Below are 144,179 nucleotides of genomic sequence, written 5' to 3'. Positions count from 1 at the left end.
CCAAAAGATCAATAAAACAAAGAGCTGGTTTCATCCAACCCCATCCAAAAATGGGGCAATGAAATGAACAGAAACTTTCTCAAAGAAGAAATACGAATGGCAAAAAAGCACATGAGAAAATGCTCTACATCATTAATCATCAGGGAGATGCAGATCAAAACCACAATGAGATACCATCTCACACCTCAGAGACTGGCCCACATTCAAAAGAGCAAAAGCAACCGATGCTGGCGTGGATGTGGCGAGAAAGGGACACTCCTTCACTGTTGGTGGGAATGTCGACTGGTTCAGCCCTTCTGGAAAACAGTATGGACGATTCTCAAAAAATTAGAAATTGAGCTCCCATTTGACCCAGCAATATCACTCCTGGGAATATATCCCAGAGAGGCAAAAATGTATAGTCGAAGTGACATCTGCACTTGTTTGTTCATTGCAGCACTCTTTACAATAGCCAGAAACTGGAAGAAACCTGAATGCCCACGAACACATGACTGGTTAAAGAAACTTTGGTACATCTACACAATGGAGTACTATGTAGCTGTTAGAAAAGATGAAGTCATGAAATTTACATACAAGTGGTACAATATGGAAAGTATCATGCTAAGCGAAATGAGTCAGAAAGAGAGGGATAGACATAGAAATATTGCATTCATCTGGGGGATATAAAGTAACAAAGTATGAGATTAATACCCAAGAATAGCTGAGATCAGCACCAGGAGGATTACTCCATAACTTAGAGGCCAGCCGGGTATCCTAGAGGAAAGGGCAGTTCAGATAGAGAAGGGAGCACCAAATAAAGGATGTTTGGAGGATCCTCCCAGGAGGGGAGATGCATGTCGAAAGTAGACTATGGACTGAACATGTTTGCCACTCAATGCCTCTTTTGCAGACCACAACACCCAAACGGAGAGAGAGAACACAGGGGATTGTCCTGCCACAGAGGCAGGGGGGAATGGGGGGATGGGGGTGGGAGGGATATTATCCATGGTGGTGAAAAACGGGCACTGGTGGAGGGATGGGTATCTGATCATTGTATAATTGAAACCCAAGCACAAAAAAAATTGTAAATCTACAACTGTAAAAAAATAAATAAATAAAAAAAAACAGAAAAAAAAAAGAGCTGGTTTCTTTTAGAAAATAATCAAGATGGATCAACCACTAGCAAGACTCACAAGGAAACAGAGAAAGAGAACCCTAACAAACTGAATCAGAAATGAAAAAAGGGACATCATAACAGAAATTACAGAAATTCATAGAATCATCAGAGATTACTTTGAGAATCATTAAACCAAGAAAACCTTGAAGAAACGGATAAATTCCTGGATTTCTATAACCTCCCAAGGCTGAACCAAGATTTGGAATACCTTTACAGACCTATCACCATCAAGGAAATTGAAGTGATAATAAAAAATCTTCCCCCAAAGAAAAGCCCTAGCCCGGAATTCACTAGTGAATTCTTTCAAATCTTTAAAGAGGCCCTACTCCCAATTCTTTTCAAGTTTTTCTTGGAAACTGAAGAAACAGGAAACACTCCCAAACAATTTCTATGAGGCAAATATAACCCTGACACCCAAAGCAGACAAAGACAGCACAATAAAGTGGAAATTATAGGCTGATATTCCTGATGAATACAGATGCAAAGTTCCTCAACAAAATAGTAGCAAATAAAATCCAATGACTCAACAAAAAGATCATACATCATGACCAAGTAGAATTCATCCTGGGGAATACAAGGATGTTTTAACATTTAACCATATCTATAAAAAAGAAAAGATTAAAAAAACATATGATCTTATCAATAAATGCAGAGAAAGCATTTGACAAGATTCAGCATCCATTCATGATAAGAAAAAAAACTATCAACAAAATGGGTAAAGAAACTTTCATTAATTTAATTAAAGCCATCTACAACAAACCCAGAGCAAACATTATTCTTAGTGAGTAATAACTAAAGGTTCCCCCCCTAAGATCAGGCACAAGATAAGGTTGCCCACTGTCACTACTCCTATACAATATAGTATTCAATATAGTACTGTAAGTTCTTGCCATAGCAGCTAGGCAAGAAAAAGATAACAAGCGCATTCAGACAGGAAAGAAAGAAGTCTGGCTTTCACTATTTGCAGGTGACATGATATTATACTTAGAAAATCCCAAAGAATTTACCAAAAGCTCCTAGAAATAAGAGGTGTATAGTAAAATGGCATGTCACAAAATCAATACTCCAAAGTCCACGGCTTTCCTATATACAAGTAATGAAAGGGAAGAAAGGGATATTAGAAAAACAATTTTGTTCACAAGCATGTCTCAGAAAATCAAGTGCCTTGGAATCAACTTAACTAAGGAGGTGAAGGACCTATACAAAGAAAACTACAAACCTTAATTCAAGAAATAAAAAGAGGACATGAGCAAATGGAAACTTATGCCTGTTCGTGGGGGGATTAAGATTGTCAAAATGACCAAACTTTCCAAAGCATTATACAGATTCAGTGCAGTTCCTATAACGATACCTATGACATTTTTCAAAGAAATAGATTAAACATTCCTGAAATTCGCATGGAACAACAAATACCCACAAATGGCTAAAGCTATCATTGGGAGCAAAGGAGATGCGAGGCATCACCTTCCCCAACTTCAAACTCTACTGCAAAGTGCAATTGAATATCCTGACATCATCCTTCAAATATATAACCATCTAATCTTTGATAAAGGAGAAAGAAATATAAGGTCAAGCAAGAAAAGCCTCTTCAACAAGTGATGCTGGGAAAACTGGACAACTGCATGCAAACAAATGAACTCAGACTCTGTCCTGGCATTAGAGAGACCCGCAGACTCTCTCTAATGCCAGGCACAAAAGTTATATCAAAATGAATTAAACACCTGATTATGAGACCTGATCCATAATGTACATGGAAGAAAATGTAGGCCAAACCCTCCATGACATTAGCTAAAGGCATCTTCAAGAATGAAATGGCATCTTCAAGAATGAAATACCACTGACAAAGCAAGTGAAAACAAAGATAATCAAATGGGACTACATTAAACTAAGAAGCTTCTGCACATCAAAAAAAATATATACAAATAAAAAAAAATCAAGTAACCAAGAGACAAAGACTGTCCACAGAGTGGAAAAAATTATTTACTCCATATTCATCTGATAAGGGCTAATATCAAAGATATATAATGCACTGGTAGAACTTTACAATAAAAAATATCCAACTCCATCAAAAATGGGGGAGAGAAATGAACAGAAACTTCTGCAAATAAGAAATACAAATTGTCAAAAAGCAAATGATAAAATACTGTACATCACTAATCATTGGGGAGATGCAAATCAAAATAACAATGAGATATCATCTCATACCATAGAAACTGGCACACATCTGAAAAAAAAGAGCAAGAGAAACCAGTGCTGGCATGGATATGGGATGAAAGGGACTCTCCTTCATTGTTTGTGGGAATATCAAGTGGTCCAGCCTTTTTGGAAAACAATATGGGCATTTCTCAAAAAGCTAGAAATTGAATTTACATATGACCTCACAATACAATTTCAAGGAATACACCTGGGGTCCCAAAAACACATAGCAGAAGTGCCATCTGCACTTTTATGTTCATTACAGCATTATTCACAATAGCCAGAATCTGGAAATAACCCATGTGCCTGAGAACTGACGACTATTTAAAGAAATACACGATGGCATGTTAAGTTGCTGTTAGGAAAAGTGAAGTTACAGAATTTGCTTAAAATGGATGGACATAGAGAGTTTCGTGCTGAGTGAAATGAATTAGAGGGAGAGGGACAGACAGAGAATGATTGCTGTCATTTGTAGGATATTAAAAAAAAACATAATATGAGACACGTACCCAAGGACAGTAGAGACAAGAACCAGGAGGACTGGTCCATCCTGAAAGCCTGCCTTAGGTGCTGGAGAAGAAGACAACTGTTGGGACAGAGAAGGGAACACTATAACAAAGATAGTCGGAAATGATCACTGGATAAGAACGAATGTTGAAAGTAGGTAAAGGAACAAAGATGACAACCTATCAGTATCTGGATTCCAAACCATAAAGCCCAAAAGAACAGAGACAGAGACAGAGTCAGAGAGAAGGAAGTGCCTGCCATAGAGACAGGTTGGTTGGAGGTGGGGAAGTGGCGGGTGAAAACTGGGGTCATTGGTGGTGGAAAATGTACACTCGTGAAGGGATGAGTGTTGGAACACTGTATGGCTGAAACCAGATTATAAACAGCTTTGTAACTGTGTATCTCACAATGATTCAATTTAAAAAATAAAAGACCAAGGAGAAGAAGCAAGAACTAGAAAGACTGAGCAGATAAAAAAGGGAAACAAAAAATATGCTCTCTATTTTTTCTAGGAAAGTGATTATTTTAGTTTAAAAACATTTAAAAAGCTTTCGAAAGTTATTAGTTTATTTTTTTATCCTCCCTTTCTCTTAGCTGTTTTTGCTGTTGTGATGATTGATGGTTGCACACATTCTCAGTGGAGATGCTACCTGTTTGTGAAATTCACTAGGGATCAAATATCTGGTTGAAGCGCTCACACATTTGTCCACACTGCTTTCTAGGAGTTGTACACTATGTGTACGCTATTAATTGTGGTGCTTGCACTTTAGTTGCTTTCAGTTGCATGCTCTTATTTCTGAAGCTTTCACAGTCTGGTTAGAGTACTTGCTGAGGTTGCTGTACCTCTCACAAATGTTCCCTCCTATGACAGTTGCTCACATTTCTTTTGGACGTGTAGCTCACTGGGAGAAACACATATTTTCACTTGCATGCTTACACACACCTGACAGGTGCACTAGAGATCAGTCACGAGGACCACATTTAGTGTATGTGGATCACGCCAGAGAATGAACTTAAATCCTCTTGCTTGCAAGGCAGGATGTTTCTTCTGAATAAAATATTTAATTTTAAAACTTATTTTGTTTATTTACTTTAGGGTTTGGGCTGGAGTGATAGCACAGAGAGTAGGGCATTTGCCTTGCATGCGGCCAACATGGCCGACCCGAGTTCGATTCTTCCATCCCTCTCAGAGAGTCCGGCAAGCTACCTAGAGTATCTTGCCTGCACAGCAAAGCCTGGCAAGCTTCCCATGACGTATTCAATATGCCAAACACAGTAACAATTCTCACAATGTTACTGGGCCCGCTCGAGCAAATTGATGAACAACGGGAGGACAGTGACAGTGACAGTGACAGGGTTTTCTCCAATCTTGGTGGGGATCAAATTCCCTTCAGGAAGTTTTACCCACTAGATTGGAGTTTCAGTGACTGGAGCTGAGGTTGTGGTGCTGTTTGGGCCATTGTGGTGCCAATGGTTATCTGTCAGTGGGTGGTCAGATTCTATGCCTGCTGATGGTCAGCAGACCATGTGCTGCCAGGGATTAAACCAGGACAGGCCCATGGAAGTATGCACTTAACCTTTATGTTCTCTCTCTTTAGTACCCTTGTATCACTTGTATGACTTGTCATTCTGTTGAACTTCAATTTGCTTGAGTGGGCACCAGTAATGTCTCCATTTGTCCCTGTAGTGTGCTAGTGTAGCCCAGTGGCATCTGCTTGCTCCAGGAACACGAAGAGCCTCAAACCATTTGCTCAGGGTTTTGACAAAGAAGTCTGACCATATCGGAGGTGGGCGGCCACACATCCTTTTGATGTCCCGTGGAATCCAGTTGGTAGCAGCTCTAGTCCAGCAGTCGTCTCCAAATGACATTACGTGTCCAGCCCATCTGATTTTTGACGCCTTAGCAAACAAGACAGCGTCCCTGATTCTTGATCATCAACGGAGGTCGGAATTTCGGATTCTTTCTCTCACTTGAGAGAAATGTGATATTCCAAGTGTGGCTCTTTCGATTCCTCTTTGAGATACCTGAATAGCATTCCCATCCTGTTTTCATAGGGCCCAAGTCTCTGAGGCGTATGTTAGTGCAGGAAGAACGGTAGAGTCAAAAAGATGTGCCTAGAGCTGGAGGTTCTTCATCCTCTTAACAACTTCTTCCACTCTCTTGAAGGCGTTCCATGCCATTCTCTTCCTCCTGCAGTTCTGGCACCAAGTCATTCCTCATGTTGAGTTCTCTAGCCACAATGTTACTGGGCCCGCTCGAGCATAGCTGCTGCATTCCTAGATGTTCGGTCCATTGAGAGCAAATGGAACGTCAGGGATTAGTTTGTTTTTCATGAATATTGTCTTGGTGAGATTCAGCTGCAGTCAGACCTTTCTACATTCACAGTTGAAGTTGGCCAGCATTTGTGCTGCTTGGCTAATGTTTGGTGTTATTAGAACGATGTCATTAGCAAAGTGGAGGTGCTGTAGTACCTTACCCCACTAAAATTTTTCTTAAAATATTCCACAAGTACCAAGAGGTTTACTCCATGGCTTGGAGGCCATCCACACACGCTAGGGGGGAAAGGCAGCTCAGATAGAGAAGGGAGCACCAAGTAAAGGGTGTTAGAAGGATCCTCCCAGGATGGGAGATGTGTGCTGAGAATAGACTTTAGACCAAACATAATTGCCACTCGATGCCTCTTTTGCAAACCACAGCACCCAAAAGGAGAGAGAGAACAAAGTGGAATGCCCTGCCACAGAGGCAGGGTGGGATGAGGGGTACAGGGGGAGGGAGGGATACTGGGACCCGTGATGGTGGAAAATGGGCATTGGTGGAGGGATGGGTATAGCACAGCGGGTAGGGCGTTCGCCTTACAAGCGGCCAACATGGCCGACCCGAGTTCGATTCCTCCGTCCCTCTCGGAGAGCCCGGCAAGCTACCGAGAGTATTGGATATGCCAGACACAGTAACAACAAAGTCTCCAAAGGAGACGTTACTGGACCCGCTCGAGCAAATCGATGATCAACGGGAGGGCCTTTACCTTTATAACTGAAACCCAAGCACAAAAATTTGTAAATCTACAACTGTACCTCATGGTGTTTCACTAATAAAAATCTAAAAAAAAAAAGTTAAAACTTTTTTTAGAGTAATTGGATAGAATGTTCATCCAAAATAACTGGTCATCATAACCAATAAGTATATGTTGAAGATCAACTTCCTACAGAAATTTTATTACAAGTTTTGGGAATCAAAACAAAAAGCAATATACTTGTACAAAGAAAATCTCAGCTTTGGAATAAGAAATGAAAACTGTACATTTATTATAGAATACTGAAGAATAGGCATGAGAGATTGTATACTCCATTAAAACGTCTTTACCTCATCACCAGTGAGGACATGCTGGTTCCATGAATGTCTACGTAAAAGGTTTCACTGTTTCAGTATTTCCTACACTAAGAATACTTCTTCTTATAAATATCAGCCTAGTTCTATTAAGAACTTAGTTCTATTCTTAGAACTAAGAGAGAGAGAAAAGAAAAGTGCCTGCTGTAGAAGCAGGCTTGGGTCTGGGGGGGGGGGAACTGGAGACATTTGTGGTGGGAAATCAACACTGGTGAAGGGATGGGTGTTGGAACACTGTATGACTGGAACCCCCAAAATATCAACTTATTGAATCAATTAATAAAATTAAGAGAAGTCTCCCTAGTCATACTAAAATTTACCTTTCTCCTACTTTCAATACTTTTAAATTTTCTTCATATTCTGTTTCTGAAAGGACATTTATTGAGTAATTGACGTCAGCATTTCTATTATTTATCTTATGAAACATAGTTCTCTGTAACTTCTACTCTACATATGAAAATTCTGAGACTCAACAAAGTAACTTAACTGTGCTAACTTACCCATAACAAATGTTAATTATTTGTTATCAAAACAAGATGGAAGTAGTTGAAGAGGAAACAAGCGTACATTTCCAGGTTGAACAAAGATGTTGAGGAGAATTGTCTTTAATGATGCCACTTACCTCCTCTTAGTATTGATAAATATCCACTATTATCTTATGACAGACTTGGTGGAAAACTTTTAGTTTTGTGCTTTGTCTAAAAATGTGATGAACTATGTAGTGCAATGTTAGTAAAGTAAAGTAAAGGCCCTCCCGTTGATCGTCGATTTGCTCGAGCGGGCCCAGTAACGTCTCCATTGGAGACTTTGTTGTTACTGTGTCTGGCATATCGAATACTCTCGGTAGCTTGCCGGGCTCTCCGAGAGGGGCGGAGGAATCGAACTCGGGTCGGCCATGTTGGCCGCTTGTAAGGCAGTGCAATGTTACTGAATGCAAATGTTACAATAAACACAGTATAATTTTATGTGGAGTGTAATAGTGAAGCATATTATTATGGCCTTTCCTAGACTAGGTATTTGATAAGATAGTCACTCTATGAGCAAGTATATCAAAGAAGTATTGATTTCACTTGGTTAAATAATGACGTTTGGATTTTTAAAAAGCTTTCAAATTCAGACATTCTGAAATTTGTTCATTGGTCTAATTATACGACACCACACTCACCTTCCTTGTATTCCTTTTTATTTCCCAGCTTCTTTGTATTAAATTTGATTAAAATGCCTACCATGACTTCCCACCCCGCTGAGACCACAAGTTGCCCCCCATGGGTGGCTCTTTGGCACGGCCATGGCCCCAGAGGCACACAGACCTAATTCAGAACCCAGCAGCTTTTGGCAGAAATGTGAATGGACTATGGATTAAGCTATAGCACTGTACCCGCCCCCTCCCAGGGAGGAAAATGGTGTCTGTCTCTTCCCCAAGCGGCACAGTGGCCGCCACCTCAGAGCTTATTGGACAGCCAAGTATGAGCCGGCAGTGATGAAGCAACTGCGGCCCCATGGGATGGGGGTGGAAACGGCACATCCTTCCCGCCCCGCCGAGACCACAAGTTGCCCCCAATGAGCAGCTCTTTGGCACTGCCGCGGACCCATAGGCACACAAACCAATCTTGGAACTATGCAGCTTTTGGAATAAATACCTCCAGATTTAATTAGTAAAATATCAGAAATCCAAAATCACACCGCCGCTATAGCGGCCGGCCACGTGACATCACCTGGTCTTCATAACTAGCAATAGAAAACAAATTATTTCACGATGCCTTTTCAGCAGGTCTGATTGTTGGGAGAAAATTCCAAAAATAATGGTGCATCTTTTGTCGAAATAATGAATGTAATCAAACTAGAGAGAGAGTTAAGTGGAAATCATCTGTCTCACAGGCATCAGGAGGGGTAGGATGGGGGTATATTGGGGTTCTTGGTGGAAGAAAATATGCACTGGTGAAGGGATGGGTGTTTGATTATTGTATTACTGAGACTTAAATTTTCACTCAAACTCGAAGGAATGGTACACTATTTTGTGAATAAACAACAGCTCAGGAACCTCATAGACTCAAAACCAAACCTAAATGAAGTGCTAAAGGGGCTACTGTAAGACAAGAAAAACCCCTCCAAGCACATAAAACCCTTACAGAAAGATGACACAAAACCCCATGACAATAATCTCTCTCAAAGTCAATGATATAAATTCACCAATTAAGGGACACAGAGTGGCAAAATGGATTCAGAAACAGAACCAAACATTCTGCTGCCTACAAGAAACATATCTGAACAATCAGAACAAACACAGACTCAAAGTCAAAGGATGGAAAACAATCCTGCGAGCAAACAATACCCTCAAAAGAGCTGGGCTGGCCTTACTAGTATTGGACAACATAGAGTTCGGGTTGAAAAAGATTAGAAGGGACAGCTAAGGCCATTTTTTATTAATCAAAGGATATGTACAACAGGAAGAAATCACACTCCTACGTATACGCACCCAATGAGGGACCAGCCAAATATCTACAGCAACTGCTAACAGACCTCAAGGACACTGCGAGCAACACAATAGTACTTAGAGATTTCAACACTGTCTTATCATCTCTGGATAGATCAAGAAGATTAAAACCCAGCAAGGAAATAATGCCTCTGAAGGAAGAAATAGAAGAGAAAGGGCTAATAGATCTATACAGGACATTATATAACCTCCCAAAAAGAATACACATTCTTTTCCAGTGCACATGGAACATTTTTTAGAATAGACCATGTGCTGGGCAACAAAGCATACCTCAACAGAATCAGGAAGATGGACATTGTATCAACTATCTTTTCAGACTACTATGTACTGAAGACAGAAGTTAATCATGTACAGATGCAGAAAACCAAATCAAACACCTGGAAATTAAGCAACTCAATGTTGAACAATAAGTGGGTCAGAATACAAATCCAGGAAGAAAACAAAAAGATACCTGGAAACAATTTTGAATGAAGACAACAGCTTCCAGAACCTGTGAGACGCAGCTAAAGCCATGTTAAGGGGAAAATTTATAGCACTGCAACCATTTCTCAGGAAGAAAGAAAGGGCCCACATAAACAACTTGTTTTCACAGCTAAAGATCTTAGAAAAGGACTAACAAAAGAAGCCCAAACCATGCAGAAGGAAAGAGATCATAAAACTTAGAGCAGACTGAACATGGTGGCCACTCAGTACCTCTATTGCAAACCACAACACCCTAAAGGAAAGAGAGAGCAAAAAGGAATGCCACAAAATCGTGACGGGGTGGGGGGATGGGGTTGGGGGTTGGGAGGACTACTGGGATCATTGGTGGTGGAGAATGGGCACTGGTGAATAGGGTACTCAATCACTGTATAACTGAAACCCAAGCACGTTAGTTTATAAGCGTACAACTGTACCTCATGGTGTTTCACTAACAACAACAAAAAAATACCTAGCATGCCTTATGTGCTTTCTGTCATTTCATTTGGCACTTCTGAAGAAAATTTTAGTTAATGTTGGTAAAAGTGCTCTGTAAATTACAAAATACTATATTGGGGAAATATTCTAGCATTTTTAGGAATATCAGAAACAAAGTGAAACAAAAAGAAACACCATGATCCATGGTCATTGAGTATTTAACAAAAGAAAGGGAGAGTATTCTAGAATTTACCGACAAAAAAAGAAATCCTGCTATATTATTCTTAATATAATTGAGTCCTACATTACATTCCACAAATTCTAAAAAAAATTAGATCTCTCCCCATATTGAAGTAGAATAATAGATAATGAAACTACTGCTTTAATATTTAATTGCAATAAGTAGTCTCATCACACATATATTTATATATATTTATATAATATTATATAGCATAATGCTGCAGCATGGTTATTTGTGATTGATTTATTGCTTTGCTGTGAAAACTTGTTTTTCATTGATTTTTTTACCTCAGTGCTCTTCCACATTAATTGATTGATTTGATTGTTAGAGCTTTGACTCCATCTCTAAAGATGAATTGGCGTAATTATTGTAGCCTGCTGTTTAATCATTCTGCCACACAATTTCTGCTGCTATTCTTCTCTGCACCAGCACTTAATTTGCTATAGTAATTGTAGTCTAGCTTAATAATTTAATAATATAGCTGGAGATGATAACTTGGTCATTACTCGGTGACATTTTTGTGGCTCTTGCAGGCAAGTTCAAAGCTCAGTGTGACCATTTTCTCTGTGTGACAATAGTTTAAAAATTATTTGACCATAAGTGTTCAACCTGGAGAGGTGGCTTAGGCATTTCAGAGTGCAGGGATACCACTTATTTTAGAGCCTAAACTGGCAAATCGTAACGCTGCTTCTACTGCTGCTATCTCCAAGCTTTGGGTTAGTATGTGGGTATGTTCTAAAGGAAGGGCATAAAGCAGTTCTTTTCTAATTGTATTTTTTTTTTCATTTTGGGTCACACCTGGCGATGCACAGGGGTTACTCCTGGCTTTGCACTAAGGAATTACTCCTGGTTGTGCTCAGGGGACCATATGGGATGCGGGTTGACTGGGTGCAGGGCAAACACCCTACCCTCTGTACTATTGTTCTAGCCCCTCAAATTGTACTTTATTATTTTTTTCTGATATGCCTGTAAATAAAGCTCTTTCCCCAAGTTTTTCTTTTCCCAAATTCAGGAGCAGAATGAGTTACTCTTCAGATCTAAAGTGTAACCGTTTTACAGTGTGAGGTGAAACATCTTTTCTGTCCCCCTACTTGCACCATGATACCTGAGTTGAATGAATTACCCCTACCACTCTTGGAACCCTGGTTTGCCCTGCCCCTCTTCCTGGGAAGAAAGAGAAAGAATGAGGGCCAAATATTACTCTGAATTGATCTCACTATTTCAAAATTCCTAAGACCCCGTCCTAATTCAACTGCACATAAAATGCAAACTAAATTATTCACTCAGCATTTTGCTTCCCATGTAATGAAGACAGCTCCACTTGTTTGCACAGATATTTGAGATTCTCATAAAAGACCATTGTTTTAGTGTTAAGTTGAATTAATAGTCTGCTACATCAATGTTGCCCAGATTGGAAGCAAAACACTCTAGAAGATAATTCTAATTTCCTCCTTTGTTTTCTACTTTAATCACAATTACAGTATTCACTAAATCAGTTGGAAAGAAAACAGTTTTTAAGAAGCATTCACTATTTAATAACACATAATTCTTTATTCTCTATTTTCTTTTTCTTCCACTCTGTTCAACTCTATTTTACACATGTATAACTCTACTTTACACACATACACACAACGCAGTTCACTTCATGAATTATTTTTAATATCTTCTCTGTCAATATACCTGATATTGGAACTTATAATTTAGACAAAGGTAAAGGTAAAGGCCCTCCCGTTGATCATCGATTTGCTCGAGCGGGCCCAGTAACGTCTCCATTGGAGACTTTGTTGTTACTGTGTCTGGCATATCGAATACTCTCGGTAGCTTGCCGGGCTCTCTGAGAGGGGCGGAGGAATCGAACTCGGGTCGGCCATGTTGGCTGCATGCAAAGCAAACGCCCTACCACTGTGCTATAGTTTATATGCCATGTGAATATAAAGTTCCACAGACTTGCTTTGATATTCAGAATTGTATATTTTCCCCTCTGGCATTGTTATCATTTGTTTTTGTTTACATTGAAGTATAAGGAAATACTGGAAAGCAAATACTTTTCTTTAAAATCATGGGGCCAGTCGAAGATGCCTCCAGACCCCATGCCAGGTTGTCTCATATGGGGCAACCCCGAGGTGGGTGGATGAGTTCCCTCGTTTACCCCAAAAAGCCCTGGAAGCCGAAAATCTCCAGGACTCAATTACTGCCATGCTCACGGCTGACATCCACAGGCTTGGACAAGTCTCATCCATGAGTGAATCTGCTGAAAAATCCAGGTATGCACGACTTATGACCAAAATCTTCAGTCTTACATGAAGTCAGGAATGGGCGACTTCCCACCATGTCCCTGTGCAGGTGGCAGCCTGGCAGACACACCCACCAACTGCCTCTGGTGCCATACAAGCTCATTAATGGACATGATCCAGAGATTCAGAAATAAACCTCTTAGAAGAAAGCAACACGAGCAACACGCCTCAGAAATGCCTCCAGACCCCAATGTCACATCCAGTTAAAAAAAAAAATTAACCACAACTGTGTCACCATATCTAAAATTTTAGAATTCCTGGACACCTCATACTCTGCACCTATGTACCAACACAAGGATTTAATGGCTCCAGCATGAAATACAACAATCATCAGATACTTTCCTCTACAAAAAAATTTTGAGGCATTTTAGCAGATTATTCATAACAAGCAATGCAAAATAAACATATTTAGATCCTGCGTTGGGACTAGGATCTGGGAGTTAGGGTGGAAACATTCAAAATAAGGTGCTGAGAAGGTATAATGGTGGTGAATTGGTGTTGGAATATTAAATGTAATAAATTATTATAAACAACTTTGTAAATATAAAATTAAACTTAAAAAAATTATGGAGCCAGAGCAATAGAAAGGTGGGTAGGGCGTTTGCCTTGCATGTGGCCAACCTGGGTTTGATCCCTGGCATTCATATAGTTCCATGAGCCCCACCAGGAGTAATTTCTGAGTTAGATCCAGAAATAACCCTTGAGCACACAATAATCATGTCTGACCAAAAATGCCCAAAATAAATAAAATCATATTAGCTAGTTATGCTTTGAAAAATTATTTTTCAGAAATTTTATTATATTTCTTTTACTGATTTTTGTCATGCTTATACTGAACAATTAGTATAGGTGTTAAGGCATTTAATCTTGAATATGGCTGACTCTACCTTAATTCCTGGCACTACCTGGAAACCCCCACCCCCTGCCCACCACCACCACACACACATTCAGAACCACCAGTATGCTCCCTTTCCTAAAAGAAAAAAATTCTTTTTCAACCAATTTCACTTCTTTCAGTGAAGGTATACTCAATAGAGAACAAGTTGTTAAATTTGGCTAATAACTCTAACACCTGTAGATCTTAACACAGCCAAACCCTCATACAAAAATAAAAATTAACATGCGATAAAAGAGGTGTCAGAGGCGTCGGTGTCCTTGTCAACACAAACTTGGCCAAGAGCATTGATTCATTCGAATGCCTAACAACCCGAATCGGACGTTTACATTTGAATAGATGTGGCTCACTGCCTGCAGTTTCTATCTTCGTTGTCTACGCACCAACATCTCATTATGATGAAAGAGAAATCGAGAAGTTCTACATGGAGCTAGAGAAGTTCTATAAAGAAGACCACACCTTCTACAAGATCATTGTGGGTGATTTTAATGCCAAGATAGGACCGAGAAGATCAGCTGAAGAACTTCACATCGGGACCCATGGCCTAGAATGGAACGAACAGGGTGAGAGACTGTCTGAGTTCATCATGTCGACCAAGACCATTCATGGTAACTCACAGTTCCAGAAGGCAAAATCTAAACGATGGACATGGGAGTCTCCCGGTGGACGATTCCACAACGAAATAGACCACATCATATTCAATCGACGGTTTTGCCTGACTGATGTCGCTGTTGTCCCAAAATTTCGAACGGGATCGGACCACCGTCTCCTTCGTGCAAAATTCTACTTCACAGAGCGGGGAGAAAGGGCTGCAAAGTTCAAAAAGAGAACTCCCAGAATGACCACCAACTGGGAACCCTTTGGTACTATTGCGGCAACATGGGAAGATGCCATTGTTGACAACATTGACGAGGAATACGATCGACTGGTTCAGCACCTCCATGAATGTGCGAGGAACGCCAAGAGAGAGATAGCCACAAAAAATGCCTGTCTTCGAAAACTCTTGAGCTAATTCGCCAGCGTGGTTTGGCGCATGCCTCAGGCAACCGCAAGCTAACGTTCAAGCTTGCAAAGCAGTGCAGAGATGCGATCAAGGAAGACCTCAAAGAGAGAAGAGCAGAAGTACTGGTAGATGCGGCAGAAGCCGGGAAAAGTCTTTGTAACGCCTGCCTGTCCTTCGCCAACTATAAGACCAAGATGACTGCCCTCCAACGTCCTGATGGATCCATCACATCCTCCAGAACGGCAATGGAGAAGATTATCCATGACTTCTACTCAAATCTCTTCGATAGCCATGTCCACTTGCCGACATACCAAATTCCACAGGATGGGTATGTCGTTCCCAACGTTCTCCCTTCCGAAATCCGACACGCCATTTCATTGGTAAAGAAGCAAACAGCACCCGGCCCAGACAAGGTCAGACCTGAACACCTGAAGAACCTGCCGTCAGTACTCATCAATACACTGGCTCGGCTCTTCACTCGCTACCTGTCTGAATGCAAGGTTCCGTCCCAATGGAAAACCAGCAGGACCGTCCTACTGTTCAAGAAGAGAGACATCCATGACATTGGCAACTATTGCCCGATCTGCCTATTGTCTGTCATCTACAAGTTGTTCACTCGAGTCATCCTGAATAGGATTGGCAGAACACTAGATGAAGGACAACCATGCGAGCAAGCAGGGTTCTGCAAAGGATTCAGCACCATCGACCATATCCACACGATAACCAAGCTCATTGAGGTTTCTCGGGAGTTCAAGATGCCGCTCTGCTTAACGTTCATTGATTTAAAGAAGGCCTTTGATTCTGTTGAGACGGAAGCGGTCATTGAAGCCCTAGCCAATCAGGGCATTCAAGCCCAATACATCAGGATCCTCCGTGAGCTCTATTGTGGATTCACTACCAGGATCTCACCATTCTACAAAGAAGTGATCGTTGATGTCAAGAGAGGGGTGCAGCAGGGTGATACCATTTCACCGAAACTCTTCAGTGCCACCCTCGAGAACATCATGCGACGACTGGAATGGGAAGGAATGGGAGAGAAGATAGATGGTCGGCAACTATACCACCTCCGCTTTGCTGATGACATTGTTTTAATAACACCAAACATCAGCCAAGCAGCACAAATGCTGGCCGACTTTGACCATGAGTGTGGAAAGGTAGGACTACAGCTGAATCTTACGAAGACAATGTTTATGAGAAACAGCCTCGTTCCTGACGCCCCATTCGCTCTCAATGGAATGACCATCTCCGAGTGCAACAGCTATGTGTACCTAGGTCGAGAGGTCAACATGACAAATGACCTGGCACCCGAGCTGCGCAGGAGGAAGAGAGCGCCTTGGAACGCCTTCAAGAACGTCGAAGAAATAGCTAAGAGGACGAAGAACCTCCGGCTCCGGGCACATCTCTTTGATTCCACTGTTCTTCCTGCATTAACATATGCCTCAGAGACCTGGGCCCTACGCAAACAAGATGAGAACACCATTCAGGTCTCCCAAAGAAGAATAGAAAGAGCTATGCTTGGAATATCACGTTTCACTCAAATGAGAGAACGAATCCAGAGTTCTGACATCCGTCGACGATCAAGGATCAGGGACGCTGTCTCATTTGCCAAGGTGTCGAAAATCAGATGGGCTGGCTACGTAATGAGATTTAAAGACGACCGTTGGACTAGAGCTGTTACTGATTGGATTCCACGGGATGTCAAGAGACCGCGTGGCCGCCCACCTACCAGATGGTCAGACTTCTTTGTCAAGATCATGAACGATCGGTTTGAGGCCCTTTATGTTCCCGGAGCGAACAGATGCCATTGGGCTACACTAGCACACGACAGGGACAAATGGAGACGTTACTGGCGCCCGCTCGAGCAAATCGACGACTAACGGGAAGTTAAGTGAAGTGATTAACATATACTTTTCTATTTTGTTCAATAGAGGACACTGACCAGTATAGAGAGTCATGGGGTTCTAAGTGAAACCTAAAATTTACCATTCTTCTTTCAGGTACGATTCAAGCACAGATCTTTCTGTGATTTTTAAATACGTAGAAAGAGGAAACACCCGTATCTGACCAGATAAAGAATCAATGATAACATTTAGGGTCTGTAAGATGAACTACCACAGCCTGACTTTTGTGAACATCAGAATTCTGCTGATTTTCAGAAAATATATCTGAATCAACTTGTTTCAAGAATAGCCTAGCATTCTCTCTCTCCCTTTTTCAAGATGAGTAGAAGAAATGTCCTCTTATTAATAACTCAAGGCATATAAATTTACTGAGCTTAAAAAGGATATCTTCAACTGTACGTAGATTTTAATTACTATGTATTTTGCTGAGATGGCAATGTTTTGATTGAATATTTATTTTGGTTAGTTTCTATAATTTGGTATAATAATGATAGTATTGTGATAGATTGAATAATGACCCCCCTAAATTATCCCAGTCCTAATCCCTAGAACCATGAATGCTACACCATGTGTCAAAATTGGTTTAGTGTATGTAATTAACTTAGCACTGTCCTCTCATTTTTCATCCATTTGTTCGAGCGGGCACCAGTAATGTCTCCATTGTGAGACTTGTTGTACTGTTTTTGGCATATTGAATATGTCACAAGGAGCTTGCCAGGCTTTGCCATGCAGGCAGAATACTCTCGGTAGCTTGCTGGGCTCTCTGAGAAGGACAGAGAAATCGAACCAGCATCAGCCACATGCAAGGCAAACACCCTACCTGCTGTGCTATTGCTCCAGCCCAGAATACTGTAAAATAGAGTAAAAATTTATTCAACATTCACAACAACCTGAAATAATCCAGGCAGTATACTTAGTGAAGTAAATCAGACATAGAAAATAAACATGGTTTCGTGACAGTTATATGGGGTATATAAGCCAAAAAATGAAGTAAATGGAAGATAAACTTTTGACTATATGACCAAACCAATGGTTACAAGCAGAAAAAGAGAAAAGAGGGTTGAAATATTGTGTTTAAAGAATCCATTGTATGGTGAGGGATGTGATTAGATGCTTAGTGTCAAATTTAATGTACCATTTATGCAGACATTGATTTACAATCATGCACATCTAAAACATATAATGCAATAATGCAACATTACTTCAACAAAAACTTTAAAATAAAATTAAAATCCAATGCCAGAAAGAGAAATTTTGAGGAAGCCATTGTGGACAGAGAGAAAGAAGACATGTTTGGGAAATATTTATATGGTAGTATTCATAAAACGTAATGAACAACTGTAGTTGATGATCAAGAGAAAAAGAGAAGGCAAAAACAATATCTAGTATATATACCAGGAGATCAGCTACATGATTATATAATTAAGTGTGATGGACACTGTATAGGAAAATAGCTTATTGAACTTATATTTAGGCATATAATTGTTGAATGCTTGCAGGTTTTATTTGAGAGGTAGAGATTACAGGCCATGGTGCTCAGAGCATACTTCAGCTATGTGCACGAGATCACTAGGTGGTTATACTAGGTTTCAAACCAGGTTTGGATATGTGAAGGTTAGAAACCTAACCACTGTACTCTGGCTCTGCTCTGAATGCTTATGGGCTTTTAGTATATGTCTTGCATCTGAAGAATACATTTAATTTGTTATCACTTAATCACTTAATCCCCATGATTCATCGATTTACTCGAGCGGGTGCCAGTAACATCTCCATTCATCCCGGTTGCGTGCTAGCGTAGCCCAATGGTATCTGTTTGTTCTAGGAACATGCAGAGCCTCAAACCGATCATTCAGGGTCTTGACGAAGAAGTCTGACCATCTTGTAGGTGGGCGTCTACGTGATCTTTTGATGTCCCGTGGAATCCAATCAGTAATGTCTCTAGTCCAGCGGTTGTCTGTAAACCTCATTACGTGTCCAGCCCATCTGATTTTTGATGTCTTGGCAAATGAGACAGTGTCCCTGATTCTTGAGCGTTGACGAAGATCAGAACTCCGGATTCTATCTCTCATTTGAGTGAATCGTGATATTCCAAGCATAGCTCTTTCGATTCCTCTTTGAGAGACCCTAATAGCGTTCTCATCCTGTTTTCGAAGGGTCCAGGTCTCTGAGGCATATGTTAATGCAGGAAGAACAGTGGAATCAAAGAGATGTGCTCGTAGCTGGAGGTTCTTTGTCCTTTTAGTTATTTCTTCAATGCTCTTGAAGGCATTCCAAGCCGCTCTCTTCCTCCTGCGCAACTCAGGTGCCAGGTCATTCATCATGTTGATTTCTCAACCTAGGTATATATAACTGTTGCATTCGGAGATGGTGGTTCTGTTGAGAGCGAATGGAGCGTCAGGAACAAGGCTGTTTCTCATAAACATTGTCTTCGTAAGATTCAGCTGTAGTCCCATCTTTCCACATTCATGGTCAAAGTCGTTCAGCATTTGTGCTGCTTGGCTGATGTTTGGTGTTATTAGAATGATGTCATCAGCAAAGCGGAGGTGGTGTAGTTGCCGACCATCTATCTTCACTCCCATGCTTTCCCATTCCAGTCGTCGCATGATGTTCTCGAGGGTAGCACTGAAGAGTTTTGGTGAAATGGTATCACCCTGCCGAACCCCTCTCTTGATATGGATGATTACTTCTTTGTAGAATGGTGAGATCCTGGTAGTGAATCCGCAATAGAGCTCACGAAGGATCCTGATGTATTGAGTTTGTACGCCCTGATTGGCTAGGCTTCCATGACTACTTCCGTCTCAACAGAATCAAAGGCCTTCTTTAAATCAATGAACATTAGACAGAGCCGCATCTTGAACTCCCGAGAAACCTCAATGAGCTTAGTAATCATGTGGATATGGTCGATGGTACTGAATCCTTTTCAGAATCCGGCTTGTTCACATGGTTGTCCTTCATCTAGTGTTCTGCTAATCCTATTCAGGATGACTCGATTGAACAGTTTGTAGATGACAGACAATAGGCAGATTGGGCGATAGTTGCCAATGTCGTGGATGTCTCCCTTCTTGTATAGTAGTACAGTCCTTCTGGTTTTCCACTGGGATGGAACCTTGCATTCAGACAGGTAGCGTGTGAAGAGCCGAGTCAGTGTATTGATGAGTACTGATGGTAAGTTCTTCAGGTGTTCAGGTCTGATCTTGTCTGGGCCAGGTGCTCTTTGTTTCTTTACCGACGGGATGGCATGTTGGATTTCGGAAGGGAGAACATTGGGAACAATATATCCATCATGTGGAATGTGGTATGTGGGCAAGTGGACGTGGCTATTAAAGAGATCTGAGTAGAAGTCATGAATAATCTTCTCCATTGCCCTTCTGGAAGATGTGATAGATCCATCATGATGTTGGAGGGCAGTCATCTTGGTCTTGTAGTTGGTAAAGGACAGGCGGGCATTACGAATGCTTTTCCCAGCTTCTGCCGCATCTACCAGCACTGCTGCTCTCCTGTTTCTGAGGTCATCCTTGATGGCTTCTCTGCATTGTTTTGCCAGCGCGGATGTTCACTTGTGGTTGCCTGAGGCATGTGCCAAGACATGTTGACAAATAAGTTCAAGAGTGTTCGAAGAAAGGCGGTTTTTTGTGGTTATCTCTCTCTTGGCATTCCTCGCAAAATCATGGAGGTGCTGAATCATTCGATAGTATTCCTCATCAATGTTGTCAATGACGGCATCTTCCCATGTTGCCTCAACAGAGCCTAAGAGCTCCCAGTTGGTGGTCGTTCTGGGAGTCCTCTTCTTAAACCTTGCATTCTTTTCTCCTCATTCTGTGAGTTAGAATTTTGCACGAAGGAGACGGTGGTCTGATCCCGTTTGGAATTTGGGGACAACAGCAACATCGGTTAGGCAAAACCACCGATTGAATATGATGTGGTCTATTTCATTGTGGAACCATCCATCGGGAGACTCCCATGTCCAACGTTTAGATTTAGCGTTTTGGAACTGTGAGTTACCATGGAAGGTCTTGGTTGACATGATGAACTCAGACAGTCTGTCATTCTGTTCATTCCATTCTAGGCCATGGGTCCCGATGTGGAGTTCATTGCCTGATCTTCTTGGTCCTATCTTGGCATTAAAATCACCGACAATGATCTTGTAGAAGGTGTGATCTTCTTTATAGAACTTCTCTAGCTCCATGTAGAACTTCTCAGTTTCTCTTTCACCATAACTGGATGTTGGTGCATAGACAACAAAGATAGAAACTGCCAGCAGTGAGCCACATCTATTCAAGTGTAATCGTCCGATTCAGGTTGTTAGGCATTCGAATGAATCAATGCTCATGGCTAAGTTTGTGTTGACAAGGATACCGACACCACCAACCCCTCTTTTTTCACATGTTCCAAGGAACAGTTCTTCTCCAGTGTCGAAAACGACGTGATGTGATTGATGTCTTCTCGTTTCGGTCATACCAATGATGTCGTACTTGATCTTTCACCCTTGTACCATGAGGTCCTCAATGGATTCATCAGATGCGAGCGTACGAGCATTAAAAGTACAGACAATCATTTTTGTCTTTCTTCGTCTTGGCAGCCTATTTCTGCCTTGGGATTTTATCATTCTCTCCTTCCACATCCTTCTCTACTCTGCCATACTCAGGGTCAGGGGAATGACATCCATTTATTACTGGATTTGGCATATCAATTTGGTCTATTTGGCATAGACCACGGATAGCTTGCCAGGCTCTGCCGTGCGGATGGTATATTTAAAGGTACCCTGAAAACTTAGAGAAAAGTAAATAAATAGTCGCGCGGCCGCGAATGTGGCCGTGTGCTCCCGGGAGCTTGTTGTGATAATCTCTGGATCCTGGCCATTGTTGGGGTTACACGGCAGTTGGTGGGTGTAACTGTCTAGCTACTGACAGGTCCAGTCCCAAACCGTGCAGGCTTGGAGATCTCAGCCCCGGATCCCACACACCTGGGTTCCTCTGCCAGTTCTTTTATGCGTGAGGCTCATCCAAGTGTGTGGAGAGTGGTCCCAGTATTTGTATTTGTTATACATAAATTAAAAATGAAAAGTGCAGATTTATATTAACTTTTTCTTTCTGTTTATTTCTTCTTTTCTTGTTCCAAAGCAAGTATTGGATGATAGAAATGGAATGAATGGTTGAAGGCAATAATACATAGTTAGTTAAATGTCCTCTGCTCAAAATGAATTTATTATACTTATTGTTAGGAAAAAATCTGCAGATCCATGGGGTCTCTTGAATGAAGTATATACTACTTTAAAAAGCTTAGTCCTGAGGATATTTGTTTAAAACTGAGTAAAAAATATTTATTTATGAATCAGATCTGTTTTCAAGTATGATATTAAAAATCTATCATTTATTAGGGCTTTGTGATTTTTTTGTTTTGCTATTGTGAAGCACCATATGATCTGATCTTGGCTAGAAGAAGAAGTAACACTGAAGCACTGTCCTCCCGTTGTTCATTGATTTGCTCCAGTGGGCATCAGTAATGTCTCCATTGTGAGACTTGTTGTTACTGTTTCTGGCATATCATATACGTCATGGATAGCTTGCCAGGCTTTGCTGTGGGGGCGAAATACTCTCAGTAGCTTGCCAGGCTCTCCAAGAGGAGCAGAGGAATCGAACCCAGGTCAGCCACGTGCAAGAAAAATTGCCCTACCCGCTATGCTATTGTTCAGGTCCAGAAGAAGTAAGCTAAGAAAATAAAAGTAGCAAGTTCAGATTCTGTTACTCAACTCTCCACATTCTGTTCTGAATCACAAACGAAACTCTGTTTTTGAACAGAGTGGCTTAAGAACATTTGTGAGATACTGCTGTTGCTATACACTCTTAAAAGATATCATTGGAATATTGAATGCCTGTAATAAATCATCATGAACAACCTTTAAACCTTAAACCAGTGTTCTTATAGTCTAAGGGGGAAATTCACATATGTAGACCTTATCTATCCCATATAAACTCCAAAATATATTAACATAGAATTGCTTTAAGAGTTTTATTTATGATAGGTAAGACATAATTATTACAATATAAAGATCCAAATATAAAATAAAATTTGATATAATATACTTTAGATTCCAGAGTTGAAACCATATATATGTAAATGAGAATAGGCATTTTATTACAGTGTATTAAATAGTTTTGATTTCCCTATTTACATAGATCAAATTAAATAATAACCACTAATTGGCTCTTACTGATGTATTTTATGATCATCCTATTTGTCAGTTCTTAACATTTTGTTGGAATAAGCAATATAAAGTAAATTTGTTATGTGCCTAAGGGAACAGATTAGGATCAGGAGAAAAACTGGGAATATTGGTGGAGAGAAGGTCACACTGGTGGTGTTGGAAAATAAATGCTTGAAACAACTGTATAATGAGCAACTTTGTAAGTCACACTATTTTTAATAAAAATATATAGAATCGGAAGTGAGATTAAACAATAAACTTTAGATTTACTAATTCAGAAATTTCTATATGAACTAAGGTTAGTGATTTGTAAATGATTATATGCATAGGTATATATAAATGTACATGTATATACATATGTATATAATGTATCGCTGGAGCGACAGTGCAGCGGTAGGGCATTTGTCTTGTGTGCAGCCAGCCCGGCTGAGCAGGGTTCGATTATTCCGCCCCTGTCAGAGAGCCCGGCAAGCTACCGAGAGTGTCTCGCCCGTACGGCAAAGTCTGACAAGCTACCCGTGACGTATTCAATATGCCAAACACAGTAACAACAAGTCTCAAAATGGAGACGTTACTGGGCCCACTCGAGCAAATTGATGAACAACGGGAGGACAGTGTTTACAGTGTGTTTACATGTATATAACATTTGGGGGGGGGTACTCATCTTCGACTGGTAGAGCTTTACCAATGTGATTAGAGCCATTTAAATTCAAATTGTGGTCTCCCTCTCTCTCTATTTCTTTTTAAATTTTTATTAGTGAAACACCATGAGGTATAGTTGCAGACTTACAAATTTTTGCGCTTGGGTTTCAGAGAAATATGGAACGCTTCACGAATTTGTGTGTCATTCTTGTGCAGGGGCCATGCTAATCTTCTCTGTATTGTTCCGATTTTAGTATATGTGCTGCTTAAGCGAGCACTCTTTCTCTCTTTTTATTATCTCTCTCCATTTCTAAGTCTCTCACTTACATGCCTGGATGTACACAAGGCTTACTCCTGGCGTTTGTGAATTACTTCTGGTAGTTTCAGGAGACCATGTATGTACCAGACTCTGAACTCTGGTTGGTTGGGTACAAGGTAAGCACTTTACTAGATTCAAATTTTCTCTGGGCACTGTGGTATCTTTTCAAGTCCCTGTGAATAATTGCCAATGTAAAGTTGCCTTTTTCTACCTACCCCATAAAATGTAGTGACATAGGATGCTAAGAACTCTAATTATATAATAGATAAATATTAGAGGAATAATAAGATTTACCAGAATGAAGTGAGAAGTTGAAAATTATTTTTTGTTAGATTATCTCTACCTCTCAGCATATTAGCATTGGGATTGGGGTAATTACAGAAATTAATTGGACAATGAGATATAATTTCTAAGAGAGAACTTAAAAAGTTATTGTAATTTTTACAGATTATTAAATTTTCTTCAAACTCCTCTCTCACAGTTGTACTTAAATTAGATCTTTATATTTTAATTTACTCTCTCAGCATGAAAGATATCATGTTACCATTATAATCCTAATATAGTCTGCCTAGTAGTCTTTCTTTTAATGTAGACTATTCAAGGATTCTCAGAATCATAAAAACAGGAAGATCATACATTCTTCTATGTAAAACATTCTTTGAAAGTTTCAATGAATTTTGAAGCTTAAATATTTATGTATAAATATCCTTCCCAATGACAGCATCTTATAATTATATACTTGGAAACTTAAGTATAGAAACAAGTAAAATTAAATAGGAAATTGATATCATAATAAATAAATTTATATTTAAGTCCTTTATAATTTGGACAGAAATACTGTAAAGAGTTCATTGACTTTTTCTGATATCTTTTTGTGGCAGTTTGTAGCAATTGTTTTGTGACAGTTGTTTATTTCTTATTGTCATATTCATTCACCCTATTCACTCAAAATTATCAGCAGTTTTGGAAGCATTACATTTGGCTAATTTTCTAGAATTGTACTTTGCAAAAGCTTAAGAAATATTTTTCTTGGTGCTGGAGCAATAACACAGCAGGTAGGGCATTTGCCTTGCACACGGCTGACCAAGGTTCGATTCCCAGCATCCCATATGGTCCCCTGAGCACCGCCAGGAGTGATTCTTGAGTGTATGAACCAGGAGTAACTCCTGTGCATTGCTGGTGTGACCCAAAAATGCAAAAAAACAAAAAAAAGAAAGAAATATTTTTCTTTAGCTTTCCTTTATAGACCCTAAACTGTAATCAGAAAGAAAGACTTAGCAATCTACTAAAGATGTTTTCTTACATAGCATATTGTCTGCCTTTCTAGATATTTCAAGGAAAATTCTGGCTAAGAATTTAAAGTAATAAAACAGGACTTTATTTAAAGTAATAAAATTGGGGATATGGTGTTGCCAGCAGGTCAACTGTACCTGTGAGGCGAGTGCATCAGTAGCCTGATGGCGCCTTCAGACTTCCAGATACCCCAAAATTGCTGTTGTGCCTTTGGCCAGACCCCAAAAACTTGGGGCAAAGTTTACCGAGAAAGTAAATGGTCAAAAGTTAGGTATGTGGGAAACACACCCACAAACCACCTCCGGCTCAGCTATATAATTGGAGGCAAGGCCTCTCTGGTTCCTGATTGAACTGCTTAATGGCCATGACCCCAGAGACTCAGAAACAAATCTCGAAACCCAGCGGCTTTTGGCAGAAATGCATTCGGTCCCTGCAGTAGGTTACCCGTGCTGGGCCAACCCAGGTGGGAATAGGTTTCGTGCCTTGGCCTGTTCCCCCCTGGCGGCCCAGTGGCTGCCATCCTTCAGAGGCCACTGGACAGTCAAGTTTGGGCCCCCATTGACGAGATACATGGGGCCTCACGGGATGGGGGTGGAGCTGGTCCTGTTCTCCCCAACAGTCTCCCAACCAGACCCCAAGTCATCGTCCACGAAAGGCCTCTCTGGTCAATCAAGCTGCTTAATGGCCATGATCCCAGAGACTCAGGAGCAAATCTCAAAACCCATTGTCTTTTGGCAGATATGTACAGTACGTTACTGTCACAGGGCCACCCCAGAGGGGAAAGGGTGTTGTCACTCTGCCTGCTCCCCCTTGGCGGCTCAGTGGCCGTGATCCTCCAGAGGCCATTGGACAGTCAGGCTTGGGCCCGCAGTGACGAAACTTGTTGGGCCTCACAGGATAGGGGTGGAGCCGGGCCTGTCCTCCCCATCCCAACAAGACCCCAAGTCATCGCCCACGAACGGCCTCTCTGGCTCCTGATCAAGCTGCTCAACGGCCATGATCCCAGAGACTCAGGAGCAAATCTTGAAATGCAGTGGCTTTTGGCAGAAATCCTTCCAGATTTAAGTGTTAAAATTTCAGAATTTCAAAATCACATGGCCCTACTGCAACCATGTGACATCATATGTTGTTCATGGCCAGCAATGGAACACAAATTGTCTACTGTTGCCTTTTCAGCAGATCTGAGTTTTGAGGTAAAATCTCAAATAATAATGGTGGGTCTGGTGTTGAAATATTGAATGTGATCAAAGAAGAGAGAGAGTAAATGTGGAAATCATCTGCCCCACAGGTAGGGGGAGTGTGTGGGATGGGAGTATACTGGGGTTTTTGGTGGTGGAGAATGGGCACTGGTGAAGGTAACGGTTTTTCATTGTATGGCCGAGACTTAGACCTGAAAGCTTTGTAACTGCTCTCACGGTGATTCAATAAATAAAATTATAAAAAATGAAAAAAAAAAGTAAGGTGGAGTTCATGCCCAATTCAATCAGCTAATCAGTGGCTGAATAAATAGCAGTAGTCCTACATAAAAAATAAAGTAATAAAATAATAAATCAATACAATAGTTAATAAATATAAAGAAGTGAGAGGAGTCAGATATGGGTGAGTGAAGTGTTGGAATCCCCAGAGTCACTTGATAGGAAGTATTTAATAAACTTTAATTTCTACACAAGAGATAATTTTATAAAAATATTAGGCACTGTTCATCTAAGTTTTTAAGCCTGAAATGTTTAGGGGTTTGTTCAGCAATGTTCACAGTGAACATGGTATTTTATTTCCTCTTTTAAAAAAATTATTTCTATGATCTAAAAAGTTGGAATTTACCTGCAAGCATAAGATCCTGGATTATCGATTTTCCCTTTTTTAACCTTATATATTAAAATGACTGACAGCGAAAATGTTACATTGCAACCTTTTCTTTCTCACTTAGGGCCATACCAAAAGAGAGGTATGTTTCCTCTTTTCTTTACAGAAATATAACAAAGAAATAATCATGTAAAACTTATCATACAAAATAAAAATTTCCCAACATTTTACTTTTATCCTCTAATTACTCTGAGAATAAAATAGTCCAAGTCCTCTTAATTGATTTATTTCTGAGGTTTTATTGATTAAATTAGACCCCCACTCCTGCAAAAATATAAACTTTTCTAATCCTGGCTACTTTTTCATGTTGTCGTGCGTTTGCCTTACAAGCGGCCAACATGGCCAACCCGAGTTCGATTCCTCCATCCCTCTCGGATAGCCCAGCAAACTACCGAGAGTATCTCGCCTGCATGGCAGAGCCTGGCAAGCTACCCATGACGTATTCAATATACCAAACACAGAAACAACAAGTCTCACGAGGGAGACATTACTGGGTCCGCTCAAGCAAATCGATGAATAACAGGAGGACCCTGACCGTGATGGTGACCAATGCTTTTAAGATAAGATAATAAGTGAATCCTAATACAATATGTCTCATGTCTTTTAAGACACTGAGAACATGCATAAAGAGAATTTTGAGAGGGACAGGGATTGTAGTTTCCGAAAGATAGTTGGGCAATTGTTAGCCAAGGAACATCAGTTATTCATGGCAATCACTAGAAGCACAGATGAAAAGAGAAGAATCTCTAAGGCTCATGGTCTGCTTGATATTGTGGGAATTAGTCCCCCTAAAAACTACATCCCAGGATGTGATATAGGTATTTGAATACAAAAAGTTTGACAAACTGCACCCACAAAAGAATAATTTAGCAAGAAAGAATAGACTAGATAACAAATATCTGCTTAATGTAAAAATGCTCTAGGCAAGTATAGAATCATTTCAGGGTCGTTTAGATGTAGGGACTACGTAGTCACAACTTAGAATAGAGAGTTATGCAACTTCATATACTAAGGCTGCATTCTGAGAGCAATATAAAATCTCCTTGTCTCTAATTAAACCTACTGAATGTTTATGTGCTTACTAACTGTCCTTAACATCTCTGTCAAAGGTGGCTCCCCTGTTGAAAGTCTAGTAGGGGTGTGATTGAGTAAATAATCTGCCTGTAGGAATACTGTTGGCTATCCCAGGTAACCTAAAACTTGGAATGTCCATGTGCGTTTTTGTGTCTTCTTATATGTTTATGTTTCAATTTTTGTAACTGACCCTTGATGAATGGAGGTTGAAGGTGCCAATCCAATTGGCTTTAGATTTTGATATCTTAATTTTAAACTTCTGGCTTACAGGTTGAGAAAAATAAGCTTTATTTTTAAAAGGTGCTCAATTTGTGGTGTTTTGCTATGGTACCTGTAGAAAACTAATACACTATGAAGCATAATGTGTCACGTGACAAATAGTTAAGAAGTGAAGGTATTTGAGGGATATTAAAATTTTTCATCCTACAAAACATCTTAGTTAGTAGGGAATAACACATGCAAGGCCCCATCAGCCATGATAAAATCTTGTATTAGAGAATTATCAAAATCAGCAAGACAAAAGTACATTAACATTTATCTTAACAAGAACGCCTGTGATCAACAAAAAAACTAACTATGCTTAATGTAACCGACAAGTAGTCATAGTTTCTGGGCAAGGATACTTTTGCTCTTAAGTGTTTGGAACCTACCAATGAAATGATTAATGCATTGGTTTCCAACTATATGTTGTTTTTAATATCTAAAAATTACTCTAGCAAATCTTTGAGCAATGGGATGACAAATATTACAAATGAAGTAACAATATCTAGAGAGAACTTTTCATTATCTTGTTTTAATTTTTTATGTAATGTATAAGATTGCTACTTTTCAGTGTGATGCTTATCAAAGCTAACTAATTCCAATACATCTCAACTCATTGAATAAGGATTACTATATTGGCCTTAATATGTTTTGATTCTTCAGTCTTCGCATGAGTACTAAATATAAACATCTACATCTCAGATTCTTTGCTTGCTCATTCAACCTTCCAGGTCCACAGCCACACCCTGAATCTATAACCGTACTTGTAGTTGCTTTTACCCTGAATTATGTGGCAATGACAGCTCTACTTATCTCACCTCAAGCAGTGCACATTTATACATCCTATCACTAAGTGAAGACAAGTAGGGAAGGAAAAGTGTAACACTTAGCCTAATTCTTCATAGACGTACCACAGGGCCATTCTACAGGGTCTCTCTCTCTTTCTTTCTATCTATCTCTCTGTCTGAGCACAATAAAAATACTTTGAATGCCCTATAGAAACCCCCAAACCCAGTGAGGCTAATAGTATGCAAGGTTCTACCAATACCGACCAACTGTATAATCTCTCAGAGAATTAGAAAGACACCATCATGATGTTTAACGAGCTCAAAGAAACAATGATACGGGTAGCCAAAAAAGCCAAAAGAAGCAATAAGAGCAGAAATCAGAAACTTACATTTAAAAATAACAGAACTGGGAGGGCAGTTTAATAGTAGAGTGGATAGGATGTTTGCCTTGCACGTGGCCGACCCAAATTTGATCCCTGGCATCCCGTATGTCCCCCTGAATGTCACTAGGAGTAATCTTGAGTACAGAGGCAGGAATAACCCCAAACATTGCCAGAAGTGTCCCCCCAATAAAACAAAATAAAAGAAATAACAGAACTGAAGAGCACGGTAATGAAATAAACAGCCGAAGGCCTCAGCGAAAGAGTGTAGCTGAGAGTAAAACTGGTAGGCTCCATGATGACATGTAGGAAACCTCTAAAAAAATAACAGCAGATGTGAAAAAAAGTCTTAAAAGAAATAGACAGCACACCAGAGAACTTTGGGATGAGTTCAAGAGGAACAAGAATCATGAGTTTCTGAGGAACAGGAAGGCAAATTTGATAATGATCTGATAAGTCAAAGGAATCACAGATGATAATTTCCCAGAGTTGAATGCTGGATCTGGATCCAAGGGGCCAAGGGGTTCCAGTGAAGATAGACATATATATTTTTTTAAAAATTCCAAGATACATTTTAGTCAGAAAGACAAAAGCCAAAGCCAGAGACCAAAAAAAAAAATTGCAAGCTACAAGATCAAAGAAGGAACTTGCAAATCCCATAAGATACACAGCAAATATATCAAATGAGACTCTACAGGTGATAAGAGAATGATGGGGTATAGTAGGGGAAAAAATCAATGAAATAAACATTATCCAGTTAGATTATCATTTATATTTAAAGGAATTGTGAGAAACTTCCTGAACAATCAAAAGCTTAGACATCTCCTAGTCTTGAAACAGTTTTGCAAGAAACATTAGTTTCTTTTAACAGACTAGACAACATGGCTTTATATGGCTCTAACATATTGTATTTGTTCATGACTCATATGATTTCTCTCTACTAGACTAATAAGGTTTATTTATTTATAGATTTTGAAGGATTTTATATTCTTTAAGTAAGAAGTCAATATTTCATTTATTTTGAATGTTCTTTCTATGTCTCTTTGGGTAATTTTTTGACACATATAGAGATTTTTTTTTAAATCATGGCACCAGATGCACAAAAACCAAGATTTATCTGCATCATTGATGCAGATACTTAAGCATTATTCGTTAGAATATTTTCTAAATAAAGCCAACATTATCTTGTTAAAATAAAACACTTTACTCTTTTATGGGCTTATGCAGATTTTTCTTTAAACTTTGAAAATTCTCCCCTTCTCACTCTTCCTAAACACATATTTGTAGAATTTATCTATTTCATGTAAATTTTAAAATGTGTAACCATAGCTTCATGCCCAACTGAGGCCTTGAGTTGCCCCCCACTCCCCATGAGCAGCTCTCTGGAACGGCCATGGCACCAGAGCCCAGCTTGAGGCAGAAATGTGAATGGACTATGCGTTAAACTCTGGTGCCATACCCCGCCCAGGAGGGAAAGGGTGTCTGTCTCTTCCACCTTGCCCCCCACCCCTGGCAGCATGGTGGCCGCTGCCTCAGAGCTTATTGGAAAGCCAGGTATGAGCCGGCAGTGATGGGGCAACTGCAGCCACATGAGAAGAGAGGCAGAACCGGCTCATCCTTCATGCCCAACCGAGGCCATGAGTTGCCCCCTGCAAGCGGTTCTCCGGCATGGTCATGGCACCAGATGCACAAAAACCAAACTTGTAATTATCCGGCTCTTGGCAGAAATCCCTCCGGACTTAATTAATAAAGTATCAGAAATCCAAAATTGAGCAGACGCTATTGCGGCCGCATGACAAAATAGGGTTTTCATAACCAGAAATAGAATAAAATTATTTCACATTGCCTTTTCAGCAGTTCTGATTGTTGGGGGTAAATTTCAAACAATAATGGTGCATCTGTTGTTGAAATAATGAATGTATTCAAAGTAGAGAGTTAAATAGAAATTATCTGCCTCTCAGGCATTGGGAGGGTTGGGAGGGGGATATATTTGGGTTCTTGGTGGTGAAAAATAACTTCTAGTGATATGGGGTTATATGGGTGCTTGGGGTGCTGTGGGGTCCTGACCTGCAGGACTCCACCTATGAGGGATATGCTGGGTGAGGGCACTCCTGAATGTGAGTAATGGACGCACGTCTTGGATGGAAAGTATGCGACGAGCTTTATTGTCTGTAAGGCACTTATATATCTTAAGGTGGCGCGTGCGCGAAACAGAATGGGCTGACCTCTGTCAGAGCTAATGCTCAGTGGACAGTGGACGGACAGTCAGGACAGACAGTCAAGATAGCCATATAAGGTGTGGAGAGTTACAGAGGTGGCTAGCCAGATTACATCGTCCAAGGGTCGCATGGTGGGATGCCATGTGCTTGTGAGGAATGCACAGGCCCACAAAGCCAAGATGGAGACCTCTGGCTCCCCATATGGTGAGGGAAGTGGTGTTTGATCATTGTATGACCGAGACTTTAACCTGAAAGCTTTGTAACTTTTCTCACGGTGATTCAATAAATAAATTTTTAAAAATAAATAAATAAAAATTTTTAAAAAGTGTCAGCATAGAATATTCATACTATTTTTAACTCTGTATATAAGATACAATGTTTGAAATTTAGCAACTTACCATTGAATTACAATTTTGTGTCTCAAGAATTTAGCTTTATTTATCTATATGTGTGCAGATGCCACCACCTCCACATTAAAAAAAAAGATATATCTCATATGTGGGGTATAAACATAGTAAAGAAACAACAGGTAGCCAAAGGCATCAGAAATTCAGAGTCTGTCTACGGAATATAAATTTCAGTTGTGGGAGGGTGACTGAAAATAGGTTGAGGGAAGCTGGCACTGTGATGATACATGGATATTAGATTAGAACAATGTGCATATAAAACTATCATTAACATTTTTTTAAATGGGTGAAAATAGATTAAAAGAAGGCATTGATTTAAAGAAGGCCTTTGATTCTGTTGAGACGGAAGTGGTCATTGAAGCCCTAGCAAATCAGGGCATTCAAATTCAATACATCAGGATCCTCCGTGAGCTGTATTACAGATTCACTACCAGAATCTCACCATTCTACAAAGAATTGATCATCAATGTCAAGAGAGGGGTTCGGCAGGGTGATACCATTTCACCGAAACTCTTCAGTGCCACCCTCGAGAATGTCATGCAACGATTGAAATGGGAAGAAATGGGAGTGAAGATAGATGGTCGGCAACTATACCACCTCCACTTCGCTGATGACATCATTCTAATAGCACCAAACATTAGCCAAGTGGCACAAATGCTGGCTGACTCCGACCATGAGTGTGGAAAGGTCGAACCCCAGCTGAATCTCATGAAGACAATGTTTATGAGAAACACTCTCATTCTTGACATTTCATTCTCTCTCAACAGAACGGCCATCTCTGAATGCAACAGTTATGTGTACCTAGGTCAAAAAGTCAACATGACGAATGACCTGGCACCTAAGTTGCATAGGAGGAAGAGAGCAGCTTGTAACGCCTTCAAGAGCGTTGGAGAAATAGCTAAGAGGATGAAGAACCTCTGGATCCAGGCACATCTCTTCAATTCCACTGTTCTTCCTGCATTAACATATGCCTCAGAGACCTGGGTCCTATGAAAACAGGACGAGAACGCTATTTGGGCCTCCCAAAGAGGAATGAAAAGAGCTATGCTTGGAGTATCAAGTTTCACTCAAATGGGAGAAAGAATCCAGAGTTCCGACCTCCCTCAACGGTCAAGAATCAGGGACTCTGTCTCCTTTGCCAAGGCGTCAAAAATCAGATGGGCTGGACACGTAATGAGATTTGGAGACAACTGCTGGACTAGAGCCATTACCTACTGGATTTCACGGGACATCGAAAGACCGTGTGGCCGCCCACCTACAAGATGCTCAGACTTCTTTGTCAAGACCCTGAACGATCAGCTTGAGGCTCTTTGTGTTCCTAGAATGAACAGACACCATTGGGCTACACTAGCACGTGACACGGACAAATGGAGACATTACTGGCGCCCACTCGAGCAAATCGATGATTAATGGGAAGTCAAGTGATCAAGAGATCAAGGGTGAAAACAGAGTGATTTTATTGTTTATTGCAATCAATATTGGAACTCTCTGAGACCTTGGACTCCAGGCTCGGCGGACCCAGGGACAGAGCTTCTCTGCTTGCTCCCACCACCACAGGTGACAAAGGGATTCTAATCAGGAGCCCCACCCTACCCTGCCCTATCTGCTTCCATCAACCACCCAGGGATCGAATTGCGCACAGGAGACCCACCCTACCCAGATAAATACCCCACTGGCAGACTTCCACTATCGACACTACTTCCACTACTCAGCCGTCGCCACACACTCTAGGATGCTTTCTGGACCCATGCGGCCGCAAAGCGGCCGTGCGACACATCATAAGACACTAAATACCCATCTTCCAGAATTGTCGTACCGTATTTGATAGGGTTCAAATATGGTAACACCTACAAGGGTGATTAGAGGTCGCCCCAAAAGCCTCTATCCCTCTTGGAAAGACTGGCAAGCTACCGAGAGTATTCCACCTGCACGGAAGAGCCTGGCAAGTTATTTGTTGTGTATTCGATATGCCAAAACCAGTAACTACAACTGGTCTCATTCACCTGACCCTGACGGCTTCACCGATATGGCAGCACTGAGAAGGATGAGAAAGGAGAGGCCGACAAAATCTCAAGGCCGACCTAGGCTGCCACAACGAAGGAAGACAAAAATGATCGTCTGTACTTTCAATGCACGTACGCTAGCATCAGATGCATCCATCGAGGACCTGATCGTGAATGATCAAGTTTATTGCAATACATGTGACTATATGGGCATCATCACCACTGCACTGTAGCACTGTCCTCCTATTGTTCATCCATTTGCTCAAGTGGGCACCAGTAACATCTCCATTGTGAGACTTGTTGTTACTGTTTTTATCATATCAAATACACCACAAGGAGCTTGCCAGGCTCTGCTGTGGGGCGAGATACTCTCGGTAGCTTGCCAGGCTCTCTGAAAGGGACTGAGGAATCGAACCCGGGTGGGCTTGGTACAAGGCAAATGCCTTACCTGTTGTGCTATCCCTCCAGCCCATCATCACCACTGAGACATATAAGTTTCCTCCTATCTCTTAGTTAAATTTTGGCTGATAGCATAGGACATAATATCTTGCTAGATTCAGAGAATTGTAACTATATAAAACTGTTGTTATAGATATTATGTTGCATACCAGACTTTCATAGTGCATTTATCTTGCACAAATTAAGGCTCTAATTGTTTGTCCTCTCCTCTTACTCGTTGGCACTCTGTGACTTTAATTATATTAAGTACTATATACAGCACTGTAGCACTGTCCTCCCGTTGTTCATCGATTTGCTGGAGCGGGCCCAGTAACATTGTGAGACTTGTTACTGTGTTTGGCATATCAAATACATCATGGGTAGATTGCCAGGCTTTCCCGTGCGGGCAAGATACTCTCGGTAGTTTGCCGGGCTCTCCGAGAGGGGCAGGAGTACTATATATAAGCAAGATTAATATACAGTCTTCTCTTGTCTCACTTATTTTACATAGCATGATTCTTCCATGTTGCAAATAGCAGTGTGCAAATGAATAATATTCCATTGCATGTAGATAACACATTTTTCATTATCGCTTATCTGTAGATTGACAATTTGATTATGTATCTATCATTGCTATTGTGAGTAAGACTGCAATGAAAAATGAAAATGTAGATATCTCTTTAAGGTTATGATTTCAATTCTTTTGGATGAATACTAAGAAGTTTGATTTCTGAATTACATGCCAATTATGTCTTTAAGTTTTTGAGGAAACTTCATACTGTTTTTCATAATGGCTGCATCAATTTTCATTCCCACCTATAGTGTACTAGCATTCTCTTATTCTTTGCATTCTTTCCAAATAATTTATATCCTTTATTTTTTTATAATAGTCATTCTGAGAGGTGTAAGGTGAGATCTCAATGTGGTTTTCATTTGCATTTCCTTTGTGATTGGTGATATGAAACACATTTTCATATAAATAATGACCCTTTATATGGATTCTTTGCAAAAGTATCTATTTAGGTCATTTGCCTACTTTTTTATGTTTTGTAATGCATCCCCTTGCAATGCGGTTACAAACTTACAAACTTTCCTGGTTACATTTCACTCATACAATGCTCGAATACTCATGCCTCCACCAGCGCCCGTTCTCCATCACCAATGATCCCAGTGTGCCTCCCCCTCCCCCTACCTCAACCCCCCACCTCTCCCCACTTCTGTGGCAGGATATACCCTTTTACTCTTTCTCTCATTTTGGATGTTGTGGTTTGCAATAGAGGTATTGAGTGGCCATCGTGTTTGGTTTGTAGTCTATTTTCAGAACGCATCTCCCATCCCAACAAGATGAGAACACTATTCAGGTCTCCCAAAGAAGAATAGAAAGAGCTATGCTTGGAATATCGCGTTTCACTCAAATGAGAGAAAGAATCCGGAGTTCTGACATCCGTTGACGATCAAGAATCAGGGACGCTGTCTCATTTGCCAAGGTGTCAAAAATCAGATGGGCTGGTCACGTAATGAGATTTAAAGACGACCGCTGGACTAGAGCTGTTACTGACTGGATTCCACGGGATGTCAAAAGACCGCATGGCCGCCCACCTACCAGATGGTCAGATTTCTTCGTCAAGATCATGAACGATCGGTTTGAGGCCCTTCATGTTCCTAGAGCGAACAGATGCCATTGGGCTACACTAGCACGCGACAAGGACAAATGGAGACGTTACTGGCACCCGCTCGAGCAAATCGACAACTAATGGGAAGTTAAGTGATTAAGTGATAAGTGATCTCCCATCCCGAGTGGGACTTCCTAGCACACTTTACTTGGTGGTCCCTTATCTATCTGAACTGCCTTTTCCCCCAGCATGTGAGGCCGGCTTCCAAGCAGTGAAGCAATCCTCCTGGTACTTATCTCTACTATTCTTGGGTGTTAGTCTCCTATCCTGTTACTTTATATTAAGCAGAACAGTGCAATCTTCCTATGTCTGTCCCTAGCTTTCTGACTCATTTCACTTAACATGATATTTTCCATATTGATCCACTTATATGCAAATCTCATGACTTCATCTTTCCTAACAGCTGCATGGTATTTCATCGTGTAGATGTACCAAAGTTTCTTTAATCTGTTTTTGGGCACTCAGGTTTTTTCCAGATTCTGGCTACTGTAAACAATGCAACAATGAACATACAAGTGTAGATGTCATTTTGACTATACTTTTTTTTGCCTCTCTGGGATACATTCCCAGGAGGTAATGGGTCAAATGGGAGCTCAATTTCTAATTTTTTGAGAAGCATCCATACTGTTTTCCAAAAGGGCTGAACCAGTGGACATTCCCACCAGCAGTAAAGGAGACTCCCTTTCTCACCACATCCACGCCAACACCAGTTGCTTTTGTTCTTTTGTATGTGTGCCACTTTCTATGGTGTGAGGTGATATCTCGTTGATCTGAATCTCCCTAATGATTAGTGATGAAGAGCATTTTTTCATGTGCCTTTTGGCCATTCGGATTTCTTCTTTGAGAAAATTTCTGTTCATTTCATCACCCCATTTTCTGATGGGGTTGTTTTCTTCTTGTAGAGCTCAACCAGTGCCTTGTATATCCTTGATATCAACGCTTTATCAGCTGGGTATTGGCATTTGCCTACTTTTTAATCATGTAAATTTTCTTTTTACTATTTAAATTTCATAAATTTGCCAGATATTTTAAATGCCAACCTTTTACCAATGCATTTTTTGGCAAATGTTTTCTCTCATTCTATATTGTGTTCTGAATTTTCTTGATTTTTTTTTACATTGCTGAGCAGAAGATTTTTTGGTTAATCTGATCCCATATTTTTATTTATACATTTTTTCTTTGTTGATTGTATAAGAAATATTGACAAAGTCAGTGAGTGACATAAAGCTTTTCTTTAAGTTTTATTCTTTTTTAATATGTCTTGAAAAAAATTTTTTTTTTGCTGTTTAGGTCACATTTGGCAATGCACAGGGGGTACTCCTGGCTCTGTACTCAGGAATTATCCCTGGCAGTGCTCAGGGGACCATATGGTATGCTGGGAATCGAACCCACGTTGGTTGCGTGCAAGGCAAATGTCCTACCCGCTGTGACATTGCTCCAGCCCTTAAAATTTTCTTTCATGACTTCATTTTCTTATGTTTACTTCTCTAGTTTACTTTTAGCCTATGTTTTGAATGATGTGAATCCAATTCCATTACTTTGGTTGATCTTCAGTTGTCATAACTCTAAAAGGTAAAGGTAAAGGCCCTCCCGTTGATTGTCGATTTGCTTGAGCGGGCCCAGTAACGTCTCCATCAGAGACTTTGTTGTTACTGTGTCTGGCATATCGAATACGTCACGGGGAGCTTGCCAGGCTCTGCTGTGCGGGCGAGATACTCTCGGTAGCTTGCCGGGCTCTCCGAGAGGGGCGGAGGAATCGAACTCGGGTTGTCCACGTTGGCTGCGTGCAAACGCCCTACCTGTGCTATCCCACCCTGAACGCGCCAGATCTCGTCTGATGTCGTAAGCTAAGCAGGGTCGGGCCTGGTTAGTATTTGGATGGGAGACCGCCTGGGAATACCGAGTGCTGTCAGCAGTAGGGCGTTTGCCTTGCACGCAGGCAACATGGCTGACCCGAGTTCAATTCCTCTGCCCCTCTCAGAGAGCCCGGCAAGCTACCGAGAGTATCTCGCCCACACGGTAGAGCCTGGCAAGCTCCCCGTGAGGTATTCGATATGCCAAACACAGTAAGAACAAAGTCTCCAATGGAGACGTTACTGGTCCCGCTCAAGCAAATCGACGAACAACGGGAGGGCCTTTACCTTTTAGTCATAACTCTATTGAAGAAATTATATATTGCTCATTTTGTATTATTCTGTGCTTTTCAAAGTTCAAATCAACTGTCACTGTCCTCCCATTGTTCATCAATTTGCTGGAGCGGGCTCAGTAACATTGTGAGACTTGTTTTTACTGTGTTTGGCACATCGAATACGTCATGGGTACTTTGCCAGGCTTTGCCATGTGGGCGCGATACTCTCAGTAGCTTGCCAGGCTCTCTGAGAGGGGCAGAGGAATTGAACTCGGGTCAACCAGGTCGGCCGCATGCAAGGCAAACACCCTATCTGCTGTGCTATCGCTCTAGCCCTTCAAGTCAACTATATTAAAATTTTTTTAATTGAAAAACATTTACATACACAGTTACAAGATTGTTCATGATTGGGTTTCAGTCATGTAATGCTCCAACACCCATCCTTTGTCAATGAACATTTGCTGCTGCTTCCTCCTCCTCCTCCTCCTCCTCCTCCTCCTCCTCCTCCTCCTCTTCCTCCTCCTCCTCCTCCTCCTCTTCTTCTTCTTCTTCTTCTTCTTCTTCTTCTTCTTCTTCTTCTTCTTCTTCTTCTTCTTCTTCTTCTTCTTCTTCTTCTTCTTCTTCTCCTTCTCCTTCTCTTCCCCTCTCCTCCCCACATTCCTCCCCTTCCTCTCCTCTCCCTCTCCTTCACCTTCTTCTCTTTCCCATCTCCTTTTTTCTTCTTCTCCTTTCTTCTTTCTTCTCCTTCTCCTCCTTCACCCCCTCCTCCTCCTTCTCCTCCTTCTCTCTCTATCTCTCTCTCCCTCCCCCTCTTTCTCTCTCCATTATGGCATTGTAGTTTGCAACACAGATACTGAAAGGTTATCACGTATATCTCTTTTCCTACTTTCAACACTCAGTTCTTGTCCAGAGAGATAATATATAACTATTATTATTCATATCAATTCCTTCTTTACCCTAACTACCCTTTTCCCTCCCCATATTTGTGGCAAGCATCAAACCATTAATTTTGTACTCCTGGCCCCTGTCTTTCTGGCCTTGAATATTAGGAATATTAGTCTCATACTATTTTATTTTTATATCCCACAAATGAGTTGCAGTCAGTCTGTATCTGTCCCTCACCTTGTGACTCATTTCACTCAGCATAATAGTCTACATGTCCACTCATTTATAAGAAAATTTCATGACTTCATTTTTCCTAACAGCTGCATAATATTCCATTGTGTAGATGTATGTGAATGTATTTCTGGACTCTAGTCTGCTCCATTATTATGTGCATCTCTGTCTAAGATAGTACTATACTGCTTTGATTTGATGGATTTGCTCGAGTAAAGTAAAGGCCCTCCCGTTGATCATCGATTTGCTCGAGCGGGCCCAGTAACGTCTCCATTGGAGATTTTGTTGTTACTGTGTCTGGCATATCGAATACTCTCGGTAGCTTGCCGGGCTCTCCGAGAGGGGCGGAGGAATCGAACTTGGGTCGGCCATGTTGGCTGCGTGCAAGGCAAACGCCCTACCGCTGTGCTATCGCTCCCGAAAGCAAATCGATTTGATAGAATTACATTGCAATTGGAAATCAGGAAATGTGATGCCTCCAGCTTTGCCTTTTGTTGTTAGTAAATATATTTTGACTATTTGGTGTTCTTTTGTCGTTTTGTCTTATGTGTGAATTTTATAATTATTTTAAAAAATATTTGGCATTTTGACTGCATCTTTCTATCAGTTTTTCTAGGAAAGAATTTTTTGCAACACGAATTCTTCTAACTCAGGGCACAAATTACACTTCACTTTGTGTTTGTAATTACCTTTTCATTTTATGTCTCAATGTTTTTCGTCAGTGTTTTCACACTATATAGACTTTCATCTCCTTGGTAAAATTTACTTCTAAATATTTTACTCTTCTTGATGTGATAGTAAATGAGATTGCTCTCACAATTCCTCTTTCTAGTAATTTGTTGTAAGTAGTATCACACTGAGTTTTGCATTTTGATTTCATATTCATAAACTTCCAACTTTTAAAAGAATTATTCTAACACACTAGGTTATTTTTAATAGACCATGCCATCTGTCAATAGAAAAGAATTTATTGCATCCTTTTCTGTTTGAATTTAATTTTTATCTTTTCTAATTGTTCTGACTAGACTTATAGTACTATGTTGAATGTATTTGCTAATAATAGTAACAAAATGATTTTGTGGATCTTAAACGAAAAACTTCCAGCTCTTTACCAGTGTAATGCTAGGTGTGGGATGCTGATAAATAATTTCTGTTGTGTTGAGGTATATTCACTTTCTTTCATTTCTTTTTTCTTTTTTTCCCTTTTTTGGGTCACATCCAGCAATGCTCAGACGTTACTCTTAGCTCTGTACTCAAGAGTTACTTCTGACAGTGCTCAGAGGACCATATGGGATGCTGGGGATTGAACCCAGGTCAGCTGTGTGCAAGGTAAATGCCCTTTACTATTACTCCATCCATGGTATATTCTTTCTATGCCCAATTTATTCACATTTTTATTATGATCAGATACTAATTTTTCTCTTATCTATTAAAATAAATTCATAAGTTTTCCTCCATTTTGTCAATATGGTATTTCACATTGTTGATTTACATATGTTGTAGTAGTCCTGAATCCCAGAAATGAATGCAGTTATCCATCATATGTATGATTCATTAATTTTTAAATAGTTATGTTTATTAAAAAACTGTGATGTATAAGAGTTATTTCAGGAATACAATGTTCCAACACCAATCCCAATTGACAATGTGACCTGTGCCCTTAGCTGGTACATTTAGCTTGCTCTAAGAAAATTTAGAAGTTTTAAGATTATCACAAAATAAGTCAGTTAAAAGTCTTTTTGTGATGTGTGATTCTTACAAATTTAACATATGTAAATAAAATGTTAAAGTCATTTAATGCAACACAATATAATGCCTATTCTCTTTATATAAATAAGCTTTGAACTCTGGTATCTAAGATATATTGCATTAACTTCTAGTTCGTATTTGGGTCTCATTTTGGTGATAGTTGTGTCTTCTCTGTAGTTAATAAAACTAATATTTTATAAATCTTGAAATAGATCAACTAGGCACAAACATTTCTCAGACATTCATTCCAGCTGAGATGTTCAAGGTGATCTGGGGGAGGGCAGGTGTGGGGGCAGGTCAGATGGAACCCAAAGTCCCACAGGCGATTCCACGTGCCAAAACCACCACCATGCCTCTAGCTGGACTGCCTGGTTAAATATTCTGGATTCTCTAAAGAACATCTCCAAACTCTGCAGTGCTTACATCCCATAGTAGCACACCAGATTGAATGGGAATGTAACACTCAAGGCAATCAATCTTGTGAAGGGAAACATTTAACACGGAAGGCTTAACTTGCAAGAACAGTTTTAGTAATCTCTCAGACAAGGGCTTAATGTCCCCTTCGTGAGATATAACAATTTTCACAATTTTTCTTCTATGGAAATGGTTTTTGATAATTTCCTTAGCCATTTAATGGTAACAGGCATTAGGAAATAAATTACTGTAGGCTGCTGTGGGGAAAGACTTGAAGGGTGTTGGAAAAATAGAGACAAAGGTGACAGTGGTGAAGAGATGGGTGTTGGAATACTAAATGCCTATAACAAATTATTTTCAATAACTTTGTAAAGCATGTTGTTTAAAATAAATTGGAAAGAAAAAAGTTATTATTTAAAATTCTTTGCTATTATATATTTTGGAATTTACATGAAATAGGTGAAGCTTACAACTGTAAAAATCAGCAAGAGTAAAGAGAACGAAGAAAATTTAAAGGGAATACCTGAATATGCCTAGAAAAGTACAAAAGTTGTTTTTCAAAGAAAGAATAGCAATTTCATATTAAAATATTATGTAATAGCTACTGCTTAAATATTAGTTAATGTAGGTAAGAAATTGCAATAAAAACTATGAATGAAAAAATACTGATAAGACATAGAACAATCAATATAATTGAGACACTGATTCATTATTGAAATTGTATAAAGTCCATTAGCAAGCTAGGATTAAATATACCTTCTTTAGTCTAGAAGGGGGCAACCATAAGTACCATGAGTGGGTACCATACTCACATGTTGGAAGATTTATTTGATCCTTTAAAGTAGCTCCTTTAACACTTGTAAATCTGGTTTCAAGGCTATAAATTCCGTAAGTTGTCCCTGAAGCTTTGTGTTGTTCTTTCAGATCTGAATGATAATCTAGCTGAGTAAACATTCATGGCGGGATGTTCATTTTGTTGTTTTTGCACTATATCTCCCTGTTCTCTTCTGGCTTATAGAGTCTTATTTGAAAGATATGCTATGAATCTTACGGGATCTACTTTGTATATAATTTGTTTTAGCTCTTGCTGCTTTCAATATTCTGTCTTTATCTTTGAAATTTGTCATTTTTAGTATAAAGTGTCTTGGAATTTTCCTAATTGGATCCCAGTGAAAACAGACCTAAGTAGGAAAATTCCAAGACACATTTCATATAAAATTACAAATCTGTGTTTCATTTTCTAATTTTTCTAATTCATATAATTTAGTTGATTATTTGAGGTCCTATTAAATTAGGCATTGTTCCTATTAACATAATTCTTAGTGTTGCATTTACCTTAGTATGTTTTCATTTTAATTTCTTTTTGACACATTTGTGTAGGAGTGTGTTACTTTATACACATTAAAATTTTTCTGTTTATTATTTCTAGTTAATGACGTAGTGATAAGAAAAGCTACATGATAACTTTAATTTTTTAAAATTTTTATTAGTGAAACACCATGAGGTACAGTTGTAGACTTAACAAATTTTTGATCTTGGGTTTCAATTATACAATGATCGAGTACCCATCCCTCCACCAGTGCCCATTTTCCACCACCACTGATCCCAGTATCCCTTCCACCCCCCATCACTCCCCAGCCCACCCTGCCTCTGTGGCAGGACATTCCCTTTTGTTCTTTCTCTCCTTTGGGGGCTGTGGTTTGCAAAAAAGGCATGAGTGGCAATCATGTTTGGTCTATAGACTATTTTCAGCATGCATCTCCCATACTGGGAGGATCCTCCCTACACCCTTTATTTGGTGCTCCCTTCTCCATCTGAGCTGCCTATTAGCTGCTGGTCTCCAAGCCATGGAGTGAACATCCTGGTACTTATCTCGGCTATTCTTGGGTGTTAGTCTCTTATTTTGTTACTTTATATTCCCCAGATGAATGCAATCTTTCTATGTCTGTCCCTCTCTTTCTGACTCATTTCACTTAGCATGATACATTCCCTTAGTACCACTTGTATGTAAATTTCATGACTTCATCTTTTCTAACAGCTACATAGTACTCCATTGTGTAGATGTACCAAAATTTCTTTAACGAGTCATCTGTTCTCGGGCATTCATGTTTTTTCCAGATTCTGGCTATTGTAAAGAGTGCTGCAATGAACAAACAAGTGCAGATGTCACTTCAACTATACTTTTTTGCTTCTCCAAGATATATTTCCAGGAGTGGTATTGCTGGGTCAAATAGGAGCTCAATTTCTAATTTTTTGTGAATCATCCATACTGTTTTCCAAAAGGGCTGAACCGGTCAGCATTCCCACCAGCAGTGAAGGAGAGTCCTTTCTCGCCACGTCCGTGCCAACACCAGTTGCTTTGTTCTTTTGGATATGGGAAAGTCTATGTGGTGTGAGATGATATCTCATTGTTGTCTTGATCTGCATACACCTGATGATTAATGATGTAGAGCATTTTCTCATGTGCCTTTTGGCCATTCGGATTTCTTCTTTGAGAAACTTCTGTTCATCACTCCATTATTTTGATGAGGTTGGATGTTTTTCTCTTGTGGAGTTCAACCAGTAATTTGTATATCCTTGATATCAACCCCTTTTCGGATATATATTGGGTGAATATCCTTTCCCATTCTGTAGACTGTCTTTGAAATTTTACTGTTTCTTTTGAGGTGCAGAAACTTCTTAGTTTAAGATAGTCCCACTTGTCTACCTCTGTTTTCACTTGCTTGGCCAGTGGCGTGACATCTTTGAAGATGTCATTAGCTTCAATGTCATGGAGGCTTTTGCCAACTTTGTCTTCAATGTACCTTATGGATTCTAGTCTGATGTTGAGGTCTTTAATCCATTTTGATATTACTTTTTTACGTGGTGTTAGGCAGAGATTCGAGCCCAATTTTTTGCATGTAGCCGTCCAGTTTTGCCAGCACAATTTGTTAAAGAGGCTTTCCTTGTTCCACTTCACATTTCTTGCTCCCTTGTCAAAGATTATATGATCATATGTTTGGGGGGAAATATAACTATATTCAACCCTGGTCTGCAGCTCTTCCTTTCTTTCAGTATCATGCTGTTTTAATTATTACTGTTTTGTAGTAGAGTTTGAAGTTAGGGAGGTTTTTCCCAAGAATTGCTTTAGCTGTTGATGGGGGCTTATTGTTCCATATGAATTTCAGGAATGTTTGATCCATTTCTTTGAAGAACGTCATGGGTATCATTATTGGATCACATTGAATTTGTACAATGCTTTGGGAAGTATTGCCATTTTGACAATGCTAATTCTCCCAATCCATGATCAGGGGATATCTTTCCATTTTCTAGTGTCCTCTTTTATTTCCTGAAGTAGCATTTTGTAGTTTTCTTTGTACAGGTCCTTTACTTCCTTTATTAAGCTGATTCCTAGGTACTTGGTTTTCTGGGGCACAATTGTGAATGGGATTGTTTTCTTCATGTCACTTTCTTTTCTCTCACTATTTGCATATAGGAAAGCCATGGACTTTGGGGTATTGATTTTATAGCCTACAACTTTACTATACAAGTCTATTGTTTCTAGGACTTTCTTGGTAGAGGTTTTAGGGTTCTCTAAGTATAGTATCATATCATCTGCAAATAGTGAGAGCTTGATTTCTTTCTTTCCTACCTGGATGCCTTTAATATCTTTTTCTTGCCTAACTGCTATTGCAGGTACTTCCAGTACTATATCGAACAGCAGTGGAGAGAATGGGCATCCTCTTTTCATCCCTGATCTTAGATGGAAGGCTCTCAGTTTTTCCCCATTGAAGATGATGCTTGCTGTAGGCTTGTGGTAGATGGCTTTAACTATATTGAGGAAAGTCCCCTCTATACCCACTTTGGCAAGAGTTTCCATCATAAACAGGTGCTGGAACTTGTTAAATGCTTTCTCTTCATCGATTGATATGATCATATGGTTTTTATCTTTTCTTTTTTTGATATGATGGATTCTGTTGATTGATTTCTGAATGTTAAATCATCCTTGCATTCCTGGGATGAATTCCACTTGGTCATGGTGTATGATTTTTTGATGAGTTGTTGGATTCTATTTGCTAATAGTTTTTTGAGGATCTTTGTGTCTGTTTTCATCAGGGATATTGGCCTGTAGTTCTCTTTCTTTGCAGTATCTCTGTCTCCTTTTGGTATCAGGGTGATATTTGCTTCATAGAAACTGTTTGGAAGTGTTTTTGATACTTCAATTTCATAGAAAACCTTAAAGAGGATTGGGAATAAGTCCTCTTTAAAGATTTGTAAGAATTCACTAGTGAATCCATCAGGGCCAGGACCTTTGCGTTTGGGGAGACTTTTTATTACCGTTTCAATTTCCTTGATGATGATAGGTCTGTTCAGGTATTCCAGGTCTTCTTGGTTCAGCCTTGGGAAGCTATAGGAATCTAGAAATTTATCCATTTCTTCGAGGTTTTTGTGTTCCGTGGCATAAAGCTTCTCAAAATACTCCCTGAGTATCCTTTGAATTTCTGTAGTTTCTGTTGTAATGACCCCCTTTTCATTTCTGATTCGATTCATTAGGGTTTTCTCTCTCCCTTTCTTTGTGAGTTTTGCTAGATGCTTATCAATCTTGTTTATTTTCTCGAAGAACCAGCTCTTGGTTTCATTGATATTTCAGATTGTTTTTAGGGCTTCCATCTTGTTAATCTCTGCTCTGAGTTTTATTATTTCCTTCATCCTGTTCGGATTGGGCTCCTTTATTTTGGTCATTCTCCCAGCTCTTAAGCTGTGAAGTTAGGTTACTTATGTGGACTTGCTCCTCCTGATAACTTAAATTTTTAAAAATCTGTCCAAACTTTGGAAAGTCTAATGATCTATTTTGTGAGCGTTCTGTATGGACTTAAATAGAATGTTTATTTTGCTCTTGTTGAATTGAACATTTTGTACTTTTTTATTAGTTATACGGCCTAAAGTGTTGTTTAATTCTTGTTTCTGTATTGATTTTTGAATGATCTAAGTATTGCGATAATGTAGAATTGAAATTCCCTATTGTGGAACTGATTTGTAATACTTCTTTCTGTTAGTAATTATTTTTATATTCAGCTTCTTCAGTGATGGATGCATAATTATGGTTCCTGCTTGGAACCAAAGATTACTGAGACAGGCCTGGACCTATGTTTACAAAGGCAGGCCTAATCAAGATCAGGTCCAGGTGGCCAGGTCTGTGGCTGAGCTCCAAGGCACCTAGAGTTCAGTCAGTGAGGACAAGTTTCATGCAGCAGCCTACTTGGTACCTATGTCTGAGAGGTCTGATTGCAGGCATTTATTGTAGGTTTGCAATGGTGGAAGTGACAGTGTGATAGATGTGGAATCTTGAGCCAGAGATTATAACCTGGCATCAGGAATTACTGGAAAGTTCCTATAGCCTGGCTTCCAAAGTGTTCAATTTTTCATTGGATTCTATTTCTCTACCTTGCTGAAATGAATCATAAATATTATCTATCTTTAGTGCTCTTTAAATTTTTTCCATATAATCTTGAAAATCATACTTTGTTTCTCATTGATATGCATTATACTTTGAAAAGAAAAATTTTCAATTTAAGAGATGATTTTTACTCGTCTCAATGTCATATTTTTTAAGTGCAGCTTAAAATAAGAAAGTGCAGTGGGGACCTGATTCCTGTTATGACTCATCCTTGTGGTCCTTGTGCCTGCTTCAGAAAAAAAGAGTTAGAACGTCTGAAAGTACTTTGGTCTCATAATCCTAAAAACCATTTACATTCAACAAGAAAAGAATTATCCGTACACCTTATATTATTTTACAGTCATTTTGCTAAAAAGATTCAAGGATATCATGATGAGTGAAATGAATCAGAAGGAGAGGGACAAAAATAGAATGATTGAATTCATTTGTGGGATATAAAAAAAACCTAGTATGAGACTAATATCCAAGGACAGTAGAAACAAAAGCCAGGAGTATTGGTTCATATTTGGAATCCTGTTTCAAGGACGGGGGGAGAGGGCAGCTGGGGAAGGGACCACTTTAATAATGATAGATGGAAATGATCACTCTGAATAAGAACTGTGTGCTGAAAGTAGGTAGGAACAAACCTAATAAACTCTCAGTTCCTGTATTGTAAACCATTATGCCCAAAAAAGATAAAGAGGGAGAGAGAGAGAGACAAACAGAGACAGAGACAGAGAGAGAGACAGAGAGAGACAAAGAGAGAGAAAAAAATGGGTCTTGGAACATTGTGTGTCTGAAATTTAACCATGAACAGCTTTGAACTTTGTAACTGTGTATCTCATGGTGATTCAATTTTTAAAAATTAAGTAAAGAAATAAAATATTCAGGCAGCTATATTTTAACAATAGAGTTCGCTAATTTTGTAGATTTATTGTTTTAGATTTAAAGTTTGAAAAGGAATTTCTCTGAGACCACTGAGGTAGCAGTGAAATTAATAGACTACCTGAATAATCTATATGATATATTATATAGGTGTTATATATTTATAATACATATTCTATTTTGATGGAAATACTCCAGCATTTATTTTTAATACTATATCTCTCTGTTCTCGTCTGGCTTATAGAGTCTCATTTGATAGATATGCTGTTAGTCTTATGGGATCTCCTTAGTATGTAAGTTTGTAAGCTCTTGCTGCTTTCAATATGTATGTATTTTTAAATTTTTTAATTCAAAGCTTAATAGACAGGCATCATACACAGTGTGTTGCAGCCCGGAAGATTAGTATTTATCTGAAAAGACTTTTGTCAAATTCAACTTTTTGTTTGTTTGGTCACACCTGAGCATGCTCATGGCTTACTCCTGGGTCTATACTCAGGGATCATTTCTAGAGGTTCTCAGAGGCCCATATGTGGTGCCAGGGATAGAACCCAAAATGGCTGCATGCAAAGTGTGTTTCCTTGACTTCAACTTTATAGGGTATACATACCATCTAAAAATAAATTTAATTATTTTGCCAAATTTAGGTGGAGTTGAATAACAAATTGTGACCTTAGAGAGACCAACCAAAAAATCTATGCAGACACAAAAGAATCTTGGAACCGAGCAGCTCACTGCAGAGATTTCTTCAGACCCTTATTATCTAAAATTTTAGAATTATAGAAGTGCATGGCCACTCTTGCAGCCACATTACATCCTGTGCTATTCATAGTGGTCAATACAAATAGGTTATCTAGCATCTGCTGTTCGGCAGGTTTGAGTGTTGGTGGGAAAATTCAAAATAATGATAATGGGAAGATGTAATGGTGGTAGGACTGGTGTTGAAATACTGAATGCAATCCATTATTGTGAATAAATTTATGAAAATAAAAAAAGAGTATCTCTGCACCTTTACTAGATATATACATTCCATAGCACTGTAATGATTATAGCATGTAGTATTTAAGTTTTCTATGGTAATTATCAAAAAATTAAAAACTTGTGATTTTGTATTGTGTTGCATGGCACAGAAAAAGCAACTATTCTTCCTATCTAAAATGGTAATTGTTTTCATGTGAATATCATCATTGTAAATTATACCTATATTCAGATAAGTTATGACAAGAGTGTTAATATACTTCCTCCCTTTGAAACACATTTCTGGTTTTAAGAAAAAACCTGGAACTACTCGTAAACTTTAGAGTTCCATATTTGCTTTAGAATATGAAAGAAGAAAACATGTATTGAGTAGAAGAGTGGGACCAAAACAATAATATTTGAATGTAAGAAATAATTGTTTGAAATCAAGACTAAAAAAGAAATAGAATAAAATAAAAGTTGGACTAGTGTGCATAGGTAAAAAAAAAATTAAATAAATTTAAAACAACAAAACAACAACAAAAGGATATTGCTAATTCTAAAATCCCTTAGGATTAATGAAATAGCAAATAGGAAGAAAATTTTATTGTTGCAAATAATTTATTAATACTTCCATACACTTTTAAATTATAAACTTTATTTTATAACTGAAAAAATGTTCGACTAGTTTTTCTTTCTTTTTTTTTGAACCATACCTGGTGATACTCAGAGCTTATTCTTGACTCTGCACTAAAGAGTCACTCCTGGCAGTGTTGGGGTGAAGGGTGGGGTGTAATATGGGGTGCTGAGGATTGAACCTGGGTATGCCACGTGCAAGGGAAGTACTTGAACCTCTGTACTATCTATCCAGTTCAAGACTAGTTTCCAATGATCTTGGTAATCTAAAATTTCTTTCTCATAGTTTATCTAAAGCAATACAAATCAAAAATTAAGTTTACATCAGAGAAGAAAACCATCCCTAAATTTGGCCAGTAGTGACACATGTAACACACTAATATTTCTCCTGGTATTTCTATCTTCTTATAGATGATGTCCACATGGAATTCATTCAAGACACCTTACAATGAAACATTTTTCATTGTGAAGATGTTTTAATACCAGAGATCTTATTGTGCCCTATGTACATCCTTCTAATTACCTTGACTACATTTTTTTCTTGTATTCTTGTACCTAACACGTGGCTTGAGTATTGAGAGGTAAATGAATGAGTTGACCACATCAAGCACTCCGGAAATCATGCAATTAACAAGGAGTATGGCAAGCACCTAACTTTAGAATCTCAGAAATCAAAGGAACAACTCCTAAAAAATAAATCACTCAATGGATCAAAGTCTAGACTATTTTAGTGGTTAATATTTAAACAGATGCTATTACTATCAGCAATGGTAGGAATTAATATGACTGAATGTACTACAGGCATTGTCAGAGCAAAATAGGAAATAAGCTCTTCCTCCACTAGCATGAAAAATACTTTTATGTTACGACTATGATTATTTTTTCCATTCATTTACATAATATGAGTCTTAGCTGCATGCTTTCCAATGGGCCTTGACACTGGTTTATCTGTGTCTCCTCTGTAATGTGGCTTCCCCTCAGGGCAATTTGTCTGTTGTAGGGAGACTCATGCTCTTTATGGTAGCATTTGCATATTTTTTCATTTCCCTAGAAACATCTCCTCTGACTCAAAACTGCCTCTGTCCTCTTAAGATGGAAATATTTATCTTTCAAACAGTGGAATATGCACGGCGTAAGACAGAAGGGAATGCCATTCCTGCAGGACTTACCTTATAAGACTCCACTGAGATGAAATTTATGATGGTCTGTCTTTAGGTTATTTATTTATATTTTGTTCTATGAGCACTTTTCCAGTAATGAGTTTAAATATAAGCAAAATAAACCCATCTGGAAATTAAAATATGTACTAGTTTCATGACAAAAGATAATTACATTATAATCAAGCTGTCATATTTGGAGATAGTAGGAGATGAAGTATGCCATAAACTGACATGAGAAGTGTATAAGATTGTTCTTTTAAATATCTTCTACGATGGCTGTGTGTACAAAGACTTCCAGTGCTAAATTCCTGTAGCTGGAAATTTTCTGTGAGTGACCAAAATATCTAGTTTCTGAATTCTAAATTCAGAATTTAAAAAAGAAAATCAGGATTTCTATGCTTTAACTTAGTTCTCAGCTTGGGTACACTTAAGCCAATTGGTTTGAGCCAGTTTCAAAGCAAGTTTTCATTTTATCATTAATTTGTAAGATTTATCTTAGTTGACTGTTTTACTTAGAGTACCAGGAACTTAATGTCTTGGGAGAGAATGTGGAAAGCTGACTGACCTGGCAGAAGCTTATTTTTAGGAATAAAGAAGACTATCGTTGAAGTTTTTTTTTTTTTTCAGCACTCTGCGCTTAGTCTTCTTTTACAGCAATGATATGGATCACTGAATCGTATAGCTGGAAGAACTTTTCCTCTTCCTTGAGCTCAAGATAGCTGCTATCACAAAAATACAAGATCTCTTCTAAACTGCAATTAGCAACAGCATCAGGACAAAGAAAATGGCGTAAGTAAAACCAGAGCAGGACAGTTGCCGGAAATGCAGTGATAATACTTGTCCTCTGTCACTGATTCCAACACGATAGAGAAACTAGCATGTCAGAGCAAATATGTTGCCCAAGGAGTTTTAAGACAATAGCTTTCTGTTCCCCTTTTCCTTGGTATCAGCATTGAAGCCAGGGAATTCCTGCTTGAGAACATCATGACCTCAGAGACCCCTAGAAAAATCTGTAGGTCCTAGGATGTCACCAAGAGTCACTGATTATAAGTCATTTTTCTACATTCTGCAACTCTTCTAAATTTTTGTATTTTTCTCTAACTAGAATTCAGCTCCCTTTCCCCTAACCCTTGTCCCATTTTTTTCTTAGTGAATTGTGTGTTTTTTATTTTTAAATGTGATTAGCAAGTGATGTATACAGACACTAAAATTTGAGATGCAGTGTAATTAGATTCAACTGCCAACTGGTTTGTTTGGCTTTTTTGTGCTCTGTCCCTATAAGCTGAAAATCAAGAACTTGTGTGATACACCTCAATATGCTGGGTTATTGTCAGGACTCAAATTTTCTATTAGACTCAAAGCTCTTTAAAGAAGTTTGGGTTCTACAGTAAGAAAATATGATACTTATTTGTGTATTTCCTACAAACCTCTCTGGTAATAGGTTTAGCAGTAAAAGGATGGATTCCATTTCCAATCTTTGACTATAATTCTTTTAGTAATTCAGTGACCAAAAACTGTGAAGTCCACTCATCTGATTTCCTATGTCCTCTGTCATCTCTCCTATTTCTTAACCTTCTATATAATTACTGCCATGTCTAAAAACTTTAAGACTAAATCCTTCATATTTTTAGGAGGAAAAATGAGTTCTAAGAAAGCTACAACTTCTGATCACCATATTATAATGACTATTGATTTTTTTACTCACACAGAAGAAACAGAAAAAAATACAGTGTATAGTATAGAAGTAAAATTCTTAATCACAATCACAATCACAATCACAAATCATCCTGTTATTCGTCGATTGCCTCGAGCAGGCCCCAGAAACGTCTCTTTCATCCTAGCCCTGAGATTATATTCACGGCTCTTTAGGAGAATGAGACCCATCATTGTTACTGGTATTTGGCATATTTGGTATGCCACGGGGAGTTTGCCAGACTCTGCCCTGTGGGCAGGCTACATTCGATAGCCTGCAAGTTTGTCCAAAGTAGTAATGAGATAATAAGATGTCATAATAAGATGTCACACAGCCCCAAATGCGGCCGCGCGGTTCCGGGAGCTGGTTTTTATAGTCTCTGAGTCTTGGCCGTTGATGGGATTACATGGCGCCAGGGGACCAGTTGGTGGGTGTGACCCCCTGCCTACTGGAATTTGGAGGATCTGAGTGGAGGATGCTCGGCCCCAATCCGAGTAGGCTTGGAGATCTCGGCCCCGGAACCCGCATGGATTTGTCCCTCTGCCAGTACCTTCAGGTGTGCGGAGAGTGGTCTCAGCATGGTGGTGGCCGGTCCTGGAGGTCTTCGGCTGCCGGAGCCCTGGTCGGGGCGGGGAGGAAAGCTCAACCCGCTCCCCTCCAAGGGGCCCCGGCGAGGAACAGCCAGGCGTGGGGGCAGGAGACTGCACTGTTCTCTTCCGGGAGCTGGTTTTTATAGTCTCTGAGTCTTGGCCGTTGATGGTTACACGGTAATCCCATCAAAATTCTTAATAGTGTCTAATTTACTCACCAAGTTATGTAATGCCAAAGTCAAATAAAAGGTGAAAAACTTTTCAAATTTTTGGTTCCTATTCTAGTTGATATATCTTTATATGACATTACATAATGTTATTGATAGTTTCATACTTACATAATTTCACACCAGCCTACCATCACAGAGCCTGATTTCCTCCACCAGTGATAGGAGAAACTTTCCCATCCCTACCTTCTCCTCCCAACCCCCAGGTAAGTTAAGTTCTATAGACCAACATTTCAGTTCTGCTGCATTTGGCCATTTGTTGCTTTCTTACTATGTTTATTAGCTTTCTTACTATGTTTATTAGCCACATTTGAGACAGCTCATTCTATGTCTGTCCTTCTCCTTCCAGCTCACTTTACCTGTCTTAAACTCTCTAATTTATCCATGAATGAATGATTGACAAATTGACAAATGACAAATTGAATGATTTCATATTTTCTTATAATTTAGTAGTATTTTATTGTATTGTATTGTATTGTATTTATAAAATAAAATTTATTTTATTGAAATTATATATACCACAATTTCTTTGTCTAATTATTTACTATTGAGTACTTGAGTTGTTTTCAGATCTTGGCTATCATAAATTGTGGTGCAATAAAAAAAGGACACAAACAGATTTTAAAAAGTAGCATTTTGAGCCGTTGGTATAGATGCCAAGAGGTGGAATTGCTGATCTTATGTCAATGTCCTCCCGTTGTTCATCGATTTACTAGAGTTGGCCCAGTAACATCTCCATTGTGACAATTGTTACTGTAGTGTCCATATTGTTTTCCAAAGAAGTTGAATCAGTTGACATTCTCATCAACAGGAGATGAGAATGTTTTTTTTCTCTTACATCAACACCAACACTGATTGTTTTTTTTTTTTGATGTGTGCCAATCAGACTGGTGTTACATGCTTATATTACTGATTTTTTAATTTGCAATAATGATACATGATGGAAAATTTTTTCATATACATATTGATCATCTGTATGTCATTAAAAGAACTGTTTTATTTCTCTGTTTTTTATTAAGTTGTTTTTGCTGTTGTTGTATGTTTTACAAGTGCTTTATATATCTTGGCTAGTAACCCTTTTTTAAATAAGTGGTGGGAAAATATTTTATCCAAGTCTGTGGGGTGTCTTTTTTTCCAGACAGTTTCTTTTGCAGTCCAGACCTTTCAGATTTTAATCGACCTTGTGAAAGTTTTGAGAACGATGTTGAGCTCATTCCTTTCACATGTGGCTGAAAAGTTTTCCGAGCACCATTTGTTGAAGAGAATTTATTTGTTCCACATCACACTTTTAGGTCGTTGGTAAAAATGTAGCTGAATTTGTACACAAGGCTTTGCCTTTGAGCACTCGACTCTATTTTATTGATTTCAAAACGACAGGAATTAGGGGAAGACAGCTCTGTCTGATTTTGAAATTATTGCTTTCTCCCTTCTTTCACACACACACTCTCTCTCTCTCAGACACACACACACAGACACTCAAGAATATAGATCTATTCTTTATGTTCACCTATTCTCTTCCAGTGAGCATACATGAAAAAGTATCAACAAAATATTAGCAAACCAAATCAAACAAAACATGCAAAAGATCATTAAGCATGGACAAGTAGGATTCATCTCAGAGATTCAAGGATGGTTTAATATGTGCAAGTCAATCAATGTAATATCGCATCAATAAAAGAAAAATTAAAATTATGTGATCATATTGATAGACACAGGGAAACCATTTGACAAACTCAAACACTCATTCATTTTATATATGTGCATATATATAAACCTCTCAATAAAATAAGGGTTGAAGGAAATTTCCTCAACATAGTTAAAATTATTTAACACAAGCCTACAGTGAACATCATAGTCAATGGTGAAAATTTAAAGCCTTCCTCTAAGATTAGACTCATGACAAGTTTTCCCAGTCTCACCAGCTCTATTCACTATAGTATTGCCATGGCAGTTACACTGAAAACTTAGTTATTAAACTCTCACTATTTGTAGATATTATAATGATAAGCCTATAGAACCCTAAAGACTTGACAAAAATATTCCTAGAACCAATAATTTTTTTTCAGTTAAGTATGAGGCTACAAAACCAATGCAAATAACTCAATGGCTTTTCTATATGCAAATAGTAAAGTATAAAGGTAAAGGCCCTCCAATTGATCATCAATTTTCTCGAGCGGGCCCAGTAACGTCTCCATTGGAGACTTTGTTGTTACTGTGTCTGGCATATCGAATACTCTCAGTAGCTTGCCGGGCTCTCCGAGAGGGGCGGAGGAATCGAACTCGGGTCGGCCATGTTGGCCGCTTGTAAGGCGAACACCCTACCCGCTGTGCTATCGCTCCAGAAGAGAATTTTTTAAATCCTATTAATAACTATTAATAATAATATTAATCCGGGCTGAGCATCCTCCACCCAGATCCTCCAAATTCCAGTAGGTAGAGGTCACACCCACCAACTGGACCCTGGTGCTGTGTAATCCTATCAATGGCCAATACCCAGAGACTATAAAACCCAGCTCCCAGAAGCACACGGCTGCATTCGCAGCCACGCGACACCTTATTATCTCATTCTTACTTTGGACAAAATGGCAGGCTACCAAATGTAACCTGCCACACGGCAGAGTCTGGCAAACTCCCCGTGGTGTACCCAATATGCCAAATACCAGTAACAATGATGGGTCTCATTCTCCTAACCCTGAAAGAGCCTTTAATATGGCACTTTTTAAAAAAATCTCAGGGCTAGGATGAAGGAGACGTTACTGGGGCCTGCTCGAGGCAATCAACGAACAACAGGATGGTCGTGATCGTGATCGTGATTAATAACTATGCTTTTGACAATAAAATACCTAAGAATCAGCTCAACAGAATAGGTGAAAGACTTAAACAAAGAAAACTATAAATCACTACAAAAAGAAATGTAAAGAGGACACAGGGAGATGCAAACACATCATTTTTCACAAATGGAATTGTGAAAATAAAGATGCAAACACATCATTTTTCACAAATGGAATTGTGAAAATAACAATTATGTCCAAAGCATTTCACAAATTCAATTAAGTCCCTATAAAAATACCCTTGAAATTTTGTGAGGACATATTTCAAATGATGCTGAAATTTATAGAAAGTAATTAATTCCGCAAGGATAGATAAAGCAATCCTAAGGGGCAAAAAGAAGAAGGGAGGCTTTTCTTTCCCCAACTTCAAACTATACTAGAAAGCTATGGTAATCAAAGCAGTGTGGCACTGGAATAACAGACTCTCAGATCAATCGAACAGAACTGAGTTCAGAGGCAGATTTTTAGGTATATGGATAGTAAGTAAATCTTTGAGAAAAAAAAGCAGTAAATATAAAGTGGAGCAAGGAAAACTTCTTAAGCAAATGTTTTGAAAACTGTGTTTTGAAAACTGGTTGGTTATGTGCAAAAAATAAACTCAGAGCCCTTTCTAACATCATGCACAAAAGTCAAATCAAAATGTTTAAAAGTCCTCAATATCAGACCTGAATCTATAAATTACATTGAGGAAAATATAAAGTAAAATATAAAGTAAATATAAAGTGAATATAAAGTAAATATAAAGTAAATATAAAAGATATATTAAAAAATAAAAAATATAAAGTGAAATATAAAGTATATATAAAGTGGAGCAAGGAAAGCTTCTTAAGCAAATGTTTTGAAAACTGTGTTTTGAAAACTGGTTGTGTTTTGAAAGTGTTCTGAAAACTGGTTGGTTATGTGCAAAAAATAAACTCAGAGCCCTTTCTAACATCATGCACAAAAGTCAAATCAAAATGTTTAAAAGTCCTCAATATCAGACCTGAATCTATAAATTACATTGAGGAAAATATAGGTGGAATGCTTCATGATATTAAATCTCGAGTATCTTAAGTTACGCAGTAACACTGACCAAGCAAATCGAAACAAAGATAAATAAATGGGAAAACATTAGTCTATGAAGCTTCTGTGCCTCCAAATAGATGAATAGAATAGAAGAAACCTCACAGATTGGGAGAAAATATTTACCCACAAAAGGATTAACATCTTAAAAATATAAAGCACTAGTAGAATTTAAAAAGGTAAAAACAGCAGACCCATCAAGAAAATGAGAGAAGAGATGAACAGAAGCATCCTCATTGAAGACATGAAGATGGTCAAATGGTATATGAAAAAAATTTTGCATCAAACATAACACCCATAAGGAGAGAGCAAAAGGGAATGCCCTGCCACAGAGGTGGGGGTGGGGTGGGGGGGATGGAGTGGGGGTGGGGGAGGGATACTGGGATCATTGGTGGTGGAGGAATGGGCACTGGTGGAGGGATGGGTACTCGATCATTGTAAGACTGAAACGTAAGGAGAAAGCTTGTAAATCTGTAACTACCTCATGGTGATTCATTTAAAAAAATTTAAAAAAAGAAAAAGGAAAAGAACTTCTCTGTATCGCTTATCAGGAAAATGCAAATAAAAACAATAAAGAAATACCACCTAAAAATAAAACCAACCACTGTTGGAATAAATATGGAGGCCAGGGACTCTTCATTCACTGCTGGTGGGAATGTTGACTGGTAAATATTGACTGGTAAAACCTTTCGGGAAAACATATGGACACTTTTCCAAAAAAAAAAAAAAACCCTAGGAATTAAGCTCCCCATAAGACTTAACATTTCCACTATTTGGCAGCTATTCTAATGGCCCCCAAGCACTATTCAAAAAGACATTTGCACTCCTATGTTTATTGTAGCAGTATTTATAATTGCCCAAATTTGGAAACAACCCAAGTGTTCAAGAACAGATGACTGGATAAATAAATCATGTTACATATACGCAATGACTACAAGATTAATCCATGCAATTTTATGCAACATGGATGGATCTGGAGAGAATCATGCTAAATAAATTCAGTCAGAATGAAAAAGACTGATATAGAATGGCCTCCTTCATATATGAGATACAAGGAATGAAGAAACAAATGCTTCATTTGAAGGTGGTAGAAGGTAGAAACTGAAGTTTTCATCTTCATTAGGAAGGAAGCTTACCGCATCAAGAGGAATGGGAGGAAATAGGATGGGGGTGCAGGACAATGGTAGAAGAAAGTAGACACTGGTGGAGTCTGTGGTGCTGGATTCTTTTAGCACACAATTTACCTACCATTATCAGTATTCTAAATCACAGTGATTAAAATGAAATTAATATAAAAATTGAGCAGAATTTAATCTATGCCTATAGAGAATGCTTTGATTATTTGGTGAGGTTGAAAGGACAGGCACTAACTGTGCTCAGGGCTTACTCCTACTTCTGCACTCAGGAGATACTCCTGGTAGTACTAGGGTAGCCATATAGGATGCTGGGAATTGAACAAGAGTCAGACAAACAGCTGACTGTGTAAGGCAAACATCTGACTCACTGTCGTATCTCTCTAGCCCGGTCATGGTGATTTTTACAGGTACTGGTTGGTTGCAATATGTGTTGTGCTTTGGTTAGGATAGTCATTTTGACAATACTAACCTTCCTAATCCATCAACAGGGGGATGTATTTCCATGAATTTCTTTTAGTTCAGACATAGTTTTCTTTGTTTAAGTTTTCCATGTCTTTTGTTAAACTGATTCTCATGTAATTCCATATAGCTGGCATCCATTTGATCACGAGCATCATACATGGTCCTCATGTATGATGAGGTCACTTCATAGGAAGTGACCCCTGAGCACAGAGTCAGAAGTAAGCCATGATCATTCCCAGATGTGGTCCAAAAACTCAGAAAATAACATAAATAAAATATCTCCATATATGGCTAATCTGGAGCTGGAGCAATAGCACAGCAGGTAGGGCATTTGTCTTTCATGCGGCTGACCCGGGCAACCCGGGTTCGATTCCTCCGCCCCTCTCAGAGAGCCTGGCAGGCTACTGAGAGTATCTTGCCTGCACAGCAAATCCTGGCAAGCTACCCGTGATGTATTCCATATGCCAAACACAGTAACAACAAGTCTCACAATGGAGATGTTACTGGGCCTGCTCGAGCAAATCGATGAACAATGAGAGGAGAGTGAGACAGTGCGACAGTGCGATCTGGCTAGTCTAACTAAGGCCTAGTGCCTACTTACGGGAATCCTCTGCCTCAGTTGTACCCCTTTGTCAAATGCAACATGCATGTCATGAAATTCTCACAAATATTGTATCCTCCAAATTCCAGTAAGCGGGGGTCACACCCACCACCTGGACCCCTGGCGCCGTGTAATCCCATCAATGGCCAAGACTCAGAGACTATAAAATCCAGTTCCCGGACGAGAACAGTGCAGTCTTCTGCCCCCGCGCCTGGCTGTTCCTCGCCTGGGCCCCTTGGAGGGGAGCGGGTTGAGCTTTCCTCCCCGCCCCGACCAGGGCTCCGGCAGCCGAAGACCTCCAGGACCAGCCACCCCCATGCGGAGACCACTCTCCGCACACATGAAGGTACTGGCAGAGGGACAAATCCACGCAGGTTCCGGGGCCGAGACCTCCAAGCCTACTCGGATCGGAGTCGAGCATCCTCCACCCAGATCATCCAAATTCCAGTAGGCGGGGGTCACACCCACCACCTGGCCCCCTGGTGCCATGTAATCCCATCAACGGCCAAGACTCAGAGACTATAAAATCCAGTTCCCGGAACCGCGTGGCCACATTCGCGGCCGCGCAACATCATATCAGGACATCTTTTTATGACATCTTATTATCTCATTCCTACTTTGGGCTGGAGCGATAGCATAGCGGGTAGGGCGTTTGCCTTACAAGCGGCCAACATGGCCGACCCGAGTTCGATTCTTCTGCCCCTCTCGGAGAGCCCGGCAAGCTACCGAGAGTATTCGATATGCCAGACACAGTAACAACAAAGTCTCCAATGGAGACGTTACTGGGCCCGCTCGAGCAAATCGACGATCAACGGGAGGGCCTTTACCTTTACCTTTACCTACTTTGGACAAACTTGCAGGCTATCGAATGTAGCCTGCCCACAGGGCAGTCTGGCAAACTCCCCGTGGCCTACCAAATATGCCAAATACCAGTAACAATGATGGGTCTCATTCTCCTAAAGATCCTTGAATATAATCTCAGGGCTAGGATGAAAGAGACGTTACTGGGGCCTGCTCAAGGCAATCAACGAATAACAGGATGATGAAATGAAATTGTATTAGTTTACATTTATGTCTTTAAGAAATATGCAATAAACACATTACCTTTATTTTATTGAATATTCCTATTAAAGAAAGAAAAGAAAAAATGTGTCAAATATGATTGAATTTGAATTTTGGATGCATTGAGTTGCAGATTTAAAGATCTTTCCTTATTAATATTGTGAATGTCACTTAGTCTCCTATACTTCAGTTTCTTCACTTTCACTGATGATATTCTTATTCCATAGTGGAGAATAAAATGAACTAACATATATAAAGTACCTGACATATAAGTGAACACTGACATGAAAAAAATCAAGGCATAATAACAATAGCTAATATTCTTTATGTGTCAGTTCTAGATACCCAGTTAATTAGATAAGTCACTTATCAGGATAATTGAATAACTTTTATTTTTGGACCTCATTAAACTAAAATTTCCTTCTATCTTAAAAATTGAACTTTTAGAAGATGATCCATTTGAATCACAATTAAATATCAGTCACCTAAATAATTAAACAATAGGGTATCTATGTATAGTAACTATTAGACAATCTTTCTCTATTTAAAAGACTTGTGGGTGCATGCTATGCAAATGGATTTTCAGGGATTTAATTAGCATAAATAGACTGTGAAATTTAAGTAACTTAGGCAGCACAGACAATGTGAGTCATAGTATTTTCATTTTTTTCTCAAATATCTTGAGTTTTATGACAGCCAAGCTTCAGTAACAATGGAGCCTTGTAAGGAGTAAAAAGATCTGAAAATATGTATTTCACAGAGCTTATGTTGTTACCTCAGATACTCAGATGAGTTCTGAGATATGCTCTTTCCACCCACAGAGTTTAATAGAGATGAAGACATCTCTCCTTGGCTTGCACAATACCCAGAACAGCAGGTTTGTCTGATAGTTGGTAACTGTTCTTTCCTTGATACCAAGAAGAAGTAGCTCAGCTTAGCTTATTATTCTCATTGTATTCCTCATTAAACTGTGGATTTGAAATTTATAACTATGTAAGGAATAAGTGTAAGTATTAAAAGGCAAAACCATAATAAAGATAACAAATTATAAATATACCTTGTGTACTCTATTCAAAATATAACTTCTTCCCAAAAACTTCAGTGAAAATTTCACTTAGGTATTATGAATATATCTACTTAAAAAAAAATTGTTCTTTTTTTTTTTAGTTTACACCTAACAATACTCAGGGATTACTCCTGTCTCCTCACTCAATGATTCATACCTGGCAGGGCTCAGGGGACATATGGGATGCCAAGGATCAAACCCAGGTAGACCAGGTGTGCAAAGCAAGTGCCTTACCCACTGACCATACTATCTCTCTGTCTCTAGGTAAGAAACTTAAAAAAATATTTTTTGTTTGCTTTGTTTTGTTTTGTTTGGGGGCCACACTCAATAGTTCTCAGGGCTTATTCCTGGCTCTGTGGTCAGGGATCTTTCCTGATGGACTTGGGGGACCATATGAGATGCCGGGAATAGAACCTGGGTTGGTTATGTACAAATGCTCTATTAGCTGTAACATCACTCCAGTCCCCAACTTCTAAAAAAATCTTATGTTATACCCTACAGCGGGTAGGGCGTTTGCCTTGCACGCGACCAACCTGGCCCACACAGGTCAATTCCTCCATCCCTCTCTGAGAGCCCGGCAAGCTACCGAGAGTATCTCACCCGCACAGCAAAGCCTGGCAAGCTACCCCTGACGTATTCAATATGCCAAACACAGTAACAATAAGTCTCACGATGGAGATGTTACTGGGCCCTCTTGAGCAAATCGATGAACAACGGGAGAACAGTGCTACAATGCTCCACTCTTAAAGCTTATTTGTGTCTTCCTAAAATGAGATAGGTAGAAAGAAAATAAAATTTTGGTATGGATTACTTTGGTTTGAAGCAGCAGCTATGAGGAATATATCTTTCTCAAATTCTCCTCTTCTCCTTTTCTGACTCTTTCTCATTGTTTCTCTCCCTCTTTCCCTTCCCCCCAACTGAAAAACTGCACGTGGATGGCTTCTGCTATGTCAGCAGCACAGAGGCTTGGTTCTTTTTTACATTTCTTTCAGCCATCTCACTGCTACCTCAATCTTACAAATGTACACACAGTCACATCTTTATCTTCAATCCCACGTGCACCAACTCTTGTATCTTAGACTTGAAGCTTTGTCTCTTTAATCCACATTCTGCTTCCTTTTTCATCACTACTATACTTCTTTAACATAGTGAAAACATAGTGGAAAGAACATGAATCATATTGCTATATGCAAATTTAAATATGTTTTAGACACTTTTCTAATTGTGCATATTCTCCAATTTCTCATCTCCTCTACTCCAAATATTATTCATGCTATTTATTTTTAGGTTTTTCCTATTTATATCACATTTTTAATGTTTTATTTTATTATTACTCAGAGGTACCTACCCCTTATATGGAGGAACTGATCTTACTAGTCAGTCCCTTGCTGGAGTGGTGGTAGAAACAAAAATAAAATACATACAATTTTCATCAGTTTGTCATGGAAGACTTCTGATCAATATAATACCTACATTGTTTAAAGCAGGACAGCTGGTAGCCATGATGTTAGTAGAATAGAGTGAGCTGGTAACTACTGTTGTTGCCCAGACAAAAGGAGTCTGAGCTAGTGGAGCTCTAGAACCCAAGTAATATACTGAAGAGGTACTAAATTTCCTTAGAGATCTTCACCACTGCATAATCTCAATACCATGTTTTACTTCCCAGTGAAAACAGTAGTGCATGACTTTTTATCACATAATTGCCTCATGGTATGTTTCTGTTTGTTATGACACTTAAAAGAAAATAAACAACCAATGGTTTTATGAGTGGCATATTGAGGTGCAATTCTTAAGCCTAAATTCTCAGTGCAGGCACATAGTATATTGCTGAAAGCAGACATGTTTATTTAGAGCATTACAGTGCTAATGGCATTGGTGCTCAAACTTGTGTAGAGTCACAGGTTCAAGGGGAGCCTGTGGACAGACTAAGTTGCTGTAAGTCATGTGATATGGTAGGACTTACATCTTCCCACTAGGTAACAGTACAATTTACCTGGCAACTGTACACTGAAACAACTGACTTTCCTCATTTATTCCATTTTCCAAGGTTATGTTGTGAATGAAGTGAAGTAACTTCTGCAGGACAATAAGAATGCAGCAGGTAGTCATTCCCATCTAACTTGAAGACACAGGTTGTATGTGTTTTCAAGTCCTTTAAAGTTCAATTGTGCCATTTCTACAACTACATGGTGATGAGCTATGATCATCAATTGGAGCTGTTATGTACATTAGTGATTAAAAGGTGTGAACTTGAAATGTATCAAATAGTCATCAGAAGCTTCAAACATGAGTGGCACTGAGGATAGTATATCAAAAAACAAAACTAATGATAGTAATGGGCTGGAGCGATAACACAGTGGGTAAGACATTTGCCTTGCATGTGGCCTACATGGCTGACCAGAGTCTGATTCCTCCGCCCCTCTCAGAGAACCCAACAAGCTACCAAGAGTATCTCGCCCGCACGGCAAAGCCTGGCAAGCTACCCATGATGTATTCAATATGCCAAACACAGTAAGAACAAGTCTCACAATGTTATTGGGCCCACTCGAGCAAATCAATGAACAATAAGAGGACAGGGACAGTGACAGTGACAATCATAGTGACACAAAATCATTGGGCACAGATTATTAAATTTCATAAGTCTATGCTTCCAATACATAGTAAATAATTTCAATGTAATACTTGACTATAACACAGAAATCAATAGCAATTAGTTTATTAAAATTATTTTCATTTTCAGAATGCAAAAATGTTAAACTGTTTTAGAAAAATCATGCATATTATTGGGACAAATGTGGCATATATTTATGAGCATTCCATATATTCTAATCTTGCATAAAATGCAATTTAGAAGTAAATTATTTCATGGAATAATATCACATTTTTTAAAAAAATAAAGCTTCACATAATAATTCCTTACCACTTTTCTTGTAGAAAAAAGATCTCATAAATTTTGTGTTATTACGTGTATGTTCAAAAAAATGCATGGGCACATGCCATTTGCATTGGGTAGTCCTGAGCCTCTTCTCCACCCTGCAGAGCGGCAGCCAACAGACAACAGCATGAAGGAGGGATTGGGATCAGCTGATGAATCACCATGTATTCCAATCTCTTGTCCCACTCTTCCCCACATGCTAGCCTCCCACTGTCTTGTATTCCCATCTCCCACTGCCGCATCTCACAGCCTTAGTTACAGAGCACAATCAACAAGGGTTGGGGTAGAAATTACACATATGTGAGGTAGCACAATCGTCATATGAAAAGCCCTTTCCTCTAGGAGAGCTTCTAGGACAAAATAGCACCCTGCTAGGAGATCTGCTGAAGGGTGGAATTCAAGCAAAGGTATATTACTCTCTTCTTTCCTTAGCCAGTAATCATTTAAACAGTCATCTTCAATTTACTTTCTAATAATATTTCTAGTGATTTTGTGTGGACATAGTAAGAGACATGTTAAGCTGAAAGGGTGGCTCTTCTGGGGACAACTCGCTATAGGTCCCAGGCCACAGCCCTCAGGCCCCGTTAGACTCTCCTAATAAAAACAGGATCCTTATCCAGTTATTTCTTTTTGGGTCATGACAGATTCTGCCCATGACCTTGCTCTTAACTTATAAGTTTTATGGTGCTTGGCTTGTCCCTTTTTGATGACAAGATAGTTTACAGCTTGCCCTGATTCCATTCAAGTCTCCCGTATTGACTCTTCTTTTTGGGTTCTAGTGAAAGAGGAAGCCTCAGTTTCCCCTTGACAATTAAAGGGGAGCCCACAGTTTCCCCTCACCCCAGCTCCATTTCTCTGCATCGACCTACTGCACCTCATCCCCAAGTCCCTCTCTTTAACATTCCTGGAGTTCCCCAGGACCCTGTTCTTCCATCCCAGAATTAGGAGTCACAATACTAAGGTAATGAACAATACTTGAGGCAGGTGACAATAAAGGCAAATCAGCCTGACACCCTGTAGATTCCCTGCATTCTCTGTAATAGAGTCCAGTTTTCTTATAAAAATTTCACAAAAAGAGCCACAGTTAACTTAGTCCTATACTAAGTTCCTCCACACTTTGGAAACCTCTTTTTCTTTTCTCTTATACTTTATAATGAATGTTTATACTTTCCAACTCTGAGTCTGAGTATCTTTATTATTTAATATTTTCATTCTTGAAAATATTGAAGAACGTGGAAATAGCTAATGAACACAGAGACCCGTCACCACCAACTTCTGCCTAGCCTACATCACTAGGAACTATGGGCAAGTGAGGCTTAAATCAAGTAAATAGGACAGATGCCCAGGAGTAAAAATATTTTTCAATCAATTAATTCTCAAGTAACAAAAGCATAGCTTCAACTGTCTTCCTGTGTCTATACAAAAAGGACATTGCTCTAAAGTAAATGGAAAAGGACATAAAGGAAACAGAAAAGCAGTATTTCACTAACAAATGCAAAATCCAGAGATCTCTGAAGAATCTGACTTTACAAGTCATAGGTTCTGATTAGGAGACATCAGAGATTAACAGATAGGGGAAGCAGAGCACAAAGGAGAAGTCAAAGATGAATACCAAGGAAATGGGAGTGCTTTGGGAGCATGGTGATGGGTGTTACTTAGTAAACCTCAGCACCTTATGGAGAAGGAGAAAGGAAACACCAATGTGATCCGCCAGTTATGTAGTAAAATATGACATTCAACTACTTATGAAAGTTGGGGGTTTATGAAAGTTGGAAATTTTGTAAAGACGCGGTGTTGGCAGAATAGCTCTTCCCCCATACTATCAATGCTGTTAGAGTCCAGAACTGCTTTTCCTAGTTTAACAGTGTGGAATGTGTCCATGTGGGTTGAAATATAAGATCGGAAAGTGCCTGAGCATTTAGGGATGCAGTATTCTCTGGGGCATGAGTAGACTTCTTTATAGAAGGGGAAGGATCTATGTGGCTGCTAAGGTGAAGATCAGAATTTCAGCAGATGTCACCAGGGCAAATCTTCCTCCCTCTTCAGGCATGGTCGCCTCCCCCTAAGCTGTCATTGGGAACCCTCTGCAACCATGAGGGCCTTGGGCTACAAAAATAAACCTTGTAATTCAAACCCTGCATAGAGAGAGCCCAAGCATCACTTAAAAAGCTAAGGTCATTCTCAGTTTATTTAGAAAGCTGGTCAAATCTATCTCCAGAGTATGCCACTAATGGCAGTAGACATCAATGTCTGGAGCAAGAGCAAGGGTCTATTGAGTTCAGAGAGAAAATAGCTCTAGTCACAAAAGGAAAGGAAACAACTTGCTATTTCATGCCTCGGTTGATCCGCCCTGTCAGGACAGGGATTGGCTTAATTCCCAAAAACTCAATCCCTGTCACTCCATTCAGCTGAGATCTTGAAAATCAATACAGGTCTTCAAATCATGAGACATAGTATCTCCTAGTTAAAAAACAAAATAAATGCTGATAAAGAAATCTCTACATAAACCAAATGTAATATCAAAGAAATGGGGGTCTAATGGAAAATGACATTGAAATAATTGTTATTAAGAAAATCCACAAAACACATCAACTGCACACTGATACTGAATGAAATAATAAGAAAAGAGTATAGGAGTGAGAAATTTTTTTTAACAATAACATCAAAAAACAAAATAAAAATTAAAACTTCCATGGAAAAACAAAAAAATAGGCATAATCTCATAGAGAGAAGAATACATACTATTGAAAATAATATTACAATAACACTGCTAATAGAAGAGAGGTAAAATAAGATTTAGAAACATTGAGATTTTCTGAGACTATAAAAAATAAAAAAACTAAATGTAAAACAAGAGGCATACCGAAAATAAAGAGAAACAAGAGAACTCAGTGTCTATTCAAAGATATACTGGCTAAAACCTACTCTGAGAGAAAAATCTACTCATAGAACTAAACAAAATGATAAACACTATTAACTATACTATTTCCTTTTCCTTTCTTTGATGTTATCATTTTTTTGTTTTCATTTGAAAGCATATTTGTTTCTGAGCAGCAATTAATGATCTGTGATTTTTCCTATGTTTGGGCTTAAATCTATCCTGTGACCTGATGCTATTTATTCCATTTACTTGCTTCTCAATTCTACTTAGCTATCATGTTTTTCCATATTATTTTTTATCTCCTTTGCTCAGTAATTATAAAAAATTGTCATGTTATTTTAGTGTTTGCATTACAGTTTTTAGTGACACCTTTAGTTTATCTATCTTCCTTTGAGTGATATTATATGTCTATAAAATTTAGTAAATGTCAGCGTTTTTCTATTTATCCCCTCCCAATATTTGTCATGTTATTATTACATATTTTACTTCAGTATGTTACAAACCCCATGAAGCTTTATATTTTTTAATTGAATCACCATAAGATATGGTTACAAGCTTTCATGTTTGAGTCACAATCATATGATGACCAAACACCCATCCCTCCACCAGAGCACATTCCCCACCACCAATGTCCCCAGTATACCCCCCCTTTCTCACCCTCCGCCTGCCTCCATGGTCTACTGTCCTTCAGTGTCAGTCTCGTGTTATGTTATTTTATACTCCACAAATTAGTGCAGTCCTTCTGTGTCTGTTCCTCTCTTTCCAACTCATTTTACTTAACATGACACGCTCCATGTCTATTCACTTACAAGCAAATTTTATGACTTCATCTCTCCTAACAGCTGCATAGTATTCCACTGTGTAGAAATACCATGCTTTATTATTTTTATGTTAAACTGACTTTTAAAGGTGTGAAGTAATAAGAAATAAATGTGCTAATTATTCATGTTCTTCTCTCTTTTATATTCATTTTCTTAATTTATTAATATGTCTTTGTGCAAAACTTCTAGTGACAAAATCTTTTACCTGTTAAACATCCAAAAAGTATCTGACCTTTTGTTTTGAAAGATACATTTGATGTTCATAGCTTTCTAGATAGAAAAGGGAAAGCCTATTTCTTTTCATTAAATGATTTAAACACCCTATTCTACTTTCTTCTGGGTAACATAGATGTTTCAAATATATATAATATTTTACTTATCTTTCTGCCCTCTGTAGATGGCAAGTACCCTGAATACTTTTAAGACTTTCAGTCAATTCAGAAACATTTAAAAATATACTGGCCATGACTGCTTTAATCAAATCTTTATCCTGTCCTTCATTTTCTTTAATGATTCCAAATACATGCAAATTGGATTAATTATCCAATAACTAATCAATGCTGAACTTTCTCTACTTTTTCTCATTTTTCCCTTCCTATATTTTCACTGGGATCATTTTTCTGATGTGTAATCAAGCTTCAATTTACCAATCTCATCTTTAATAATGTCCAACTGCCAATAGTTCTACTCAGTAAATTTTTTATCTCAAAATTTACATTTTTGGTTATTTTGACCACACCCAGCAGTGCTCAAGGTTTATTCCCAGCTCTGCACTCAGGGATTACTTCTGGAAAGTATGTGGGGTGCTGGGGACATATGAGCTCCAGTGATTCAAGGTCAAACCCATGCAAGCTAAGTGCCCTACCCACTGTATTATTTCTCCAGCCCCTCAAAATTGATTTTTTTATCTCTGTACATTTGTTTTATACCTTTCATATTTGGATTATTTTTGGAGGTATACCTCATAATGTAGGGGCTACCCTGGACTCAGTGCTTAGGATACCAGGAGATGCCAGGGATTGGACCGAAAGCTCCCACAAGTTGAGCATTTCCCTAACCCCACCTTCCATACTTTTGCTTAACAAATTCATGATTTCCTACAGATTTTAGGAGACATGAAACACAGATATAGAAACTTTATATTGCTAATTCTTCTATTTTTTTCTGTTTTGATTATTGTTTTCCTATCTTTGAGTGATTTCCTCATACAAAGGTAGTGAGCATGGGCATGAGAGGATGCTCTGAACAGCTCTGTATTTCTATCTGCTTGAAGGTCTATCCTGCCTGGAAGTTTCTTTTTTTAACTTTTGCTTCTTGGTCCTCTTTGGCCTCGGTTATATTTACACGACTTGTGAGGAATGTTAAACTCACAGGAAGTAAATAAAGTGAGAGTCATAGAGTCAGAGACCTCACCTTGTTTTATATCACTGAACGGTGATATCCCTTTAACTGTATGAGGTCTAGACTTTTCAAAACTATTAAAAATATTTTTATCCAGATTTTTATTTCTTTGTGGAAGGAGAATTTAGGTTCCCATTATAACATATTGGCAATTTGTTTTTGTAAAATTCCATCCTATTTTACCATATTCTTTTAATATGTTTCAATATATAGTACTAATAGAATACATCAGTATAAAACATAGGATAGATAGTTTGTATCATGGAAAGAATAGAATTTCTGCAAAGAGAAAATAAATAATTATTGGCTTTGTATCTTGAATTGTTCAGAATTTATTTTTTTCCAATAAATCTTTAGATAAAACTTTTCTCTACTATTTTTCATCTAAAAAGACAAAAATACAAAAAACCTTTTAACTCGTCTGAAGGTTCAATTCATTCAAATATATACAATTAATTTCAAAATTGCAGTTGACCTTATAATCGCTTCCCAAAATACTAAGCTTGCTATCCTTCTCATGCTATATAATTTCCTTTATGACCTGTTTCTAAATAATTATCTAATATATAATTATATATATAATTGTATCAATTCTATCCATTTTTAGTTGATTATATCCCGAACTTCTTTTCTGATTTGATATTAATTTTTTTTATTATTTTTCTATTTTTATTTTGGCACACACCTGATGATGCTCAGGACTTATTCCTCATTCTGTGTTTATACAAACCTGGTGGGATTTGGAGGACCACCAGGTTTGGGGAACCTCTAGGCAAACCTGGTGAGGTCTGAGGTATCATTTGTAGTGCCAGGGATTCAACTCAGTTAGCCAAATACAAGCCTAGAGCCCTAACTCCTGTGTTACTTCTCCACCCCTGGTATATTTCCTTAGTACCTAGTAGAGAATATGTGTATTCTAGTCAACCAATAAATTTTTGATTAACTACCTCTTTCCACTTTCAGTAATGGAGACATGATTAATATAAATTTTATTACTTTAAATAAAAATATACTATGAATTACAGACTATACAAAGTGATGAGATAAACAACATGAGAGGACAAGAAAAGAATAAGTAATTGGGTAAAATAGTCCAGGGAGTACTTAGCTGAGGTAAACAACTGGGGTTAGGATAAAGTGATGATGGTGAGATTGAAGAACTAAGAACTTTTCGACTTGCCAAAAACAAAATAAAACAAAATAGCTACGAACAAAGCTCAAGCATACCAGAGCAGAGAGGTTAAAGAAAAGAAATGGGTCATTTGAAGGAATAAAGACAGGAGAATAAAAGAAGCATATGGTATAAATGATAAGTATAAAAATAAAGGTTTTATTTGTAATCATTTTTAATATTTACATATAATAGTTATTTTATGCAACTTAGTGGACTTACCATAATTACTGTCATTTTGTTATTTAGTATCCCAGTTATAAAAACGAATAAACAATAATTGTGTCCTTAATCCTAAGAACTTATTTATTTATTTAAATTTTTTTATGAAGGAACTGGCAAGAGGAACTCTTGTATGCAGGACCCTGGGCAGAGATCTCCAAGCCTGCTTGGATTGGGACTGGGCCTCCTCCACCCAGATTCCCCATCTTCCAGCAGCTAGACAGTTACACCCACCAACTGCCATGTAACCCCATCAACGGCCAAGATCCAGAGACTATAAAACCAACTCCTGGAAGTGCGCAGCTGCATTTGTGGCCGTGCAACCTTTTATTGTCTAGTTCTCACTCTCAGAGAGCCTGGCAATCTACTGAGAGCATCCTGCCCTGCATGGAAGAGCCTGGCAAGCTACCTGTGGGGTACGCGATATGCCAAAAACACTAACAATGATGGTCCTCATTCCTCTGGTACTGAGAGAGACCTCAGCATGGCATCGGGCTACACTAGCACGTGACAGGGATGAATGGAGATGTTACTGGAGCCCACTCAAGCAAATCGATGAACAACAGGGTGATAGTGATAGTGATAAAAAAAAATTTATTTTTTGAATCACCATGAGAACAGTCACAAAACCTTTCAGCTTAAATCTCGGTTGGTCATACAATGATCAAATACCCATACCTTCACCAGTGTACATTTTCCACCACCAAGAACCCCAGTATAACCCCCTCCCACCCCTTCCTCTGCCTATGTGGCAGATTTCCACTTTACTCTCTCTCTACGTTGATCACATTCAACATTACGACAAAAGACCCATCATTATTATTTGGAATTTTCCCCTACAATCAGACCTGCCAAAAAGACATCATTTGTTTTCTCTTGCTGGTTATGAAGAGCATATGATGTCGCATGGCTGCTATAGTGGCCACGTGATTTTGGATTTCTGATATTCTAGTAATAAGTCTGGAGGGAACACTGCCAAAAGCCACTGGGTTCTGAGATTGGTTTGTGTGCCTTTGGGATCATGGTTATTCAGGAGTCAGAGGAGGCATTCATGGGTGGCCACTCTGAGCCTTGTCAGTGTGGGGAACAGGGTTGGTTCCACCCCCCACCCCATGAAGCCTGGTGTGCCTCGTCACTGCAGTCTATACCTAGCTACCCTTTAGGCTCTGAAAGATGGTGGCCACCATACCACTGCTGCCAGGTGGAAAAGGCGGAGGAACAAACACCCTTCCCCTCCCAGGGCTGCATGATAATGTAATTTAATCTACAGTCCAGATGCATTTCTGCCAAAAGCTGATGGTATCCAAGATTGGTTTGTGTGCCTCTGAGATCACGGCTGTTCAAGAGCCAGAGGAAGCATTCGTGGGTGGCAACTCAGGGCCTCATCAGGGCAGGGAGAAGGGCCGGCTCCACCCCCATCCCATGAGGTCCCGCCGGCCTTGTCACTGCAGTCTCATACCTGGCTGTCCATTAGGCTCTGAAAGATGGTGGTCATCATGCCTCTGCCACCAGGAGCAAAAGGTGGGGGAACAAACACCTTTCCCCTCCTGGGGCGGCATGGCAACGTCCAGTCCAGATGCATTTCTGTTGGGCATTATATTTTGCTCGAATTTTCCCGCCACCATTCAAGCCTGACTTCCAGGCACAGACACGAGATCATTTACTTTCCATTGGTCATATTGTATATCAGGAAGTGACTGTGCAGTTTGGAAGAATTGTCCTGGTGCCCACATACCGTAGCCATTCTTGTAGAAGCTCATGATCCCCAGGATTCCACCTGGAGAAGCCGGGAGACCGCACCTGCCCCACCTGGGACCTCCCAATGGTATCAGCTTGGTATGGGGCCCGGAGAATTCTCCAGGTGTTGTGGTGCCAGTGGGCCAGGTTTCTTCACTGCTGTGTGTGGCAAGATGGCACTGGTGGCGGATTGAGGTGTGATTTCTGGGATCAAGGACTGACTAGGAGCCGGGACAGAACTGCCTGGTCCAGTGCCCTCATATGGTTCAGAAAAATAGTCCTAGTGCCCACAAATTTAAGAACTTATTTAGTATAATTATTATGTATAGAGTATGGGCTAAATTCCGGAAATTATTCACACTTTGTATTTTGATTTCTGGTTAATTTTCTGAAGTCCAAAGATTTCTTGCTGTTCTACTTGAAAACATAGCTTAGTTGAACAATAGTTAGCTTTAACCTTTTACCCAAATATTTTAGAAGAGCTATGTTGAAATTTGTGTAAAGATTATAAGAAAGCCACAAGAAGAAATTTAAACTTCTTAAAAAACTGTTGGTGAGTCATCCTAAAAATAAAATGCTTCAAGAAATGTTTTAGCTATCATTAATTTGGGGTTTAGACTTGAACAGTCACTTTAGCTAGGCAGAAGAATTTTCATTTTAAAAAATCTGAAAATAAATGGGGAAATTTGGGGAACTTCCCTGTGGTAGGAGAGTACTTTTTCATTTGGATTCTGGATGAATCCAACTTTCTGTGTGGGAGGATGAATTCCTAGAAACGAATAAAATATTATCCTTTGCAAGTCACTTTGCCCATTTATGATCTCAGCTGTTTGCCCTAGGAATACCCTGTTTCAAAGTTAGGCATATTGCCTAGAAGGTGAGTCCCTTGGTACTGAGCCTACAGAGCAAGTAGAAATCTCCAAATCTCTCTGAAACTCCCTGAAATTCTCTATTCAACCCCAGACACCACACTCTTTAAATAAACCACCTGGTTCTTAACCTAATTCAAAAGGTCAACAGCCTTTTGTGACAGAACTGAAGTCTACTTATCAGTTTTCCTAACTATTGCTGTTATTGAGTAGATGATAAACACTCCTCAACATCCCCAAACTGTGTGATCTCTACTCTCAGCTAAGAAATTCCTTCCCATTATTCTTTCCCATCACTAGAAGCAAATTTTGATCTTTCGAGATATAAAATGACAGTTTTCATTGCATACATACACTTTCCTCATCTCAAACTCAGCTGAGCTGCCTACTCATTTTTTATGATCTTATCAGCCAGGATTCAATAGAACCCTGGAGGCCCAAACAAAAAAACAATTATGTAACCTGTCCTATATATAATGTAAATGAAAAGTTATTAAATCCTAAAAAAAAAGAACAAGGGAATTTTTTTTAAAGTTCTGGCTTCTTTCAGGGCTAAAGCAATAGCACAGCAGGTCGGGCATTTGCCTTGCACATGGCTGACCCGGGTTCAATTTCTCCGTCCCTCTCAGAGAGCCTGGCAAGCTACCGAGAGTATCTCGCCTGCACGGCAAAGTCTGGCAAGCTACCCATGACGTATCTGCTATGCCAAAAGCAGTAACAACAGGTCTCACAATTTGTTGTGAGACGTTATTGGTGTCCACTCGAGCAAATAGTTGAACAACGGGAGCACAGTGCTACACCGGTGGTTTCTTTCAGATAATCTCAATTGTTTTGTTTGGTTTTGTTTAGGGACCACTCCCAGCAGTGCTATGAGCTTACTCCTGGATCTGCTCAGGGACCACTCATGGCAGTGCTTATGGGACATTATGTAATGCAGGTGATCAATCTGGGTTAACCTTACGCATGTCAAGTGCCCTACCTCTGTGCTATGGCCCCAACCCTTAACCTCAATTCTTTAAAACATGTCACATTCCTTTGTGAAGAGTATGTTTTGCTTCTCTTTATATTTTTGTCTGAATGACTATACTGGAACATAGAAAAGATTCAACAAAAACTTCTATGGTGGAAAAATTAATTCTTGCACATTATTACTTCTACATTAAAATATTTAGTTTTTATTTGTGTGTGAATTTGGGCCACACTAAACACACACACACACACACACACACACACACACACACACACACGTAGCATTGCATACCATGTACATTGCTGGGGATTCAACCAGTACCTGCTGTGTGCAAGACAAGTGGTTTAACCCCTGAACTATCTCTTTGGATACAGAATTTGATTTATTTAATGCCAAGTAAAATATTTTTCAATGTATTCCCCCTTTTTTGTGGTTCTACTTAATAAATTATTTTTAAAAATAATATGTCTTAAAAGAGCAAAAAAGTTAAAAGTTGGATAAATTTTCACGTTTAAATAGAGGATTTGAAATCTCCTTTGCATTCTGTAGACTTGGAATTATTTCTGAGAGAAATTCTTAGAGGGGCTGTACTTAATTTCAGAACACTCCATCCATCATCTTACCATGCCTGAATATTATCATTGTCATCATTATTACAACATATTTAAGTGGAAGTTCCAGAACAAGTCATTATGTTAGGGAGAAAACAAACTCTAATGGCAGACTGAAAATGGAAATGAACTCTTCAGGGTGAAGTGAGGACACTGAGTGGCTCGGCCAGGAACAAAGGAAAAAATGTGAAAAGTGTTGGAACACAGAATTCCTTTACCTGCTTATGGATGATTACATCACAAATAGTAAGGACTGTATGCTTGAAATCTTTTAAAAATCTTTATTTATATTTGCTGTTGGGGTCACACTCAGCAATGCTCAGGGCTTACTCCTGGCTCTGAACTCAGGAATTACCCCTGGCGGTGCTTAGGGGACCATATGGGATACCATAGATTGAACCCAGGTTGACTGCATGCAAGGCAAGTGCCCTACCCAATGTCCTGTCACTCTGGACCCTGTATGCTTGAAATCTTATTGTCTCTTTCTCAAACATTTTAATTATGTTTCAGGGAACATTAAAATAATTTTTTAAAAAAATCTATAGGGCACTATTATATACCATTTTTGCACTACACATGTTACATGCATTAATACATTTATTTTTAAAGAAGATTTATGGGCTGGAGAGATAGCACATGTGTTAAGGCACCTTCCTTGCATGCCGCAACCCCAGTTTGATCTGCAGTGCCGTAGATGGTCCCAAGAGTACCAGCATGAATGACCCCGAGCACAGAGCCAGAAGCAGCCCTAAGTGTCACTAGGTGTGACACAAAAACCAAAAATCAATAAATAAAAGCTCAAAAGACCAAAAACTGTTACAATTTCATTTTATGAATAAGAAGATAAGTGTAGTTGATAAAAAATCTGGTTAGGCTGGATATATCAAGGTCCCTTGGGATTTCATCCTCTCTTCTATTATCCAGAGTCTTTTAAGATGGAATTAGTTAGGGCCATAAAGATCACATAACCCCACTCCTTCATTGTACATGTTAGAATATTTGCAAAGGTTAAATGATTTCCATGAGGGTCACCCATTATTTAGAGATTGAATTAGATTTGAATTCAAGAAGTGGATATGGCAGCCATGGCCTCCCTATGGATGGCCTCTGAATGTATACATGCTCATTGATGCTATGTGGATAGGACTAGGAAGATGAACCAGGGATAAACGGCTAATCAAGATCCAACGCCAAATTTGAGTCCATGTTTCCCCTACTCATCTCATTCAAAGTTAAGGCACTTTCCTTGCATGCCGCAACCCCAGTTTGATCTACAGTGCCACAGATGCAGTGTGTCTCTTTGACATGATGCATTCTCTTTGACATGATACATTCTCTGAACATAGAACATAGAACTAGTACTTGAGTTCAGTTTATTCACTGTATAATTTTTAAAATGTTTTAATTTAAGAACCTTTACTTTCAAGGTTACAGATAGTTGAGTTTTAGGTATGCATTATTTCAACTCCAGTCTCACAACCAGTGTCAACAACCTGTACCAGTGTTCCCATGCCCTCTCCTGCATGCGCCTCCTGCCAGCCAACTTGACAGGCATGTTTCAAAGTTAATTAATTGTAATTTAGATGTCACCTTTTCAGTGTTGTTGCATCCGTGTGTTGGATAGACAGATATACCACTATCCTACATCACCAGTATAAATCAAACCCCAAATCCTATTTCTCCATTAATTCCCTTTCTATTCTTCTTCTTTTCCCCCCTTTGATTTCTTTTTACTCTGTTCTTCTCCTCCCTGTACTCTGGGGCCAGGGATGATCCAATCATCCCTCTTTATTTCATTTACATTTTCTTATCCAGTTATTCTATGTACCTTGTATTAGTAAGATTCTCCTGTGTTTGCCTTTATTCTTCTGGTTTACTTTACTCAACATAGTATCACTGTCTGCACTGTCCTCCTGTTATTTGTCGATTGCTCGAGCAGGCACCAGTAACGTCTTCATTGTGAGACTTGTTGTTTCTGTTTTTGGCATATTGAATATGCCACAGGGAAGCTGCCAGGATCTGCCATGCGGGCGGGATACTCTTGGTAGTTTGACGGGCTCTCCGAGTAGGACAGAGGAATTGAACTCGGGTTGGCCACGTGCAAGGCAAATGCCCTACCCGCTGTGCTATCGCTCTAGCCAACATAGTATCGCTTTATAAATGTTGTGAAAATTCTATTGAAGAAAAAAGTACTATCCAAAGACATATGGCACTATAGAGGGAGAAATGGGAACTTGAATCCAAGACTGGGTTATGCGAGGCCTATGATCTTCATGGTAAGTAATCAGAAAGATTGGTCAACAAATTACTGTCAGAACTTAAAAATCATATTGTGGAAAATATTTAAAAAAGATTAACTAAAACTTAGATTATTTGCAGCTATCTTTTGGTTTATAGTCAACCACTGACATCTAGCTCCCCAAAGCCCAAAATCATAGGAGTGCAGAAGGTGGTTAGAGTAATGACTGAGGCTATTTGAATCATGGTAACAGGACTTTCAAAGGGGTGATCACTGCACATCTCAGAAAGTTGTGTTTAAAATAGTAGTGGGGAACTTCAACTCCACTCTCACCACTGGATAGATCAGCTAGAGAGAATACCAGTAAAGACATAACAGTGTTAAATGAAGAATTAGAAGAGTTGGGACTAGAGGATCACATCCTTGAAAAGTTAGTGTAAATTTTTCTCCAGTTCACATGTTCTCCAAGATAGATCACAAATGTTTGAACATAAGAATAATCTACATAAATTGACAAAAAATTACACCAAATCTATCAGACCATAACACCACAGAGAAGGAGATGAATCATATAAAGAAGATGTGGAGAAACTCTGCCACCCGGAGACTGAACACAATATGATAAAATAACAGCTGGATCAAAGAGGAAATCAAGGAGGAGATAAAAAATTTCCTTGAAGCACCAAACAAAGGGTGTTGAGAGGATCCTCCCAGGACGGGAGAAGCATGCTGAAAGTAGACTATAGTCCAAACATGATTGCCACTCAATGCCTCTTTTGCAAACCACAACACCCAAAAGGAGAGAGAGAACAAAAGGGAATGCCCTGCCACAGAGGCAGGGTGGGATGGTGGGGTGGGGGGTGGGAGGGATACTGGGAGACGTGGTGGTGGGAAATGGGCACTGGTGAGGGATGGGTGTTTGATCATTGTACAATTGAAACCCAAGCACAAAAATTTGTAAACCTACAACTGTACCTCATGGTGTTTCAGTAATAAAAATTTTTAAAAAAAGAAAAGAAAAAAATTTCCTTGAAATTAATGAGGATAAACAATTTATCAAAATATATGGGACATAGCAAAAGCTGTACGTATATGGAAACTCAGAACAATACATTAGAAAAGAAAATAAAGATAAAATCAACAACCTAAATGCACGTCTCAAACATTTAGAGAACCAAACACAATTTCAAAGACCAGCACAAGGAAGAAAATAATAAAAACCAGAGCAGAAATCAACAATAGAGAATCAAAGAAAGCAGTACAAAAAGTCAATAAAAACCAAAGCAGGTTTTTAGAAAGAATAAATAGGGCCTTAAAGATAGACAAAGATAACAAACCAACACACCTTTGGCAAGACTTGAGAGGAATACGAAGCACTCAAATAAATAGGGTCAGTAACAAAAGCTGAGAAATTACTACAAAACCTCAGAAATCCAGGACATCATAAGAATTTACTATAAAAATCTCTACTCTGTCAAGAATCTTTCATTTCTTAGAACAAATTGATAGATTCTTAGAAACATGTAATCGTCCAAAACTGAATGAAGAGAAAATAGAATAGTTCATTCACAAGCAAGGAAATTGAAACAGTAATTAAGAATTTTCCCCAAAACAAAAGTGTGGTCTTAGGTGGATTTAGGTCTTTCAAAGTATTGAAGAAACAGAATCTCTCCTAGCATCTTCTAGGAAGCTAACATTACACTGATGCCCAAAGCAGACAAAGATATTTCTAAAACAAAACAAAACAAAATAAACTTGGACCAAACTCCTTGATAAATATCAATGCAAGGTCCTCAACAAAATCTTAGCAAACCGAGCACTATTCACAATAGCCACAATCTGAAAACTACCTAGATGCCTGAGAACAGATGATTCAATAGAAAAGTAGGGTAAGTCTGCACAACGGAGTATTACACAGATGTTAGGAAAGATGAAGTCATGAAATTTGTTTATAAATGGATGGACATGGAGAGCATCATGCTGAATGAAATGAATCACAAAGAGAGGGACAGATTCAGAATGACTGCATTCATTTGAAGAGAGAGAGAAAGAAGAAGAAGAAGAGAGAGAGAGAGAGAGAGAGAGAGAGAGAGAGAGAGAATGCTCCAAGATCTGTTTAGAATCAACCAAGATGTCCAATAACAGATCAGTGGGTCATGAATATGTGGTAAATATACAGAATGGAATACTATGCAGCAGTAAGGAATGGTGAAATTATGCCATTTGCTACAACATGGATGAAATTGGAAGTTATCATGTTAAGTGAAATATGTCAGCTGAAGTATAAGAACAGGATAATATTACCTATAGCTATGATATTTAAAGTAATTGGATAAAGAAATTCAATGGTTGAAATAGGAATGCCTCGATCACCCTTGGTCCCAGTGTATAGGGAGGAGAAGGAAAGACAGTGAGGGGAGAGAAGCAGATGACAAGCAACAGAGGACAAGGCTCAAGGTACATCAGTGGTGCTAAGGAATGATAGAGCTAATTGTCCAAACCACAAAGTCAACAATACTAAACTCATGAGACCAACTTTAATAAGCAAACTTTTAAGATGCCTTGCTGGCTGCGGTGGGTGTGGGGTAGCAGAGGGACCCCAAAGACACTAGTGGAGGGAAGATGGAACTGACAAAAGTATCAGTAATGGAGCATTGTGTGTCTAAAACGCAATTTTGAACGACTTTGTAAGTCATGGTGCTTTCATAAAATAAAAACTGGGGAAAGGAGAAAATAAAAGAAAATCGAATTTAGACTACTTGAGCTAGAATTTGCCTGAAGAATGATAGACATACCACTGACCACAACAGCCCATTGCATGAGAACCTGAGAGAGCAAAGCTAAGCACAAACCACTAGTTCATATTTGTAATTTTCAACCGGAAGGGCAATGCTACTACTGCCTCTTGGTCAGTGTTTACAAAGTATTTGAGGTTGCCTTAGTGGTTCAGAAATATGTTCCTGTACTTGGTTCTTACAGCTAAAATGTAGTTTTACATTTATTTTCTTTCATTTTCTTCATCAGGACAATATATAGCAAAACCTTTAAAATCTCCTCATAAAAAAATTTCCATATGCACAACTTTTATATTTTTATCAATATAAAATTCAAGAATATTTTCCAGTTTTTAGAGAATATGGTGATTTAATTTGAACTGAAATTTGCATTTTGCATATTGCATATATGTGTTTTTTTTTCTCTTTGTTGCTAGAGCTTTTCCAGCATTTGCTGATTGGCATTTAGTTGGCATGTTTTATTGTTATTTTATATTTAACTTAGTAGTTTCTTTATAGTTAAGGTGGATTTTTGTAGGTAGAATATAGTTGTTATTTTTAATTGAATTTCACCCCAGGGACCCAGGTTCTATTCCTCCGCCCATCTCAGAGAGCCTGGCAGGCTACTGAGAGTATCGCACCTGCACAGCAAAGCCTGGAACGCTACCCGTGATGTATTCGATATGCCAAAAACAGTAACAACAAGTCTCGCGATGGAGACATTACTGGTGCCCGCTCGAGCAAATCGATGAACAGCAGAGGACAGTACTACAGTGCTACAGTGCATTACCTTTCCTATTTCTTATATCTGCTTTGTAATTGTGTAGTTGTGTCATTGTTGACATTATTCGGAATAAATCTACCATCTTGCTGCTATATTTCTATTTGTATTATTGTTTGTTTCCTCTGCTGGGTTTTTTTTTTTTTGACTTGTCTTGATTTTTCCTATTACTTTATAATTTCTATTTCTTTACTTGTACTACTACGGATAAATTTTGGTTGTCTTAATGGAATGGTTACATTAAAATTTATATTTGTCAACCCTTATTTTATTAGAGTTTGCCTTCAATCAATGTGACCCTACAGCCGGGGTTAAGATGTTTGCCCTGTAATGCTGCCGGTACTAGTTTGATCCCCAGACCCTTGGATGTTCCCCCAAGCACTGTCAGGAGTCACTCCTCAGAACGGAGCCAGGAATAGTCCCTGGGCATCATCAGGCCAAATTCTTTTTCTTCCAAACTGTGAACCTACTATGTATATAGTTCAAGAAAGAACTTTGTAAAATAAATAAATAGGAGCACCATCTCTCCCACCCACATCCTGGTAGGTGACATCGCCTCCGCAGAAGTGGGCGTGGCCTCTTTGGGGACCAGTAGCCGCTCACACAGCCGCAGTTATTTTCCCCTTTCTTGGCACTCTGCACTCACATCTTCATTTCCATCACCTAATTCTGAGTAGAACATCCTGGCCATTTCAAACACATTAGGTCAATAGTCTAGTAGCATATTCCAATTGCACCATAATACTGGCATCATAAGAAGCTCTATAAATCCAATATAAAAGAACACATCCTCTGAAGCTTCACTAGAGACCTCACCTAAGCCGGTGATAAAACCTGAGAGGAAGTTGGAGCTCTAGATGGGGGAAAAGGTGAGTGCCATTGACTGAGCGAGGTCATCTAGAATCCTTTCTTGCAACGAGAGGGGAATACTGACAGTGAACTGGAAGGTTCCACCACCACCCTACTACAAAAACATGAAGAAACAATAAAAAGCTTCACCATGAGTAGAAGATAATGAAAAGGGTCCAGATGGCTCAACAAGCATTACCCACAAATACGATCTCTCCAATAAAGAATTTAGAGATGAAATGTTGAAGATGTTCAATGCACCCAAAGAACAGTTTCAACAGATGTTGTGGGTAAATGTAGATTTACAGTAGAACTATCAGAGGAAACCCTCCAAGCCCGAAGACAATGGTGGGATATAGTGTAAAACTCAATAAAATAAAGACCTTACCAATAATACTTTATCCAGTTAAAATCTCACTCAGACTTGAAGTAACAGTACTCTATTTCATGAATAAACAGCAGCTCAGAACTTCACAGACTCAAAACCAAACTTAAAAGAAGGACTAAAGGGGCTACTGTAAGACAAGAAAAAACCCTACAAGCACAACAAACCCCTACAGAAAGATGGCACAAAACCCTATGACAATAATCACCCTCAATTTCAATGGTCTAAATGCACCAAATAAGAAATACAGAGGGGCAAAATGGATTCGGAAACTAAACCCAACATTCTGCTGCCTACAAGAAACACATCTGAACAGTCAGAGCCAACACAGATTCAAAGTCAAAGGATGGAAAACAATTCTACAAGCAAATTACTCCCTCAAAAAAGCCAGGGTGGCCATAGTACTATCCAACAACATATATTTCAGTTTGAAAAAGATTAAAGGAGATTTCAAGACTGCCCTATCATTCCTAGATAGATCAAGATTAAAATTCAAGGAAGCACTGGCGTTGAAGGAAGAGATAGAAGAGAGAGGGCTAATAGATCTATACAAGGCTTTTTATCCCAAAAAGAAAGAATACACATTTTTTCCAGTGCACACAGAACATTTTCCAAATGGAACTATATCCCAGAGATGCAAAAAAGTATAGTAGAAATGACATCTGCACTTATATGTTCAATGCTGTATTGCTTACAATAGCCAGAATCTGGAAAAAACCCAAGTTCCCGAGAACAGATAACTGGTTAAAGGAACTTTGGTACATCTACACAATGGAATACTATGCGAGGTTAAAAAGGATGAAGTCATGAAATTTGCATATAAGAGGATCAACATGGAAGGTATCATGTTAGGTGAAATGAGTCAGAAAGAGAGGGGAGAGACATAGAAAGATTGTACTCATTTGTGGAATATAAAGTAACAGAATGGGAGACTAACACCCAAGAACAGTAGAGGTAAGTAGAAGGAGGATTACTCCACAACTTAGAAACTGGCCTTGCATGCTAGGGGAAAAGGCAGCTCAGATAGAGAATGGATCAACAAATAAAGGGTTCTAGGAGAGAGAGCCCAGTCGGGATGGGAGATGCAGACTGAAAGTAGACTATAGACCAAACATGATGGGCACTTAATACCTCTACTGCAAACCGTAACACCCAAAAGGAGGGAGAGAACAAAAGGGAATCCCCTGCTACAGAGACGGAGTGGGGTGGGGGGGACGGTGAGGGGGTGGTGGGAAGGATGCTGGGACAGTTGGTGGTGGAGGGATGGGTACTCAACCATTGTATGACTGAAACGCAAGCATGAAAGTTTGTAAGCCTGTAACTACCTCATGGTGACTCACCTTTTTCATTTCATTTCATCATCCTGTTATTCGTCGATTGCCTCGAGCAGGCCCCAGTAATGTCTCTTTCATCCTAGCCCTGAGATTATATTCAAGGCTCTTTAGGAGAATGAGACCCATCATTGTTACTGGTATTTGGCATATTTGGTACGCCACGGGGAGTTTGCCAGACTCTGCCCTGTGGGCAGGCTACATTCGATAGCCTGCAAGTTTGTCCAATTCACTAATAAAAAATTTTAAATAAAATAAATAAATAAATGAATTTTATGAAAATAACATTTTCTATTTCATTTTTTGTGCTTTCATTGTTGCAGTTTTTAATATGGCATTTTTTATAAACTCATCCATGCATGTTCATAAACTTTGCTCTGTACATTCCCTTATATTTAAAAGGCAGTTTAAAATGAGAGTAATTAATATTAAAACTCTTGTTATTTTTGTTTTCATTCATTTTTCTATACATGAATTTCAAATGGTGATAATCTCCTTCTGCCTGAGTGATTAATCTTAACTCTTCTCAAGTTTACAATTTTGCTGAGCCATTTCAACTTTAGTATCTAAAGTAATTTTTATTACATTTGTTTTGGAAGGTTATTTTTACTGGGTATATAATTTTACACTTGTAGGGATTTTCCCTTTTTGTATTTAAAAGTTGTTGTTCCATTTTTTTTCAGTTTGCGATTTTGCTGATAAGGTATATGCTTTTATTCCAAGTTCATTGTCTGAATTCTTTTATATGTAAGTTCACTGTATTTATTTTTCAGTGCCTCATCTACTGTTGATTCTATAAAATATGCTTTATTCACACATTATATTTTATCTATAGATTTTTATTCTTGGCATCTTTTTCATCTTTCAATTCTCTAACATGATTTGTGGTTTTTTGTCTTGAACATATAAAATACAATATTAAGAACTATTTTAATGCCATGACTTTCCAACTTTATTACCCAATCCATTTTTCATCTGGTACAGTGATTGATTTTCCTCTACATTGTTTTTCCTTTCTTGCTTTGCTACAACCCAAGTAATTTCTTCTGATATACCTGGTTTTGTCACTTTAGAATCAGAGATGTTTTTTCTGACCTCAACATTTCTGGAACTTTATTATATTTATTGGGAACAGGTTGATATTTTAGACTTTCTTTAGCTTTTTTAATGTAAGATGTGTGAAGATTTTAAAATATGCCTAACTTCGCACTACTATTAGAGCAGTACCCTCTGAGAGTCAATGTATCTCTCCGTTTCCTCATGGACTATTAGATTTTTGACTCTGGAAAATAGAAATTTAGATGTTTCTCAGCATTGTGGGATGTACCATTTTTTTTTAGCAGACATTATTTTTGGAGCAAATAGTCACTATAAGAAACATGCATTGAACAAATGTATTATTAATTTCAGTTCTTTATGAAGGGTAAATATTAATCACCATTATAATATCTGTAAGTAATATAAAATGAATATACATAAAAAATCATAAAGCTTTTTAATACTATAATATAACCAAGAAGTATTATAAAACTGAGCATAAATATATAACTTGTTTCAGAGTGTTAGAACCCACGTATTAATAAATATTCTCTCTAGAAGTCTAGATGTTATAAAAAGAGAAATACAGTGTTAAGTAGGACATATGACATGGAATTTTTTATTATTAGCTAAAATCCATAAATATTTTAGGTCTCAGGGATGATAGACAATCTTATTCATGAAAGAATCATTGTAGACCTTTTAAATTTCCATAGCTCACAAATTTATTTTAAAGGTAAGTCTAAATTTCCCTCCATTATAAATATATCAGAAAGAGCCATATACCAGTTCTAAGGAAATTCACAGTCAATGATATTCATCTATAATTCATAGACTCAAACATAGAACTAATTTGTCTATATTATGTTTTGTAGATAGTTAAATCCTGAACCATTTTTTCCAATAAACTAGAATAGTCAGTAATTTTTCCACTCAGTAGACTTTTATTTCTTACCTACACAGTCTAATACAATTAATGCATTTATGGATTAGCTGTCTTTGACTGGGAAACAATTGTTCCAGTAATCCTGCTAATCACTAATTACTGTAGGTTTTTTTTTTTAAAAACAAATTTTCAATATGCAGTCCCAGGGTCTTCTAATCTGGCTAAGGAATTTGTAATATGCAGCACTGCAGTCAATCTGTACAAACTGGTCACTGTGTGGTTAAGTGGCAATGAAATTTAATAAAAAACATGTCTTTATCCAGCGAATCATACAGTTTCTGGATGTCAATGAAAAGAATTGTTGGGTTGTAAGCTGGAGCAAAACCAGCTTTTCAATCTAACCAAATTCTTATTGCCAGCTCATTTTCTCTTGGCTTATGTACAAACTTAGAGGGGACGCTATATCCTGATTTCTGATTTGTATTTTTCCAACTATTCTATAAATAATACTGGTTTTATATAAGATAATTACAATTTAGGTCCACAGGAGGACTGCAGCTAATTTGGGGCTATAAATAAGATCAAATACAACTATAGTGAAAGTGCTTTACCCTGACCAGAAGATAATATCTACTATATTCTATGTATTTTTGAATTGCTCAAATAAGTTGTTATTTTCAAAGTTTCCACCCCTGACTAAAGAAATTCTTGATTATCTATAAGGTAAAGTGTAAAAACCAGCATTTTAAACAAACTTTAAAATTATTTTAATGAAGCTGGACTGTGGACCACATTTAGACAAAACCAGGCTTCAGATTTTCAAATTCCCCTTTGGTTTTGCTTATTACTTACCATTTTTATACTCACAATTTTTATTTATTAAAATATACAATAAATAAAAGAAAAACAAAACAGGTATTGAAACTTTGTAATAATTCAATTAAAATTATTCTGCCACTATTATATATCACTAAATGAATAAGCCACTCATATTCTTGTAAGATTTAAGTTAAAGATTTTTTAAAAGCTTTAATGCTATAGCAAAATGCATCTCCATGTTTCTAAATTCTATGTAATAAGTTCCTACTAGAAAATACTTCTGTACCCTTTTCCTACTATATTACTTCTCCCCAAGAAACAGGGGGAAGTACCCAGTGAAAATTGACAATGATATGGAATTATGCGTCTCAGTAGGAGAAAGTTTAATATATTAAAAATTTAGATGCAATTAGCTAATATTTCTTCCCTTTTTCTCAGTGTGAACCAAACACTTCAAAAAACTGAAATTGGTCTATATATTTACTTTTCCCTTGGATTCTAGGACTAAACTAGGAATCAAGTAAGGTAAAGAACTTGCAATATCCCTCACAATAAGCCACATCCTATATTTAAGTGTATGTGTGTATATATGGGCTGGAGCTATAGCACAGCAGGTAAGGCGTTTGCCTTGCATGTAGCCAACATGGCCGACTTGAGTTCGATTCCTCCGCCCCTCTCGGAGAGTCCGGCCAGCTACTGAGAGTATTTCACCCACACGGCAAAGCCTGGCAAGCTACCCGTGATGTATTTAATATGCCAAACACAGTAACAACAAAGTCTCCAATGGAGACGTTACTGGGCCCGCTTGAGAAAATCTATGAACAACGGGAGGACAGTGACAGTGATATATATATATATATATATATATATATATATATATATATATATACATATATATATATGCTCTTCATGTTCCTTGAGTGACAGACTCCATATTGGGCTACACTACACCAGCACATGACAGGGACAAATATTACTGGCACCCGCTCGAGCAAACTGATGAGTAACGGGATAACAGTGATATATATGTGTGTGTGTGTGTCTGTGTCTGTTTGTCTGTGTGTACATGTATGTGTATATACACATATGTGTGTATATATATGTATATATACACACACACACAAATATAAATGCAAAAGTGCACTGTAGCACTGTCTTCCAGTTGTTCATCAATTTGCTTGAGTGGGCACAAGTAACATTTCTATTGTAAGACTTGTTGCTACCAGTTTTGGCATATCGAATACGCCACGGGGAGCTTGCCAGTTTCTGCCACGTGGGCGAAATATAGACTCTTGGTAGCTTGCCGGACTCTCTGAGAGGGACAGAGGAATCGAACCTGGGTCGGCCACGTGCAAGGCAAATGCCCTACCCTCTGTGCTATATCACTCCAGCCTCACAAAATAGTAATTTTCAAAATCCATAAACTAAGCTATTGTATTTTCTTTCAATGTTTTTTAACTTGTGTGGAAAAACAGAGCGCAATTTATTGATGCCTACTTAGACCTTGGTTCTTGGCAGAATAAAACATATTAATATATTTTGAATATTTCTCTTCACATGGATATTTCAAAAAGACAATTTTTCATATATGTGATCACCAAAACATTCATTAATAAAGAAAAGTATGAATTATTTGCAATCAAAATAAAAAGGGTAGTTTTCTTGGTAAGGCATACCCTCCATTGCATTGGATAGATGTAAATCATTCTGTCTAGCAATAAACAGTTTAAATTATGCCATCAAGTTTGCCAATCAATGAACTTTTGTTGATTTAAGATACTAACATTGAGCTGGTTTTCATTTCATGTTTGTTAATTCTCATGAAGCCTAGTGCTACATAATTAGAATGTACTACTTTTAAAGAGGCACAGCAGTCATCAAAGAAATTCTAATCTTTATTCATATCTCTTGAAAATATATTCAAGTCTTTCATGTATGTGGTCTATAACAACTCTTTTAATGTCTCTTGTCATCCTTCTCTCCTCCCCACCATGTTCCTTTTTTCATACTTTTTTCTCACTCCTTGTCTTAAACTTTCTCTTTGATAGCATTCCAGGCACATTATCTCATGGGTTCTCTCCAGTTACCATGTGCCCTAGCCTCTCTCCCTAACTGTGGGGTGTGGTACATAAACATTTTTTTGAGTTTTCAGTGGATTTATTTCCTTGTTTACTTGGAAAACAAAGTACATGGAGGCTAAGCAGATAAGACCAATTTTTTGGGGGGGTCACACCCAGCGTTGCACATTACTCCTGGTTCATGTACTCAGGAATTACTTCTGGCAGTGCTCAGGTGACCATATGGAATGCTGGGAACTGAACCCAGGTCGGCCACATGCAAGGCAAACACCCTACCTGCTCTGCTATGGCTTGAGCCCCAAGACCCAATGATCTTAATTGGAGACTGTGTAGAAATATAGAAATGGCAGGACTAAATGAGAAAGTCGGGGGGGCTGAGTGAAAATTATGATCCCCTACACATTAGTATTATTTTTACTTCCTTGCTTTCGTACCCCGGACAACGACCAGAAAGTTATCCAGATGCATCCTACTAGCATTGTAGCCCATCACCATAGAAAAGCACTTATGGATTGTTATTTTAATGTTTTTTGTTCACTTTTTAAAAACATAAGATACATCACCAGGTTCTGAATACTTCTACAGTTTGAGACATAGAGGCAACATAGGACAGAAAGAGAAGTTGCTATCTGAATCTAGTGAATTCTTCTTTTCCAGTAAAATGATGGGGGGCAAAATATTTATTTAGTTTGCACTTTTCAGATTCCTTTGAAGAGTCTGAAGCCCTCCTCCATCATACATGCATTTTTATAAATAGAATTTTAAAATAGCAATTTTTATGTTTCTTTCTTTCTCACGCATTCTGACTACCCTGAGCTTTGAAATTTTTAAGAAAAATGTTTTCCCTGAAAAGTCTCTTTTCCAATAAGGTAACCTCCCTTCCCTGCTGCTCTGTAACAGCAACTTTAAGGCCAGAAGTGATTCCTCATGGGGCTTAAGAACATCAATCAGTTTCACAGTTGGAGGCAAAACACCTTCCTTGGGGAGTATTTCTGAACATAAAGCAGAACACTTGGTTAGCCTCTGGCTGTGTTAAAAGAAGGGAGAACCAGAATTCACTTTCCTACTCCTATTCAGTTTCTTTTTCTTTTTCTTTTTTTCCTCACTTCTTTTCTGGTTCTTTTTCTCCACTTAAAGCGATTGAGCGATGGAAATCCAAGCAAGATTTCTCTGGTGGTAAAGGGAAAATATTAATTCACATCTTGTACAAAAACAATGGACACAATCTAGGCCTTAAGTGTTGCCTAATTCTCCTAGACTTCTTCTGTCTGTTAAGGTTAAACCTCTTGTGAAATCTCAGAGAAGGAAAGGACCTTTGACTAAAGACTGTAAAAAAAAAAAATTCTGGGAGATCTATCATCTGATTTACTTATTTATCTCAGGCAGAAATCTGTCCCTTCACATAGGCACTTAAATATAGATCTTCCCTTATTATAAAACGGAGTTATGATGGAAATTCTGTTAGCACAGGCAGGTTAGTTAGATATGAGCAAGTGGGAGAAAATCATGTAGTCACAGGAAATCATCCAGGTCCTGCCGGGAATGCTGACAGAGTTAAGAAAGCTGCCTAAAACTAAAGCACTCTGGAGTACAATATTTCAAAGTCCAAAACAAATCACAATTTCAATAAATTAGTGCATTTTCAAAGTTGAGATTAACTGGAACTGAGATGTTCTGTCCAGGACTCATGCAGCAGTAGGAAAAATATAGAAACACGTAAACTTGGGAACAACAACAACAAAAAAAAAGAAATGGTCAGTGCAGTTCTTCTGGGTTCCCACACTAAAAGTTTCTAGAATGTACTTTGATTTGCTTTTTATCTTTTACTGAGGGTGTGAGGAATGGGAGATGTTGGTTGCATCCAGTGGTACTCAGAGGTTCCTCTTGGCTCTGTGCTACAGAATCACTCCTGGGAGTGTTTGGGGAACCACGTAGTACTGGGATTGAACTGGTGTTGGCTGCATGCAAGGCAAATGCATTGTCTCCCATATTACCTCTCTGGCTCTGTACTCACGATCTTATACATTTGCAGTAAAATTTAGTTCACTCTATCTTGTTCCAATTATCCTTAATGAAATCCCTCTCAGGAGACCAAAACTGGGATGCAAAGTCACTATTCTTCTTGGTAACATTGGGTTCCCATGAACACTTCCAGGAGTAAACAGGAGCAATGTGGTGCTGGCTATGCTGTGAAAGTTGAAAGGAGAGATCTTTTCCTCTACAAAGAACAGTCCAGGGGCTGGAGCCATAGCGCAGCAGGTAGGGCATTTGCCTTGCACGTGGCCGACCTGGGTTCGATTCCCAGCATCCCATATGGTCCCCTGAGCATCGCCGGAAGTAATTCCTGAGAGACGAGCCAGGAGTAACCCCTGTGCATTGCTGGGTGTGACCCAAAAAGGAAAAAAAAAAACAGTCCAGGTGAGAAGGGGAAAAAAAAATAAGCTTCCCTCTAATTTCTATAAAAACTTTTTTAAAAATCTACATTCTGTAAAACTTCATGTTTACAGAATACATCTGTAGGTTTGAGGGAGGGGAGATTTGAAATAAGATTACAGCACAGGGCTAAGAGCATGCTCACACAGATCTGGAGAGGGAAATCACCAGATGCCTTAGGAAGTCCAGAAGCAAAATGTTTGTTTGCTATTTATTTATTTAGCTATGTAGTTAGCTACCAACCTACCTGCCTACCCATCTACTATCTGTTTAGCTAGAGGAAGAATAAATACAAAGTATAAAGGGGTTACAGATGATACAGATAATACCTGTCTTACATGTGACTTGCCTTACATGACACTGTGACCAAAACAATGGTTCAAATTCTATCACCAAATACAGTCCCCTGAGCACTGCCCCAGGCGTAGTCTCTGAGCACAGAACCAGGTGTGGCTTCTGAGTGCCACTGGGTGTTGCTTATCTAAAATATATGTAAATAAACAAGCTGCAGAGATGCCTCCACATCCAACGCCAGGCTGAGTCCACCTGGAGCGCCCTGAAGGATGGGGTGAACCCACCATCCACCCCCCCAACATATCCCCAGCAGCCAAAAATCTCCAGAATCCATTCGCTGCCATACTCACATCTGATCTCAACAGGCTCAGGAGGAGCCCCCGCACATGAGAATGAATCTGCTGAAAAATCAGGTATGCAGGTTTTGTGACTGAAATCTCCAGGCTCACACAGTGTCAGGATTTGGCAAACTCTCCCCATCTCTCTGTTCTTCCAGGAACCTGGCAGTCATTCCCACGAACTGCCTCTGGGAGCCATATAAGTTCATTAATGGCCATGACCCAGAGTTTCACAAATAAACCTCAGAAGAGAGCAACAAGCTGCATAGATGCCTCCAGACCTCAAAGTCACCATTCAGTTAAATATTTAACTCATCTGTGTCACCCTATTTAAAATTTTAGAAGTCCTAGAACACACAGCCATGACATTTCACACCACTGATGTACACCACAGCAGCAAAACACACTTGATGGGGTGTAAAGTAGAAGGCAATCTTTCTCAATATATAATAATATATATATACACATATATGTATATATATATATACACATATATATATTAGCTCACAAAACTCAACCTGTACCAACATGTTAGTAACCTCTTATAAAAGGGCTTAATAGCTCCAAGTTGAGATACAACAATCTTTATACACTTTCCTCTAAGGAAACCTTTTTTGGATCATTTTTAGCGGATTATTCATAACAAACATACAAAATAAATTATTAGGATCTGCTTTTGGGGCAGGATTGGGTAGTGGTGCAAAAATTCAAAATAATGGCGATGGTAAGGTGGAATGGAGGTGGAATTTGTGTTAGAATATTGAATGTAATAAATTATTGTGAACAATTTTATCGAAAAAAATGAAATAAATTATATAGAAATATATAATCGTAAATACATAAATATATAAACTGAACAATAATATTATTTTTCTGGCACTTACATAATATTTCAAAATTAAGTTTCCTTATAATAGTGAATATTAACCCATCAACTCATGATTTATTTTTACTGAAAAAGTCAGTTCAATTTCTGATTTTATTTATGGAATGGGTCTCTAGCAAAAAGCTATCTATGTCAATCAACCAAACTCAGTTACTGTGTTTGAGAAGTCTTATTATTTTCTATACTCCTCCTTTTATTTCACTGATAGAACTCTGTCACTTCCTTTGCCTAAGTTTTACCTCCGTCATCAACACAACACTTCATGGGTACAGTTTTCCAAAACAAAGATTCAGTCAGAACTACATGTATTTCATAGACTTAAATTTCAAAAGTTTGTGTATAAATCAATTGTTTTGCACTATAATTGAACTTTTCCCACTAAAACTGTATTATAAATCCTATGGCAAACTTCATAAATTTGTTCTCAAAAAAAAAAAAACTTGTAAAATATGTTCTTGTCATGTGGTAGACTAGATTTTTTTTTCTTTTCACAACATTGCTATATATTAGGCTAGGTTAACTGAAATAGGTTAACAAAGGAGACTCTTTAATAAAAGATCTTAAGTTAATACAAAAGAAAGGCATCTCTTGCCAATGTGGAAGTCTATTCTTGGCAATTTTACTATGAAGTTTGATTAGAAAACGGAGAAGCCTTTCTTTACCATTCCTTTAGTCAGACAGTATGAGACAGTTTGGTCCCTCAAGTACCCTCATGTACTCCCAAGCACAATCAGGTATGCCCGTGCCCCCTGCCACAGCTGACAATTCTCTCAACTCTCAACTTCATGCCTGATACAGGCTAAATGTAAGAGCAGACAGGATATTGAAGCAGAACAGGGAAGCAAGCTGTTAAATGGTTAAACATTAATGAGCCATAAGAATGGAGCAGAATTAAGAGCAGACCAAAAAGTCAGAGTTTTCCTAGTAAAAGGACATGGTAGTGCCTTGGGGTGCACAACTCTAGATCAGCCCTGAGCCGATTAAGTCAGAAACAAATACTGAAGGGTGGTTAGAAAATGGGTTGCTAGTAGGTAATGGATTAGAATTTTGTGACTTCAAGTTAAATTCTAGGAACATTTCAGTTGAGATACATTGTATCAAAATATTTTGATACATTAATCAAAATATTTTGATTTTTTTTAATACAACCAGAGTGAGCTATACTGTTGAACCCATGTTGATGAGAGGCCAAGATTTACCAATGAGAGCCCAAGATTTTCAGGGTTCTGAAGCAGATGTTGTTCATCAGAGTTTTCCTTTTGTCAAAAACAAACAAACTTGGATATGAATTAGAGTTTAGAATATGAAATTCTTTCATTCATTGAAATTTTTTATATTGACAACATTTTCAATTTTTGTCAGACTTCAATATGGTAACAGTAGGTACAAATTGAGGTTCACCAATCTATGATTTCTATCAAAAAGAAAGGCTGATGGGGTAAATTTATATCTGGTAAACTATGGAGCAAATTTTCCAAATTTCTTGAGTCAGGAGTTACCTTTTTTGACTAGCAGAAGAAGCTGGAAGAAACCACTGCATTAAATTTGTGGGGTTTTTGCAACTTGTTTTTCAGTAATTTACAAGTAAGCAAAATAGTTCTTAACCTGATTTGCAATTTTTAATAATAGAATCTAAATTCTAGTTTCATTAGTATGAAAGATTTTATTAAATCTTTAAGCCTATATACCTAAGTGTGGGAAGCCAAGAGTCCTCTCATAGACCCTGGCGTGGTTCCCATGTTAGGGACATTGGTGACAGTCTCCCAGGACTTCCTAACCTCAGTGGACACCTGATCTAGAGCCACATACATCAGGCTGACGGTTATCTTATCTGGCCTTATCTATAGTGACCTCCAGGATGCATCTACTGCCATAAGACCCTTTGATATACTAATGTAAAGCTCAGGATGCATCTACTACCATAACACCCTTTGATATACAAATGTTTACCTTGAATGTTAGGTAAAGCTCTTGTTGCTGACCTTACCATGTGTGGTTATATTGCTTCTGCTTGTGACTGGGCTGCCCCAGACCCTATATAAACAGCCTGCATCCCTCAATAAAGTCTGTCCCTTTTTCTCTCTGTTTCTAAACTGTACTCTGTTTCTTGTGTCTTGTGTTCATTCGGTTGGTCCCTCCTTGCACCATTGGATCAATCCTCGGGCCACCTCCGCGGGCCGGAGAGTGATTAGCAGCCCCCCCCCCCGCACCTAAGAATAACAGTACAAAAAAATAGAAATGATGAGTAAATCAACATGGCTACCTATAAAAAGCAAAAATGTAGCCTCATTTATAAAGGATAGCAGCTCTTTCCCCTTGTGGAACTATTCACTGTAAAACCTACAGAGGTGTATTCAATCCTCCATTCTATCTAAACCTGAAAAGTCTAATGATCTCCCAGGCACTGGTTCTTGGTGCATATATTATCCCAGTGGTCATGTGTCTGTCCCCTGTTTCTCTGAATTTCTTTTGCCAGTCCAAGTTTTAGGTCACTATATTTTGGTCCAGTGGGCACACTTTAATCCCCAAGACATGAGTCTTTCACAAAGCTCCTATGTAAAATTATTTTGCTAAAGAATTCAAAATATGAATTTAAACCTAAATTTAAATTATGACAAATAAGTTTTAAATACTGCGGTTATATCCTTTCTCCCCTGTAGTTGTTTGTCTTTTCGGTGTTATTTTTTCCATGAGTTTCTATCTTCTTTTTCATTTGTATGGTTTTCCCCTGGTGATTCTCCCACTTTTATCGTTCTTTTAAAAAAATTCTCTTTGCTTCAGATCTTATTTCGTGGTTATCATGCTGTTTGAATCAGTCTTTCTGTATCTAAAACAGTCTTTTATTGTACTGGTATCAACTTGTCTTCTTTAGATTAAACAGATTCTGTCCTATTCATCCTTTCCTTTGATGTTTTGTTGTTATCTGAGTCTTGCTTATGTTTTTGATTCTGTGTTACTGTTTATCACCATACGCAAAGTTTCATGTTCTTTTATTTCAGTTATCCTATAAAGAACTCCTTTCAACATTTCTTACAATGCAACTTGGAAAATTTTTATTACAAGTGTTTCTCTTTTATAGTCGTGAATGTCATTCTGCACAGTCTCTCAGGTTGCATGCCTGGTGGTGTTTGGGGGCTACACCTGGCATTGCTAGCGGGGTCATGTGGTCCCAGCAAACAAACCAGGATTTTCTTATGCAAAGCACATGCTCCCACCCTTTTATCTCCCTCCCTAGCATTCATTATAAATAAGATAGTTCTAAAAAGCTTCCTTAATTTTTACTAAATCTAATTCCTTTTTCCTTTTCACTTGAAGCATTACTGGAATTTTATTCTCATTATTTGCTCTGTGATATTGAAGCTATTTCTTATACTTTTCAAAAGGCTCATCATTTTAGGCTGGAGTAATAGCACAGCTGGTAGGGCGTTTGCCTTTCCTATGGGCGATCTGGGTTCGATTCCCAGCATCCCATATGGTCCCCTGAGCACCGCCAGGAGTAATTCCTGAGTGCAGAGCCAGGAGTAACCCCTGCGCATAGCAAGGTGTGGCCCCCAAAAAAGCAAAAAAAAAAAGGCTCCTCATTTCATTCATCATTTCATTCATTGTGTTTTCATATCCAGCATCTGCTTGGAAATGTTTTATAGTTTCATTCTTTTCAGTGACAAAGTTCACCTGCTTCTTCATGTCTTTTATTCCTACATTAATGTTTTATTTCATGCTAGTGTGCATTTGACGCATTTCATTTATTTTCTTCCTAACATTTATTTAAAATTCACTGTCCATTAGAGTTTCTGTTTTCTGTCTTCAAGACTGATTTCTGAATAATTTTATTTCTAATTCATTCGGTTGCCACATTTAATCTTTTTGGACAATTTCTTTATTTTACCAATAGAAAGCACTAGGGTTCTTGATTTGAAGATCTTATTTTCAGCACTTTGGGGGGTTTGCAAAGAGGGTTTACTAGGGGGATTGCTTCAATAGTTCCCTTAGGAGGAGACAAGCAGTCTCAGTGTGAAATACTTCATGATCTCCTTTTTTTTTTTTTTTATTCAAACCCCTTTCCTGTGAGTGGTCAATGACTGTGGTTCCAGACATTTGTTCGAAGCCCAGCAGAGTGTATCTGTTCCATTGGTGGTTTACTGAAAATCCACGCAAGACCAGCTTGCATGGATGTCCAAAGCTGCTGGAAAAAGCTGGTCTCAGTGCACTCTGCTAGTTCTTTCTCTGCTGAACTAAAGCTACAAACTCATTCATAACATGAACGCTCTCACTGCAGTGGAGAGCGCACTGTTGACCCAGACGGGGAAAGGAGGTTTCTCTGCCTTGCTGTATCTGCTAAAGTCGCTGGGACTTTTTTTGTCTAATCACAACTCCGTCCCTCCTTCCCTCCTCTCTGAAGGAACTTGCTGGTGCCCTGGAGACGTGCACTCTCACAAACTTTCTCAAGCACTTCCTCTGCTTGGATGACACACTGCACAGCCAAGTTTCCCCTCCGTAGGTCCAGCTCCTAGGCAAGTTTCTATTCTGCAGCCCCACCGACTGTGATGGATTGGTTGAGTAGGAAAGATGTGTACCTGAGTGTGGAAAGGGGTGGTTGGAGGGGTAGGAGGTTTTCCTTGGAGGTCCCTCGATAAGCAGGAGGAACAGAAGATTGTGTCTGTTGGGTTACCATGCTATGTCTTCTAATATTGTTGAGATTCAGAGATAGTTGTCACACCCAATTTCTAACAGCTGAATGAGTCTTTCTCTACCTCGTGGGCTCTTGGAGGGTTTCTGGAGAACTTAGTGCCCCTAAAGTTCTGACCCTCTCTCAAGCTTGATCTTCAGTTCTCTCTGCAGGTGGCTCTCTGCTGTGTGGCTTTCAATTTTTGTAAGGATTTGGCTGGAGTTGCAAACTCCTCTCCCCATTCTATTAACAGTATGGCTTAGGGTCATCCATCTTAAGACACAGAAGTGCTTCTATTGATAAGACATTCACTGGTGATAAAATGATGCAAGTTAAATGAGTTATATCGTTTTTTTCTATTACTTTTTTATGAGTCGTTCCCTAACACAATCTACTCTTCTATTTTATAGGCTTATTCCAAGATGATATCATTTTAATGCAAAATGTATTGAGCAGGGACCAGGAGACATCATACAGTCAGTAAGGAATTTGCCTTGCATGAAATTGACCTAGGTTAGATCTCTGGCACCCCATGTGGTTCCCCTGAGCCTGCAAGTAGTGATCTCTGAGCACAGAGCCACTAGGAAGCTCTGGGAACTGCTTGATATGTCCCTAATACAAACAAACAAACAAAAAACAAAAAAGAAAAGAAAAATAAAAACATTCAGTGAGCAGGCCAAAGAGATAGTAATCTTGCACGCGGCTAATTCAGGTTGGATTCAGGCAAAGCATATCATTCACTGAGTACTGCCAAGAGCGATCGCTGAATACAGAGCCAGAGTAAGTTCTGTACACCACTGGATGTGGCCCCAAATCAAAAAAGATATAAACAAAAACTTATTTACCAAAAATAAACTTTGTACTTTTCATGCGTAAATTTACCTATAAGGTTATATAGGCTTAGAAGTTTCTTCCCTAAGGAACAAATCATCATGGGCCTTAAATGCTTGGCTGAACTTTTCATCATTATGACTGCATTTCTTAATTCAATAAGCATTTGTGTGATACTATAGATGCTAGAAAAATGTGATCAAATTCAGTGTGACTGAGTCAGCTGATTTTGTATTATGCACAGGTCATCAATTTTAGGGAGAGAATCTTTGACGGTGGGAAATTTGTTGCTGGAGGTATGATTATATGGTTGATTGTATGACATAGGATATAGTCCTGAGCATTAGCGTGTCCTTTGGGTGATTTAGATATGAATCTACTTAAAAATACGGACACATCCTGATGAGATTTCTCAGTGTCTGTGAAAACAAAATTAAATATTTTGAAGCCTGAAAGAAATTTTTTATTTTGGCAAAGTACACTGAAGAAAAAACAGATGTACACATTAATTTCCTAACCTAATTGAAAGGATACCTGCAGGTTTTATTGATTAGGAAGTTAGCAATAACTCTGTGGATTAATTAGTTCTCTTGAAATTACATGGAGATTAATTTTCACTCTGAATATCAAATTACAATATCAAATAAAAATATTTATTGAGTGTCTACCGAATGTGAGTTATTGTGAAATGAGAATTGGAAAAAACTAATGAGGTCATTACATTTGTCCTCCATTTAAAAATATTGTTATGTTTTATTCAATATTTCTTCCAGGAGCTTGTCTAATTTCACTGTGAATAACCTCATACCAAGCCAGAGATTTTGCCAAAGAACTATTTTGACTTTCCAGATGAGTAATCCATTTCTTTTCTTTTCATACAATGGCAGCCTTCGTAACCAACCCTTCTGCATTCCATTGAAAGTGCTAACTTCAGTGAATAGTAGAGGTCACAGCCTATCCAGATTTAGTCATTAATTCTGTTAATGGCCTTCTAGTTTCTTTTTAAAAATTTGTCCACATCATTCTCATCTGTGGCATATAATGGATCTGGCATCAATTAGAGGTTCCAGCGTGGTAGTCATAACCTAAGCAAAACAGATTAAACTATTGTCAGTTTTATTAGGTTAGTGATGAGAAATAACCACTAAGTATATGAGAATATTTATAAAAGATTATCTGTAAGAGGACAAAGAACCTCCGGCTCCGGGCACATCTCTTTGATTCCACTGTTTTTCCTGCATTAACATATGCCTCAGAGACCTGGGCCCTACACAAACAAGATGAGAACCCCATTCAGGTCTCCCAAAGAAGAATAGAAAGAGCTATGCTTGGAATATCACGTTTCACTCAAATGAGAGAAAGAATCCGGAGTTCTGACATCCGTCGATGATCAAGAATCAGGGATGCTGTCTCATTTGCCAAGGTGTCGAAAATCAGATGGGCTGGTCAAGTAATGAGATTTAAAGACGACCGCTGGACTAGAGTTGTTACTGATTGGATTCCACGGGATGTCAAGAGACCGCGTGGCCGCCCACCTTCCAGATGGTCAGACTTCTTCGTGAAGATCATGAACGATCGGTTTGAGGCCCTTCATGTTCCCGGAGCAAACAGATGCCATTGAGCTACACTAGCACGCGACAGGGACAAATGGAGACGTTACTGGCACCCGCTCGAGCAAATCGACGACTAAAGGGAAGTTAAGTGATTAAGTGATTATCTGTAATTATCAAGAGAAGAATCTCTTTTCACCATTAGAAGATACAAGCCTACATACAAGAGATGCCATTGTGTGAAGAATGTTTGGGATTAAGGCCAACTCAGAAGAAATTCGATTTAAGTAAAGGACTGAAAGTATAAAACTGGTAAGTCGCATGTGAAAAAAGGGGACTCAGATCCCCCTATCTCAAACCATTCACAAAAGTCAATTCAAAATTGATTGACTGTGATAATAGATCTTAATTCACAAATTATATTGAGGGAAACATAGGCAGAACCCTTCATAACTTTGAATCTAGAGTCATCTCTAATGATTCTATTTACCAGGCAAATGGAAACAAAGATACACAAATGGGACCACATCAAATAAGAATCTTCTGAACCACAAATATAATGATAACCAGAATAAAAGGACTGGGAAAAAATGTTTGCCCACCACAAATCTGACGGACAATTAATATTAAACAAGATATATAAAGCACTTGTAAAACATCGACAAAACAAACACCATCAAAAACTGGGAAGTGATGAAAAAACACTTCAAAGAAGACATATAGATGGCCAATAGGTCTGTAAAAAAAATGCTCTCCATTACTTCTCATCTGTGAATTGCAAATCAAAACAACAATGAGGTATCACATCATACCAAAGAAACAGCATACTCTTATGTTTTTATGTTCAAAAAACATAAAAACAACCAGCGTTGAAATGGATGTGGTGAAAGGGAAATTCTCATGCACTACTGGTGAGAGTATCAACTGGTTCAACCTATTTGGAAAAGTGTGGGCACACCTCACAAAACTAGGAATTGAGTTTTTATTAGACTCAGCAATATCATTCTTGACATCAAGCCCAAGCACACAAATTGGGTTGGAAATATGCCAAATGCCCAAGAACAGATAAGTGGATAAAGAAATGATAATACACAAATACAATGGAATACTACTTGGCTATAAGAAGAGACAAAAACATGCAATTTGCCACTATATGGATATATCTGGGGAGTATCATGCTGATAAAATTAGAAGGAAAGGGACAGGGGGCCAGAGTGATAGTATTGCAGGTAGGGTGTTTGCCTTGCATGAAGCTGACCCAGGCATCCTATATGGTCCCTCAAGCATCATCAGGAGTAACCCCAAAGCATTGCTGAGTACGATCCAAATTCCCTCAAAAAATAAAAATAAAAAGAAGGAAAGTGATAGAACAATCATTCATAAGTATGATACAAAAACAAATAAAGGGACTACAAATGACCAAATCCAACATACATCAAGAACTTGTCCTCAGAGACACAGTGGAGTGTAGGGGTGGACATTGAAATAATAGTGGAGGGAAGAAGACACTCTGTTGGAGAAGTGTGGTATTGGAATACTTTTTTCATTAATTTTTCATTACAATGAGTAGTATGGAAAATCATAGTGTCTCAGAAAAATTTAAATAGTGGTAGCCTTTTATTTTTTTCAGTAATGTGTGTGACTACCAAGATACATCCAGGGCCCAATTAGTAACTTTTTATTGAAACTAAGCCATTCTTGGACTTTTCTTACACTCAAAATAATAAATTACCATTTTAAAAGAGCAAATATGAATTAGGCTACAACATTTACTACGAAAAATGCATAATTAATGTATATATCCCCCTGACCAAATGCATCAAAAGAAATGAAAAGCAGTATGACCCTTCTTGAACAGTTCTTCCCTTAGCATCTGTCTTGGCCCTTGTGATTTATATGAGTCATTTATTTATGATTCACCTCCAACAAATTTCTAAGGTTCTAAATGAAAATTTGTTTGGGAAAGCCTCCTTTTTATCTGTTGTAGACCTAAATATGTGTGTGTTCATTTGAAATCTTCCCAGAACATATAAACAGAGAAGTGATGCAAGAATTATATTTGTGTGATAGCATTATATCTTAGTACTCTCTCCCTAGTGTTTTATGCTATCTCTCTGTTGTGCCACTTTATTCCTGTGATTCACTAAATTCACTAAATTGACAGCCATCAGACAAGACTTGACATAATAACAATGCCATCAACTAATATGCCTGAACACAGACAATTAAAATGCAAAGCAGTCTCTGTTCAGAACTGTTTTCTAGCACATGAGCTCACCTGTCTCCACCAAGCACTAATTAACTGTTTTGTTTTAGAAGTATCCCACAATGTGACAGAATACTAGGGCCTTCACATAAGATTTTGATAAGGAAATTTGTTTAGCTCTACCAACTACCAATAATTCTTTTAGACCTCTTCCTTTCTCATAGAACTTTACGTTAAACATAACGGCAGTCAGGTTTTGTATTTACAAGCTCATCTGGAACATTTATACTCTCAGTACTCTTATTCTAATCTTTAATGATTCATTTTGTCACTTTTGATAAATCTTTATTTACCTCTCTATATTGTTGGTTCTCAGTTCAACTCACCTTTGAATACCTACTACCAGCAGAATACCTAGGATACAAAGTCATTCCACAAGCATTTGTTTAAAGAGTAGATGGATAAATCAAACAGAAAAGAAAGAAAATCAGTTCATATTTCAGGAGATGGACAAAAAAAACAATTGGTAAAACATGGAGAGGAACAGGAAGCAGAATATAAATGTAATGAGAAACAAAAAATGTTTTCATTGAGAAAGAAGAACATTTTATCCACAGAATGTTTTGTGTCTAAACTTCCAAAATGAGAGGGCTGGAGAGATAGCACAGTGGGTAGGGCGTTTGCCTTGCACGCGGCCGACCCGAGTTCGATTCCCAGCATCCCATATGGTCCCCTGAGCACCGCCAGAAGTAACTCTTGAGTGCAGAGCCAGGAGTAACCCTTGTGCATCGCCGGGTGTGACCCAAAAAGAAAAAAAAATTGGGTGCTCCCTCAAAGTAAAACGACAAGAGATATCACAGTGTTCAGGCTCCTCCGAGGAGGGGGACACTTTATCGAAAGACTTTCTGAAAGGAGCATGAGGAGATTTCAGTTTCACCTGCTCCAGGACTAGAAAAAACAAGAGATTACTTTGTATATCCTCCTGCTTCTTACAGGAAAGCTTATGTTTGTAGATGTAGTACCCATAGAGGTTTGGTGACTTTTATGAAGTTAAAGTCATGGTTCTATTTTTAAAAATTGGTGGTTTGTTTTTAAGGCAAACCAGTTCTTCACTTCCCAGAGTTCAATAAGGCATATACCTTTTGGCACAGAGATATATTATTCAAAGTGCACAAATATTGTTCTAGAAAAATGACCAAAATTAAAGTGTCACAAATTGTGTTTGTGTGCACTGAGGGAATTTCTGCGGTTGTTCCCCAATGCTAGTAGGAGGTGTAGGGAAAGTATGGGGAAAAGTAAAAGATATGAATCCTATGGGGTGTTTCAGGTTGTCTCTTGAAATTGAAACAGTAGCAACACCACTATATATATATATATATATATATATATATATTTCAGTGTCCTTTATTTTTTTTAAATTTATTTATTTATTTTGAATACCCATCCCTCCACCAGTGACCATTTCCCACCACCGAAGATCCCAGTATCCCTCCTACCCCCTATCCCCCCCCAACCCACCCTGTCTCTGTGGCAGGGCATTCCCTTTTGTTCTCTCTCTCCTATTGGGTGTTATGGTTTGTATAAGAGTTTAGCCTGATTTTCAGGGAGAGACGTTGGATGATTTACTTTCCATTGATCACTTTATATAGAGGGAGATGTCGCGCAGCCGCATAAGCGGCCGCACGGTTTGGAGGAAAAGTCCTGGTTCCCGCATACTCGAGCTATGCTTGTAGAGGCTCCTGGTCACCGGGATTCCATCTGGAGGAGGCGGCGGGATGTGGCACCTACCCCATCTGGGACTTCCCGGTGATTTCGGCTCTTTTTGGGACCTGGTGCTTTCTCCGGGAGCTGTGGAGCTCCCCCGCGGTCTTTCTTCTCTGCGACTGTGTGCTGTAAAGATGGCGCTGGGGGGCAGACAGTGTCCTTTATTTTAACAAAAGCGTTAAATCTATGTATTATAAAAGCTAAGGCTTGACTTGGTGGTTTCAAGCCTAAGCTTCCATTTTGGAGATTCTGTAAGGAAACTGAAAATGACCATCAGGACCTCCCAAAAGTAGTCACCCATACTACAAAGGGATACAAGTAGTGGCGGGGGCTTTGTGCTTTTCCACCTGACTGAATCCTAACTAGAAAAGGCCATGTTGTAGGAAATCAGGGCAGTGTGAAAACCACTTGACAACACAACAGCGTTGCCAATATTGTGAAGAACTGTAATGCATCCTAGTTAGGACTGGTGAAAATCCACGGACAATCTAAAGCAATCAGCTTCTCTTTGTTCCCACAAGGTAACCGGTTCTAAAAACCGTTTCCCGAAGGACACTGTGATCAATTTCTTGGAGGATCTGCATAGGAGTTTGAAGGCTGAAAAGCTAAACGAATCAACAAATGGTTTTAAATCAACAATCAGTACTAATACTCTTGGTTGAATCTCCAAGTTGTTTTGCACTGACATCAGGCAAGAAGGAAACAAAGAAAGTGATCAGTTCTCTGTTGAAAGGCAGCTTCGGTACAACCCTGTAGCAGATTGCTCCGACTATATCTGCTTATGAGGGTGTATTTCAGGGTCCCCCCTCATCTCTGCCTTCCTAGTTAAAGTGTCTGACTTACCTCTTCTTCATACCAGTACTTCCTAAAAAAAGGAATCTTATTAAACTACAGTTTCTGATTGAGCAGTTCTAGGGGAAAACCCATATTTGTAATAAGAGTCAGGATCACTCTTTGAGTACCAAGATTGGGGACTAGTGATTTCTAAATATTGCTGCAAAGTGAATAATACAGAGCCTTGTCAAAGTGCAGATCTGAGATGGCACCCCAGCTTCTGCATTTCTAATTTCAGAGGATTTCCATATTACAGTTTTGCCAGTTTCACCATAAGCAACAGTATTAGGAATAGACTAGACTGCTAGTTTTAGCATCTAAGAGTTATCTGGGGAGCTAATAAAAATGCAGGCTTCTGGATTCTACTTTCAGAAAGTCTAATAAACTCTTTCGAGGAAAGTCTGGAAATTCAAAGCTTGAGGTATTTTTTAATAAAATATTCTTTGACAATTATAATTAAAGGAAAAAATTCATGTTGGACTTGTTTAAAATCTTTTTATTCCAACTCTATATTGTGTCGATTTTTGCATGCTTGTGTCTTTTATATTTTTTATTAGAGTCTGGAGGAAGACTGTCACTCACAAAAGAAAAAATAAAGTTGTCATATTGTCAATCATCTTGGCATCAAGTGCAAAAGCAGGCCACCTCATCAGGAATAAGTTGTAATAAAAATGTGGGCTATATTTTGAAAAGCCTGTGGAAGTCCAAGGAGATGTTCAAGGATCAGGATATATTTATTGCATGTAAAAGGCCCTAAGTTCAGTACCATAATTGCAGAGTGTGGCTTTACTGGTCCCCTAAGCAAAACTAGTTTATCCCTTATTGCCTGAATAGAATCACATCACCAGGCACTAGCATTGAACTGTCTTTCCTGGTTGGTTGAGTATCACCCAGAGTGACCCTGTGCTATCTGAGCACTATCCGGGGTAGTCTCAAAACAATTAAAAGAAAAAACTCTGAAAGTACTGGAATTCTTTCAGCCTTTAACCCACAATTTATAAAAAAAAAAAAAAGCTTGTGGATTATTGGGAGTTTCACAAGGAGCAGGAGTTTTACAAATCTTTGGCTAAAAATTCTTACAGAAAGAAGGTGCATAAAGGGAAACATCTATTTGAATCTGTTCAATTTATCTGATTATTATGCACACTCGGGCTGGAGCGATAGCACAGCGGGTAGGGCGTTTGCCTTACAAGCGGCCAACATGGCCGACCCGAGTTCGATTCCTCCGCCCCTCTCGGAGAGCCCGGCAAGCTACCGAGAGTATTGGATATGCCAGACACAGTAACAACAAAGTCTCCAATGGAGACGTTACTGGGCCCGCTCGAGCAAATCGACGATCAACGGGAGGGCCTTTACCTTTTTTTACCTTTATTATGCACACTTAGAGAAACATTACTAGGAGGGGTTATTATGTGAATGTTCTACAATGTTTGCTTTTTTTTATTACTATAAAAGTGTTAATGAAGAATGGAGTTATTTTCAAAATGCTTCCTAGAACTTCATGAATCCACAATTTACATTTGAAGTCAGCAGAGACTCTAAAAGCTCTAGTTGTTTGTCTCTTATTACACATTAGAACACCTGAGCTTTCATTTATATATTCATTTATAAAGGCAAAGCATGTTGATAAAATGTTCAAGGCCCAGAGAGATAGTACAGCAGTTCAGACATTTGACTTGCACACAGTCGACCCAGATTCCATCCCTGGCACCCCATATGGTTCCCAAAGTCCATCAGTAGTGAGCCCTGATCTCAGATCCAGGAGTAATCTCTGAACACTGCAGGGTGTGATCTGAAGGCACAAAACCAAAAGGAAGGAAAGAAAAGGGGAAAAAAGTTTCATTTTTGACAGCAAGTCAAAACAAACTATCACTATGAGCAAAACAACCTTTGATGGCCAAATGGCTTATTATATTGTCTTTGTCTCTGTCAGGTTCAATTTTCTCCCCACATTTGTCCCTGGCCTGCTGAAGTTGGATTTTCTGGTCTTGTCTGCACAACAGGCCCTATGGTGCCCCTGTGAGTCCTGACTCGGGCAGGGAGCTCCTTCTTTCCTCCGTTTCTCAGCTACCTGATCATCACCCTCTGGTGGGCATTATATTCCCTGAGGTTCCTGGGTTCTGTTGCCACCAGCAGGTTGTTACACACATTAATGAAAGGGTTGGGTTGGAGCCCAGTTTCCTGGGGTGAGGTAGTAAGGCTTAAAGAGATAGGAAGGGCTTTGAAGTCAGAAAGATTTAAAGTCTAACTATGACTCTATGTTTCTCAAGTCCTTGATGTTAAGCAAATAAGCTCATATGTCAGAATCTGTGTTTCAAACATAAGTGAAAGAGCATTCGCCTTTAGGGTTATTAGGGGGATCCAATGTATACGCATTTAACATAAATTCACATTTATCTGTATAAAGAGCCTAGTATCGTGTCTGATGTGTTCTAACGTACTATTCAATAAGTACTGTAACACTGTAGTCCTCCTGTTGTTCATAGACTTGCTCGAGCAAGCCCAGTAACGTCTCCACTGTGAGACTTATTACTGTGTTTGGCATATCGAATACGTCATGGGTAGCTTGCCAGGCTTTGCCCAGCAGTGAGATACTCTCGATAGCTTTCCGGGCTCTCTGAGAGGGGCAGAGGAATCGAACCCGGGCTGGCTGGGTCAGCAACGTGCAAGGCAAACACCCTACCCGCTATGCTATCACTTCAGCCCCAATAAGTACTACTTCTTTTTAATTTTAACAAATTTTAATTTGTGCTGCCAGAGTATCTTTAGTGCTTGATCACTATACCAGGGGGGCCGGGTTGTGGGGGTGGAGGGTTGTATTTAATTTTAGCTTAGAATCTGAAAATCTGGGCATGGAGTACAGAGGTTAGGGTATTTGCCTTGCACTCAGCTGACCTTGGTAAACTCCTCCCACTCTTCCCTACCTCCCCCACCCCACCAGGACTGATCCCTGAGGGCAGAGCCAGGTGCAAGCCCTGAGCACTGCTGAGTTTGGCTCCAAAATAAAAACAAACACAGAATCTGCAGTTGCTTAGAGGTAAAACCTATTTTGTGTGATAACGCTTAGTTAAATTAAATATTTGGTAAAAGTTTCATCATAAAGCATTAGAAGAAAAAAATTAACCAAAAACTAGGGTGATTTGAGGGAAATAGTTGAGAAATTTATGGAATCAGACATTGAATAGGAGCTTGCTATCTAGCACATGTCTGTAAAAATAAAATGAAAACAAACAAAAACTTTTGCTCATATTAACATCAATTTTTAACTTATTTGTAAAATACATGGTATTGTGGTGATGATACAGCATTTTGCTGCTTTAACTTCTTTTATTCTGCACTATTATTAGATATTTTGATTCAAAGCAAAGATCACTTACTGCTGAACCTCATTATCTAAAATGTATTGGATACTTATTTTGCCAGCTATTTTGCTAAAGCATTTTATACACAAATTTTATTCAGTAGCAAAGACTTTTCTGTATGAGTTAATATTGCTGCTTTCATTTCACAGGATTAGATACTGATGTCTAGTAGGTAAAGAACTTGTTCAAGTGAAAAAAAAACACTAGTAAGTGAAAGAGAGATACTATAGTCGAGATATCCTAGTCACAAGTCAGTACTGAAAGTTTAGAAACACCAACCACCCAGTTCTTTTCAGAAAATGATTTTTTTAAAGAATATTCTTAATCTATAAGTTGCCTCTCTTTGTCTTCGTTAGTGTTTTATTTTTATATTCCCCAAACTAGAAACAGTTCGATTGTCAATATTCAGCTTCCAATAATATTGGGAAAATTAAAGAAAAGCAAAATTATCAGTAATTGATTTTGAAGGAGGAAAAAAATACTTATATTTCTAAGAATGAGATCATTTTTCTCAACATAAATAATAGGGAATTGAAAAAAACTTTCTTCAACATAGTTAAAGCCATTTACCTAGCTTAGCAAGAGGTAAAAGATTTATAGAAAGAAAACTACAAAACATTGTTATTCATCGATTGCCTCGAGCAGGCCCCAGTAACGTCTCTTTCATCCTAGCCCTGAGATTATATTCAAGGCTCTTTAGGAGAATGAGACCCATCATTGTTACTGGTATTTGGCATATTTGGTACGCCACGGGGAGTTTGCCAGACTCTGCCCTGTGGGCAGGCTACATTCAATAGCCTGCAAGTTACAAAACATTGTAAGAGAAATAAAAGAGAACATAAGGAAATGGAACCAAATCCCTATTCATGGATATGGAGAATTTACATTATCAAAATGACAATACTTCTCAAAGCATTATATGGATTCAATACATTCCCTATAAAAAATATCCATGATAATATTCAAAGAAATAGATCAAAAACTCTTTAAATGCATGTAGAGTAAACCTGATGAATAGTGAAAGCAGTCCTAGGGGAAAAAGATGGGAGGCATCACCTTTCCCAACTTCAAACTATAATATATCAGGAAAATGCAAATAAAAACAACAATTGTATATCATCTCACACCAGAGAGTCTGGCACACATAAAAAAAGAACAAAATCTACCAGTATTGTAGGGATGTGGGGGAAAAGGATCCTTAACCACTACTGGTGGGAAAGTTGACTGGTCCGACCTAACTAGACCAAAAAAATGAAACATTTCTCAAAAAACTAGGAATTGAGCTCTAATTTCACCCAGCAATTCTACTTCTTGGAGTACATCTCAAGGACCAAAAACACAATGCAGGAAAGACATGTAATCTATATTCATTACAATACTATTTACAATAGCCCAAATCTGGAAACAATCCAAGTGTCCAAGAATAGAAGACTGAGAAAAACAAAACTGGTACACTATATCAAGGCAATAATACTCAACTATAAAAAAGACAAAACCATTCAATTTGCTTCCACATGAATGATTGATAGAATAGTATCATGCTGAGCAAAGTTATTCAGGAGAAGAATAAACACAGAATAATATCCTTATAGGTGTGATATAAAGAAACATATTAGGAGGATGGCAAATGCCCAAATGTAACAGAAGCTGAAAATTTGAGAGATGGTCTTCAATAAAACATTTATCACAGAGAAGAGATATGAGTGGGTTGGGGTGTGTGAGAGGATGGGGAGGGAACACTGCTCTAACTGTGGAAACAGTGGCCACTCTGGATTCTGGAGTGGGGAGAGGTGCTGGAAGGAGGCAGAGTGTTAATGTGAAACTTTATCAGTAACAATATTGTAAACAAAAGACCCTAAAAACAAAACAAAATATGTGTCTGTAATATAGGCAGGCTGGTGTGTAGGAGGAACTGAGAATGTTGGCAGAGGGATCGGTGAAGGGATTGGCATTGAAACTTCAAATGACTGACACTCAATCATGAATAACTTTGTAAATCACGATGCCCCAATAAGAATTTTTTTACAGTTGTAGACTTACAAATTTTTGTGCTTAGGTTTCAATTATATAATGATCAAATACCCATCCCTCACCAGTGCCCATTTCCCACCACCACGGATCCCAGTATCCCTCCCACCCTCCATCCCCCCATCCCACCCTGCCTCTGTGGCAGGACATTCCCTTTTGTTCTCTCTCTCTCCTATTGGGTGTTGTGGTTTGCAACAGAGGCAATGGGTGACAATCATGTTTGGTCTATAGTCTACTTTCAGCATGCTTCTCCCCTCCTGGGAGGAACCTCCCAACACCCTTTATTTGGTGCTCCCTTCTCTATCTGAGCTCCCTTTTCCCCGAGCATGTGTGGCTGGCCTCCAAGCCATGGAGCAAAATTCCTGGTACTAATCTCGGCCATTCTTGGATGTTCGTTTCCTATTTTGTTACTTTATGTTCCCCAGATGAATGCAATCTTTCTGTGTCTATCCCTTTCTTTCTGAGTCATTTTGCTTAACATGATACTTTCCATGTAGTACCCCTTGTAAGTAAATTTCATGACTTCGTCTTTTCTAACAGCTACATAGTACTCCATTGTGTAAATGTACCAAAGTTTCTTTAACCAGTCATCCTTTCTCGGGCTCTCAGATCTTTTCCAGATTCTGGCTATTGTAAAGAGTGCTGCAATGAAGGAACAAGTGCAGATGTCACTTCAACTATACTTTTTTGCCTCTCTGGGATATATTCCCAAGAGTGGTATTGCTGGGTCAAATGGGAACTCAATTTCTAATTTTTTGAGAATCGTCCATACTTTTTTCCAAAAGGGCTGAACCAGTCGGCATTCCCACCAGCAGTGAAAGAGGGTCCCTTTCTTGCCACATCTGCGCCAGCACCGGTTGCTTTTGTTTTTGTGAATGTGGGCCAGTCTCTCTCAATAAGAATTTAATATATACATATGTGTATATGTGCACATAGATATACATATATATGTGTATTTACTTATCATTATAAATAAAAGGAGAAGGTTACTTGCCTGTAAAACTCATGTCCCTGATGAGATATCATGAATCCCTTGGTAACAAAGGGACAACCATCTCTAGTGACTTCATGGCAAATACGGTTATTTTGGTAATAATTATAAGAGCCTAATTCTAGTCCTGATACTGAAGTTTGTGTTTTTAACCTCTGCACCAAACTTTAATTTTTAAGGCGTTTAATTTTTTTCATTATCCTCATCTTTATTGGATAATAAATAACATGAAGCCTCACTTGTTATCTGTTTCATTTTTTCATATATTGGTTCATAGAGTGAGGGCTCTGTATGACTTACAAAACTCTCTTTGAGAAAAATTGATAGGTATTTTTGATCTGAAAAATAGCAAAACCAATCACATGTCTTTGTCTTGATGACTATTGAGGTCTAACCCTCTCTAAAGAGAAACCTCAAACACACTTAAAGAAAAGTGTTTAGTTCTTTATTGAATGTACAAATTCTTAGTCTGCTTTTAAACCTTCCTGATATGTCAAAATATTTAAATGACAATCTCTGAAAGCAATGGAATCATAAGAACCACAGACAAGTTGTAGATCTTTTATGAGCAGAAGTTCATCAGGCTCTGATATACATCATCCTGTTTATTCTTTTTTTAAATTTCTTAAATTTTACAATGTAATTCACAATATCCTCTTCCCCTCTTGGAGAGCCCGGCAAGCTACCCAGAATATCTTGCCTGCACTGCAAAGCCTGGCAAACTACCCATGGTGTATTCAATATGCCAAAAACAGTAACAACAAGTCTCACAATTTGTTTTGAGACATTACTGGTGCCCGCTCGAGCAAATCGATGAACAATGAGAGAACAATGCTACAGTTGACAATATTTGATTACATTTAATATTCAAACACCAAACCCGCAACCATTACACCTTCCCATCACCATATTTGGGATGTTTCTATCCCAAGACCCAATCCCTGTGCCAAAGCACAACCAAAATAGTATATTTTGTATTGTCTGTTATGGAAAACTGCTGAAAATGCTACAAAAAGTATCCATAGGGGAAACAGTGTGAAGATTGTTCTATTTTGGCAGGGGCCATTAGGACATTCTTTAGGATATCGTGAACATGTTTTTAAAAGTTGAATGATGTGAGTTTTTGTACATATATATATATCAGAAAATATGTATATCTGCATATATGTACATATATATTTCCCTCTGATTTGTCGCCTACTACTTAAACTCCACCAGTGTGGTGTGGTACTCTGGTACTCATGGAGAATGGGTAGGGAGTATCTTATGATGTGCTGCAGGGCTGCAAATGTGGCCGTGCACTCCAGGATTAGGTTTACTTATGCACAAGGCTTGACCAAGTGTTGGGGAGCGGCCTTGAGCATGGCAGCGGTTGGGTTCTGGAGGTTTGCGGCTGCCAGGGCTGGGTCCCTTGGGGTGGGGAGGGCTCTCCCCTGCTCCTCTCTGGGGCATCCCGAGTGAAACAGCCTGGTGCAGGTTCTGGTGGCATAGCTATGGGGCTATGGTGGAAGTCGTGTTGCTCCCTTCCAGGAGAAAAAGCCGTGTGATCTCCATCCTGTTTATTCTTAATTCTAAACATAAATAGCTGTATAAAAGTAATTTTAGTATGTGCTATACAAAGTTAGTGTCTGTCTCTCTATTGTATGACTTTATGTTGTTCTGGTAAAAGACATGAGGCAGAAAATGAAATTTTGTCATTGTGATTGCAACCTTTTTTTCCACTGCTTTTTGGATCACAGCTGGCAAGGCTCAGGGGTTATTCCTGGCTCTGCACTCAGGAATTACTCCTGGCCATGCTCAGGGGACCATAAAGGATGCCAAGGACTGAACCTGGGTTGTCCATGTGAAAGGAAATGTCCTTCCCTCTGTACTACAGCTCCGGTCCCAACCCAATTATTTATAAACTTTCCTTCTAGAATCTTTCATCCTCTTGAACTTCTCACTGAAGTTATTGGTAGTTCTTATTCATTTAGTTATTTTTTTTTCATTCAATAAATGTGAGTGCCACACACTTTGTTGTACCCAAAGTTAAAAAGGGACATGGTTTCTACCTTTATAAAACTTACATCTTACTCAGTTCATTTAATAAACTTGTGTCTTAAGGTCTTGATCACGATCACGATCATGACCATCCTGTTGTTTATCGATTGCTTCGAGCAGGCCCCAGTAATGTCTCCTTTGTCAAAGCCCTGAAATTTTTAAAAAGTTCCATATTCAAGGCTTTTTCAGGCTTAGGAGAATGAGATCCATCATTGATATTGGTATTTGGCATATTGGGTACACCAAAGGGAGTTTGCCAGAGTCTGCCGTGTGGGCAGGTTACATTCAGTAGCCTGCCGGATTTGTCCAAAGTAAGCTTCCAGGAGCTTCCACATGCTTCGCTTCCGGGAGCTGGGTCTTGGCCGTTGATGGGATTACATGGCTCCAGAGGGCCAGTTGGTGGGTGTGACCCCTGCCTACTGGAAGGTGGAGGATCTGGGTGGAGGGTGCTCAGCCCTGATCTGAGCAAGCTTAGAGATCTCAACACTGGGACCCGCATGCCTTTGTTCCTCTGCCGGTATCTTCATGCGTGTGGAGAGTGGTCTCAGCATGGTGGTGGCTGGTTCTGGAGGCCTTGAAACACACATTAATTAGTTGCTTGTATTAGCATCCTAATATGTGAAATTTATTAGGGCTATTCTACAAAGACGAATCTTTTGTGATATTGAAAGCTATTCAGGAAGTAGAGGTTGCTGATAACACGTAGCACTGTAGCACTGTCCTCCTATTGTTCATCGATTTGCTCGAGCAGGCACCAGTAATGTCTCACAACAAATTGTGAGACTTGTTTTTACTGTTTTTGGCATATTGAATACTCCACCTGGGGAGCTAGCCAGGCTCTGCCGTATGGGCGGGATACTCTTGGTAGCTTGTCGGGCTCTCTGAGAGGGGAGGAGGACTAGAACCCAGGTCGGCTGCATGCAAGGCAAACATCCTACCCGCTGTGCTATCGATCCAGCCCAAGATAATGTGTAGATTAAGAAAATTAGATATTAGGGGTAAACAACTTACAAAACAACAGAGCTGAAAAGCAACAAAGTTGGGGTTTCAACTCAGGGATTTGGCAGAAAAAGTAACTGCCCTTTCTCAGTACTGTGTTGATATCACTTTAGAGTTGCTCCATGATTTTACAAATTCACTTGAATTTTTAATTTCATTATTCTGTCTATTAAGTTAACAGATCTCTTAAGTTTGATTATTATTATTATAACACTGAAGAGTCTTAGAAAAACATTAAACAAGTGGAAGATTTTCTATGTATTAAATAAAAATTGTTTACTGCATAAATAGTACAAATGTTTCTGAAAATAAGGGTAACACAATTAGTAACATAACATTACATAAAATTTTAAAAATTCATTAATATTTCCATATGTTCTTGCAATAATGTTTGACAGAATTCACTAAAATAAAAACATGAATTTATGCTGCCTCAAATGTCTTTTGAAGAAAGGTGGAAAATTATAACTTTAAAAATTAATCTCTCTTGAGAACAAAAGGGAATGCCCTGCCACAGAGGCAGGGTGGGATGGAGGGGATGGGGGGTGGGAGGGATATTGGGATCCGTGGTGGTGGGAAATGGACACCGGTGGAGGGATGGGTATTTGATCATTGTATAATTGAAGCCCAAGCACAAAACTGTGTAAGTCTGCAACTATACCTCATGATGTCTCACTATTTAAAAAATTTTGATAAAAAAATTAATCTCTCTTGAAATCAGAAATCAGACAGACTCATGGAAGACTTACTCAGAGCAGCAATTTGGGTTTTTGTTCACGTGGAAAAAATATTTTCTAATTAGAACTTGGCTTTTGATCCAGTGGGTAGCAAAATCTATTTCAGAATAGTTAAATCAAGATCACTTCTAGTGATTCCAATTATTGTAAAAGCTCAAGTCATTTCATCAAGGCATATTTATTGTGCAGTAGCATATGCATGTGCAGGCATTTATATGACTGCTTAATTGCACACACTAAATTGCTGCGACCACAATAAACTTCCCATGGATTTCAATATTATTTGTAGTATTTTTGAAGAATTATAACTAGAATATCAGCAAAGATGACACATCATCTCTCTGGTAAGCAAGTAGTTTTCCCCCCACCAAAGTGTCTGGTATCCAAAATATCCACTGGCTCTATTCTTTCCCAACAGTCCCACTCTTAAACAACTTCACAGCTATATTTATGTTTTCTCCACAAGTGACTTTTGTTTTTTAACTCCCTTTAGTTCTAAGTTGCAATTACCATGCTTTGCCTACAGTTTCTTTTGAAAACTTACCAAAATCTTGTCCAACTATGTGTAATCTCCTACAAAGAGCTACAAATATTTGCTGTTATTTATTAAAGGCTTTTTAATGTACCAAGTAGAATATTATGGAATTGCAAATTATTATTGAATTTATTATTTAATATAGCACATTATTATATTAAATGTATTTTGTTAGTTACAGATTATTCATGTAATTTATATACTAATATGGTAATACATTTGCATTTTATAGATGAGCAAGCAAGGCTAGAGAGATCAAGGTAAACGATGTTACTTCACCACTTTTATACAAATAGCACAACATTAGTTCTCAAGAATTTCACAGATTAAACTTAAAGCATATGTGATTAGGAATCAAGTGACTCTGATCCATAAAAATAATCACAGAAATTGTCCACATGAATTTACTTTCATTCATCAATGCATTATTGTTCAAGAATATACAACAAATAATACCTACGTTTGTTTAAAACCGTTAAACAAGTTCTTTGTAGTTCAGGTAACCCCAAAGAAAAAGATGGAGATATTGTGTTTCCTCACTTTAAACTATACTATAATGTTGTGATCACTGTCACTGTCACTGTCCTCCCGTTGTTCATCGATTTTGCTCGAGCGGACCCAGTAACGTCTCCATGTTGAGACTTGTTACTGTGTTTGGCATATCGAATACGTCATGGGGAGCTTGCCAGGCTTTGCTCTGTGTTGGAGATATTCTCGTTAGCTTGCCCTGCGAGTGAGATGCTCTCGGTAGTTTGCCGGACTCTCCGAGAGGGGCGGAGGAATCAAACCCGGCTCAGCCGGGCTGGCTGCGCTCAAGACAAATGCCCTATCACTGTCATATCGCTCCTAATTTGGTACTGAAATAAAAGTTTTCAGACCAATAGAATAGAATTGAGACTCCAGAGATAAGAACCCACATGAGTCACTTGATCACTTGATCACTTGATCACTCAATATCCTGTTACTCATCGATTTACTCGAGCGGGCACCAGTAACATCTCCATCCATCCCTGTTGTGTGCTAGTGTAGTCCAAAGGCATCTGCTCGCTCCAGGAACACAAAGAGCCTCAAACCATTCATTCAGGGTCTTGACAAAGGAGTCTGACCATCTCATAGGTGGGCAGCCACGCGATCTTTTGACATCCCGTGGAATCCAGTCAGTAATGGCTCTAGTCCAGCGGTTGTCTCCAAATCTCATTATGAGTCCAGTCCATCTGATTTTTGACACGTTGGCAGACGAGACAGTGTCTCTGTTTCTCGATTGGAGGTCGGAACTCCAAATTCCTTCTCTTACTTGAGTGAGCGTGATACTTCAAGTATAACTCTTTCCATTCCTCTTTGGGAGACCCGAATAGCGTTTTCATCCTGTTTTTGTAGGGCCAGGTCTCTGAGGCATATGTTAATGCAGAAAGAACAGTGGAGTGGAAGAGATGTGCCTGGAGTCAGAGGTTCTTCATCATCTTAGCTATTTCTTAGACACTCTTGAGGGCATTCCAAGCTGCTCTCTTCCTCCTGCGCAACTCTGGTGCCAGGTCATTTGTCATGTTGAGTTCTCATCCGAGGTACACATAACTGCTGTATTCGGAAATGTTCATTCCATTGAGAGTGAATAGAATGTCAGGAACAAGTCCGTCTCTCATGAACATTGTCTTGGTGAGATTCAGCTGCAGTCCGACCTTTCCACATTCACGATCGAAGTCAGCCAGCATTTGTGCTGCTTGGCTAATGTTCGGTGTTATTACAACAATTTTATCAGCGAAGCGGAGGTTGTGAAGTTGCCGACCATCTATCTTCACTCCCATTCCTTCCCATTCCAATCATCACATGAGTATTCAGACAAATTTTTAGCCTAGATAATGAAACTGAGAAAAAAATCCCTTTCAATAAGTAGAACTGGTAAAAATGATTAGTCACTTGCAAAAGACTAAACTCGGACAACTTTCTTCAAGCATTCACAAAGTTAATTCAAAATGGATTGAAAACTAAGATGTTCACCCAAACTCACAAAAAACTTTAAAAGACATATGTGAGGCTCAACCCGAGCATGTGGAAAGTGGCCTGGAAAGTGGCGGTGGTTGGGTAGTGAAGGTCAGCTTCCAGGGCTGGGTTCCTTGGGGCAGTGAGTGCTCTCACCACCCCGCTCTGGGGCACCCTGAGTGAAAACAGATTGGCACAGAGTCCGGTGGCATGGTTCTGGGGACCTCACTTTATGCTCCCTTCCAGGAGAAGCAGCCATGAGTTCTGGGGGGTGGCTGATGAGGGGATTATCTGGTTACAGCAGGAGGTGGCTTAAGGGTGTGACCCCTGGGTCGCCAGAGACTGGGGGAAGCAGGCATGAAGTCCATGGGACTTCACTCAATTCCTGGGTTCCATGGGACTTCTGGCGGCTTCTCCCAGAAGGTAGCATAAAATGAGGCCCCCATAACCATGCCATTGGACTCAGCACCAGGCTGTTTTCACTTGTGGCACCTCGGGGGAGTGAGATTCCCTCCCCTCCCTAAGGGACCCAGCCACAGCAGCCAACTTCCACTACCCAACCACTGCCACGCTCCAGGCCACTTTCCATATGCTCGGGCTGAGCCTTATCATGAGTGAAGTCCCACGGAACCCAGGTAATGCAGAACTTTGTAACCTTGGACTCTGGGCTCAACAGAACCTGGGAGCAAAGATCCTCCTCCTGCTTCTCCCAGTCCCCGCCGACCGTTGGGATCACACCCATAAGCCACTTCCTGATGGCACCAGATACTCTCCTCATTGGCCACCCTCCAGAACTCATGGCTGCTTCTCCTGGAAGGGAGCATAAAGTGAGGGCCCCAGAACCATGCCACCAGACTCTGTACCGGGCTATTTTCACTCGGGGTGCTCCAGAGGGGGGAAGGTGAGAGCCCTCCCCGTCCCAAGGGACCCAGCCCTGGCAGCCGACCTCCGCTACCGAATCACCGTCACACTCCAGGCCACTTTCCAGACACTTGGGCCAGTCTCACATGTGAATATATATGTAAAATTTAAAATCAAATTACCATTTAGTACTGAATGATCTGTATCCACCCAAGCACCATTCCCATGAGGATCCCTTCCCCACCAGCCACTCTGGAAGTGGCAGGAGTGACAAATGAGCTCACCTTTGCCTAACGCTACCTAGATAATCTTCTCATGAGGTCCTCTGCCCTCTGGGCTTCATGATACCCATTAGACAACCAGATTGGCTGAAGGAATGCTGAATTAGAGCACTTTGTCATCCCTAGGTTATATTGGAGTCATGTGGCATGTGGCAAAGATAAGAGATGTCTGGAGGCATGAGAAACCAGAACCTTGCCATGCAGGTAGCACAGTTAGATCCTGCAGGTCAGAATCTTACCCACTGAGCCTGAGCTAACTTGTCCACCAAGCCAAAAAAGATGACCTAGAGATAGGAGCAGCCAGAGTCCACCAGTAAGTGACACAGCACCTGGAACATAAAAAAGCAAAGGATTTCAACCACATCAATGAATTGTAACCAAAGTTCATAAATGTCCTAAACTATTTCAGATGTCTTATTCACATTGGGGGCACACATGGCAATATGCTTAAGGTCCACTCCTAACTTTAGTTAGGGATCCCAAATGGCAGTGCCAAGGGGACTATGCTCAGTACCAGGGTTAGAGTCATTGCTCCAGTCTCATGCAAGGTAACTCTCTTAACCGCTGTACTATCTCTGCAGTCTTATTTCAGATCTTTTTCTTTGTTTGGCTTTGGTTTGTGTCTTTTAAATCTTCCCAAAGCCTTTAGAACAATAATGTAGAGAATTTACTCATTATCTGGGGGGAGAGGGAGGGAGAGCTGGAGCATTGGAACAGAGAATAATAAACTCATCAGTCTGATGCAAGACAAAAAGAACTCATTCAAGTAGAAAGGAAGGAGGTATAGAGTACAATAGAAAGTCTCCCAGTAGAACAAACGAATCTGAAAATTGAGTAAGTGAACTTGGAGACAAGGAACACGATTTCATAAAGAAAAAAAGTAATAGAAAAGAGATTGAGAAAAATAGAGGGGAAATATACTGGTGACAGTACCAGAAGCAAGAGTGTCAGAACCAAGCAGTTCCAGAAGAGGAGCAAGATAAAGAGGAAGAATGGCTGGTTGAAAAGTAAGAGCTGACAGCACCCCCAATTGGAAGGAGACTGGTGCCCTGATCCAGGATTCCCAAAAGCTATCAAGAAGAGTGAATTCAGAAAGAACAGCGTCAAGACATGTTGTAATTAAAATTATAAGAATCAAAGCAAATATCGATTCCAAAAACTAATAAAAGAGAATAAAAGGAAGAACATCAGATTCCTATTTCTCAAAACTCTCTAAGCAGGAAGAAAATGGATGATATATTCAATGAAGAGAAATCCAACCAAGAATTTTTTACACTGAAAGATTAGTTTTAAGTGTACTAAAAACATTCTCAGATAAGCAAAGTCTGAGGACATTGTTCTCTTTTAAACAGTTCTGTTAGAGATAATGAATAGCCTCATAAGAGAAGCAAAGATCAATGACTGGAGAGATAATACAATGGATAAGGTACTTGTCTTGCGTGCATGCAGCTGACTCTAGTTCAATTCCCAGCACCACATATGGCCCCTGATCAGAGTCAGGAGTAATCCTTGAGCATTGCTTGAGAACATATATATGTGTGTGTGTATGTATGTGTATATATAAGTATGTATGTATAATAAACATATATATATACATATACATCCCAATACTTGCTTCTACAACATAGAGGACCCTGAGGTCCTCTATGATCATTACCTTGAGCGTTGCCTTGAGCGTTGCCTTGAGCACATATATGTGTGTGTGTGTGTGTGTGTGTGTGTGTATATATATATATATATATATTGTTATCCCATTGTTCATTGATTTGCTCAAGCGGGCCCAGTAACATTGTGAGACTTGTTACTGTGTTTAGCATATCGAATACATCAAGGGTAGCTTGCCAGGCTTTGCCGTGCGGGCGAGATACTCTTGGTAGCTTGCTGCGCTCTTCAAGAGAGGCGGAGGAATCGAACTTGGGTCGGCCATAGTGGCTGCATGCAAGGCAAACATCCTACCCGCTGTGTTATCACTCCAGCCCATATATATATATAAATATTTGCTTCTACAACATAGAGGGCCTTGAGGACAACTAAGGACCAATTCTTTAGAGATTCTGAAGTTCTGGACCATGCAGCTACATATATGTCCACACAAAACCTCCAAATCCACAACATTGGCATTCCAGTAGGAGCGCACCAAATTAGATGACTGAACTCAACTTAACTTAATCACTTAACTTCCCGTTAGTCGGCGATTTGCTCGAGCGGGCGCCAGTAACGTCTCCATTTGTCCCTGTCGCGTGCTAGTGTAGCCCAATGGCATCTCTTCGCTCCGGGAACATGGAGGGCCTCAAACCGATCGTTCATGATCTTGACAAAGAAGTCTGACCATCTGGTAGGTGGGCGGCCACGTGGTCTCTTGACATCCCGTGGAATCCAATCAGTAACAGCTCTAGTCCAACGGTCGTCTTTAAATCTCATTACGTGACCAGCCCATCTGATTTTCGACACCTTGGCATATGAGACAGCGTCCCTGATCCTTGATCGTCGACGGATGTCAGAACTCCGGATTCGTTCTCTCATTTGAGTGAAACGTGTTATTCCAAGCATAGCTCTTTCTATTCTTCTTTGGGAGACCTGAATGGCGTTCTCATCTTGTTTGCGTAGGGCCCAGGTCTCTGAGGCATATGTTAATGCAGGAAGAACAGTGGAATCAAAGAGATGTGCCCGGAGCCGGAGGTTCTTCATCCTCTTAGCTATTTCTTCGACGTTCTTGAAGGCGTTCCAAGCCGCTCTCTTCCTCCTGCGCAGCTCGGGTGCCAGGTCATTTCTCATGTTGACCTCTCGACCTAGGTACAAATAGCTGTTGCATTCGGAGATGGTCGTTCCATTGAGAGCGAATGGGGCGTCAGGAACAAGGCTGTTTCTCATAAACATTGTCTTCGTAAGATTCAGCTGTAGTCCTACCTTTCCACACTCACGGTCAAAGTCGGCCAGCATTTGTGCCGCTTGGCTGATGTTTGGTGTTATTAAAACAATGTCATCAGCAAAGCGGAGGTGGTGTAGTTGCCGACCATCTATCTTCACTCCCATTCCTTCCCATTCCAGTCGTCGCATGATGTTCTCGAGGGTGGCACTGAAGAGTTTCGGTGAAATGGTATCACCCTGCCGCACCCCTCTCTTGACATCAACGATCACTTCTTTGTAGAATGGTGAGATCCTGGTAGTGAATCCGCAATACAGCTCACGGAGGATCCTGATGTATTGGGCTTGAATGCCCTGATTGGCTAGGGCTTCAATGACCGCTTCTGTCTCAACAGAATCAAAGGCCTTCTTTAAATCAATGAACGTTAAGCAGAGCGGCATCTTGAACTCCCGAGAAACCTCAATGAGCTTGGTTACCGTGTGGATATGGTCGATGGTGCTGAATCCTTTGCGGAACCCTGCTTGCTCGCATGGTTGTCCTTCATCTAGTGTTCTGCCAATCCTATTCAGGATGACTCGAGTGAACAGCTTGTAGATGACAGACAATAGGCAGATCGGGCGATAGTTGCCAATGTCATGGATGTCTCCCTTCTTGAACAGTAGTACGGTCCTGCTGGTTTTCCATTGGGACGGAACCTTGCATTCAGACAGGTAGCGAGTGAAGAGCCGAGCCAGTGTATTGATGAGTACTGACGGCAGGTTCTTCAGGTGTTCAGGTCTGACCTTGTCTGGGCCGGGTGCTGTTTGCTTCTTTACCAACGAAATGGCGTGTCGGATTTCGGAAGGGAGAACGTTAGGAACGACATACCCATCCTGTGGAATTTGGTATGTCGGCAAGTGGACATGGCTATCGAAGAGATTTGAGTAGAAGTCATGGATAATCTTCTCCATTGCCGTTCTGGAGGATGTGATGGATCCATCAGGACGTCGGAGGGCAGTCATCTTGGTCTTATAGTTGGCGAAGGACAGGCGGGTGTTACGAATACTTTTCCCGGCTTCTGCCGCATCTATCAGTACTTCTGCTCTTCTCTCTTTGAGGTCTTCCTTGATCGCATCTCTGCACTGCTTTGCAAGCTCGGACGTTAGCTTGCGGTTGCCTGAGGCATGCTGAACTCAACAAACAAACAAAATAACACAGAAGGAACCACTAGAAAAAATAGCTTATTAAATGTCAGTCAAAGATAGACAAATTTTCACAAATTTTCTTTTATCAAAATATTTCTTATAATTCCATTAGTCATTTATTTGTAAGAAGCAACATAAAATAATTATTGTGTGTCTGCTAAAGGGTCAGGCTTTGGGGATAGTTGGCAAAATGGGGAGTGAAGATCACTCTCATGGTGGAATTTTTGTTGGCACATTGAAAGCCCGTTACAACTGTATGGTAAACAACTTTGTAAGACATGGTGTTTAAATAGAAATTAAAAAATTAGAAGTAAAACCAAAATCCCAAAACACAATACACTTTGTTAAATTTATTTTTATCTTTGAGTTATTATGAGTGGTTTTATTTGATCATTTTTTATTGATCACTGCTATTTTGGTGAGTTTCTCTTATGAGTTCTACTCTTTCCCATTTCATTCTATGTGTATTCAACAGTAAAATCATCTCCAAATTAACATATCTTACTCCAAAGTAATTATCTCTCAAAATTTACAGCACTACGCCATATTAGTATTAATATCCAGCATTCTCATACCTTAGCTTTTTTCCTACTGAACATAATATTGACTTTTGATTTAAGATAAAAGTTCTTAATGATTGTTTTCCCAGGTTTTTGCTAACTAAGAATTACACAGTAATGACTCAAAGTATAAAAGTTTTTAGCCTTGGAGAGACAGAAAAAAGTGTTTTCCTTAAAGGAGAAATTAAGGGCCTTTACCTTAATACCATCCTAGCAAGACTCACAAAGAAAGGGAGAGAAAAGACCCTAATGAAGAGAATCAGAAACAAAAAGGGGGACATCACAACAAAAATCATCTGTTAAAGGCACATGGGTGAAATACAACAATCTTCTTGTTTCCTCTAAAAAAACTTTTTTGCATTTTCAGTGTTTTTTTCACTTAAAAAAAAACAAAATAAATTACTTCAGTTCTGCTTTGGGGCAGGGGTTGTCGCTCAGCATGGAAACATCTGAAAGTGAGAAGGTGTAATGGTGGTGGGATTGGTGTTCGAATATTAAATGTAATCAAACATTGTGAGCTACTTTATAAAATAAAAAAATTAAAAGGAAATAAAATTTTTTAAAAGAAATGAAAGGACATTAGGAAATGGAGACACATTTCCTGCTCATGAAGAGGGAGGATTAACATTACCAAAATGCCAATTCTCCCCAAAGCACTGTACAGATTTAATGCTGTCCCTATCAGGATACCCATGACATTTTTAAAAGAAATAAACAAAACACTCCTGAAATTCATATGGAAAAATAAAACTGCACAAATAGCTAAAGCAATTCATGGGAAAAAGAAGATGGGTGGCAATTACCTCCTCCAAATTCAAACTGTATTACAAAGCAGTAGTAATTAAAACAGCATGGTACTGGACTGGAAACAGACCCGAAGACCAATGGAACATAGCTAATATTCTGTCACTGACTCTCAAATATATAATCATTAAACCTTTGATGAAGAAGCAAGAAATGTGGAGTGAAACAAGGAAAGCCTCATCAACCTGGGAAAACTGGACAGCTATTTACAAAAAAGTGAACTCTGATCTCTGTTTAATGCAGGCACAAAAGTCAGATCAAAGTAGATTAAAGACCTCAATATCAGACCTGAATCCATAAGGTACATAGAGGAGAAAGTTGTCAGAACCCTACATGACATTGAAACTAAAAGCATCATTAAGAATGAAACACCAACCAAATGGAAATAAACATAAACAAATGGGACTACATTAAACGAAGGAGCTTCTGCACCTCAAACGAAACAGAGATCAAAACACAGAGAGAGCCCACAGAATGGGAAAAAATATTTACCCAATACCTATCTGATAAGGAATTAATATCCAGGATAAATAAGACACTAGTAGAATTGTACAAGAAAAAATATCCAACCCCATCAAAAAATGGGGAGGAGAAATGAACAGAAGCTTCCTCAAAAAAAATAAATAAATACAGCAGACCACAACACCCAAAAGGAGAGAGAGAACAAAACGGAATGCCCTGCAACAGAGGCATAGTGGGATGGAGGGATGGGGAGTGGGAGGGATAAGGGTGGGGGGAATACTGGGTACAGTGATGGTGGAAAATGTGCACTAGCAGAGGGATGGGTGTTTGATCATTGAATGATTGTAACTCAAATATAAAAGGTAAAGGTAAAGGCCCCCCCGTTGATCGTCGATTTGCTCGAGCGGGCCCAGTAACGTCTCCATTGGAGACTTTGTTGTTACTGTGTCTGGCATATCGAATACTCTCGGCAGTTTGCCGGGCTCTCCGAGAGGGGCGGAGGAATCGAACTCGGGTCGGCCATGTTGGCCGCTTGTAAGGCGAACGCCCTACCCGCTGTGCTATCGCTCCAGCCCTACTCAAATATAAAAGCCCTACTCAAATATAAAAGCTTTGTAATTATTTCATGGTGATTCAATTAAAAAAATAAGAAGAAAAAACAAGAAAACTATACCATAAAGAAAAGTGTTGTCATGGAAATACACATATCATTTCAGAGTAAACAAATTTTCTTGAAGAGTTGGATTTATGTCAACAATAGAACTGGATATATTAGAGACACTAACTCATCGGAGAATACTGAATTTTCAGGCTGAGGAATCTGTTCTATACCATAGAATATATCATGAGAAAGCAGTAAAGATTGTAGAAGATAATGATGTGGAAAGTATTGGGACAGGGGAAGTTTAATCTCTCACTTTCATTTAAAATCATCAGTTGAGGATGTTTGTGAAAGCCACTGTAATTAGTGGGGGAAAATATAACTAGCAACTATTTAGGCAATTAACGACTGTTGGAGAAGATTTTGAATAGGAAGAAAATAAGTTACTTTCATAGGCTTGGGGTTTTATACAACAGGTAAGTAGTGACCATGTGGAAAACTATTGTATCTGTTATATAGTTTCCTGGGCATTGGGTTTTATACAATAGATATGTAGTGTCAAAACTGAAATAGAAGAATTTTATCTGTCATATGGAAAGCCAATTTGAGCCATAATAGTAGGACTAAAACATAACAGTATGTGAGGAAAGGACCACAGGGGTAACTTTGAATTTAATAGATTTGAGAAATAAGTAAAATAAAATCTAAGTATAATAAGTTGGAAAAGGAAAATTGAAAGGTGGCAATAAATGTGGAATCAAACTGTGTTCAAATGATTGAAGTAAACTGTAAAGGTTTTAAACATACTGAAATAGAATTAAGTTGTTACTTAGGAGACTGGTACAGGCTGGCAATACAGATCTATGAAAGATCCATACAGCACAAAGAAATCAAATATTTGATTTGATGAACATTGTAAGATCCTGGGCTAGCTAATCAATGATGCTTTATTCAAGAAAATGATATATACCTGAACATTTTTTAAGATCGAGAGGAGGACCAAATACATTTTTGAAGATACAGAGAGAGGCAGAGAAAAAATTAGCAAAATGGAGATCAGGAGGATATGCCACATGCAAGAACTTTAGTTCATCTGTGCGTCTATATGTTTGGTACCAGTGATTCAGGAACACTATTGGGGTGAAGCAGTAAAAAGTCAGATATATGTTTTAATTGTAATCAAGGTTTCTCCAGGCCCTTTCAGAACTGAAAATTTAAGAGTCTGGAGGGCAATACAAGGACAATTCAAAGATAATTCAAAACTTGAATGGGAAGGCCACAAAATATCCCCAGCATTACATGGCACCTTCCAAGTTCTACTATATATATATAGTAGAACCTTCCAAGTTCTACTATAAATATATATATATATATATATTTCCCAGGTGATCCACACAGCTCATTCAAAGCTTACAAGGACAGTAGGGAAAACCTGTAAAGAAGAATTTTTAATAAAGAAAAGGTTATCAGAGGGGAAAAACTGGGAGGTGTAGAAATGGAAAGAGGGAAAATAAGACTCAAAGTCATTTCAGGAATTACTATAGGAAAGAGGAAGAATATGTCTTATCACATTGAAATGTGCCCAAAATGCTTTCTGAGACAGAGAAAAAAAATGCATAATGCTTTTCAGTATAGTAGTGGACGTGGTAATTTGCTCCAAATGGAACAAGACACATGGATAGAAGAAAATAATGGCAAGTGATCTAATATAGAATTGTCCAGAGGATTAAGTAAAGAAAGTAAAGAAAATAATTATGAGTATTAATTAGAAGCAATCATCTTAATCAATCAAGCACTAACATGCTGAAGGTGAAGTTTGGTCAGTGTGTGACCCCTAGAGCTATTTTTTTCTAGGATATGAGGTGATCTAAAAGTGAAGTTGGTCTTGGGTGTTGGAAGAAGTCCAGAGGAATATAGTCAGGTTTTCTAATGACTCCACCATCAAAGGGCTGACATAAGCACTAAATTCAACAATAATATAGCATATTACTATAGATTATTTTATCCACATTATGAAAACATTAACAGGAGAGATACAGATATAATTGCTTGTATTTTTAACTGTTTAGAGTAAATGTAGACACATGAAAAAGTCTGCCACTTGAGTAACCCAGGCTCAGGGGAAATTTAGTTAATCATGATTCATATTTGAGTTGACTTCAGAGCATTGCTGTGTTTATAATGTCCTGTGAAACAAAAGGAAAATCAAGTTACAAACTAAGAAGTCTGTTTTTAACCTCTCTCTGTACAACAACTATATAATTTGGAGAAGATTACATTATTTGGGGGGGTTAATTTTTCTCATCTGTAAAAAAAGAAGGGAAAAGAGGGAAGGGAAGAATAAGGGAAAGAAATAAAGGAAAGAAAGATCAGAAGGGAGACTATATATTGTTTTGTGATTTCTAGAAAACACAGTGAAGAGCTTTCTGGTGTTGTCTGTGTATCTCTTAATCGGACTAATAGCATTTTACAAAAAATTTCTGTGTAAAGCTAGCTTTGAGGAAGTTGACAAGAGAATCATCATGTCTTGGAAGGATCTGCTGACATCACTTAGGCAGATTTTGGAATGCTTAGAGGAATACAGTATATTCTTTGATGAATACTATGTATACATCATTTTACCCAAATTTTACATAAATAGTCAATGACAATCTCATTATTCTTTTGTTAAGGAAGTAATCTATTTATGTATAATTAATATAAAGACTCATAATAAATTAAGACAGAACTTTAAAAATGGGGAAATTAGCTTTATTTTTAAAATATAGAGTTTAAAACTTAGTTTAGATACTTTTTTTTAGTTTTTTATTTACTTGGTAAAACTGGTTTACCAAGTTGCTCATAACACAGTTGTTACTGGCATTCAGTGTTTCAACATCAATCCCACCACCAGGGAGAACTTTGCTCCACCATTGTCCCCATTTTCCCAGTCACCCCTTAGCAGGTACAAAATAATTTATTTTATACTGCTTATTACAACTAGATGGCTAATGGAATTAACAGCAACAACAAAGGTCAAGAAAAGAAAAATTTTGAGAATTGCTATAGCTCATCATAGGGTCCTTAATTTCTTACTGAGGGTCTGCTAAACTGTTTGATGCTAGTTGAGCATTCTGTTTTACTGCTTTCATTTACTGAGCTTCCTGGGATTCTGTTACTTTTCCATTGAATTTGGCGTGCTCCTACTGGGACGTCAGTAATTGTTGAATTTGGAGGCGTCCCACTGCCAGAACCAGAAAACGTCAGGCTCTGTAGCACTGGGCCACTTTGTTTACATGGTGGCGGCTGTGGGTTGTGGGTGGGATTGTAGAGCTTCTCCCGTGGGAGAAAAGCTGCCTGGCCATTCTGAAAAGACCCAAGGTCTTAGCCTGAAAACCGGCATACTTGGAATTTTCATCAGTTTCATGTCTCTGCAGAAATTAGTCTCAAAGCCCCCGATCTGGGCCACTGGCAAGGCGGCCGTGGGGTGTGGGCGTGGTGTGGTCTCTGGGGTCTCAGCAGGGAGGGGCTTCAGCCAGCCCCCCTCCCAAGTTTTCAGCTAGAAAACGAGTGTTTCCATGAATTTTAGAGGCGTGGTTTGCATCTCTTTCTAGATTTAGTCATGAATCTGTAGATCCGTGTCTATGGATGAGTTTGCAACTAAATCTGTTATTATTTATTCAATTTTATACCATACCTCATCCTACTTTCCCAATGTTAACGTTTTATACAGCTATGGCATTCTATTTATCAAACTAAAAAAATCATTCTTGTTGCAATACCACTAATGCTCTTTTTTCTATTTGAGAAGTTAATCCACATTACATTTAGTCATTATGTACCGTTAGACTTTTCTAGTCTGTGATATTTTCTCAGTCTTTACCTGTTTGTTTATGTGCTGAAAAATCTGAAAAGTACAAGTTAGATGTTTGTAGATTGTTCCTTCAGTTTGGTCTTGTCAGATGTTTTCTAAAGATAAGACTAGAGTTAGGATTTTGGAAAAACATACTAAAGAGGTGAAGTGATATTTTTTGTTTCTTCATGTCAGGTACATGTGACGGATATAGTTTTTCACTGGTGATGTTAATCTTTATCACTTTGTTAAAGTAATATCCATATCATCCATATCTCTCCATTCTAAAGCCACTATATTTCCTTTTCATGCTACATTCTTTGGAAAGTCTAATCCAACCTCATGAGGAAGGAACTTCAAGTTCTACTTCCAAGATGGAGGGGAAATATATATATATACTCTTAATTTAAATGTCTATATTTTCTCTTCCATTTAATTGTTAGTCATTTATTTATATTAATGTAGCACATGCATATTTATTTTATTCATTGAGTCATGAATACATGACAGGGGTTTAGTTGCTTATTTTTGTTGCCCAAATTGTCCCAACTATGACCATTGAGAGCTCTGTCAAATTGGTTCCTTGTCCTTTCAACATTCAATTATCTATCTTTCTAACTTGTTTTCTTTTCTTCCTTTTTTATTCACTTTCTTCTAGGTACTATAAGATGTTCCAGACTCATCTTTATTGAGCCTTAGCTCAATAATTAGTGGCTTTCCAAGAAGCTTTGTCAACTAATTTTTAATTCATGAACTCAGAATCTTAAAAGGAGATTTATTTTCACTTAAGTTTCTGAAGGGCAATGCAAATTTACAGATGGCCCATCCTATGCATATGGAGTTCCCTTTGTCTTTTTACTTTTACAGTGTCAAATCATATCTGACATGCAATTGCAGAACTTGGGAATTATCAGAAAGACTTTTGTTATGGTCTTCACTAGATGGATGCCATTTTCACAAAGTTTCAAATACTATTATACTCTTCAATCAGATTTTTGGTGATCGAAAATGATTTGATAAATTATGCCCTAGAAAACCAATAGTAATTTATATTTTAATCTACTTAAGGAACTAATAAATTTCTTCTTAGCTTGCACTTTCCAAATATGTTTCCTAGTTTATCTTTCCTGAAATATGTTACCATCATTGTTGAGCTCCGGACAGCTGGCCAGACCTAATGCAAGCTATTTTCTACTATAAGCCATATGTTCTGGGAATCACTAGGCTGATAGATTTATAACCCTATACTGTGATCAGTAGAAAAGGAGGCGTGTCCCTAAATATATTATAAACAATTCAGACACCACCAGGAAAAGCAACATTTTATTGCTACTTTATTGGTCTTATGAATACAAATGGAACAAAAAGTAGATTGTCAATGTAAAATGAGATAGATTATAGTGGTAGGTACAGGAAATTATTTTTTTTCCTGAGATGTTCCATTGTTTAATCTATTTCTTTTAAATATTAAATAAACCTTCCCAGATAATGTGAATTTGTACCTCTAATGTCTATACAAAGTGACTTACAGCATAGCATCTTAATATTGAAAATTTAGGCAAAACTTTTTTTGCTTTTAAGAGGAATAATACCTAGCAGTACTTAGGTGTCTCCTCTGAATCTGTGCTCAGAAATCACTCCTGGCAGCACTTGGGTGGCCATATGTGATGCTGGAGACTGACCCAGGATTGACTGCATGCGAGGCAAGCTCCTCTCTCTGGCTCTGTGAAAGTTTTTTCTTTATATAATTAGTGTCTCTATGATGAAATGCTTATTTAGGTTAATGTCCCAGTGTGTTCTTTTCATTAAAATGTTTCTTTGGTGATTGTAAAGAATTAGTGTCTTTTTCCCAAAAGGAGAGAGAGAACAAAAGGGAATGCCCTGCCACAGAGTCAGGGTGGGATGGGGGGATAGGGGGTGGAAGGGATACTGGGATCCGTGGTGGTGGGAAATGGGTACTGGTGGAGGGATGGGTATTTGATCATTGTATAATTGAAACCCAAGCACAAAAACTTGTAAGTCTACAACTGTACCTCATGGTGTCTCACTAATAAAAATTAAAAAATGAATACATAAATAAATAGAATAAAGTTTCATTTTCATTTTTCATTTCATCATCCTGTTATTCGTCGATTGCCTCGAGCAGGCCCCAATAACATCTCCTTCATCCTAGCCCTGAGATTATATTCAAGGCTCTATAGGAGAATGAGACCTATCATTGTTACTGGTATTTGGCATATTTGGTACGCCACGGGGAGTTTGCTAGACTCTGCCCTGTGGGCAGGCTACATTCGATAGCCTGCAAGTTTGTCCAAAGTAGGAATGAGACAATAAGATGTCATAAAAAAGTTCTGATAAGATGTCGCGCTGCCGCAAATGTGGCCGCGCGGTTCCGGGATCTGGATTTTATAGAGTTTATTTAAGAAAAAAAGAATTTGTGTCTTTTTTTGTTATACTTTTTTAAATTAAAAAAATTAGTGGTGCTATACCCAGTGATACGGGGACTTGGTGAATACGGTTTCCTTCCAGAGGTCTGGAGTCAGATAGCTGTAGGTCTTGGAGATGGCATCAAACGTGGCCTTGGCAAAGTTGCCCAGGGTGGTAGTGCAGCCCCTGGCTGAGGTGTAGCAGTCGTCAATCCCAGCCATCATCAGCAACTTCTTGGGCACTGGTGCGGACACGATGCCAGTGCCCCTGGGCGCAGGGATGAGGCGCATCAGCACTGATCCACAGCGGCCTGTCACCTTGCAAGGGACGGTGTGGGGTTTGCCAATCTTGTTCCCCCAGTAGCCTCGCCGCACGGGCACGATGGAGAGCTTGGCCAGGATGATGGCCCCCCGAATGGCAGTGGCCACCTCCTTGGAGCACTTCACCCCCAGACCCACGTGTCCGTTATAGTCCCCGATGGTGACGAAGGCCTTAAAGCGAGTGCACTGGCCAGCAGGCATCTGCTTCTGCACCGGCATGATCTTCAACACCTCGTCTTTGAGTGCCGGGCCCAGGAAGAAGTCGATGATCTCTGACTCCTTGATGGGCAGCGAGAAGAGATATATCTCCTCCAGCGACTTGATCTTCATGTCCTTGACTAGGCGGCCCAGCTTGGTGACTGGGATCCACTCCTTGTCCTCGGCCTTTCCTCCACGGGCCCCACGGCCACGCCCGTGACCACGGCCGCGGCCACGCCCCCGCAGGCCGCTGCCAAAACCTCCGCGGAAACCGCCGCGACTTCCCATGCCGGGGCCCCGGGCCTCCGGGCCCTCCCGCAGCACCGGCGTCATCCGCCATTTGGTGTTTTCATGGAGAAGATAGCACAGTGCGATAGCTGGAGCGATAGCACAGTGGGTAGGGCGTTCGCCTTACAAGCGGCCAACATGGCCGACCCGAGTTTGATTCCTCCGCCCCTCTCGGAGAGCCCGGCAAGCTACTGAGAGTATTCGATATGCCAGACACAGTAACAACAAAGTCTCCAATGGAGACGTTACTGGGCCCGCTCGAGCAAATCGATGATCAACGGGAGGGCCTTTACTTTACTTTTACTTACTTACTTTATACCCAGTGATGCTCAGAGCTTACTCCTTGTTCTGTGCTCAGATATCACTCCTGTTCGTGCTTGGGGGACCATTTGCAGTGCTAGGAATCAAAAACCAGCATCAGTTAAGTTCAAGGCAAACACCTTAACCTTCTACTATTTCTATGGCTCTCCTTGTCATATATCTTAATATCCCATGTACCAGTAGGGTATATAAAACATTTAATAGAGTAAAAATAGTTTGGGGATGAATTAATTCATGCTTATCCTTGAACTTAAAGAACTAGACTGGTCTTTAAAAGATAATTCATTAAGACCTTTGTTTAAGCACTTCTGCTTTTGTATTGTATTAGAAGAAATTTCTGATAACTTCATTTCCTATAAAATTTGAATGGACTATAGTTACTGAGTTTTAATTCTGCTTCAATCATTCACAATATCTTTAGAAAATCAATAAGAAAAAATATATCCTTAAAATGATAATAGAAATATTAGTAGGCTTTATATGGTTATAAAATGCCTTCTTATGTTCTATCTCTTTTTATATTCTTATCAATTTCATCTGGACAGCAGTGTCAGCAGAGATTCTAGGGTATCATTTCAAATGTCTAAGTGCTTTCACTATAACAGGATAGAACGAAAGGTAAGAATGATTCTCTAAGTATTCTTACACAACCAGACTGCAGATTTCCAGGGAAGATAGGTCTCCTCTCCCTCTTTCTAAAGACTGCCACATAGTAAATTTAGTCAGGTATATCAGAAAATTAAGATTCGCAAATACAATAGGGCATATTAATGCATTGATATCACCTGCAATAAAGAAATGAAAAATAAGAATGGCTGAAAAGGGACTATAAAAATCATATTAGATGTCATTGTTTCTGTTCTTATTAATAAGGCGAAAGCTAAAAAGGGATACTGTGTTTAGCACAAAAAAGGTTCAATAGAAGCAGAACTCTCATTAAATATCCAAGCATGCCTAATTTACTCCAATCCAATGGCATGAATATCAATTAAAAATGCACTCTGTACCTCACTAATAAAATTTTTTTTAAAAAAATGCACTCTGTATCAAAGAAGTATCAGTTTTTAATGGTAGAGAAATTTCAGAGGTTCCACAAAAAGGGCAAAAGTCTACTAACTTATTGACTCTCAGACGAATAACCTTTCCAATTTTTAAAATCTCGACAAAAAGATAATGGAAATCTTTTCTCTGTAACACTTTCCAAAAAGATGACAACAATAGTAAAAGTAAGTAAAGTAAAGGCCCTCCCGTTGATCATCGATTTGCTCGAGCGGGCCCAGTAACGTCTCCATTGGAGATTTTGTTGTTACTGTGTTTGGCACATCAAATACATCACGGGTGGCTTGCCAGGCTCTGCCGTGCGGGTGAGATTCCCTCGGTAGTTTGCCGGGCTCTCCGAGAGGGGCAGAGGAATCGAACTCGGGTCGGCCATGTTGGCTGCATGCAAGGCAGACGCCCTACCCGCTGTACTATCATGTCTAGTTTGGAATGGGCTAAAAGAAAAAGATTTTTTTTTTAATGGAGCGATAGCCTGGTGGGTAGGGAGTTTGCCTTGCATGCAGCCAACATGACCGAACCCAGTTCGATTCTTCCGCCCCTCTCGGAGAGCCCAGCAAGCTACCGAGAGTATCTCGCCCACACGGCAAAAGCCTGGCAAGCTACCTGTGACATATTCTATATGCCAACCACAGTAACAATTGTCACAATGGAGACGTTACTGGGCCTGCTTGAGCAAATCGATGAACAACGGGAGGACAGTGATATTTTATTTTCATAAAGAAGTTCACAATAGTTCATTGCAGATAACACTCAAACACCAATCCCATCACCAAGCACCTTCCCACCACAATGAGAAGGAAGTGTGTGAAGGTTGTTGTATTCCATTCTGGAGCTATTTAAGCCTGTATATAGGAGACGTCTTATTATCTAGTTCTTACTCTTGGATGGAGATGTTACTGGGCCCGCTCGAGCAAATCGATGAACAATGGGAAGACCGTGACCATGACTCTTGGAGAACCCAGCACGGCAGAGTCTGCCAAATTCCTTGTGGTGTATTTGACATGCTCAATAACAATGATGGGTCTCATTCCCCTGACCCTGAAAGAGCCTCCAATTTGGCACTTTCTAAAATCTCAGGGCCAGGACGAAGAAGATGTTACTGGTGCCTGCTCGAGGAAATCGATGAACAACAGGATGACAGTGATACAGTGATATAGGAGAATACAAGCAAGTATGTTTAAAACCAAACAAATGTTTGCTACTTTTGGTAAGTAGGTGGGCTAGAGTACAAGAGTACAAGAGGTCATGGCCACGCACTCTAGGTAATTCTGCATTGCTCTCTTTTGGGAGCTTTAGTTTAGAGTCTCTGGATTTTGGCCATTGATGAGATTACATGGCACCGGGGGCAGTTTTTGGGTGTGACTGCCAAGTTACTGGAAAACTGGAGAGCTGCAGGGAGAAGGCCCAGTCTCATTCTGAGCAGGCTTGGAGATCTCAGTCACGGTTCCCACTTGGGTGAGGCTCGTCCACAGGTGTGGAGGGTGGTCTTGAGCATGGCATTGTTGTGTTTTGTGCATCTTTATAACTCAGTGGAATGTTTTCTTATTTAAGAATAATTTTTATAAAAATATATTTTCAGAACTGACCCAAAAAAGATATTGAATCACATTCACTGACCCTTCCTTTTCAAGAAAATCCTTTTACTATATCTTCACTAGAACAAAAACATTGTTTTAGACTGTTTTATCTTTGTCTTAAAATGTTGAGCATAAATTTTTTTACTTATTTAGACATTTTTTATAATAAACACTACATAAAAGATACCCCAAGTCAGGGGCCAGAGCATTAACGCAGTTGGGATGGCATTTGTCTGTACACCTCCTACCCAGGTTTGAGTCCTGGCATCCTATATGTCCTTTTAGCACTGCCAGGAGTAATTCCTGAGCATTGTTGGTTGTGGCCCACCAGACTATATTTATGTATGTATGTATGTATATATGTATGTACCTACACACACACATTACATACCAAGTGAACTGATTTTAATTTTTTACCAGTTTTGCTGGCTGACTATTGATCTTGCTGAGTGACAATGGTAACTTCGCAGAATAATTAAAATTAAACTTTTACTGGGAAAGAGTACCATTAAAATGTGTTTCTTCAAACCATATCAACACAAAGAACACTTGACAAAAAGTTATCTGATACAGATCAAAACCACAATGAGATACCATCTCACACCTCAGAGACTGGCCCACATCCAAAAGAACAAAAGCAACCGATGCTGGCGCGGATGTGGTGAGAAAGGGACACTGTTTCACTGTTGGTGGGAATGTCGACTGGTTCAGCCCTTCTGGAAAACAGTATGGACGATTCTCAAAAAATTAGAAATTGAGCTCTCATTTGACCCAGCAATACCACTCCTGGGAATATATCCCAAAGAGGCAAAAATGTATAGTCGAAGTGATATCTGCACTTGTTTGTTCATTGCAGCACTCTTTACAATAGCCAGAACCTGGAAGAAACCTGAATGCCCAAGAACAGATGACTGGTTAAAGAAACTTTGGTACATCTACACAATGGGGTACTATGTAGCTGTTAGAAAAGATGAAGTCATGAAATTTACATACAAGTGGTACTACATGGAAAGTATCATGCTAAGCGAAATGAGTCAGAAAGAGAGGGATAGACATAGAAAGATTGCATTCATCTGGGGGATATAAAGTAGCAAAATATGAGATTAATACCCAAGAATAGCTGAGATCAACACCAGGAGGATTACTCCATAGCTTAGTGGCCAGCCGGGCATTCTAGAGGAAAGGGCAGCTCAGATAGAGAAGGGAGCACCAAATAAAGGGTGTTTGGAGGATCCTCCCAGGAGGGGAGATGCATGTTGAAAGTAGACTATGGACTGAACATGTTTGCCACTCAATGCCTCTTTTGCAGACCACAACACCCAAAAGGAGAGAGAGAACAAAAGGGAATGCCCTGCCACAGAGGCAGGGTGAGATGGGAGGGATGGGGGTGGGAGGGATATTATCCATGGTGGTGGAAAATGGGCACTGGTGGAGGGATGGGTATTTGATCATTGTATAATCGAAACCCAAGCACAAAAAATTGTAAATCTACAACTGTACCTCATGGTGTTTCACTAAAAATAAAAATAAAAAAAATTTAAAAAAGTTATCTGAGTAACAATAGAATGCAATTGTTATGAAAAACACTGGTTCTTCTGTTAAATTTGCATTTTGATGAATGTGTAAAGTAAAGGCCCTCCCGTTGTTCATCGATTTGCTCGAGAGGGCCCAGTAACGTCTCCATTGGAGATTTTGTTGCTACTGTGTTTGGCATATCGAATACGTCATGGGGAGCTTGCCAGGCTCTGCCGTGCAGGCGAGATACTCTCGGTAGCTTGGATGAATGTGTAAGCTAATGAATCCGGATATTATTTTATACTTTCAACCATTTGTTACTTAGAATAGCAATTAGATGTTTCTGACACATGAATCTTCCAGGATAAAAAACAAGCTTCAGAAACTATATATATATTTATATATATATATAGTGTTAGATATATATATATAGAGAGAGAGAGAGGAAGGCATATTGCTTATGATGGCTCATAATAAGCAGTAAATGACTTGCAATGACCATATTAATGGGATATCCACAAGTGGTTCCTTCAGTGACATTTTTATCCAAACTCATATCTGAGACAGCATCTTGTTGGTTAATATAATGACTACCAAACAAGGTGAACATTGCTTATTTTTTTATCCTTTTCCTTCTAATAAATGCTCATTATCTGACCTTATTAATCTCATTCAATTGAGGGCAAAGATGATATGCTGAAACTTTTGGGATATTTTGATAATGAGTGCAGCTTCTTGAGGTGCTGCCATGGTTTCATTACTGATGCTGAGGAAATTTGCACATCATCTGACCCATTGTCTCTTCACAGACAAGGAGTCCAGGTCCAAGAGTTATTTGTTCAATTTGCTGAAAATCAGCCTGCTAATGAGATTGTTTAGATAAAGCGCAGGTATCCTGACTTCTAGCCGAGTACTAATTACTATCATACACAAAGCGACTTTTAGAACAACGAAGGGGGAGGAAACTTCTTATTCAAAGTCATGGTGAGCAGCATGTATACCTATAGCTCTTCCAAACACTGAAGGGGTGCAATAGATGCTATGTCTCATAATCAATGAATGCAAAAGCACTCGGAAGGGTTTCAATTCTTAGACCCATTTCCTGGAATATCGGTGAAATCTTTTCCACATCAACAAGTAATTTTCAGATGACACCAACTGCCCAAGAATTCAGCTTAATTCATCTTAGTTCTGACACTGTATATCCAAAATAGCATAAATTTTTGTAGGCAAAGAACTTTGTCTCTCAAAACTGTCCTTTACCTCAGATGCCAACAAAGTATGGTGTTACTGGGCTTCCAACTGGCCAAAAATCTAAAGTTTCCTCAGGTTCATTTAATTTTCTAGTTTAGTTCTGGAAAACAATTTTCTCAATGCATCAACTTGACAAAATACAATACAATGATGTTTTGTATGTTATCAAAGAAATGAAAATAAAGTGGATATTTTGAGGACCTGGGATGTAGTTCATTGGTAGAGCACTTGCCTTGCTTGATTGAGGCTGAAGGTTAAGTTCCTGACAACACACACACACACACACACACACACACACACATACACACACACACACACTATTATTTAGGAACAGATAGATGAAAGTTACACATTGTACTAGATATGAGGAAAAAAGATGGAGCCTCCATGCCTCCTTTTCAGCTTTTCTTATTTAATCTTTCAAGACTTCTTTTGAGACTTTATTATGTGATTGGCTAAATGATTGGCTAGTTAGAATTGAACTCAAACTCTGGTTTTCTCTGAATTTGGGTGTATAATTTCTTACTAATCGCAAAGTGATTTAGCACTTGTTTTTTTTTCCTTCATTTGTCTATTTGGAAATGTTATATTCACCTTACAAAACTCAGCTCCTGTACCCACACAATTGAAACTTCTATGATTGCTCTATTACTTTGCCATGCCCACAAAGCTATATTTGTAGAAGAAGAAAATAACATAAAAATGGCGATCTAAAGTGTCAGGAAATCAGTGATCAACTATGCAAAAGTTCTAATTTTATAAGATAAAGCAGAGATTTCCAAACTTATTTGGCCTACCTCACACTTTACAGAAAAAAATTTTTTTAATTAAAAAAAAAATCCAGTGCTTCTCTAGAAATCTAACTTCTTTAAATGAACAAACTGAAAAAAACCTACAATTGCACCTGAGGTTGCTGTCATTCCCAAGGATCACTTCAGCATTCCCAGGGGATTGTATTGTCCATTTTAGAATACCTGCAATATAGGATCCAAGGAAGCGTAACAGAAAGAATGACTTGGATTTTTTTTTTCTGTTCTAATCCACAACCTTTTTTTAGTAGTTTGTGCTCCATTAAATGTGAATTTAACATTTAATAAAGAGGAGGTACATTTGACTGGTTGCCTCAGTATCCTTTTGCATTGCAGCGCACAGAGTTGTTGCTGGTGGGATATTTGGGGAGCCACCATCCTGAGATGTTAACGACAATAGAGAGTGGGTGATGTTACCTTACTGCTTGGTTCACCTTGCCAGTCCCACACAGGACTGGCAAGGTCAGAGCTCATAAAAGTACAAGCTCTTGAACTGAAAAATAAAGGTTTAATATCGCAATTCAGGAAAGGTCTGGGTAAGATGGAGTTTGTTTGCAATGTATTTTCTTTCAATGCCTTTGCTTGGGGCTTTCTATGCAGGCGAGAGTTCATCATTAAAGCATTGTCAAGGAAGGACTTACAGTCTTCTCAGGGCCTTAGTTCCTACATCCCTTGGTAGGTCTTGATGCATCCTGGCCTCAGGCCTGGAGCTGATACCACCTATCTGTAGCTGGGGGCTGGCAGCAGAAACTCCTTTTCAGATGATATCTTGGTTTGATTACTTTTTGGAATGTATTGCCAAGAGGTCTTCTTAAACTGCTTATCTACTTGAGAGTAGTAACTATTTCTGCAATGAGGTTGAAGTTATTATTTCACTTGTTTTATTACTGAGACATAATTGGATCAGCTTGAATTTCATGTTATTATTATTTTAAAGGGACAGTGAAATATGACTCCTGAAAAAATCTATGCAGCTTTGAAAAATAAGGGGAAGGAAAATAAGAACCATTGAGGACAGAGACCAGAATAAGAAAAAAGCAATGACAAATAGTTATTTGGGATTGATACATAAAATTCCTCTTTGCTTCACAGTTAAATATCTGTTTCTTGGGTAGCAAAATATCCACAGGACAGTAACATTACAAGTAATGTTTGTGAAAATGCAAAGCTATTTAAAAGGAATCACCGAACCAAGCAGGCAGCGAGAAATTCAGAGAACTCATCAACAAAAGAAAAGCAGGGAACTTGCTGAAGACAACCCATCCTAAGTGCAGCTTTATATCCAGAGGGCAAAAAAATTAAGAACATATTTTCCAACAATTGAATTTCTGGTAATGGGATGTAAGTACATCAGCCCACTAGGAAAAAAACACAACAAATAGTAGAATGGGGAAAAATAACTTTGCCCTTCAGAAATACATTTTTTTAACTTTAGGTAGCAGGAGTTGAGCTATTTTTTGATGAAAAATGCCTGAAGTCCTGCTATTGAATTAGCCTTTATGGTTGAGAATTAGAAGAGTCACTAAAGGCAGCCAGAGATCAAAGCAGAAGGTGAATGCCCTAAGTCTGATAGAATGTCAGAGACACAAGAGAAGCAAAGGCAAGTTTTCCATGAATGCCAAGTGCATATTCCCCTGGGGAAAAGGGAAGACAGCTGTTGAGTTGCTCCCTGATGGGGTTAATCTTGACAAGCTTTTTTGCAGTTGTTTCCTCTTTATAATAGAATGGGATAAAAATAGTAATATCCGTAGGGGTTTTACAGTTTTTTAAACGCTTCAAATTACATGACTTTTAATAGACTGTGCTCACAATCACCAAGTGACTTAATGCATTTTCATTGTCAGGGCTGATCTGCTGTGAGTCATAGTCCTTTCCACCTTGTCCCCAGCTTGTCACCCACTTTCACATGATGCTGACCCTCGTCTCATCCTGTTAGATTAGGGTTTGACTTGGGATCCAAACCTTGACTTTGACTACTGTTTCCTAACTTATTTCTTCTCTTACATTTTTTTTCTAATGCAACTGGATGCTCAAAGTCCTCCAAATACTTCCGGTCACTCATCCAGGCTTTTACACTTTTAGTTACCTTCTCACCTACCCTATTCTCCCACTGCAGGGTAATGCTCTCCTTAATTCCCATGAGGAGAGAGAAATAAGCTCTTCCTGACTGCCCACCATTCTAGCTGTTTTTAAAAATGGGGAAACTTGGGGCTGGAGTGATAGTGCAGTAGGTAGGACATGTGCCTTGCACCTGGCTAACTTGGGTTCAATCCCAGGCATCACATATGGTCCCTGAGCACAGAACCAGGAGTAAGTCCTGAGCACTGTTTGGTGTGTCCTCAAATCTAAATAATAAAGAAATTTTTTTAAATAAAGAAAATAAAGTAATTGAGGTTGAGAGAATTTTCACTGGCCAAAATGATACGTCATAAATGTTTAAATTACAACCCCAAAGTCCAGCTATCTTCATCATTAATAGACTACACATTAGCCACTCCCCTTTTTATAACTCTCCCATAATATATTTCTCAATTGTAACTGCTATTTCTATGCAATATAAATGTTCGTTATTTAAATATTTCTAGACTTGAACTGCCTCTTACTAGTTCTGCAAACTAAGAGAAAATGCCATGGGCTGGTTTGCTTTGGCTTGATATAAGTAATCAAAAGAGAACTAGAGTAAAACTACAACTACATACTGAATTTTTATACATTCCTCAAAATGGGTTCACCCAAATCTCCTAACTGGTTGTAATAAAGACCCAGTTAAAAGTAAAATACATAACCATCACCATTTACACTGAAGCAGTTAAACTACACTTCTACCATAGAACTTTGGCTTTAATATATTTGGTAAATGCCAAGAAACCATTAGGGGCATCCCACAGATGATGCCTAAATTTGATGCCCAGAACAGAGTTAGTTACCATAGTTCTGTGAGTTGGCTTTAACCAACACTGAAAATCTTCAGCTTTGTTTAAAGTCTGGATTCCCAAGTTGTTCTCACGTTCTGTAAAACACATTTACTCTTTTTTTCTATTTCCTTTTCTTTTAGGCACTTTGAGAAGAACTGATACTAAAAAAATTGTGGATATAGTTGCCTTCACTACCTCCAAGGACAGATCCCACTTTTCCTATGATTTGCCTTTTACCCTGTTAGGCATGTGGCAAGCTCCTTCTTTATGCTAATATGAACTTTTTGAGGGGTGTCAGAGATCAGACCCAGGACCTCATACATGTTAACAAAGTGTTCCATCATTGAAGTGTGTTTTTAGCACATGATAGCACTTCTTAATGATGTTCACTTTTCAAGAGTAATATTTTAGATGGTGGGATTATCTCTTTGCGCTTTTTTTTTTTAAAAAAGACTAATTTTTCTATTGTCACATTTCCTTTGAATTTGGCTTTTTATTAGGTAATGATAAATCAACAATTCCTGAAATGGTCTAGCATACATGAAAGGTACAAGTGATATCTTTCTAAAGAAGTTACATTTCAACAATATTTTTCTAAGACCATGACTATTATATTAAATAAACTACTTCTTGTGTGCAATAGGGGTATAAAGTTCTCTGGCATATGGTTAGGGTATTTGTAGCTTTCTCTGAGAAAAATATGCGTACTCTTCTTAATAATCAGACAGATAATGATTTTGAACAACACAGCTGTTACTGGTGTACTATCATAGGAATTTAAAACTAAGCATGTATATATTAATTTAAATTTTATTTTTATAGAACCGAAAACATCCTGAAAAATAAATGATTTAATTGAATAATTAAATTCAATTATTTTTCTTTTTTGTCTATATGTATGTGTGCATATTGTTGTGTGTACAAGCATACATATGTATACTTTTATAAAATAAATATTTCTCTTTTTGAGACCAGACTCTTTATTATAATAGGAATAATAAAGTGATAAACTTTTCTTTTAACTGAGGTAACATGGTTTATAACAGTATTAATATTTATGCTCTGAGCACAAACCATTATGTATCTCCAAAGTACCAATATCCTCCAGTACTGTTCTTAGGCTCCATCTTATCAAATTCTCACTCTGTACCCCTTTTAAAGATCAACTTCCCACACACTACCATTTGGTAAACTGAGTTGTTGACAAAATCCAAGGGTTTATTTTCATTGGATATTATCTATTTCCTTGCTTTGTTTCTTTATATTTCCCATATGGGAGTTGATATTGTTTTTGTTTTTCTCTTCCTGACTTATTTTATTTAACATAACACTGTATGGTTCTATTCAAGTTGTAGAAAGAGTACAATATTTCAGCTTTTTTTACAGCTTAGTAGTTTTCTATTATATATACTATATAATATGTAGTATATAAAATCTCTGTATACATACATACATATATCACAATCATAATTTATTAGTTCATGTATTATAAGGAATGTGACTTGTTTCCAAATATTGGCTATTATAAATAGAGCTGTAACCATCATTGGCACTTATTCTTTTCAAGTGAATGTTTTTGAGTTCTTGGAATAGATACCAAGGAATAGATTTAGACATTATATAGTTGAGAATCACAATTTTTTCCAACACACCAAAGGGAGAATTCCATCTAATTTAATAGCTATACTGACCACATGACTTTGCAATAAATGTACAAGAATGCTTGCTTTGGTGTCCTACGATTTGTTAGAAGTAATCTGTCTAATGATTTTGTTAACTAAATTGATTTAGTTGTCTTGGAAAATTGCCTATACAAGTGTTTGAATTTCACCAATGGTCCATTAGCAACTGTAAATTTACTTGTATTTAATTGTACATAATTATCAAGTTTAAGAACACAGAGGAAAAACTGGAGCTCTTCTTTAAAGAGAAGAAGAAGAAGAAGAAGAAGAAGAAGAAGAAGAAGAAGAAGAAGAAGAAGAAGGAGGAGGAGGAGGAGGAGGAGGAGGAGGAGGAGGAGGAGGAGGAGGAGGAGGAGGAAGAAGAAGAAGAAGAAGAAGAAGAAGAAGAAGAAGAAGAAGAAGAAGAAGAAGAAGAAGAAGAAGAAGAAGAAGGAGGAGGAGGAGGAGGAGGAGGAGGAGGAGGAGGAGGAGGAGGAGGAGGAGGAGGAGGAGAAGGAGGAGGAGGAGGATGACGATGACTACAAAGAAGAAGAAGGAGGAGGAGGAGAAGGAGGAAGAGGAGAAGGAGAAGAAGAAGGAAGAGGAAGAGGAGGAAGAAGAGGAGGAGGAGGAAATTCTAAATTCTATTGTAGTTCAATCCCCGGCACCACATATATTTTCCTGAGCACTAGCAAGGAGTGATTCCTGAGCAGAGAGCCAGGAGTAAGCCCAGAACACAGCAAGGTGTGACCTGAAAACAAAATTTTTTAAAAGTATCTTCTTTGGAAAGTCAAAAATTATTAAAATAAAAAAACTATGGGTTCAGAACTTAAAGTTCCCTACCAAAAATCTGCTACCAGCACTAATTTCAACATGCTGAATTGAATCAGAGGTTTGTTGTAAACTAGCTAGCTTATTTCTGTCACTTTTCATTGACAAGTTGATCTGTTCGCTCAAACATCTTGATCATTAAACAGACACTAAATTTCTCCACATCTCATATACTATGATAGGTCTCAGAAAATAAGTAGGAACTCAAAATTTAGTGAAGGAGGCTGATGGTTAATCAGCAATTATAATCAAGAAAAGGTGTTATGATAAAGATGTGTATAGATAAAGGAAATTAAGAAAGAAAATTTCTGAGGTGATACCAGAGCTGAGAACTAAGTCTTCACAAGTGATATTTGTGCCTACATGTGTGCATATGGATCTTGAAAAAGAAGTCAACTTTTTTTTACTTCTTTTCCAACGATGGTCAGAGAGATAATTAATTAAGCAATGTAAGACCAGTAAGATAGTCCAAAGGGCTAGAATTCATTTCTGGCATATAATAGGATCCTAGATTTGATTCCGACTCTGCATTGCCTCCCTAGTTTTTCTATGTGTGGTCCTG

The 144,179-nt window shown here is 38.9% G+C and overlaps 1 protein-coding gene and 1 non-coding gene across 2 annotated transcripts; both read right to left on the bottom strand.

Moving 5' to 3' along the window:
* Window positions 1-23,987: 23,987 nt before the first annotated feature.
* LOC130018769 (U6 spliceosomal RNA) lies at window positions 23,988-24,094 on the bottom strand. The gene has a single exon (XR_008791640.1). It is a non-coding gene; the product is annotated as a U6 spliceosomal RNA (small nuclear RNA).
* An 18,293-nt stretch (window positions 24,095-42,387) lies between these two features.
* Window positions 42,388-131,742, bottom strand: LOC130018443 (40S ribosomal protein S2-like). Its single transcript, XM_056109142.1, has 3 exons — window positions 130,942-131,742; window positions 46,697-46,722; window positions 42,388-42,413 (listed from the first exon to the last, which is right to left on the bottom strand). Exons 1-3 carry the CDS (start codon window positions 131,718-131,720, stop codon window positions 42,388-42,390), a joined length of 831 nt encoding a protein of 276 aa, XP_055965117.1. The 5' UTR covers window positions 131,721-131,742.
* Between the last annotated feature and the right edge of the window lie 12,437 nt (window positions 131,743-144,179).

This window comes from Sorex fumeus, unplaced genomic scaffold (genome assembly GCF_029834395.1).
Source record: "Sorex fumeus unplaced genomic scaffold, SorFum_2.1 ptg000265l, whole genome shotgun sequence".
Lineage (NCBI taxonomy): Eukaryota > Metazoa > Chordata > Mammalia > Eulipotyphla > Soricidae > Sorex > Sorex fumeus.
Note: the sequence above shows the minus strand (reverse complement) of the source record. Positions and strands in the feature narration are given on the sequence as shown.

What these genes read in the sequence shown, in the direction of transcription:
- LOC130018443 (XM_056109142.1), bottom strand. Translation starts at nt 131,720, where the DNA reads ATGACGCCGGTGCTGCGGGAGGGCCCGGAGGCCCGGGGCCCCGGCATG. An exon ending in ACCGTATTCACCAAGTCCCC is followed by an intron (nt 46,723 to 130,941) that starts GTATCACTGGGT and finishes TAAAAATTTAAG; the next exon opens with TTATCAGGAGGAGCAAGTCC. An exon ending in GGAGGAGCAAGTCCACATAA is followed by an intron (nt 42,414 to 46,696) that starts GTAACCTAACTT and finishes TGATTTTTACAG; the next exon opens with TTGTAAGCTTCACCTATTTC.